This window comes from Saccopteryx bilineata, chromosome 9 (assembly GCF_036850765.1).
Source record: "Saccopteryx bilineata isolate mSacBil1 chromosome 9, mSacBil1_pri_phased_curated, whole genome shotgun sequence".
Classification (NCBI taxonomy): domain Eukaryota; kingdom Metazoa; phylum Chordata; class Mammalia; order Chiroptera; family Emballonuridae; genus Saccopteryx; species Saccopteryx bilineata.
Genome location: NC_089498.1, coordinates 72,509,375 through 72,640,629, shown reverse-complemented (window position 1 = coordinate 72,640,629; position 131,255 = coordinate 72,509,375). Strand labels below are relative to the sequence as shown.

At 43.6% G+C, this 131,255-nt stretch overlaps 2 protein-coding genes, 3 non-coding genes and 2 pseudogenes across 5 annotated transcripts; 5 read left to right on the top strand and 2 right to left on the bottom strand.

Moving 5' to 3' along the window:
• Nucleotides 1-21,926: 21,926 nt before the first annotated feature.
• Nucleotides 21,927-50,138, top strand: NPFFR1 (neuropeptide FF receptor 1). The gene is given in 13 exon segments (XM_066244148.1): nucleotides 21,927-21,956; nucleotides 23,386-23,542; nucleotides 23,545-23,614; nucleotides 23,781-23,839; nucleotides 23,842-23,883; nucleotides 25,907-26,006; nucleotides 46,584-46,696; nucleotides 46,699-46,739; nucleotides 47,817-47,881; nucleotides 49,461-49,575; nucleotides 49,577-49,670; nucleotides 49,673-49,993; nucleotides 49,996-50,138. Coding segments are annotated over 13 exon segments (1,350 nt in total).
• A 5,947-nt stretch (nucleotides 50,139-56,085) lies between these two features.
• Nucleotides 56,086-56,161, top strand: TRNAV-GAC (transfer RNA valine (anticodon GAC)). Its single transcript has one exon. It is a non-coding gene; the product is annotated as a tRNA-Val (tRNA).
• A 1,390-nt stretch (nucleotides 56,162-57,551) lies between these two features.
• Nucleotides 57,552-57,827, top strand: LOC136313782 (small Cajal body-specific RNA 13). Its single transcript, XR_010727219.1, has one exon. It is a non-coding gene; the product is annotated as a small Cajal body-specific RNA 13 (non-coding RNA).
• Nucleotides 57,828-63,836: 6,009 nt separating this feature from the next.
• Nucleotides 63,837-63,940, bottom strand: LOC136313755 (U6 spliceosomal RNA). The gene has a single exon (XR_010727199.1). It is a non-coding gene; the product is annotated as a U6 spliceosomal RNA (small nuclear RNA).
• Nucleotides 63,941-66,696: 2,756 nt separating this feature from the next.
• PPA1 (inorganic pyrophosphatase 1) lies at nucleotides 66,697-124,906 on the top strand. Its single transcript, XM_066242854.1, has 11 exons — nucleotides 66,697-66,919; nucleotides 69,498-69,556; nucleotides 90,912-90,965; nucleotides 92,331-92,450; nucleotides 94,944-95,030; nucleotides 95,851-95,977; nucleotides 118,845-118,972; nucleotides 119,227-119,312; nucleotides 122,167-122,236; nucleotides 123,956-123,998; nucleotides 124,558-124,906. Exons 1-11 carry the CDS (start codon nucleotides 66,856-66,858, stop codon nucleotides 124,587-124,589), a joined length of 870 nt encoding a protein of 289 aa, XP_066098951.1. The 5' UTR covers nucleotides 66,697-66,855; the 3' UTR covers nucleotides 124,590-124,906.
• LOC136313171 (insulin-like growth factor 2 mRNA-binding protein 3) lies at nucleotides 98,902-101,817 on the top strand (annotated as a pseudogene).
• LOC136313210 (DNA-binding death effector domain-containing protein 2 pseudogene) lies at nucleotides 111,987-113,667 on the bottom strand (annotated as a pseudogene).
• Nucleotides 124,907-131,255: the final 6,349 nt, after the last annotated feature.

Sequence of the window (131,255 nt, the reverse complement as noted above, 5' to 3'; positions counted from 1 at the left end):
CTGGTCTACGGACTGGTGCCAGTCCTCAGGAAATTTTGTGCTGGTTTGTAAAGGAGTTAACCATGCTGATGTATGAAAACCACTTCTAGAGGAAAAGATCACTTGTTGGACCGAAAAAACTCTGGCCCAAACCTCTCCCACATTATAGACGGGTGGAGTGACTGCCCAAGGACGTGCAGCGAGCTCCTGGCAGAGCCCACACGGTGCCCGGGTTTCCTGGTCCTGCCCCGGTCCCCCCCCCCCCCCCCCCGGGTCCCCTGATGAGCCTTGGTGTTCTGAGCTGGTCAGCGTAGTGCTCCTGGCCCCGCCCCCTCGGCCATGCTGCCCTACCTATTCTGTAGGTGTGAGTCGGCCTTTAGAACACTCTCTTGTCATTTGTAAGTGCAGATAACACTGGTCTTCCTTGAAGAGAGCTTACTAATAACCATCATAAGCATTCTGAAGGCCGTGTTCCTCAGAGGCTGGCTGAGGACAGGGAGGGGTACTTCCTGGCGCCCAAGTAGGGACTTCCCTGGTCTAGACCTCAGCCTCTCTGCAGCCCCCCTTCCCCCTGCCTCACTCTTCAAGGGGACAGCCCTGCCTTCCCCACTCCTCTACCACCAAACAAAGGCTGAAAACTCGGGCAGCGTGCCAGAGTCTGCTTTCCAGGGACCATATTGCCACCAGCTGGATTCTGAGCTGTTTCTAAGTGGTGCCTATGCCAGCGGTTTTCATCACCCCGAAGACCTGTGTGCGTTTTCAGCGGGGGAGAGAGAGACTGGGTGTCCCACCAGAGAGGCTGGGCTTTCCCACCGCCAGGAGGTATCTCACAGGGCTCTCTGTAGCTTCATGCCAGTCTTCCGGGCACCTGCAGCTCTCTCCAGCATCTCAGAGCACGGCTCCAGCTTGGCCTAGAGGAGGGGTTCGTGCGCTCCATCTACACCACCGAGGGCCTGTGACTGGGAGGGATGCCGTGGCATCAGACCTCCAAGAAGAAAGGCAGTCCTTCAGTCATGCTATTGTCCCCTTTGACCTCCCTCACTGCCCCCCAGAGAGCTTGATTCTAAGAAGATCACCCTCTACTTTCTCCCGCATTCTCTGAAGACCCTTCTCCAAGCAGGTGTCCACGCTGATTCCAGTTGGCACAGAGCCTCTTTTCCCTTCAAGCACCTTCTCAAACCCACTGCCTGGTACCTAGCTTATCAGATGGAAATCAGTTTCCAATGTGGTTGGCTTTCTGTTAAAAGACACCCTAGGGCCTGACCTGTGGTGGCGCAGTGGATAAAGCGTCGACCTGGAAATGCTAAAGCGTCGACCTGGAAATGCTGAGATCGCCGGTTCGAAACCCTGGGCTTGCCTGGTCAAGGCACATACGGGAGTTGATGCTTCCAGCTCCTCCCCACCTTCTCTCTCTGTCTCTCTCTCCTCTCTCTCTCCCTCTCTGTCTCTCTCTCTCTCCCTTTCTCCTCTCTAAAATGAATAAAATTTAAAAAAAAATTAAAAGACACCCTAGGCCACAGCTATTTGGGGTGGGGTGGGATGTGCAGCAGCGACCCTGAGGATAAGGGGCCAGGCCAGGGGCTTGGCCAGAGCAGGCACAGCAGGAAGCCTGAAGGGCAGGGAAGTGGTGCGGCTCCTCCAGATGGACAGGGATTGCTTCTGCACCCTGGATGACAGCACCCATTGTTTCTCAGATGTTCCCAGAGGGCCAAGAACCTTGAAGACAGACAAGTTGGGACCAGCAGGGCCAATCCAAAAGGAGTCCAGAGGAATGTCCCCCTCTTTCCTCCACTGTCCAGGTGTGCAGAATTGGGTAAGGCATTAGCCTCAGTGGTTTCACCTACAGAATAAGAGCGTTGGTTTCCTCTTTGTCTGAAAGGCTCTGGGTCTGAGGTTCAGGACTGGAAAGGACCCCAGCCTCCAGGACCTCCAGGTCAGGTGTACCTGGAAGAAGGCATGCTCTGAAACAGACCATGCGCTGCCTCAGGTTTCCTGAGAACCCTGTTGGGGTAAGGAGGGGTGAGTGGAGGACTTCTTAAAAATCTGCATGGCAAGATCCTTACCCAATCTATGTTTGGCTTTTACCAATAACTACGGTGATAAAAAAGGGCATTGCATAATTGGCTCTTAACTTTTTAATACATTTTTTAAAATTTATTTATTCATTTTAGAGAGGAGAGAGAGAGACACACACAGAGAGAGAGAGAGAGAGAGAGAGAGAGAGAGAGAAGGGGGAGGAGCAGGAAGCATCAACTCCCATATGTGCCTTGACCAGGCAAGCCCAGGGTTTCGAACCAGCAACCTCAGTGTTTCCAGGTTGATGCTTTATCCACTGCGCCACCACAGGTCAGGCCTTGGCTCTTAACTTTTATTTTATTTTATTTTTATTTTATTTTATTTTTTCATTTTTCTGAAGCTGGAAACAGGGAGAGACAGTCAGACAGACTCCCGCATGCGCCCGACCGGGATCCACCCGGCACGCCCACCATGGGGCGACGCTCTGCCCACCAGGGGGCGATGCTCTGCCCATCCTGGGCGTCGCCATGTTGCGACCAGAGCCACTCTAGCGCCTGAGGCAGAGGTCACAGAGCCATCCCCAGCGCCCGGGCCATCTTTGCTCCAATGGAGCCTTGGCTGCGGGAGGGGAAGAGAGAAACAGAGAGGAAAGCTCGGCGGAAGGGTGGAGAAGCAAATGGGCGCTTCTCCTGTGTGCCCTGGCCGGGAATCGAACCCGGGTCCTCCACACGCTAGGCCGACGCTCTACCGCTGAGCCAACCGGCCAGGGCGGCTCTTAACTTTTAATCCTCACTGCAGCCTTGAGGGGAGGATTGTAAATCCCACTTTACAGATGGGGAAAGCAAGCTTAGAGGGCTTAAGTGACTCACCTTGCATCACATAGATAATAAATGGTGGAAGAATTCATACCCAGGTCTCGCTATCCATGGCACTGCCTGCCTGCCCACCCCTTAAAGCCTGAACCCACTGAGTTTGTTTGGGATGGTGACACATGTACTGGGCACACTGTGCAAAGGTTCTGATGGTGGAAGAAAGAAATCTGTAGAAGAAGAGGCAAAGAGGCTCTGTGATCCAGAACTATTCAAATAAAAAAGATAGGAAGTGGGAGAATTGACCACAAGCTGAAGTTAATGCACTAGAATAATGTGGCTGCTAAGGAAAAAAGAGAAGGCAAAGGAAAGAGAAAAAACAGTGAGAAAGTGAAACTATCATATTCAAAGCCTAGAGTCCAAATAAATATAACTCACATTTATTGAGCATCCACTATATGTGCCAGGCACTGTTGTAGTGCTTTACTACATGGGGGTACTATGCTATATTGTCATTATGTAGTAGATTAGAGGAAGCTGAGGCACACAGAGGTTATATAACTTGCCCATAGTCACACATACAATAAATGGCAGTGCTGGAACTATGTGGACTTTGCGGTGGTGTTCTGAGCTCTGCATTGGTTAAGGGGGCTTGGTATGAGCTGTCGCAGTTCTGGGTCTTGACTATCAGAAGGACTTCAAGTTCTGTGAGCACTTCCACAAGAAGGTGGACTCAGTATAGTAGTAACTGTGTAACATTCATTGAGCACTTACTATGTGTCAGGAACTATGCCAAGTGCTTTACATAGAGTAACCTCTTTAATCTTCATAAAAATAGATAAGTACTATTATTAACCCCCATTTTACAGATGAAACGGGCAAATCACAGAAAGAAAAAGGCCCAAAGAAACTCAGGTGTTTGGCCTTCAAAAGGGCAGACTTGAAAGGGCACCTTCCCTCCCTCCTGCTCTCTGAAGGGCTATCCTGGGAGAGGAGTGCATAGTACCCACCTTCCCTCCCTCCTGCTCTCTGAAGGGCTATCCTGGGAGAAGAGTGCGTAGTACCCACCTTCCCTCCCTCCTGCTCTCTGAAGGGCTATCCTGGGAGAAGAGTGCGTAGTACCCACCACTTGGCATTAGGATTAGACACCTGTCTCAGGCCAGGGTTAGACTCAGTAACCTCTGCGACTCTGCCAGGTACTCAGGGCAGAGGAGGAGCTGGAGGGAGAAGAAGACTAGGAAGAAACATGATGTGACCTGTTTCCCAGGAACCCCTGAAATAACCTCCTGACCCCCAATAAAGGAAGAAATGGTCTACTCACTCTCTTTTATCTGCCTGGAATGTGAGATCATCCAGGAGATAAAAGTCTGTGGTGGTGGCTGTTGGGTGCCTGGCAGGGCTGGAGTGGTAGGAGGGAGGTGGCCTCCTATCTAGCTTAAGGGAGCATCTAGTACATGCTGGGCATAAACTTTAACATCATCTCATCTACTCCCCCCCCCCCAAAATCACTGTACAAATGGAGAAACTGAGACTGGTTCTGGTAAGACACTTGCTAAAGGATAAACATCTGCTGAACACCTAGGCGGATTAATTCCAGAATCAATGGTCATCACTGGACACATTGTCCCCACTCTCCTGGCAGAGCTCAGAGCTTATGGGCACCCCCACCTCCCTCCTTTAGCCCTCTTGCTTGTTCACATCGGCTTGTCATCTCCTCGGGTAGAGGTAGGGGGCTGGGGGTGACTAAGAGTGGGATCAGGGGCTGGGATGTGGGGCACAAGAGAGGGGTAATTATTGGAAGTCGCTGCCAAGGCTAGTGGGCAGTGAGGTATGTGTCCTGCTTTGAGGGGGTCGTCGGTGTCTGCTGAAAGAGGTGCATCACTTGGCCCTGACAGGCTGAGCCTGGTCCCGAGGGGAGCGAGGCCCGGTGAAGGGCTGGGCCGTGTGTGCTTGCTCCTTGCCCGCCTCTGTGGGCCCAGGCTTAGTAGTAGCATGGAAGCACCCTAGCAAGCCAGCCCCCCCCATATCTGCCCTGCCAGCTCAGAATCTCCCCCCACCCCCATCTACCCCCCTACCTCCCTTCACTGGAGACTGTCCCAGAGCAGGTGGGAGTGGGCAGCATGGAGGATGAGCGACTCAGGGACTGGGGCTGGGAATGGATGGGTTACTGACTCAGGAGCAGTGAGTCTAAGGGAAGTAAGGGGTGTCTGACCACCGAGGGCTGCCCAGAGCCCTACAACTGTGACTGTGTGTGTGTGTGTGACAGAGACAAACACTGAGAGAGGGGGAAAGACAGGAGTGCTTTGTAGTGTGTTTTTGCCTGTGTGTGAGTTTGAGAGGGACGAGACAGAGAGATGGGGAGAGAAAGACCCGGGTGCCTCTGTGTCCGAGTGCACAGCGCGCTCCCTTTGCCTGGGCAGGGGATTAACTGAAACCAGGTGAGCTTGGCTCCTAGCCTTAGAGGAATTGTCACCAACTTCACTTGCTTGAAGGGAGAAAGTAGTGGGGGAGAAAAATTTCTAGACCAGATCTCCATACAGAGAGACTGCTTCTCCTTAGGAGAAAGGAGAGGAAACTGTGGACCTGGCCGTAGGACATTAAAGGATAGTGGCCCCAGACATAAGGCTGCTTGCTCCAGCCTTACCAAGTGGGCATCCAGACCCCTTGGCCTGCAGCCAAGGTGAGCAAGGAAGCCATATTTAGGCTAAGAAATTGGAATACTGGTTACCCATCTATGAAATGAAGAAATAGAGGTGATTTAAGGTCGCTTGAGGCTCATTGGCCTCAAGAAGAAAATATTGGGCCCCTTAAAAAAAGGGAGAGACAGAGAAAATAAAATACATGTTAACCATATTTTTAAATAAATAAAAATATTATGTACTATTAATGTTAAAATTGTACATATGAAACCAAACTTGGTGTTATTAGAAAAAAAGTGTAAAGTTGGGGTTTTGTGGGGCTTTTCAGACGTCGGGGCCCAGGACCCACGCCCGGTGCACCCGCTGTTAAATCTACCTTCGTGAAGAAACTTACATCCAGCTGGCTTCATAGTGAGGTTGTGAGGGTAAAATAAGCCAGGACGTGTGGAACAGATTCCTGCCAGTAAGAGAAGGCTGCTGCAGGAGGGAATAAAACCCTGGAATCCCAAGCAACTAATTGCAAACACTGCTGGCAAGAGAAAAAGTTCAGAGCATCTTGTGTGGCTGCACTTGTAGCGTTACAGTGACTTAGGGTTTGAAAAATCCCACACAAAAGATGCAATGAGGAACACATAACCCGGGGTGAATCTGGAAGATTGGTAGGGTGTGTAAAAATTGTGTTAGCAAAGCATCGAAGCCCGAGTGACCAGAAGCTGGGGAAATTGGCAAAGACAGAGCAAAGAGCTTTCAAAGTCTCAGTAAGGAGAACAAGAAGGAATCTGCTTAGGGCTTGGGGTTTGTGGTATAACCTTGATGCAAAACAGGAAATCATCTACATGTCCACAAATTAAGTAAAAATCAGACACATACGGTGCAGCATACGGTGCAGACATTAAGAACTGTGTTTAGGCCTGACCGGGTGGTGGCGCAGTGGATAGAGCGTTGGACTGGGATGCAAAGGACCCAGGCTCGAGACCTCAAGGTCGCCAGCTTGAGCGTGGGTTTATCTGGTTTGAGCAAAGCTCACCAGCTTGGACCCAAGGTTGCTAGCTCAAGCAAGGGGTTACTCAGTCTGCTGAAGGCCCGTGGTCAAGGCACATATGAGAAAGCAATCAATGAACAACTAAGGTGTCGCAATGAAAAACTGATGATTGCTGCTTCTCATCTCTCTTTGTTCCTGTCTGTCTGTCCCTGTCTATCCCTCTCTCTGACTCTGTCTCTGTCTCTGTAAAACAAAAAAAACAAAAAACTGTGTTTAGGATTTTATTTACTGGTATGAAAATATGTTCACTGCCTACTGTAAGTAATTTAGAAAAGCAGGTTTTAGCCTGGCTACATGGTGGCGCAGTGGATAAAGTGTCAGACTGGGATGTGGAGGGCCCAGGTTCGAAAACCCAAGATCACCGGCTTGAGTGCGGGGGTCACTGGCTTGAGCATGGGATCATAGATATGACCTTACAGTTGCTGGCTTGAGCCCAAGGTCGCTGGCTTGAGCAAGGGGTCACTCGTTCTGTTGCAGTTCCCAGTCAAGGCACATATGAGAAAGCAATCAATGAACAGCTAAGGAGACTAAGAAGCCACAACAAAGAATTGATGCTTCTAATTTCTCTCCTTTCCTGTCTGTCCCTATCTGTCCTTCTCTCTGTCTCTGTCACACACACACACAAAAGCAGGTTTTAGAACATGTGTCATTTGGTCCCCTTTATGCAAGATTACATAGGCTTATTATTGTTTAAATATGTAAATATGTGCAGAGAGATGGTCACTAACGTCTGTATTTAGATTCTCCTACTTCTGAATGCATATCTAAGACCAGGACTTGTGTATAAGGAGTTGATTTGGGAGGTCATGTGTGGAAGCAGAAGTCAGGAGAGTGAGGTGGGAGAGGGAGAAAGGAAAGAAATGGGTGCATTAATGAGCTGGGCTTAGCAGTGGGCAACTTAGGGTTCTATCCCCTGGGGATCCTCTGGGAAAAATACAGAATGCACCTGAGATTTGCCCGTGTGAGGTGGGGAGCTACTGCTGTTTGTCCTTCTCCATTGGTGGAAGATTGCCTTGCTTCTGCACTTTTAGGTGACTCCTGTTCATGTCTTTAGAGAAAGCAATGGAGAGAGAGCCCTGAGTGAAGGCATGATGGGACACTGGACATGCAAGGGACTGTCTACCCAGCTAGAACCTTTGGGCTGAAAAGATGTGGCAGGAAGCCTCATAAATGTGTTGGCTACAGATATTGTTTTATAATAAGCACATCATTAAAATTGTTTTTTTTTTTTTAATTTTAGAGAGAAAGGAAGGGAGAGAAAGAGAGAGGGAAACATTGATTTGTTGTTCTACTTGTTTATGCATGCATTGGTTGATTCTTGCATGTGCCCTGACTGGCGATTGAACCCGCAGCCTTGGTGTGGCTGGACAACACAGACACCAGCTGAGCTACCCAGCCAGGCAGCACGCTGTTTTCTATAAAAACAAAATTTCTCAAAAAGAAACAAAATACTGTAGTGCTCGTTAGGGGTTAATATTAGTGCTCACTAATAACACGTCATGCTAAACATACCAAATTTCCTCTTTCAGTTTGGGTTTCTGAGAAGTAGAAAGATGAATTAGGAAATTTCAGCAGAATACAACAGAGGTCTTCCATGAAATGGTGGAGAGACATTCTAGGGATGGGAAGGAGGGGGCTGGAGGACTGACAATAGACTCTCATTAAAGGCTTGAATGAAGCCTAGAGGTCCTTCGGGCTCTGATCTTGACATGACATTAAATAATTGTTAGGGGCCCTGGCCGGTTGGCTAGGTGGTAGAGCGTTGGCCTGGCGTGCAAGGGGTCCCGGGTTCGATTCCCGGCCAGGGCACACAGGAGAGGCACCCATCTGCTTCTCCACCCCCCCCTTCCTCTCTGTCTCTCTCTTCCCCTCCCGCAGCCGAGGCTCCATTGGAGCAAAAGATGGCCCGGGCGCTGGGGATGGCTCCTTGGCCTCTGCCCCAGGCGCTAGAGTGGCTCTGGTCGCGACAGAGCGACGCCCAGGATGGGCAGAGCATTGCCCCCTGGTGGGCGTGCCGGGTGGATCCCAGTCGGGCGCATGCGGGAGTCTGTCTGACTGCCTCCCCCGTTTCCAACTTCAGAAAAATACAAAAAAAAAAAAAATTATTGTTAGGGAAAATAAAAGTCATGCTTATCAAATGCGTGGTAAAAGCCATAACGCCCACATAGCAGCAGATTCCAGATTTTGGGCTATCTCAGCATGCTGGGATACTAGAACAGTTCCAAAAATACCAAAATGGAAATGGAAGTAAAATGCGAAGTCCTGGATTTGGATCCAAGAAATCAATTGCATACATTTAAAATGGGAGAGATCTGGCTTGTATTCTTGAGGAAAATTACTGGGCGAATCAAAGTGGACTGACAATGAGAAAGGCCTAGAACCCTTCTCAATAAAGAGCTCCTGGGATGTTCGGCGTGAAAAGAAGGCAGGCAGAGCGGGATGTTCCTGGGAACGGGAGCTCACTCTTGTTCTGAGTGGTTCCAGGGAGCAGAACTTGGGCAGGTGAGGGCATGTTACAGTAAGGCAATTCAACTCGACATCAGGAAGAATTTTCTGTCTCTCAGAGCTGGCCTAGAAACTGTCTCCTCAGCAGTTCTCATTATCCAGCTTGAGCAAAGGAGGTAGACCTGAGAGCAGAAGGGGGAATTCTGGCATGATTAGATAAAAAAATCTGGTCTGGCCTGACCAGGTGGTGGCAAAGTGGATAGAGCGTCAGACTGAGATGCAGAGGACCCAGGTTCGAGACCCCGAGGTTGCCAGCTTGAGCACAGGCTCATCTGGTTTGAGCAAAGCTCGCAAGCTTGGACCCAAGGTTGCTGGCTCCAGCAAGGGGTTACTCAGTCTGCTGTAGCCTCACGGTCAAGGCACATATGAGAAAGCAATCAATGAACAACTAAGGCGTCGCAATGAAAAACTAATGATTGATGCTTCTCATCTCTCCGTTCCTGTCTGTCTGTCCCTGTCTATCCCTCTCTCTGACTCTCTGTCTCTGTAAAATAAATAAATAAATAAATAAGTAAAAAAAAAAAACAAAAACTGGTCTGGAGGGTCTCTGAGGGTCCAGGAGCCTTCTCCTGATGCCTGCAGACAGGCATTGTCACTGGTGGGCTTCCTGTAGGGATGCTGGGGCCAGCCAAGCAGTCACCTCCATCAGACTATGTAATAAGTGGCAGAGGACAGCAAATCAGATCCACTGCTTACCCCAGTCCCACCCAACCCCAGTCTAGTGGCTTCAGTGGAGCCCCTGGCAACCCCCACACCTGCCTGCTCTGTGACCGAGGGAGGACTGTGCTTGCACTGGCTGGAGAAGAGTGGGATGCGGGGAAGGGCCTCAGGAGGGAAGGGGCCGCTACAAAGAGTAGGCGGAGAGGAGTCAGCTAGCTGGTCACCCTCCAGCCCAGGACACAGGAGCCTCTTCAAAGTTCAGGTAGGTTCTGCCTTTCCATGCCCCTGGAAATGCTTTCAGAGACATTGTACCCTGTTCTTTTTCCTAAAGCATTTCATCCCCCTGGAGCTACCCATCAGTCTGGGAGGTGGGTACGGAGATAGCATCACACCCTACTCCCATTTACCAGATGATGAAACTGAGCTTAGGCAGTACAGCTTGCCCTGGCTTGAACTATAGCTGGTCTGGGAACAAGCAACCTTGATTCTGGGGACACTTGGGGCTGCAGCCTCCGTGGAGTCCAGCTATCCAGCTTTGTCCTGAAGACCATCTACACTTCTCCGCCTGGCTAGGAGCAGGGAGGGGAGGGGAGGCAGAGGCCGGGTAGGTGCAAGGCTGGTTCTCATGGGGTAGGTCTGACGGCAGTCTGTCCTGCTGCCAGCAGTGAATTGAGGCAATAATGACAGTATGTATGTCTGCTCCAATTGTCGTGTGGCCCTTTATATTGCAAAGACCCCAGTTTATTAGAGCCAGGAAAGGCCTGGGTAAGCAACTGCTAAACCCTGATTTTACAAATGAGAAAACTGAGACACAGAGAGTGGAACTGATAACATAGTTAATTTTTACTAGTTCTACTTAAGATACCAAAAAAAAAAAAAAAAAAAAAAGATACAAATATAAAAGAGTTAAATTCAGTCTCTCCTTCTCAAATACCTTTTATTACTCCCTTATTAATAATAATTTTTTTTCTTTTTAAAATTTATTTTAGAGAGAGAGAAAAGGGGAGAGATAGAGGGGAACATCAATTCATTGTTTCACTTATTTATGCATTCATTGGTTAAGTCTTATATGTGCCCTGACCGGGGATCGAACCTACAACCTTGGTATATCAGGATGATGCTCTAACCCACTGATAGAGCTTTCCTTTTTCTGCACATCCCAGTCCAATGCTCTATCCACTGTGCCACCGCCTGGTTAGAGCTTTCCTTTTTCTGATTTAGGGTTGACTCCCTTTGAAAAGCCTTAAAGTGACACAGCACGTATGCTGTTGTGAATAATTTCCTCGTCCAAGAACAAGTTTATCAGAATCTTTCATAAAAGATCCTGCTAGGAAAGGGGAGAGAGAACACGAATAGCTTGGAACAGGGATGCTGAAATTCCAGGTTGGCAAGCAATGGGTGGGGAAAGAGTGATCCCAAAGGAGTTAGGTGTTCACGTCCGTTACTTCTTGGGTGAGCTGCGAGTATACCGGCTCTGCTCTGGCCACTGTGTGTCTGCCTCTTCAGGAAAGGTTTTAGATGACACAGGCAGTGTTCATGGTGCCAGCTTCATAGTGGGAGCCTCAGGGAGTTAAGGCTCCCCTCAAATCAAGGACCCCTAATCACTGCTAATGAACACTGGAGTTTTTTATAGGTGACCTGATGATACCTAGAGAAGATAAGAAAATGGTTGGAGGTGGCAGAGCCTGTGCAGGGGCTTAAACTCAGAGTGAGTCACAGGCTTACTTAGACCCTTACTTATTGGCCTCTGAATCTTAGAGCCAGTGGACCTGCCCTTTCTGTTCTAATAGCAAGTCTCTTGTCTTTAAGCTTTGATTTTACTACCTGTGAAATGAAAATAATTCTGCTTTCCTTGTCAAAGGTAACCTTTTTTTTAAGTTATGTTTTTATTTCTTTAATTAAAAAACTTTTTCAATTACAGTTCGCATTTAATATTATTGTGTATTGGTTTCAGGTGTACAGCATGGTGGTTAGACAGTCATATACTTTACCAAGTGTCCCCTGGTATTCCCAGTACCCACCTGGCACCACACAGCAGTAATTATATTAAATATTAGTAATTATAATATTATATATTTATATAATTATAATATTAGTATATTTCTTTTTTAAAAGAACTTATTCATTTTAGAGAGGAGAGAGAGAGAGAAGCGGGACGGAACAGGAAGCATCAACTCCCATATGTGCCTTGACCAGGGAAGCCAGGGTTTTGAACTGGCTACCTCAGCGTTCCAGGTCCACGCTTTATCCACTGCGCCACCACAGGTAAGGCCCTGACTATATTTCTTATGCTGTGTTTTACAACCCCGTGATTGTTTTGTAACTACCAACCTGTACTTCTAGATAGGTCAATGCTATATATAAAGTATGTCGACAATAATGAAATCAGTATATATCAGAGCCTATGGAATATAACTAAAGCAGTGCTTGTAGGAAAATTACCACCTACAGAACCTGTATTGACTGTCAACATTCATTAATCATCTATGTTCTAGGCCAGGGGTCCCCAAACTACAGCCCATGGGCCACATGCGGCCCCCTGAGGCCATTTGTCCAGCCCCCACCACACTTCCGGAAAAGGCACCTCTTTCATTGGTGGTCAGTGAGAGGAGCACATTGACCATCTCATTAGCCAAAAGCAGGCCCATAGTTCCCATTGAAATACTGGTCAGTTTGTTGATTTAAATTTACTTGTTCTTTATTTTAAATATTGTATTTATTCCCCCCCTTTTTTTTTACAAGGACAGAGAGAGAGTCAGAGAGAGGGATAGAGAGGGACAGACAGACAGGAACGGAGAGAGATGAGAAGCATCAATCATCAATTTTTCGTTGTGAGACCTTAGTTGTTCATTGATTGCTTTCTCATATGTGCCTTGACCGCGGGCCTTCAGCAGACCGAGTAACCCCTTGCTTGAGCCAGCGACCTTGGGTCCAAGCTAGTGAGCTTTTGGTCAAACCAGATGAGCCTGTGCTCAAACTGGCGACCTCGGGGTCTCGAACCTGGGTCCTCTGCATCCCAGTCCGATGCTCTATCCACTGTGCCACTGCCTGGTCAGGCCCGTTTTGGGTTTTTTTACTTTAAAATAAGATATGTGCAGTGTGCATAAGGATTTGTTCATAGTTTTTTTATAGTCTGGCCCTCCAGCGGTCTGAGGGACAGTGAACTGGCCCCCTGTGTAAAGAGTTTGGGGACCCCTGTTAGGCCCTGCACAGATAGGAGCGAACATTCTGAGCTGAGTTAGACATGGCTTCTGCCACTAAAGCATTTCTAACTTAGTGGGAGAAAAAGCCATTTCTACACACAGCCAAAGCCGGAAACTGGATGTGACCAGTGCAGGTAGCCCCTGAGGAAGTAGACAGTCGTAGAACCCAGAAAGCAGTCCGCAAGGGGTGTGCTTAGCCTCACCTAGAGCAAGAGAGGAAAAGCCCTTCCCCTTCCTCCTCTCCCCGGAAGTCTCTTCCAGCCTTATTTTCTAAGGTCTGGAATTCCTTTAAAAGTCCTGAGGGTACAGGCTTAGTATGTTAGCGAAGAGCAGTTCAGTAACTTCAGTTTTCACTGGGAGCTAAATGCCTTGCAGCAGAAGCTTTCCTGAATGCAGGTTTTGGTGACTGAAACAGCAAACCCAGAGACCTCCTGGAAGAAGTGAAGGTAAAGGGGAAGATTTCAGAGTAGAGGAAGGGAAAGTACAAAAGGAGTCTTGTTAGGAGCTCCTATTGGCTGTTCCGGTAATTCCTCAGCCCTGAGCCATTGGCCTGTGCCAACAGAAATGACTGTAGGAAGGCCCATCTGCTCTTACTCACCAAGAGGGAACTGGGCTTGCAAAATCCATGTTGCTGTGATAGGGCACCCACGGGGTTGGACCTAAGCTCATACTCCAGAAGGGGCGGAAGAGAGGTCACAGGTCTCAGGAAGCCACCTTCCGTGGTGACCCTCCTGCACACCCCCTTTCACTCTCCTGAGCGGCCCCAACACAGGCCTCCCAGACTGGCTCCTTGGGAACAAACCCCAATGAACCAGAACCTCACTGTGACCCTTCTGTTCCTTGTGACTGTCCAGCAGATATTAATTGTGCCAATAAGCACTTCCTATATCTGTGAGGCTCTTCATAATTTTCTCTGATATCCACTGAGCCTGGTAACAACTCCATGTGATGGGGTGGGGGGAGAGGATCCCAAGTTGACCATGTTTGAAAACCAAGGAGGACACAGAGATTAAGTGGATCCCCCAGTTCACATGGGATACCAAGGGGTGGCATGGGGAATTAGGCTCCTCCATCATCAGCCCCCAAGTCACCCCACACTAAAGAACTCTGCAAAACCTGTGTAAGCAGCTTTAAGATAAGTACCCAAGCATCTCCTTCAAATTAAGTGGCCTCCTCAAGGCCATCTTATCTGCAAATTCTAGAGTGACCACTGTTGGGCCAACTCTCAAGGCCATGTCTTCTGTCTCCTGGTCGGTGTCCTTTCCCGTCTCTAGCAGCACAGTCTCTGTAGAAGACATGATCTCTGAGAAGCAGCAGAAAGAGGGCAAATATCTAATCTGGGGAGCAGGAACCTGGGGCTCTATGGGGCTGTCCCTACCCCTTTCAGCTGTCTCTGGGGTTTGGAACCAACCTGGGTTCTGAATCACCCTGGACTCTGCAGACCCTCAGGAGACCCGAGGGTGATCTACTTTAGTCCCCTTGGTTAGGGCAAGACACTGGGTTACAAGTAAAAGAACCTGGCTCTGGCTAACTTGATCAACAATGAGGATTTGTTGGAAGAGTATGGGTAGGTCATCCTGCGGAATGAAAAACTATGTTACTAGGACCCAGAGTCAAATCCGAAGCAGAAGAGGTCAGATTGGCCATCCTTTGGGCAGGGTTGGGTGCAGACCCCTGATTGATAATCCCTGGAAAGTTGCATGCAAAGAGGAGGGCTGACTTCCCAGGAAAAAATCATAGCGCTAGAAGAAGGGGTAATGGGTGCAGGTGGGCTACAAGCCACATAAATTCCCACTGCTCCCCTGAGAGTGTGTGAAAAACATCAAGTGTACTTTTCAAGAGAGGATCTGAAGTTTTCAAAGACTATAAATTCCATGTAGAAAGAGATCATTTCTTGGTATATCGGTGCAAAGCCTCAGAAAGCAACTGTGAAGTGAATTAAAATGCCTTAGGGTCTCAAAGAGTTTGGTGACACCCAAAATGTTAAGTATCACTAAACCCAACTATAAGTCTCTGGAGGTCAGGGACTGTGTAATTGAGTGGGTCTCAAATCCAGCCACATTTGGAAATCACCAGGGGAACTTTTAAGAGAACTACCAGTGCCTGGATCTTACCTCAAGAGATTCCGATTCAGTTTGTGTGTGTGTGTGGGAGGGGGGCAGGTTCCATATTGTTAAAAGCCATGTGATTTTGATATGAGTCAGAGTTTAGAATTACTGATATCATCAACTTTTAAATTACATTGATCAAAACTCTTTCTTCTGGCCTGACCTGGTGGTGGCGCAGTGGATAGAGCATCGGACTCGGATGTGGAGGACCCAGGTTCGAGACCCCGAGGTCGCCAGCTTGTGCGCTGGTTCATCTGGATTGAGAAAAAAAAAAAAAGAAAAAAGAAAAGAAAAGCTCACCTGGCTCGAGCAAGGGGTTACTCGGTCTACTGTAGCTCCACGGTCAAGGCACATATGAGAAAGCAATCAATGAACAACTAAGGTGTCACAGCGAAAAACTGATGATTGATGCTTCTCATCTCTCTCCGTTCCTGTCTGTCTTTCCCTATCTATCCCTCTCTCTGACTATCTCTCAGTCCCTGTAAAAAACAAACAAACAAACAAACAAACAAACAACAAAAACTCTTTCTTCTGATTAGGAAGGTCAAAATGCAAGTTAGTGAAAAGGAAAATAAAAGTCACTTGAACATCCCCTCTGGACAAACATTTTCTTGTCATTTGTGTACACACACCTTTATACAGAATGTAGATTTATAATACATGTGCATACTGTTTTGTAACCATTACTATCCATGGTCAGCATTTCCCTGACACCATTAGATGATCTGTTCCTTAGGAAAAACCTGTAGAAAGGGACTGTCTAGCGGTGAGAGCAGGACCCTTGTCAGGGTGCTGGATGGATGTGTCCCAGTCTTGGAGGCTAAGCTGCCTTGTGCCCCACGGACCCCCCCCCCCAAACTGTGCACAGCCACACTTGGCCCTCACTGAGCACTTTTCATCTCTGACAATCTGATTGGTGGAAAGGTTTTTTTTAAATTGCATTTCTTTGATTACAAATGAACTTGAACCTTTTGTTTTGCATATTCATTAGCCATCCATACTGTTTTCTGCTTTGTGCTCTCTGCATCCTGTTATGTGGTGTTCTTCAGCAGGTCCCCTGTGCCTTTGGGCCCAGGCTCTGTTCACCCAGGAGGCTCCTGGGAAGTGGGTGTTAAATGGTCTCTAGTGTGGTACCCAGACAGACCAGCAGGTGGCGATAACTATGAACTTATAAGTGTGAGGGCTGTGAACTCAGGGAGATAACCAGACTGATTCTAAGTTCAGGACATTCATTTTGGCGGTGTTTTTTCTCTTACACGTTAGGCATTACAGGAAGGCCCAGACCAAGGTGTTATAAAAATACCGTCCTCACATCCATTGTGCAGTTTAATAGTCAGTACTGCTGCTACTGAGCTAACACCTACGAAGTGTTGTGTACCCGGCATTCTCCAAGCCCCTTTCACACATGGGCTCACTGACTCCTCACTGCAACCCCTTTTCAGTAAGTGTAAACATTTCTTCATTTTACCAAGAGGACTCCGGTTTCCAGAGAGATGACAGAGCTGCCCGAGCTCACAGCCAGGAATTGTGTTTCTGTTTTAAAGATGAGAACTCTGGATTCCCACAGAGGTGAGTGGTTCCTTAGTCTGCTCAGGCTGCTACCACAGGACAGCACAGACCGGGTGCTGAGGACAAACAGGAAGTTACTAGTGCCCGCAGTTCTGGAGGCTGGGAAGTGCAAGATCAAAGCACCAACAGATTTAGTGAGAGTTCTCCTCCTGGTTCATACAGGACTGGCTTCTCCATTGTTGGGAAAACAGCTGTTAGGCTTGCTCACTTGCACTTTGTATGATTAGTGCATGAGCACGCGGCAGAGCCACATATGTATAACCTACAGGAGGCTATGGGTGCTTGCCCTCAGTGCAGATTACTTGCCCACCACTAAGAGGGGCTGTTTTGCTCTTCATTCGAGGGCCACTGTGAGAAGTGGGTTTCCCTGCCTGTTTGCTCATCTGCTGTTGGGAGAATCTAGTCAAGAATGGCCCACCACTTTCCAGCTCCGCAGTTCCTCTACTGTCTGCCTGAATCCAATGTGCACCTGCCTGGCTTCGGCCACCAGAATTTTTTGACATGGCAGGAGGATGAGGGAGTTCTCTGGGGCCTCTTTTGAAAGGGCACTAACCCCACTCATAAAGGCTCTGCCCTCAAGGCCTGATTACTTCCCAAAGGCCCCACCTCCAAATACCATCACATTGGGGATGAGTTTTCAACATATAAATTTTGAGGGGATACAAACATTCAATCTGTTGCCTGAGTCCCCAGGAAGGAGCCAGAAAGGAAGACTGAGATTCCCCAGTCCGTGTGTGCTCACTGCCTCCAGGGGTTTTGGTCCAAGGCCTTTAGTTCTGTGATTCTCAAACTGGCCCATGTATCAGACATACACGTTAAAACAGAGACAGCTGGATTTCTGATTCCCTAGATTAGGGGTGAGGCCTGAGAATTTCTATTTGTAACAAGTTCCAGGTGATGTTGGCTGGAGACCACGCACTGAGAACTAGTGTGCCCCCACCCCACCCTGTCTTCTCTTTGGCCTCAGCTTTCAGTGGCCCAGGGCTTGGTCTCTGAGATCCTCAGAGTGCCCTGGAAGCAAATATTATTAAATCCTGATGCCTCCAGGAAGCTCCTCCAGTAGGAGAATGGCTTAACTGGGTTCAGCGAGTGAAATTTTCACAGGCTGTAATGTAATCACAGGGCACCACATAGACCCCAGAAAAGACAAGTCAGGGGTGTTAATGAGGTCCCCAGCTGCTGGCATTGAGCCCAAATTGGGCGGGAGCCTGCCTACCTCTGCTCCATCTCACCTCCAGCCCAGGGGAGTTGCCAGGAATAGGAAGTATTTCCTCCTCAAGAAAGGATCAGTCTACAATGCTGGAGACTGGCCTAAGCATGGAGACTGCTGCCCAGGCTCAGCAGAGGCTTTGAAGGTGGGCAGCGTCACTCCCAGACAGGCTTTGGAACATGAGCTCACGGAGCCGTTCTCTGAGGCCGAGCAGAAGGCAGTGGGGAAACAGACAGGCTGGAGTCTAGCCAGGCAGCTTCTGACAATTTCCTCTCCCCATCCACACCCACAGATTCAGATTCTGATTTTGTTTATTTTGAGGCTCAGCAGGGCCAAGCTGCCCGGGGAGGCTTCCAACAGACTCTGTGATGAAGGTCCTTTCTAGGGAACCCTGGAGAAGGCTTTCCGACACCAGCAATGCTGGCTTTGGGTAGGATCCTGTCATCTAGTGTCAGGATTCACATTTTCTTCCTTTTTCCCTTCAAACAATTGTTTATTCAGTCAACAATCATATATGCTGGCCCATTTACCATGGATGGACACTGAGGAGATTTGGAACATGGCTGCCAGTAGGACAGGGACAATCCCTGCTCTCCATGAGCTGAGTTTCAGGGTGGGAGGTGGTGACGATAAACCTTAAAACAAATAAAATACTGATAAATTGAAAAAATAAATAGGATTCTGTTAGAGACAATAGTGGGGCACCTACTTTAAATAAAATGATCAGGCCAGGCTTCTCTGAAAAGACAACATTTCAGCTGGGAGCTAAAAGAGGGGAAGAGGCAGAAGGAAAGGAAAAGATAAAGACCTTGGGGCTGGCCCTGGCCGGTTGGCTCAGCGGTAGAGCGTCGGCCTGGTGTGTGGGGGACCCGGGTTCGATTCCTGGCCAGGGCACATAGGAGAAGCGCCCATTTGCTTCTCCACCCCCCCACCCCCTCCTTCCTCTCTGTCTCTCTCTTCGCCTCCCGCAGCCAAGGCTCCATTGGAGCAAAGATGGCCCGGGTGCTGGGGATGGCTCCTTGGCCTCTGCCCCAGGCGCTAGAGTGGCTCTGGTTGCGGCAGAGTGATGCCCCGAAGGGGCAGAGCATTGCCCCCTGGTGGGCAGAGCGTGGCCCCTGGTGGGCGTGCCGGGTGGATCCCGGTCAGGCGCATGCGGGAGTCTGTCTGACTGTCCCTCCCCGTTTTCAGCTTCAGAAAATTACAAAAAAAAAAAAAAAAGACCTTGGGGCTGGAAATGGCAAGAGTGTGTAGGCCTGGTGGTTAGCTCAGTAGGTTAGAGCATCGTCCAGACACAAGGTTGCAGTTTGACTCCTGGTCAGTGAACACATGGAAAACAACCAATGAATGCACAACAAAGTGAAACAATGAGTGAGTGCTTCCCTTCCTCTCTCTCTCTCTCCTTCCTCTCTCTGTGTCTCTAAAAATCAATCAATAAATAAAAAATTTAAGCCCTGGTCAGATGGCCAGATAGTTCAGTTGGTTGGAGCATCATCCTGGAGCACAGAGGTTGCCAGTTCAATTTTCCATTCAGGGCGCCTAAGGAGCAGCTTGATATTCCTGTCTCTCTCTTCTCTCTCCCTGCCTCTCTCTCTCTCTCTTAAAAAAAAAGAAGTGTGTAGAAGCCATCACAAAGTAGCCAGAACATAGTGGGGAGAGTGTCAGGGGTGAGACCAGAGAGATGACAATAGGAATTAGACCACACATTAGAGTCTGGATTGTATTTGGGATGCAATGAGGGGTCTAGACAATAACCATTAGTGGCTGCTGCTGAAAACACTGATGAAAAGCTGATATGGAACTTGACAGTGAAGGAACCAGGCTGACAGCTCCTGAACCCACTGATCAAGCTTAGCGTAAAAAAAGAGACCACCAGACAATTTGGTCAAGCCTCTAGATCTAACTATCAATTACAGGAAATACAGGAGACAGAGAGGAGAACATGTAAAATGACACCATGAGAGAGCAATCAACAAAATCCAGTTGGTGAGAAACTCTACAAATGACCCAGTCATTTATATGACAAATAAATTTGGGGATGGGAAAGAGACAGAATGAAAACCTAGAAACAAAAAGAGAATTAAGAGCCACATTGACCAAATTCAGTGTGGAGATGGTGATAGATTTTACAGTTACAAACCTCAATGAATCATATTTCCTACATCCACATACCTTTTGCAATGTAATGTTGCCATTTCTCCTATCAAGAGGTGTTAACTATTTCACCTCTGGCTCAAATCTAGGCTGACTTCGTGACTTGCCTTGGCCAACACAATGTGGTATAAACGATGATGTAAAAAATCTGGAGCCTATGTCTAAAGAAGGTTGTAGCTTCTTCTCTTGCTGTCTTGAAACCCTGAGACCACCAAGCTGTGCAGAAGCCCAGTATTGCCTCCCAAAGAAGAAGAGGTCATGTGGAGGACACCAAGACACCCCAGCACTAAGCACCAGTTCGTCTTGAGCCTTCAGCCCTGTTGAGCCATCAGATGACCACAGCTGTATGAGGGTCCCAAGAGAAACCTGCAGAAGGACCAGGCAGACTGCCAGGCCACAGTGCTGACTACTACAGTTTGGAGTGGTTTGCCACATAATAATAGATAATAGAAACAAATACTATTTGGATACTCACTCAAACCAATTATTTAAAAAATTATGTTACAATCAGGAAATTCTGAATGCTGAATGATGAGTAACTGATAACATTATGTCATAATTGTTAATTTTGTTAGGTGAGATAAGATACTGTGGTCATGTTTTTTTTTTTTTTTTTTTTTTTTTTTGTTGTTGTTGTTGTTTTTAATTTAAGTAAGAGGATGGGAGATAGACTCCCGCATGTGCCCGACCAGGATCCACCCAGTGACCCCCACCTGGGGCAATGCTTGCAACTGAAGTATTTTTAGCATCTGAGATGGAGGCTCCATGGAGCCACCCTCAGCGCTCAGGGCCAATGTGCTAGAATCAATCGAGCCATGGCTGTGGGATGGGGGTGGGGGTGGAGAGAGAGAAGGAGAGAAGGGAACGGAGAGGGGAGAAGAAGCAGATGGTCACTTCTCCTGTGTGCCCTGACTGGGAATTAAACTCGGGGCTTCCATACACCGGGCCGACGCTTTACCACTGAGCCATTCGGCCAGGGCCAGGTTGTTTCTTTTTTTTGAGTCCTATTTTTTAGAGATGCAAGCTGAAATATTTATGGATAAAAAGAAGTCATGTGATATTCACTTCAAAATAATGCAAAGAGAGGTAGAAAGTATGGTGAAACAAGATTGGCCTTGAGTTGATAATTGCTGAAAATGGCTGAGGTTCTTTATATTTTTCTTTCTTGTGGTGTTGATTAAACTATATACTCTCTCATATATGTTCACTGTAATGTTCTCTTTTGTTCATGTTTGACATTTTTCTGTATGAAAACAAAGATGTTTGGGTGCAGTTAGATGCCTCTGGAAGGGCCTGTGCAGGGGAGTGTTATCTCCTACCTACTGTGCACTGGAAGCTTCCAGCTCCTCCACCTCTACCCACAGTCCCTCTGCTCCCCACCAGAGAGTCCCTGTGGCACTTTTTGGTCCCTGTGGTCTCCCTTGTGCCAGCTCACTGGACCTGCTCCCCTTCAGGGTCTCTCTATTCTCCAGGTCCCAAGCAGCTAGTGGCTGAGCTTTGCATGCGACGGAAGACTCTCTGAAGACCCTTAGTCCCCAGGATCAGGCAGCATTCAGTCCAGAAGAAGGCAAGAGGAGACTTTACGGGACAACATTGTGAATCACTACACTTAATGACTTCTCAGGGGAGCTGGGGCTGGACACTGAACCACGTCTCTTCCAAATGTGACTGAAGAAACACACTCTGAAGCCTGGGACTGATTTGGAGGCACACTGGGGACTCTGCTGCACGGCCCTGTGCCAACTGAGCAAGTCATGGAGCCCTCTGGTTCCAGTTCTCCCATTTGACACGAGCTAACCTCTATCCTGTTTGCCACCTGCAGTCATGGCAGGGTTCAATTAAATAGCAGATATGGAAGTGCTGTGTTGGATGCTATGCAAGTGAAGCAGCAATTCCCATGTGGGAGAAGGGGACAGAAGGGCGGTCGCCTTGGCTTTGGATGGCCTTCTGGGGTTGCAGTCACTCCTTTCATTCCCCCTTTCTCTACTGCCTTCTTGCTTTTCCCAACTAAAATAACACGGAGGAGATGGTGAGGATGGACATCAAAGATTCTGACAGTCTGACAGTCAGGATCCCAGAGGAAAACAAGTGGTGCACTCGGAAAGGGTTAACTGGGAGAGTTTAACAGAGGGACTCTTCAGGGGGTAAGGGGAGGGCAAGAAGACCAGTAAGGGATGGTGGCATACCCCTGGGACTGGCAATCACAGGAAGCTATCTGTGCAGAAATGGAACAGTGTCACTGTAGCCACACAAGAGCTAGAGTGAAGAGAGAGAGAGAGAGAGAGAGAGAGAGAGAGCTAGCTAGCATCATGAATGATGAGTCACCTAACAGGAGATGTGCCCAAAAGCGGACAGCGTCACAAACAGAAATGGGCCAGGCAGGGAGGAAGTCAGGAGACAGTACTCTACCTTCTGTCTTCTCCAGCCCTTCTGTCTCCCTTGGTGCTTTCCATTGGCTGAACCCAGTCAGAAATCAGAGAGCAAGGCAACCTGGGAGTTGGAGTCCTTATAGGTCAGCCTCTGGGGCAGAGTGCAGGGCTGAGAAGGATGGAGCATAGATGGGGCAGAAGGGGGTTGTTCACAAATGAATAGCTGACATTGGGAAATGAGTAGCAGGAAGGACAAGGCCAGAGTTATGAAATCAGGGTTTGAGTGGCTGTGGGTTGGAAGTCTTGGATGCAGTTTTTTTTGTTTGTTCGTTTGTTTTTTGCATTTTTCCAAAGCTGGAAACGGGGAGGCAGTCAGACAGACTCCCACATACACCCGACCGGGATCCACCCAGCATGCCCACCAGGGGGCGATGCTCTGCCTATCCGGGGCATCGCTCTGTTGCGATCAGAGCCACTCTAGCCCTGAGGCAGAGGCCATGGGGCCACCCTCAGCGCCCGGGCCATCCCTGCTCCAGTGGAGCCTCGGCTGCGGCTGCGACTGCGGGAGGGGAAGAGAGAGACAGAGAGGAAGGAGAGGGGGAGGGGTGGAGAAGCAGATGGGCGCTTCTCCTGTGTGCCCTGGCCCGGAATCAAACCCGGGACTTCCGCACGCCAGGCCGACGCTCTACCACTGAGCCAACTGGCCAGGGCCTTGGATGCAGTTTGAAGTGGAGTTGAGGCCCTGGCTGCTTGGCTCAGAAGATAGAGCATCTGCTTGACATGCAGACATCCCCGGTTCAATCCCCAGTCAGAGCACACATGAAAAGCAACCATCTGCTTCTTCCCCCCCCCTCCTCTCTCACAGCCAGTGGCTCAATTGGTTTGAACATCGCCCTGGTGCAGAGGATAACTCAGTTGATTCGAGCATTGGCCTCAGACAGGGATTGTCGGGTGGATTTCAGTTGGGGCACATGTAAGAGTCTGTCTCACTATCTCCCCTCCTCTTACTTTAAAAAAAAAAAAAAAGAATTGAGCTCATGATCGGGGTACTAGGGCATATTCAGGGTTTGGAGCACAGAAGGTTCTCATTGGTGGTGAGAAGTCAGTCATCTCTTCTTCGCCTAGAAACCTGACCCATATGCCCCTTTGCTCCTGCAGGAGCCCTTGCAGTCTCCCAACAGCAGCTGGCCCCCAAGCCATATTGGGAGTCACGCTGAGGCTACCTCAGCTGCAAACTTCACCTTCTCCTCCTATTACCAGCACTCCTCACTAGTGGCAGCCATGTGCTCATCTTCCCCCTCTGCATGGTAAGCAATGCCCTGCTCAGCTTCATCCCGCTCAAGAACCAGCACATGTTGGAACGCTGAAGTCGCTGGTTCAAAACCCTGGACTTGCCTGGTCAAGGCACATAGGGGTGTTGGTGCTTCCTGCTCCTCTCCCCTTTTTTTTCTCTCTCTCTCCCCCCTCTTTAAAATGAATAAAATCTTTAAAAATTTTTTTAATTAAAAAAAAAGAACTAGCACATGCACACATTACAACATGTTCATCCTCAACCTGGCTGTCTGCGACCTGCTGGTGGGCACATCTGCATGCCTACAACCCTTGCAGACAACATCATCACTGGTGAGTGTCGGCAATGGAGGCAGTGGGAGGACCTGCCCCTGAAATCATTGCTGGCCTGGTCTCTTGGCCAGGATGCCATTGTTAAGCTCTCAAGACAGTCTTGTGGCTAAAGGATTAGACTAGAATAATAGATGTGATGAATTAATAATTTTCTTTTTCCAGACATTGTGTGACATGCCCTTCCTGCATTCTCTTAATTAATTCTTACAACAATCCATTGCGTGAAGTATGTATTTTTATTATCCCCACTTTATCGATGAGGAAACTGATGCTCAGAGTGATTACGGACAGGTCTGTAGTTACACAGCTAAGTGTCAAGTCCCACATTCTCACCCATGTTTCTAACTATACCATTCAGTCTTACTCTCCCAGGTAGCTCCCCTAGGCAGACCCAGAACCAGTGGGAAGAAGTGGTAGGGAGGCAGGTTTGGTCTGAATAAGGACCTAAACATTCACCTATTTGAGCTGTTCTCTGAATAAAAGACAGTTTGGTCCCATAGATAGTGAGCAAACTGTCACTAGGAGTGTCTCAGTAGGGACTGACTGTTTAGCAGGGATTTGTTGGAAATTGCAAGCAGAACTAGACCACCTGACCACTAGATTCCTGCCTATTCATCTACCCTCAGAAATGTAAATGTCAGAAAGATGCCTCTGTCATCTACCCTCTTCCCTGTTTCAGAATAAGGCTCCACAGACCCTGGGACTCTGGATTTCCAGAGCTATGAGGACCCCTAGAGGTCCGAGCCTGCAGGTTCTGAGCCCAGAGCCCCATTCACAGTGACGTACCTGACTTGGGGTGGAAGAGTCACAGTCGTAGTTTCTATAGGTTCTGGAAGCCAGGAAAGTGGAGCCACAGCAGCCAGTTCCCCTCAGGTGTACTGGCTCTGCCTGATGGGACCTTTACTCATGGCTGAATCCCAAGTTCTTTCAGGGCTGCTGAGCACAAATTGTGCATCTTTCTCCCCAACACACTGAGACACACACATATACATGCATGCACACACATACAGGCACAGACACAGGCACACGAACACCCCACTCAACAATGACATGGTGAGCTCACGGTTGATTAAGGTGGTTTTGTTAGTCCTTTTCACATGCCTAAATTTTTTTAATTGTTTGAATAGATATCGCACCCACATGGTTCAATAGTCAAAATCTCCCAAAGGTGTCCAGTTTACTCTAGTATGTATATAAATGTATACAGATTCCTAATAAAGAGAACCAGTCTCTTTTTGATGGGTATTTAGAAGTTGTTTCAAATAAAATAAAACTTTATATGACTTTTTCTTTCCCTCCTTCCCTCCCTCTTTCCTTCCTTCCTTCCTTCCTTCCTTCCTTCCTTCCTTCCTTCCTTCCTTCCTTCCTTCCTTCCTTCCTTCCTTCCTTCCCTCCCTCCCTCCCTCCCTCCCTCCCTCCCTCCCTCCCTCCTTCCTTCCTTCCTTCCTTCCTTCCTTCCTTCCTTCCTTCCTTCCTTCCTTCCTTCCTTCCTTCTTTCCCTCCTTCCTTCCTTCCTTCCTTCCTTCCATCCTTCCTTTCTGTCTTTCTCTTCCGTTTGGAACACAAGTGGAGATCGTTATTCATGCACTGTTATTCATGGCACTATCTGACTTCACTCTATTGTGAAGCCCCTTGATAATTATTTATTTGTTCCCTTCTATACCCCTACCCCACTTCAAACCTCCTTCCCTGTAGGCAAACATTCTATTAAATGTAATATGTGTCTTTTTGTTTATATGCATTGTGACTGACTGCACTGGACTGGATATATCCAAAGCTCATGGAAAGAAATCATTGGTTGATATAAAGACTGTCTCTCTAATAGTCAGAACTGCCCATGGTGGTACGAGAGGATCAGTTCCTCTTTCCTGGAACTGTGTAAGCAGAGATAAGATGAGATGACCACCTGTCAGGACATGGAGGAAAGATCCAAGCCACAGAGGGACTAGCTTAGATGGCCCGAGGTCCTTGACCCTTTGTGGGTGAGACATCTCTTATCCTGTGGCTGCCTCTGTCATTGCAGGGTGGCCCTTTGACAAGGCCACATGCTAAATGAGCAACGTGGTGCAGGGCATGTCTGTATCGGCTTTCGTTTTCACACTGGTGGCTATTGCAGTGGAAAGGTGCACGGGTTCCTGACTGGGTTATCCTGGGTTCACTGGGCCCAGCACTGTGCCCACTCCTGGGAAGGCTGGGGCTGCTCTGTGGCGGGTGGGGCCGAATCCTGAGCCACAAAAGGTTGCTAGAACTGGAGAACCTGCAGAGGACACACGACCTCCTTTCAGCAGGCTTGGAAGCAGCTCCTAAGGAGGTTTAGTAGGGATTCCTGGGGCCTATGTGGAGCTTGAAGACAGGCCTTGTGTTTTGGGCAGCAGGATGCTACCACTCACGACTCTGTGTGTGGGGGGGAGCAAGCTTAACAGATGGGTTCAGTATGGCAGGGGAGTAAGGGTGTACCCCTGCTCTGTTACTCCATCTCCATGGCTTCCTTGCAGTTCCCTGACAGGCCAGGCCCTACTGGCTCCCCACCTTCACCCCGTCGCCAGCTACTTCTTGGTCTTTCAAGCCTCAGAATCCACGGATTCTCTCATAAGCATGGAAAGGCCCAGGAGGCTTTGCAAGCAATAAAACCCTGACCTAACTGCAATAAGTCCTCCTTCCTCTCAGTGAGCCTCTTCACTAAGTTACTTAACCAATCTGAGCCTCCATTTGTCATCCGTAAAATGGAAAATAGCCCTCAGGATGATTGGGAGACTTCTGTGAGCTTCTGATTGTAAACCTGATGCATACTACTGGGCACAGGGTCCAAATATCAGCTTATTAATATTATTTTATTTTTTTCTTACCTCATGCCCAATTCCTTATCCTCTTCCTAATACAGGCACTTCTTAGCTCTGTCCTTTCTGTTTATTTACTTATTTTTATTAAATTTATTGGGATAACACTGAATAATAACATTATATAAATTTCAGGTGGCCCTGGCAGGTTGGCTCAGTGTTAGAGCGTTGGCCCAGTGTGTGAAAGTCCTGGGTTCAATTCCCAGTCAGGGCACACAGGAGAGGCAACTATCAGCTTCTCTACCCCTCCCCTCTTCCTTTCCCCTCCCACAGCCATGGCTCAAATGGTTCGAGCAAAGTTGGCCCCAGGCACTGAGGATGGTTCCATGCCCTTGCTTCAGGTGCTAAAATAGCCTGGATGCCAAGCAACAGAGCAGTGACCCAGATGGGCAGAGCACTGCCTGATAGGGGGCTTGCTGGGTGGATTCTGGTCAGGGCACATGCGGGAGTCTGTCTCTGCCTCTCCACCTCTAATTTAATTAAAAAAAATTCAGGTGTACAACTTTATAATTTAACATCTATATACTCCATTGTGTGCTCACCACTCCAAGTCTGGCCTCTAGTCTTCTTCCATCACCACATATTTGACCCCTGTTACCCTTTTTGTCTTCCCCCCACCCCTTCTCCCTCTGATGACCATGATTCTGTTGTCTGTATCTATAGGTTTGTTTGTTGCTTTTTGTATAACATCCCCCGTACGAGTGATATTATGTAGCACTTGTCCTTTTCTGTCTGACTTATTTAATTCAACATGATACTCTCAAGCTCCATCCTTGTTGTTGTAAATGGCAATATTCCATTTTTTATAGCTGAGTAGTATTCCTTTGTATATATACCACTTCTTTATCTTATCTGTTGAAGGACACTTTACATTGCTTCTATGTCTTGGCTGTTCAACTAATACTGCAGTGAACATATGGGTACATATATCTTTAAGAATAAGTATTTTCAAAATTTTGGGGTAGATACTCAGAAGTAAAATGGCTGGGTCATATGGTACCACTATTCTTAATTTTCTGAGGAACCTCCATACTGTTTTCCCCAGTGGCTACACCAACTTACATTCCCACCAGCAGTATGTAAGGGTTCCTTTTTCTCCACCTCCTCTCCAATATTTATTTCTCATTGTATTGATAACAGCCTTCTTAACAGCTGTGAGGTGGTACCTTGTTATGGTTTTGATTTGCAATTTCCTTATAACTAGTGATGTTGAGTATCTTTTCATATATCTGTTGGCCATATATATGTCCTCCTTGGGGAAAGTGTCTATTCAGGTCGTCTACCCTATTAATGTGGTTTATCACATTGACTGATTTGTATATGTTGAATCATAGTTGCTTCCCGGGAATAAAACCCACTTGATGATGATGTATTATCCTTTTAACATATTATTGTATTTGATTTGCTAGTTTTTGGTTTAGGATTTTGCATCTATGTTCATCAAAGATATTGACCTGTAATTGTGTGTGTGTGTGTGTGTGTGTGTGTGTGTGTTGTCCTTGTCTTGTTTGGTATCAGGGTAATGTTGGCCTTATAAAATGAGTTAAGAAGAATTCCCTCTTTTCAATATTTTGGAAGAGTTTGAAAGAAAGATATTAAATCTTTAAATGTTTGGTAGAATTCACAAGTGAAGCTGTCTGGTCCTAGACTTGTTTTTTGGGAGGTTTTTGATGACTTTCAATTTATTTACTAGTGATTGGCTTATTTAGGTTTTCTGATTCTTCATGGGTCAGTCTAGGTGGGTTATATATTTCTAAGAATTTTTCCATTTCTTCTAGATTATAAAATTTGGTAGCATATAGCCTTTTATAATATTCTTGTATAATCCTTTGTATTTCTGTGGGGCCCATTGTAACTTCTTTCTCATTTCTGAGGTTTTTCTTGTTGCTTAAAGTACATCTATAATACTACAACTTCTCTCTGGGTACTGCTTTTCTTGTCTCCCCAGGAATTTTTGGTGTGTCAGATTGCCATTTTCATTTGTCTCTATGTATTTTTAGATCTTTTCTTTATTTCTCCTTTAACCTAATAGTTGTCCAGTAACATGTTTAATCTCCACATATTTGTGGTTTTCCCAACATTATTATTATTATTATTATTATTATTATTATTATTATTTTGGTATTTTTCTGAAGTGAGAAGCAGGAGAGGCAGACAGACAGACTCCCGCATGCACCACACCAGGATCCACCCAGCATGCCCACCAGGGGACGATGCTCTGCCCATCTGGGCCATTGCTCTGTTGCAATTGAAATCATTCAAGTTCCCGAGGCAGAGGTCATGGAGCCATTCTCAGCACCTGGGCCAACTTTGCTCCAATGGAGCCTTGGCTGCGGGAGGGGAAGAGAGAGACAGAGAGAAAGGAGAGGGGGAAGGGTAGAGAGGCAGATGGGTGCTTCTCTTGTGTGCCCTGGCCGGAAATCGAACCCGGGACTTCCACATGCCAGGCGAACACTCTAATGCTGAGCCAACTGGCCAGGGCCCCCAATACTATTCTTGTAGTCAATTTTCAGTTTCGTACTCTTTCGAGTGGGAAATACGCTTGGTATGATTTCAGTCGTCTTAATTTTATTGAGATTTATTTGCCCCAATATATGGTCTACCCTTGAGTATGTTCTGCATAAACTAGAGAGAAATGTCCAGGGTCAGTGGTGGGCAAAGGTAGGTTTATAGTTGTTCATACACAAAATAGAATTTATTCTTGTATTATTATTTATTAATTATTGTATTATTTTTTATACTAGCAACTGTAAACCAACCTTTGCCCACCCCTGTATATATTGAGGTGTTATGTCTTAATGAATTGTCCCCTTATAAAATGTACATTTTTGCCTGACCAGGCAGTGACGCAGTGGATGGAGTGTTGGACTGGGATGTGGAGGACCCAGGTTCGAGACCCTGAGGTCGCCAGCTTGAGCGTGGGCTCATCTGGTTTGAGCAAAGGCTCGCCAGCTTGGCCCCAAGGTTGCTGGCTCAAGCAAGGGTTACTCAGTCTGCTGTAGCCCCATGGTCAAGGTACATATGAGAAATCAATCAATGAACGACTAAGGTGTCACAACAAAAAACTGATGATTGATGCTTCTCATCTCTCTCTGTTCCTGTCTGTCTGTCCCTATCTATCCCTCTCTCTGACTCTGTCTCTGTAAAATAAATAAATAAATAAATAAATGTACATCTTATCTCTTGTTCACTTTTTTCATTTTAAAATCTATTTTGTCTGATATAAGTACAGCTACATCCACTTTTCTCTGAATGCCATTTGCTTAAAGTACCATCTTCCACCCTCTACTTTGAGCCTTTGTCTTTGTTTCTGAGACCCTGGATCTCCTGGGCAACATATAGTTGGGTCTAGATTTGTTTTGATTTTAAATTAGAGGAAGGGAGATAGAGAGAGAGACTCCCACACGTGCCTTGGCTAGGATGCTCCTGGCAACCCCCATCTGGGGCGAATGCTCGGACCAACTGAGCCACTGGTAGGGAGGAGAAGAGGGAGAGAAAGGGGAGAGGAAGGGGAAGAGAAATAGATGATTGTTTCTCATGTGTACCCTGACTGGGGATTGAACCTGGGACATACACATGCCGGAAGGCCAATGCTCTATCCATTAAGCCAACTGGCCAAGGCCTGGGTCTTGTTTTTTAATCCATCTTGCTACTCTGTACCTTTTTTATTTTTTATAAGAGAGACACAGAGAGAGAGAGACAGAGAGAGGGACAGACAGACAGGAAGGGAGAGAAATAAAAAGCATCAATTCTTTGTTGTGGCATCTTAGTTGTTAATTAATTACTTTCTCATATATGCCTTGACCAGGGGGCTACAGCAAAGCGAGTGACCCCTTGGTCAAGCCAGTGACCTTGGGCTCAAGCTGGTGAGCCCATGCCAAGCTGGATGAGCCTGTGCTCAAGCCGGCGACCTTGGGGACTTGAACCTGGGACCTTTGCGTCCCAGTCTGATGCACTGTTCACTGTGCTACTGCTTGGTCAGGCTCATAAATCACTCTTTCTTATACTGTGTTCATTTCCAAATTGCAGAAGTTATAGTCTTTTATAAAAATGCTTTTTTCCATTTAACTCTTATGTTATAATTAAGTTTCTAATATTCTATTTTGAAATAGAGTTGCAATTTCCTACTTCTGTCTGTCTGTCATCTTCCTCAAAGTTTTGTATACTTTCATATTTTTGTTTCAGGTAGAAGAGTTCCTCGCAACATTTCTTTTAATGCAAGTCTTGTGGTGGTAAATTCCCTCAGTTTTTGTTTGTCTGGAAAAGCTTTTATTTCACATCTAACAGATAAGTTTGTTGAATATATTATTTGGCTGGTGGTTTCTCGCTTTCAATACTTGGAATATTTCACTCCACCCTCTCTTGGCTGGTAAGATTTCTGCTGTAAAAAATCTGATCATAGTCAAATGGGGTTTCCTTTGTAGGTTACAGGTTTGTTTGTTTTTCACCCTGACTGCCTTGAAAATTTTTTCTTTGTCATTAACTTTTGAAAATTTTAATACAATGTGTTTTGGAGAAGGTCTTTTTTGCATTGACATATTAGGTGTTCCATTAGCTTTTGAATTTAAGGATACAGCTCTTTCCATAGGTTTGGGGAGTTATCATTGATTAATTGTTTGAATTGGCTCTCTGTTCCCTTCTCCTCTTCTCCTTCTGATATACCCACTGTTCTATGTTGCTCTTTCTAATGGAGTCAAATAGTTCTCACAGAGATTTTTCACTTTTTACTTAAACTCTCAATTCTCTCTTCTTCTACCTGAGTCATTACTAGACTTTTATCTTTGAGCTCACTAATTCTCTCCTCCATCTGGTCTGCTCTGTTCCCAGTTCTCTGATGCTTTCTTCATCTCATTTGTTGAGATTTTCTTCTCATTTGTTGAGCTCCAGAGTTTCTCTTTTTTTTTTTTGTTTGTTTGTTTTTTTTGTGTGTGACAGAGAGGGAGACAGAGAGAGGGACAGATCAGGACAGACAGACAGGAAGGGAAAGAGATGAGAAGCATCATTCTTTGTTGTGGCACCTTAGTTGTTCCTTGATTGCTTTCTCATATGTGCCTTGATGGTACAGCAGATTGAGTAACACCTTGCTCAAGCCAGTGACCTTGGGCTCAAGCTGGTGAGCCTTGCTTGAACCAGATGAACCCACACTCAAGCTGATGACCTCCAGGTTTCAAACCTGGGTCCTCTGCATCCCAGTCTACTCTATCCACTGTGCCACTGCCTGGTCAGGTTCTTTTGTTCTTTTTTATAGTTTGAATCTCTTTGGAAAGTACTCTTTGTTTGTTGATGTTATTTTTGAGCTCATTAAACTGCCTTTCTGAGTTTTCTTGTATGTCATTGAGTTTTTTCATATTGCAATCTTGAATTCTCTGTCATTTATCAGTCTTTCATGTCCTTAAATTTAGTTTCTCGACACTATTAATTTTCTTTATTCTTTTTTTAAAATTTTAGTTATTGATTTTAGAGAGGGGGGGGAGAGAGAGAGAGAGAGAGAGAGAGATGAAGGTGAGGAGTGGGAAACATCAACTCTTGATAGTTGCTTTTCGTATGTGCCTTGACCAGGCAAGCCTTGGGTTTCAAACTGGTGACTGTGGCATTCCAGGTCAATGATCTATCCACTGTGCCACCACAGGTCAGGATTTTCATTTTCTTTCTGAGCTGCCTTGTTACCTTGGTTATTTATGATACTTGGATTATTTTTCTGCCTGAGCATTTGAGGTAGTGAACTCTTTTTTTCCCTGCACTACTGACACCTCCAGAATTATGGTGGGGCAGTGTTGCCTCAGTTGTGGAAAATGCCATATATTCTTCAAGGAGGTGGGCATCCCTTTGTGTCTGAGTGGCCTCAGTCTCAAGGTACTACCCTCATGGTGGTATGTGGGGAGTGCTAGGGCTCTGAGATTGTGAGTTTTCTGTTTTTGTTTTTTTGTATTTTTCTGAAGTGAGAAGCAGGGAGGCAGAGAGACAGACTCCGACATGTGCCCAACCAGGATCCACCCAGCAAGCCCGCTAGGGGGCTATGCTCTGCCCGTCTGGGGCATTGCTCTGGTTGCAACTGGAGCCATTCAAGTGCCAGAGGTGGAGGCTATGGAGACATCCTCAATGCCTGGGCCAGCTTCGCTCCAATGGAGCCTTGGCTGTGGGAGGGGAAGAGAGAGATAGAAAGGAGAAGGGGAAGGGTGGAGAAGCAGATGGGCCCTTCTCCTGTGTGCCCTGGCTGGGAATCGAACCTCGGACTTCCACATGCTGGGTTGATGCTTTACCACTGAGTCAACTGGCCAGGGCCAGATTGTGAGTTTTTTGTTCTGCCTCCTTGTCACCAGAAGCTACCAGCCACGCTGTACTATTTGAGGTATCTCTGCTTCTTCTACCAGGTCATACCACAGTGGGTGGAGCAGGGTGGGCAGGGCGAGGCGGGTTTGAGAGTCTGTAGCTTTGCCTTCCTACTAGTAACAATGGGTCCTAATCTGCCGCTGCTGCCACAATGCTGTGCCATATCTCTGCCTAGGTTTAGCTGCAAGTGGAGCTGGCTACTGAAGCAGAAACGTTGCTTTTGGCCCTCTGTGATGCCAAATGTGAGCTGCAACTCAACTACTTCCTCCCTACCACATTAGCTGGGGCCATGGTGGGTGCCGGATGGTATCTGTAGCCCCCATCACCATCTTTTTCCCTCCACCTAGCCTTCCCTGCTTCTTCTGATATGTCCACCTTCAGATGTCTTGAAGTGTGGATCTCTCAGACATGTTTGTTTGTTGAGCAAGGAAGCCTCTGTTGAATTATAGTTGTCTGACTTGTTGTAATTTTAAGAGGAGAAACCAAGGGGTCTCCTCACTCTACTATGGTGTTGAGTCTGCTCTGTCCTTTCTAGAATCTAATATCCTTATCCTAACTTGTTGCATTTCTGCTTTTATCAAACACAATCTTTTATAACCCAGTGATATAGGCAGCTGGGGTGATGGGACTGGGTTCCTGTCTCTGGAAGGCTACTGACTAGCTGGGCAATTGGGAGAAGTCCCTCTATTTCACTGATCTTCATTTTGTAATCATGGTTAATGATTTGTGAACATGCAACCTCTTCCCATGGTGTTTGCAATATTTTTCAATTTCTTATCTCCTCCAGGAACCCTTTCTGGTTTGCCCCAGAATCCACCTCCATCCATTAACTGATATTTCATTGTAGCCAGTACTGCATGCTTTCTGGCAATTTCTTAAGTGTGTAATGTTATGAAACCAGTAGGCCAAAATCTACTTTGATTGAGACACCAAGGCATAAGATAGGCATGGGAGAGGTAGAAGGTGCTGTCAGGCAGGGAAAAGGGTGGCCAGGCAGAAGGGCGGGACACTGTTTGGTGAAGCGGAAAGAGCACTTGGCTGGGAGTCAGTTCTAGGCCTGTATTCTAGTACAGGTTCAATCCCTAAATTGCAACATGACCTTCCCATACTAATTATATTGGAATCTTTAGCTAGGAGAACTGGGCACAGGTATCTCTTAAAGTGCTTCAGGAGGTTTCAATGCTCAGTGAGGGTTTCTAGCTGCTTATTTACATGGCTTACTGGAGCAAGACAAATTTAGGTTCAAGGCTGTTCCTCGCAACTTGCTAGCTATGTGACCTTGAGCCAGGTGGTTAGCAGCCTTGAATCCCAGTTTCCTCAAATATAAATTAAGAGTTGTGAGGCAGCTGTGTTAGGCTTGCTTGCTGGTTTACCAGCTGCAAGCACTTTGCCTGATTGGTGAGTGTGTGGCAGTGCCACATGTGTATGGTCTATATAAAGCTATGGGTGCTTGAGCTCAGGGGGATTGCCAATGGTGGATTGCCTTTCCGCCACTGTGAGGGGCCATTCTGCTGTTTGTTTGCCTGAGAGGCGGTTTCCCTTGACTGTGTGCTTGTCTGCCATTGTGAGACTTTATTAAATGGAATGGCCCAACACTTTCTGACTCTGAATTTTCTTTGCCATCTGCCCAAATCCAATGTGAACCTGCCTGGCCTTGGCCACCAGCATTACAAGGGTGTAATAATAATAGTCACTGTTGAAAAAAGACAAGATGGCTCAGGAGTAGGCAGACATACCAACATCCACCTCCCAGAACCAATGTGGATTACAAAATAATTTTAAGAACTATCATCTGGAAAAACCAACTTTGGACTAAACTAAGAGGACTCATCAACCAAGGAACACTGAAGAAGCCACATTGAGACTGGTAGGAAAAGCAGAAATGCGGAGAAGGCTGCCCAGCTCCCCGGAGTGAACGGCAGCCGGGAGAGACTCACGTGGCAGGAAGTGAGTTTAGCAGAGAGGGGAGGGTCCTGAGCCCCAGGAACAAAGCCCCAGCCTGCAGCCCCAGAGCCTAGAAGAGGCGTATGGACAGTATTTAGCTGGAAACAAGTCAGGATACTGTTTGTGAGAAAGAGACTGATTTCTCAGACCCAGGATCCTTCTTAAAGGGACCACGAATAACACCTCTCTCACAACCACTCACCCGGGGCTCTGGGAGATGGGAAAAGCAGAGAGTACCAGAGTAGCAGAAAGAGAGTGTAATCTAGGAGGCACAGGGAGAAACATTTTGGGAGACAGCCACCCTAACCCCTGGGACGAGTCACTCCCCAAATCTGAAGCAAATATTTCCCCTGGAAACAGCAATACCAGCAAAGGGAAGCAGGACACCAGCCAAACAAGCTCTCCCATGGCACTCAGAGCAGAGTTGCTTAGAAGGAGAGAGCTTTTGGGACTACAGCAGTGAGTGTTAGGGTCTGAGCTGCAGCACCTGCACCCACACGGCTGAGGGCTTGCCGGATGGCGGGCGGCAGTGGGACGCAGAAGCATGGTTCTGTCAGCAAGGGCGGAAGCCGGTTGGCCACCACTGGGCCCAGGTGTGAGCTCAGACTTGCCCGGCTGGGGAGGAGGGGGCATGCAAAAGCGGTCAAGCCCTGCTGCCGGCAGCCTGTAATCCAGCCTGCAGGGAGAAGGGCAGGAACCCTGGTAGGGGTGGAGACCAGCCCTTGAGCAAGGGCACAGGAGCACAGCCTTGCCCCGCCCACAGAACCGAGTCTAGTGGCTTGACTTGGGAGCCGGCTCCTCCCGCGGAGGTAGAGCCAAAAACCCAGAACAGGCAGAGTCCCGCTACTGAGCATGGGCACGCAGTCCCACCTGGCCTGTGGAGAGCCAAGGCTTGCAGCAGTCCCACGAGCGGGCTCTCCCTGCAAGGGTGGGGTGAAAGCCCGGAAACAGGCGGAGACCCGCAGCTGAGCAAAGGTGCTCGCCACTGCCCTCAGTGCTGAGCATAATGCCATCCATGGGGGCGCGGCAAAGGCCAAGGCCACCAAGGCTTCTCCACCCGAGCACGTGATCACAGTCACTCCCATGAAGGAGAGGTGGAAACCACAGCAACAGCCCCAGTGGGCAGGCACCAGCAATGCCCATACACAAATGCCCTAGGCAGCAACAGCAGAGGGGGCGGTGGGCCTGCAGACAGACCACACCTAGGGAACAGAGGCCACACCCAGTGGACTCCAGTGACCAAAACCTTCCTTTACACAGAGAAAATGAGAAGGCAGAGAAATGCAACACAAATGAATCAAGAGAAATCCCCAGAAAAGGACCTGAATGAATCAGATATAACCAAATTACCAGATGCAGAGTTTAAAATAACAATTGTTAGGATACTCAAAGATATTAGAACAACAATAGATGGTCATTACGAACACCTAAATAAAGAGATAGCAAATATAAAAAAGTACATTGAAATAATAAAAAAGAATCAGTCAGAAATGACAAATACAATATCAGAAATGAAGAACACAATGGAAGGAATTAAAAGCAGGATGGATGAAGCTGAGAATCAAATCAGCAAGTTAGAGGACACAATAAATAAAGGCATGGAAGCAGAGCAGAAAAAAGAAAAGAGACTCAAAATGTCTGAGGAAACTCTAAGAGAGCTCTGTGACAACATGAACAGAAATAACATCTGCATCATAGGGGTTCCTGAAGAAGAAGAGAAAGAACAAGGGATAAAGACTTTGTTCAAGAATATCATAGCTGAAAACTTCCCTCAATTAAGGCAGGAAAATGTCTCACATGTTCAAGAAGCACAGAGAACTCCATTAAAGAGAAACCAAAGAAATCAACACCAAGACACATCATAATTAAAATACCAAAGCTAAGTGATAAAGAAAACATATTAAATGCTGCTAGAGAAAAAAAGACTATCACTTACAAAGGAGCCCCCATAAGGATGACTTCCGACTTCTCAACAGAAACACTTGAGGCCAGAAGGGAATGGCAAGAAATATTCAAAGTAATGCAGAACAAGAGCCTACAACCAAGACTACTCTATCCAGCAAGGCTATCATTTAAAATTGAAGGAGAAATAAAAAGCTTTCCATACAAAAAAAAACCTCAAGGAACTCACTACAACCAAACCAACGCTGCAAGAAATGCTAAGGGGCCTGTTGTAAACAGATCAAAGGAGAAAAAGAATATAGCAAAAGAGGAATACAGTTTTAAAGAATAAAATGGCGGCCCTGGCCGGTTGGCTCAGCGGTAGAGCGTCAGCCTAGCGTGCGGAGGACCCAGGTTCGATTCCCGGCCAGGGCACATAGGAGAAGCGCCCATTTGCTTCTCCACCCCTCCGCCGCGCCTTCCTCTCTGTCTCTCTCTTCCCCTCCCGCAGCCAAGGCTCCATTGGAGCAAAGATGGCCCGGGCGCTGGGGATGGCTCTGTGGCCTCTGCCCCAGGCGCTAGAGTGGCTCTGGTCGCAACATGGCGACACCCAGGATGGGCAGAGTATCGACCCCTAGTGGGCAGAGCGTCAACATTGGTGGGTGTGCCGGGTGAATCCCGGTCGGGCGCATGCGGGAGTCTGTCTGACTGTCTCTCCCTGTTTCCAGCTTCAGAAAAATGAAAAAAAAAAAAAAAAAAAAAGAATAAAATGGCAATAAACAATTACATATCAATAATAACCTTAAATGTAAATGGATTAAATGATCCGATCAAAAGACATAGGGTAGCTGCGTGGATAAGAAAACAGGACCCATACATATGCTGTCTACAAAAGACACACGTTAAAACAAAAGATGCACATAGACTGAAGATAAAAGGATGGAAAAAAAAAATTCACGCAAATGGAAATGAAAAAAAACTGGGATAGAAATACTTATATCAGACAAATTGGACTTTAAAACAAAGACTATAGTTAGAGATAAAGAAGGTCACTATGTAATGATAAAGGGAGCAATCCAACAGGAAGATATAACCATTATAAATATCTACACACCTAATATAGGAGCACCTAAATATATAAAGCAGACTTTGATGGATTTAAAGGGCGAGATCAACAGCAATACTATAATAGTAGGGGATTTCAATACCCCACTAACATCACTAGATAGATCTTCAAGAAAGAAAATTAACAAAGAAACAGCAGACTTAAAGGACATACTAGATCAACTCGATTTAATAGATATCTTCAGAACCTTTCACACTAAAACAGCAGAATATACATTCCTTTCAAGTGCTCATGGTACAATCTCTAGAATAGACCACATGTTAGGGCACAAAAGTGGACTCAACAAATTTAAGAGGATTGAAATCATATCAAGCACTTTCTCCAATCACAATGGCATGAAACTAGAAATCAACCACAACAGAAAAACTGAAAAATACTCAAACACTTGGAAACTAAATAGCATGTTATTAAATAATGAATGGATAAACAATGAGATCAAAGAAGAAATTAAAAGATTTCTAGAAACAAACAATAATGAGCATACAGCAACTCAAAATTTATGGGACACAGCAAAAGCAGTCCTGAGAGGGAAGTTCATAGCATTACAGGCATACCTCAAGAAGCTAGAAAAAGCTCAAATAAACAACTTCACCCTACATCTAAAAGAACTGGAAAAAGAATAGCAAGTAAAGCCCAGGCCTAGTAGAAGGAAGGAAATAATAAAGATAAGAGCAGAAATAAATGACATAGAGGCTAAAGAAACAACATAGAGGATCAATGAAACCAGGAGCTGGTTCTTTGAAAAGGTAAACAAGATCGATGAACCTTTAACCAGACTCACCAAGAAAAAAAGAGAGAGGACTCAAATAAATAAAATTAGAAATGAGAGTGAAGAAATAACAACTGACACAACAGAAATACAAAATATTGTAAGAAAATACTATGAAGAACTGTATGCCAAAAAACTAGACAACCTAGATGAAATGGACAAATTCCTTGAAACATATAACCTTCCAAAAATTAATCCAGAAGAACCAGAAAACCTAAACAGACCAATTACAACAAATGAGATTGAAACAGTTATCAAACAACACTCCTCCCCAAAAAAAGTCCTGGGCCTGATGGCTTCACAAGTGAATTCTACCAAATATTCAAAGAAGAACTAACTCCTATCCTTCTCAAGCTATTTCAAAAAATTTAAGAGGAAGAAAGACTTCCAAGATCCTTTTATTATTTTTTTATTTTTATTATTTATAAATAAATTTTTATTAATTTTAATTGGGTGACATCAATAAATCAGGGTACATATATTCAAAGAAAACATGTCCAGGTTATTTTGTCATTCAATTCTGTTGCATACCCATCACCCAAAGTCAGATTGGAAGACTTCAAGCTCCTTTTATGAGGCAAGCATAATTCTGATTCCAAAACCAGGCAAAGACAACACAAAAAAAGAAAATTATAGGCCAATATCCCTGATGAATTTAGATGCTAAAATCCTCAACAAAATATTAGCAAACTGGATCCAGCAATATATTAAAAAAATCATAAACCATGATCAAGTGGGATTTATTCTTGGGAGGCAAGGCTGGTACAATATTTGCAAATCAATTAATGTGATTCATCACATAAACAAAAGGAAGGAGAAAAACTACATGATAATTTCAATAGATGCAGAAAAAGCATTTGATAAGATCCAGCAACCATTCATGACCAAAACTCTCAGCAAAGTAGGAATACAGGGAATATACCTCAACATGATAAAGGCCATCTATGACAAACCCACAGCCAACATCATACTCAATGGGCAAAAATTAAATGCAATCCCCTTAAGATCAGGAACAAGGCAGGGGTGCCCCCTTTCACCACTCTTATTCAACATAGTTCTGGAAGTCCTAGCCACAGCAATCAGACAAGAAAAAGAAATAAAAGGTATCCAAATTGGAAAAGAAGAAGTAAAACTATCATTATTTGCAGATGATATGATATTGTATATAGAAAACCCTAAAGTCTCAGTCAAAAAACTACTAGACCTGATAAGTGAATTCAGCAAGGTGGCAGGATATAAAATTAATACTCAGAAATCAGAGGCATTTTTATACACTAACAATGAACTGTCCGAAAGAGAAATTAAGGAATCAATCCCCTTTACCACTGCACCCAAAAAAATAAAGTAATTATGAATAAATTTAACCAGTAAGATTAAAGACTTGTACTCAGAAAAATTATAAAACATTGATAAGCCTGACCTGTGGTGGCACAGTGGATAAAGCGTCGACCTGGAAATGCTGAGGTCGCCGGTTTGAAACCCTGGGCTTGCCTGGTCAAGGCACATATGGGAGTTGATGCTTCCAGCTCCTCCCCCCTTCTCTCTCTCTCTCTGTCTCTCTCCTCTCTCTCCCTCTCTGTCTCTCTCTCCCCCTCTCTCTCTCCTCTCTAAAAATGAATAATTAAAAAAAAACATTGATAAAAGAAATCAGGGAAGATACAAACAAGTGGAAGTATATACCATGCTCATGGTTAGGAAGAGTAAACATCATTAAAATGTCTATATTACCCAAAGCAATTTATAAATTCAATGCAATACCAATTAAAATACCAATGACTTCCTTCAAAGATATAGAACACATATTCCAAAAATTTATATGGAACCAAAAGAGAACACGAATAGCCTCAGCAATCTTGTAAAGGAAGCATAAAGTGGGAGGTATCACACTTTCAGATATCAAGTTATACTATAAGGCCATTGCACTCAAAACAGCCTGGCACTGGCATAAGAACAGGCATATAGATCAATGCCACAGAGCTGAGAACCCAGAAATAAACCCACACCTTTATGGACAACTGATATTTGACAAAGGAGGTAAGAGTAAAGGCAGCCTCTTCAACAAATGGTGTTGGGAAAATTGGACAGCTACCTGCAAAAAAATGAAACTAGACCACCAACTTACACCATTCACAAAAAGAAACTCAAATTGGATAAAGACTTAAATGTAAGCCGTAAAACCGTAAGCATCTTAGAAGAAAACATAGGCAGTAAGCTCTCTGACATCTGTCGCAGCAATATATTTGCCGATTTGTCTCCACAGGCAAGTGAAACAAAAGACAGGATAAACAAATGGGATTATCAAACTAAAAAGCTTCTGCACAGCTAACGACAATAAGAACAGAATAAAAAGACAAACTACACAATGGGAGAATATATTTGACAATGCATCTGATAAGGGGTTAATAACTAAAATTTCTGAAGAACTTGTAAAACTTAGTACCAGGAAGACAAATAATCCAATCCAAAAATGGGCAAAAGAAATGAATAGACACTTCTCCAAAAAGGACATACAGATGGCGAATAGGCATATGAAAAAATGCTTAACATCACTAATCATTAGAGAAATGCAAATTAAAAACACAATGAGATATCACCTCACACCAGTCAGAATGGCGCTCATCAACAAAACAACACAGAATAAGTGCTGGCAAGGATGTGGAGAAAAGGGAACCCTCCTGCACTGCTGGTGGGAATGCAGACTGGTGCAGCCACTGTGGAAAATAGTATGGAGATTCCTCAAGAAATTAAAAATCGAACTGCCTTTTGACCCAGCTATACCACTGTTAGGAATATACCCCAAGAACATGATAGCACTGTTTGAAAAGAAGAAATGTACCCCCATGTTTATGGCAGCATTGTTCACAACAGCGAAGATCTGGAAACAGCCCAAGTGTCCGTCAGAGGACGAGTGGATTAAAAAGCTTTGGTATATATATACTATGGAATACTACTCAGCCATAAGAAATGATGACATCGGGTCATTTACAACAACATGGATGGACCTTGATAACATTATACTGAGTGAAATAAGTAAATCAGAAAAAACTGAAAACTATATGATTCCATACATGGTGGGACATAAAAATGAGACTCAGAGACATGGACAACAGTGTGGGGGATACAGGGTGGGGGGTTGGGGGAGGGGAGGAGCACAAAGAAAATTAGTTAGAAGATGACAGAAGACAATTGGACTTTGGGCGATGAGAATGCAGCATAATCAAATGTCAAAATAACCTAGAGATGTTTTCTCTGAACATATGTACCTTGATTTACCAATGTCACCCCATTAAAGTTAATAAAAAAAAAAAAGAATTTGTCTCACGGCTAATTCAGGCAGTTAGAAGAATAGTATAAAGATGCTAATTCTGCTTCTCAGGCCACATCCTGCAAAAGGGGTCCCAAGCAAATTGGTGATTTGGCTCCTCTGATTTTGCCAATTGGATTAAAATAAATAGGTCAAGAACGCCCTGAAATGGAACTAACAATACATGGGCATATATTTAAAGGACTTTTAGATACTGGAGCTGATGTATCTGTTATTGCTAAGCTATATTGGCCTCCTTCCTGGCCCACTCATGCAGCAGCCACAGAATTATAAGGTATAAATCTCCTCAACGAAGTTCTAGTTTTTTACATTGGGAAGATTAAGAAGGTCATTCTGGATTTTTTAAGCCTTATGTGCTCCCTGGATGACCATTTAATTTGTGGGGTAGAGATGTTTTGAAAAATACAGGAGCGTTGCTTGTCAGTCCTAATGGTCTAGTCAGTACTCAGATGCTTGATCGGGGATTTTTGCCTAAGGGACTAGGGAAAGAACAGCAAGGAATTCTCACCCCCATAGAAGTGGCACCCAATACCAGAAGGTGTGAATTAGGATATCAAAATTTAGCATAGGGGCCTTGGTAGCTTCTCTACCCCAATAATGCATTGTGCAGACCCAATTACTTGGAAATCAGATAATCCTGTATGGGTAGACCAATGGCCCCTTTCTCAGGAGAAACTTAGGGCAGCTGCTCAATTGGCACAAGAGCAGCTACAGCTTGGGCACATTGAAACATCTAATAGCCCATGGAATACACTTCCATATTTTGAACTTGTCGCCTCCTAGATTATCAAGGGGCATAGGCGACCCTTACAGCTTATAGGTTTTGAGCCTTAATATTATTGTTGTTCTTTTTTTCAAAGGATCAACAACAATGGCTCTAGGAAACTTTCACTAAATGGCAAATCGTTTTGCAAATCAATGGACAACTTTATACTGAAACAGTCAACTTTAAATCAGCTCAAAGACTAGAATTATATGCCATTATCATGGCTTTTCAGCATTTGCCATATTCCTCCTTTAATCTATATACAGACAGCAAATATTTACTTATGGTTGTTTCCACTATAAAGACTGCTGTCTTAGGGACAACTGCTGATGAAATATTTCAGCAGTTCCTCCTTTGAAGACTTGTATGTCAACATAGAGCTCCATGTTATATAGGACATACTCGAGCTCACTCCATGCTCCCTGGAACTTTAGCACAAGGGAATGCCCTTGTTGATCAAGCTACCCAAGAGAAAATTATTTGGAGCAACCATGACAGATCAAGCAATTCAGTCTCATACTATTCATCACCAGACGCTGCAGCCCTGTGTAAACAGTTTCAACTTTCTCAGGAAGCAGCACGGCAGATTGGTAAATCCTGTCCAAGGGGTCTTATACTATAATCTGCCCCTTCATTTGGAGTTAACCCTCAAGGACTCCTACCAGGAAAATTTTGGCAAATGGATGTTACTCATATACCTTCATTTGGCAAACAGTCGTATGTCCACATTACAGTGGATACATATTCCGGATCTATAGTAACCTCTGTCAGAACAGGAGAGGCTGCTAAGCATGTTATAGCTCATTGTCTGTATGCATTTTTCTATTATTGGATTTCCTAAACTGGTTAAACTGACAATGCTCCTGCATATGGAGCAAAAGCATTTACTGTATTTTTTCAAACCTTTCGAATTATGGGTATTTCTTACTATCGATAAAGTCAAGGTATTATTAAAGTGTACCCAGCAAATATTTTAAGGTCAACTTAAAAAAATTTAAAAGGGGGAGTCATATCCTGGAACTCCTACGGGTCTACCATACCATGCTTTTTACTTAAAAAAATTTAAATCTCTTTTGAATGCTGATGAACAGGAGACGCCAAATCTTTTTCTCCTGCAAACTTCTACCTTCTTTTATTTGATCCAGCTAATAACACTGTTTTGTCTTTTTCCAAATAGCTCCAGATATACGGAAAAGGTTTATATAGGTGGATGGGGATCCTCAAACCCCTCAGCAAGATCTTCTGAGCATGGCTTTTAAGGTACCAAGCGGCAGAAAAAGCCCAATAGAGATCAGGTGAACTACCAGCTTTTAGGATACACCCTTAAAGGCTCCAATGCCCCAAAGGAGTCTCACAGGATTCCATCTGGGTCCTGCTTCCATAGTGAATAGGAAGGTCATTGAACTAAAGCCTGCCAGGCTTACATGCCTCTGCTGTGAGGAAACAGGGACACTGGAAGGTAGGCTTCTCCCTCGCTCCTCTAAGGGAAGGTTCAGTCTCTTCCAGCCCTGCTCCAGCCACCTATGACCTAACCTTGCCCAGAATGCTGGGGTTTGCCACTGAAGGCTGAAGGTGCCCAGGGTCGACGGCCCCATCTACGACACTGTGGACGAGCCTAGGGTATTTCTTCCAAGAAGCAGGTAAACTGATCTAATTGGCACAAGGCCCACTTAACTATGTCTTGCCTGAATAGTCAGGTTTTTTATTCTTCCCTCGAAGATCTCTGTTGTGGTTGTTGATAGTCCTATTTTCTGCTGCTTTGCTTAATATATATATAGTGTTTCCTTTATTCCTCCTACCTCAATGCCCCACTCATATTTCAGGCTGGGACTTACTCCTAGTTTAGAGCTCTCTTTCCCCCTTTTGCCAACCTCTATTATGAATTACCTTTTCCACTCAGCTTAGTGTATCCCAAGGTTCTCTTTACCACGCCACAGTCGCAGAGCTCCAGGGAAAAGCAACCTGGTCTCATCTCTCCAGGCAGAGAAGAACAGAAGCTCCATCTCCACACATGCTGCAGATGGCTTTTCCAGTCTACCTGAATCATTACCAGCTAGAAGCAGCGGTCATTGGGACTTGGACGTGAGCTGCAAAGTATAGAATTGTGACAACAATTCCAGTGCCGTGCGGACTTTTCCTGGATGTGGACTTTTCCTGGACTCCTGCTCCTAGTGACAGCTCCTAACAGACTGAACTGGGGTTGGGTAGCATTTGCAGGGATTTGGAATGATGTTGGTGCCAACTTGGACTTGGTGGACATGTTAAGGACACTACACTTTAATGGATTCTTGCTGTATTGGCCAAGAGTTTGCTTAAAGGCTTTAATCACTGTAAAAAAAAAAATAGAAGACTGGATAAAGAAGATGTGGCACATATACACCATGGTATACTATTCAGCCATAAGAAATGATGACATCGGATCACTTACAACAAAACGGTGGGATCTTGATAACATTGTACGGAGTGAAATAAGTAAATCAGAAAAAAACAAGAACTGCAGGATTCCACACATTGGTGGGACATAAAAAGGAGACTAAGAGACATGGACAAGAGGGTGGTGATAATGTGGGGGGGGGGGCGGGGGGAGGGAAGGGAAGGAGGGAGTGGGGGAGGGGGAGGGGGAGCGGCACAAAGAAAACTAGATAAAAGCTGACGGAGGACAATCTTTTGGTGATGGGTATGCAACATAACTGAATGACAAGATAACCTGGACATGTTTTCTTTGAATATATGTACACTGATTTATTGATGTCACCCCATTAAAATTAATAAAAATTAAAAAAAAATAATAATAGTCACTACTGAGATGATCAATTGAGGAAATGGCACAGACTTGTCCTAATATTGAAGGCACTGTTGGCAGGACACTGGGCAAGAGGACAGCCTATTCTGTAGGTTCCCAAAGTTTTGTGGAGAATCCTTAAATAGCTGAAAATTGTTTTCTTTTCTTTTTTTTTTTTTGTATTTTTCTGAAGCTGGAAATAGGGAGAGACAGTCAGACAGACTCCCGCATGCGCCCGACCGGGATCCACCCGGCACGCCCACCAGGGGGTGACGCTCTGCCCACCAAGGGGCGATGCTCTGCCCCTCTGGGGCATCGCTCTGCTGCGACCAGAGCCACTCCAGCACCTGGGGCAGAGGCCAAGGAGCCATCCCCAGTGCCCGGGCCATCCTTGCTCCAATGGAACCTTGGCTGCGGGAGGGGAAGAGAGAGACAGAGAGAAAGGAGAGGGGGAGGGGTGGAGAAGCAGATGGGCGCTTCCCCTGTGTGCCCTGGCCGGGAATCGAACCCGGGACCCCTGCACGCCAGGCCGACTCTCTACCACTGAGCCAACCGGCCAGGGCCGAAAATTGTTTTCTTTGACACACCTACTGAATCGGTTTACTTGAGGACAGAATGTGCAGGCTGATTGCTATGTGCCAGCTAATCAGTTTACCCCCAAAAGTGTGCAAACAGAATTCCTGTTTCTCACCTGCCTGCAGCTTCCTCCTCCCCTCTTTCTTGTAAATCTTTTCCCACCTTTTGTTCCCTTGCTACTGAGACCAGGAGCTGACTCCTCACAGGAGAGACCAATTTGCTTGCAAACTAGCCTAATTGACATCAGAGCTATTCTCTAACACTCACAAAGGTGCGATGATGAGCATAAAGTGCCACACCTGCCAGCCTTTTCCAAGGTTAGCTCCCACCTAGACCCTGGCTCCTCTTTTCTCCCTTGCTGCAGACCCTGCTGTCTCATGCACCCTTTCCATGAGAAGATGAGCCTGCCAAAGGCACTGGTCACTGTGATGGTCATCTGGGCCGTGGCCCTGCTCCTCATTTGCCCCCCAGCTAGCACGTTCTTACACATGAGGAGCACCACTTTGTGGTGGACGCCCATGTGGGGAAGCTGTGTTAGCCTTGCTCGTGGGTTTACTGGCTGCAAGCACCTTCCCTGATTGGTTTGTGAGCACGTGGCAGCACCACGTGTGTATGGCTTATGTAAGGCTATGGGTGCTTATGCTCAGGGGGATTGCCAGTGGTGGATTGCCTTCCACCACTGTGAGGGGCCATTCTTGCTGTTTCCTTGCCTGAGAAGCAGCTTTCCCCTGCCTGTGTGCTTGTCCGCCATTGTGAGACTTTTTTAAATGGAATGGCCCACGCTTTCCGGCTCCGCAGTTTCTCTATTGTCTTCCCGAATCCAGTGTAAACCTGCCTGGCCTCAGCCACCAGCATTACATCTAGCATAGTGGGCAGGATTCGGAGCAGGTTGGTTTGGAGCTGCCAACACCCTTGAGGGGTGGAATAGAGGAGTGCTGTTCCCAGTGGCTCTCCTATTGGGGACCATGGGCTGGATGTTTTTTACAATCCTGTGAGAAGAAACTAAGAGCTCTGTGTGAGAAGCTGAGTGAGGTCAAAAGCTGCAGGATAAGCTATAGGCTGAGCACCAATGACAGTGACTAGAGCAAGAGCTGGAGAGGGAGACTGACCAGGTCTAAGAGCTGCTGTGTGAAGTGGAGGCTAAGCACCAACAATGCCTGGAACTGGAGCAGTCTCTAGACAAGGAATTACAGGTTCACAAGTTGCAGTTTTCCCTAGAAGCCGAATGCTCACAGCAACAGCTGTTGGAGAAACAACTGTGGGTTCAGGAGCTCAAGTCTGAGCTTCAGGCCAAGAGCCAGAAGCCACAGTAGCCAAAGCAGGTGCAAAAGACAGAGCTGCATTCCTGCCAGTGGAGTGGCTTTGAGTTGGCAGGAGCAGGCATTTCTGACTCCTCTTCTTCTGAGGAGGAGGCTTGGGCTGCAACCCAGGAAGGGCTGATGGAGTTGGGGGCACAATTCAGGCAGAAACCCACCAAGTTGCTGGCAGCTTGCTTGCTGCAGTTGTGGGACATAAGGGTGGATGGCATCATGCTCTCTGGAAGAGATAGACTATAAGGCTGTGAAGGCTGCTGCCTTTGCTGCCCCCTTACTAACAGGAGAAATGGGCCTATAAAGATTACCTGAACACAGATGTGGGTAGATTTGATAGCTGCCAGGGCAGGTAGGGAGAAATTAGATGACAAGCCTAATAAAGTCTTGTTGGAGATTTGGTTCCAGCTGCTGAGAAAGTGGGAGAAGCAGGTGGCCCCGGCATCTGCCAGGAAAATGGCTGATGTTCAAGTTCAGCTAAGAGAACTGTCAAGGCAGCACAGGCCTTGAATGTTTTTGACTCTACCAGGCCTTGTGAGCAAGGACCTCTGAGGGGTTTGGATGGAGCTCGTGGCAATGGACAGAGCACTTACGGAAATGTGCTGAGATCTGTCAATAAAGAGCTATATGGGCCCTGGCCGGTTGGCTCAGTGGTAGAGCGTCGGCCTGGGTTCGATTCCCAGCCAGGGCACATAGGAGAAGCGCCCATTTGCTTCTCCACCCCCCCCTCCTTCCTCTCTGTCTCTCTCTTCCCCTCCCACAGCCAAGGCTCCATTGGAGCAAAGATGGCCTGGGCGCTGGGGATGGCTCCTTGGCCTCTGCCCCAGGCGCTAGAGTGGCTCTGGTCGTGGCAGAGTGACAGCCTGGAGGGGCAGAGCATCGCCCCCTGGTGGGCAGAGCGTAGCCCCTGGTGGGCGTGCCGGGTGGATCCCGGTCGGTCGCATGCGGGAGTCTGTCTGACTGTCTCTCCCCGTTTCCAGCTTCAGAAAAATACAAAAAAAAAAAGAGCTATATGGCTAGTTGCCTGTAATGGACTTTTTACTTTGGTGATTTGCACCAACAGCTGGGCTGTTTATCATGGACTGCTTCTCACCCAGTTGCAGAGACGCACCAAGGTCACTTTCCTCAATGGACATGGCCCTGAATTGTACTGGCCCCCCCTACGATGAGTGGCCTTGTTGGCACCGTGTGGTAAGGGCTTAGAGGTGGGCCTCCAGTTAACTCACTGGGCAGAGTGCTCAGGGAGACACTGTGAAGTGCACCTTTGTAATTGTCATTTTTAGTATGTACCGTATTTCCTTATGTATAAGACACTCCCTTGTATAGGATGCACCTTACTTTTGGGGCCCGAAATTGGGGGAAAAATGTATTACATAAAGTTATTGAACTCAAGTTTTATTCATCATAAAATTCATACAACTCCTCATTGCTGCACGAAAAAGCGGGAAATGCAAGGAAAAAACCCTACAACCACTGTATAAGACACACACACACAGTTTTTAGACCCCAAATTTTTTGGGAAAATGTGTGTCTTTTACATGGGGAAATATGGTATATAATGTAACCTATTGTGAGGCAGCAACCCTAAAGCTGTGGATGTGGGGCAGCTGTGTTAGGCTTGCTCACGGGTTTACCGGCTGCAAGCACTTTACCTGATTGGTGCGTAAGTGTGTGGCAGCACCACGTGTATGTGGCCTATGTAAGGCCATGGGTGCTTTTGCTTGAGAGATGGGGGATTGCAGATGGCAGATTGCGTGCCCACCACTGTGAGGGGTCATTCTTGCTGTTTCTTTGCCTGAGAAGCAGTTTTCCCCTGCCCATGTGCTTGTCTGCTGTTGTGAGACTTTATTAAATGGAATGGCCCTAATGCTTTCTGGCTCCACAGTTTCTCTATCATCTGCCCGAATCCAAAGTGGACATGCTTGGCCTAGGCCACCAGCATCACAGCCCACAGCTGCACCTGCCTTGTCCTGGCCTGAGAAGAACACGTGCCAGGTTTGTGCCACCCGGCTCTTCTTGCACAACTACCTGGCACTACTCACGGATGCTCATCACGGTCATGTACGCCCTCATTGCCTGCCAGCTTGTCAAGGCCTTGGCTCAGCTAAGTGGCAAGGAGGCAGCCTCTGAGGGCAGGCAGGGCCCAGTCGCAAGGCCCAGGTGGGGCACATGCTGGTAGTGGTGGCACTGTTCTTCACACTGTCCTGGTTGCTCATCGACTCTAGGAAGCTCAGTGAGCCACAGTTGCACCTGGTCACCATCTATCTACTCCTTCCCTTTGCCCACTGGCTGGCCTTCCTCAACAACAGTGCCAACTCCGTTGTCTGCTGCAGCTTGCAGGCTGCCCCCTGTGTCAAGCTCTGCCCAGCATAGCGCAGGAGCCACAAGAAGACCTGCTTGGAGCAGCCCCACGGGCTCCTGTCCACATGGGTCTTGGTGAAGGTGTAACCCAGCAACTCCGGCCTGCTTCTGGGTCAGCTCCCACTGTGGGAGTCCCCAGGCCTGGCCACCTCCTGCTGCACTATGGCCACGTGGCACACTATGGCTTAGCCTGGGAGAGTTCTGGCTGCTCCCATCTGCCTCTCACCATACCAGCCTGAGATATTTGAGTGACACAGGGAGGGCGGGACTGGACCTGTGAGACCTGAATGGAGAGCAGCGTGGAGTGGTTTAGAAGAGGGTTCCATGGTGACTCCCTCTCAAATACTAGGCAGTGGCAGCTGCTAGAGATATCTTCCCTACCACCTCCCTCCGCCCCGGACAGAGGCTGAGGAGGGGAAGGGAAGAGGAGATAAGTTTCCCCAAAACCCTTCTGCGTGGTAGATGCTCGAGTTCTCACAACAGTTTGGGAATAGGCTTTCCTTTCCCCTTCTAGAGAGGAGAGACCGAGACCTGGGAAGCCATGGCCAGTCCAGTCTCTCAGCTGGAAATCTCACGAACATGGCTGGGCCCAGTGCCTCTGGGATTTTACCATCTCCAGTTGTCTCCAGAGGAGCCGGGAAGGTGGAGCACAGTGAAATGTGCAGATGCTAATCAGGCTGCTGGACAGAAGCGAAAAGCAAAGCTGGCCTGCTCATTTGATGCTTTGTGTCCATGTCCCGGAGTCCCTCAAGTGTGACTGGAGACACTCACCTTGACTCCACCCAAGGGGAAAATGGTGAGCCCATCTGCCAGCTTCAGGTAGGTATGTCTTCTTGGTGTCCAGGGCCAGGTACTCCTTTCCAAAGTGCTACAGCAGGACTTCCCACCTGAACAGTCGCAAATGTGACCTGAAGAGCCCACACCAGTACCTGCTGGTCCTCTGGGTCTGAGGCCTGTGGGCAGTAGGGGATGGGTGGCTCTGTCCTCCCTTCTCTCCTTATAAGGGGCCCACCACCATCAGGCAAGAACTTATACTGTGACAGGCAGCTAGCTGCAAGGCCACAGGAAGGTGTCAGTTTATTCATGAACAGGAGGAACAGAAAGCACTGTACCTTTTCTGCCTTTGGAAACACATCTGTTTGCTTGGGCAAGCACAAAGCCTTCCCAAGGCCTTTTTCCTGCTCACTCCCGGGAGTGGTGGGGAGAAGGCGACAAACCAAAGCTGGTGTGCCCTTTGGGCCTCTGGGAGGACGAATACTAAATCCTTCCCCAATGTGAATAATTCGTGCTCCCTAAAAAGAGTTGGGGGCCAGGAGGTCTGCTGTATACTCTGACCCTCATCCAGCTCGCCTGCATCACTTTGGAGAAAATTCTGTCCAGAAAATGGGAGGAAATGGAATGGCCTTGGTGGTTCTTCCCTGGCTCCTATAAACCACAGTAACTGCATATTTCCCCTCACTGCTGTAGAAAACACGGCACTGCTAGAATTTCAGGGAATAAAAAGGAAACACTTCTAGGAGTCTGGGCAGAGAATGGGATTCTAAGGCTTCCATTTCCTTAACCTACACACGGTGTCTTAACCTTGTTTATTCCACTTGACGTACAGATGTAGGGACAGAAGAAAATTCCTAAACAATTGTGTAATTCCTTCTCAAGCAAGTCCCCACACAGTGTCTCCTTTGATTCATACAAATAAGGAGATGTTGTTGCCATTTTATAAACAAAGTAACTTCAGAAAATGATTTAATGTTGGGTGGGTGATGGGCACACAATTAAATCAACAGTTCCAATGCTATAGAAATGTTTACCTGAAACCTATGTACTCTTATTAAGCAAAGTTATCCCATTAAATTTAATTTCTAAAAAAAAAAAAAAAAAAAAAAAAAAACAGAGAGAGAGAACAAAGTAACTGAGGCTCAAAGGGGCCAAGAGTACAGGCCGCAGAGGGGCAGGGTTTGGAGTAGCATTGTTTTCTGGTGGTTTCTCCTCCACTGTCTCCTGCCTCTGAAGGACAGTGGATTGGGGATAGAGGAAAGGAAGCTGGAAATTCCCACAAGGGTTTTCTGCCTCATGATGAACCAGAATGCGTGTGGAACCAGCATCCCCACCCTCTAGCACTTGGCCTGGGAAATGAGTCTATTGTGTTGACTCTTTTAATATCCGGCTTGAACTGCTCTGTGTACAATGTCTTTAAACCCATGTGCTGAGCAGGGTGCCAAGATACTGAGGTCCTTCCTGACCCCACCCAGTCCAGGTATCTGGGTGATGGATGAGGGTCCAGGAGAGGGTGTGCCCTCCTGGCACTCATTAGCTAGTGCATGTATGGCCCCCATTCTGGTGCTGTGTCAGTATAATGTGTCACATAGGCCAGAGAGCTCTCAGCTACTTAACGTGAATAACTCTGACTCCAGGCTCTAAAAATAGCCCAGCGAAAAGGTCAACTCAAACCCAAATGCATGTCCCTGTGGGTGGAATCGGTCCAGAGACACTGGTCATTTTTCTGGAGTGTGTTTCTTTGTTAGCATAGCCTCCCCAGCCACAAAATCACAGCCTCAACAGCGGGGGGAGACTGGGATGCTCACCCAAGCCAACCCTTCCACCCAAGGCCCTTTGTTTTATTTCTCCCCAAAGATGCCGTGCTTTGAAAGATAGTGCCTGCCATAAAGACTGTGCTAGGTCATAACTGAGATATTTTGCTGTTATTCTTTTTCATTTAAAAAAAAACAAAGGCTATGCCTGCCCATTTAAAGATTTGATCTGAATGGTAACAGGCTGACTTGATGCTTTTAAATGGGGGTAATGCCTCATGGGTACCTGTGGAGTGTTTGGTTTTTGTATATGTTGTCAAATATACACAGTATAAAATTTGTCATTGAGGATGCATCTTTTTTTTTTTTTTTTAACAGTCAGAGAGAGAGTCAGAGAGAGGGATAGACAGACAGGAATGGAGAGATGAGAAGCATCAATCATTAGTTTTTCATTGCGCGTTGCAACACTTTAATTGTTCATTGATTGCTTTCTCATATGTGCCTTGACCGTGGGCCTTCAGCAGACCAAGTAACCCCTTGCTCGAGCCAGCGACCTTGGGTCCAAGCTGGTGAGCCTTGCTCAAACCAGATGAGCCCGCGCTCAAGCTGGCGACCTCAGGGTCTCGAACCTGGGTCTTCCGCATCCCAGTCCAACGCTGTATCCACTGTGCCACCGCCCAGTCAGGCTAAAATTTGTCATTGAAATGGTTTTGAAGTGTACACTTGAGGGGCACTAAGTGCCTTCATATTGTTGTGTAATCATCACCACTGTTTTCAGAACTTTTTAAAACATCCCCAACTGCAGCATTGTACCCATTCAACAACTCCCATTTCCCCCAGCCCCTGAAATCACGACTTTACTCTCTGTCTCTATGAATTTGATTATTCTACGTACCTCATACAAAAGTAGTCATATAATACTTGTCCTTTGTGACTGGCCTCTTTCACTTAGCATAAATAACATCTTCAAGTTTCATCCATGTTGTAGCATGTGTTAGTACTTTGTTCTTTTTTTTATTATTTTGAGAGAGAGCAAGTGAGAGAGAGAGAAAAACATTGATTTGTTGTTCCACTTATTTATGCATTCATTGGTTGATTCTTGTATGTGCTCTGATTGGGAATTGAACCTGCAACCTTGGCATATCAGGACTATGTTCTAATCAACTGAGCTACTGGCCAGGGCCACTACTTTGTTCCTTTTAAGGCTGAATATATTCGGTTGTATATGTATATGCCACATTTTGTTTATCCACGTGTAGTAGGAAGTTAGATAGGCATGAGTAGAGCAGGAACAGCGGGCCAGGTGCACAGGCTCACCAGGGTGCAGAGCCCTGGGTGCCTGGCAACAGACAAAACTACAAGCCCTTGAACAACCACTCCTTTAAGCATTAAACCCTTGGGGATGACATCTAGGCCTTAGCTGAGTTTCATCTCCAAGCCCAGAAAAGCAGCAAAACCAGACAGATTGATGCCATGGCTGATGTCAGCACCAGCTGCAATGACTAATGTCCCCTGCCCTGGTGCTGACCAATCAGTGAAGACCACAACCCTGAGGAGACACTGGGAAAGCTGATGAATATTCTATTGAGATTCTTCCCTGAGACCTCAGATAAAGCCCTCAGGATAAAGGACCCAGGGAGGCTCCATCTATGGAGCATGAGCCCCCCCCCACGCTCTTTTCTTCACCCCTTGTTTTCCCAGGGTATTCTCTCTCCCTCTCTCTCTCTCTCTCTCTGTCTCTCTCTCTCTCTCTCTCCCCCTCTCCCCTAAGCTCCAAGGACCCTTCTTTTGCTGTAACTTGTTTCCTGAGCCCATTTCTTCCACAGTTCACTTCTGCCTCTATGACTTTCTAAATAAACTTTCTCTTATAATTTGCGTCTTGGCTCTGAATTCTTCTATTAGCCAGAACTCAGGAACTGAGGTTGCTACCGAGGCTAATGCCTAGTGCCCTTTTTCTCACTGTTAACCCACTCATCCGTCAATGGATGCTGGATTGTTTCCACCTTTTCACTATTGTGAATAATGTGTGGAGTTTGAAGATACTGGAGTTTTAAGTTTCTGAAAATAGTGCCTGTGTGAACCCTAAGGACAGAGACCCCAGGTTGGGAGCTGGAATTTCTCCCAACCTAGCACTTTTGGGTGACAAAGCAGTCTCTGAGGGAAGCTATGGTTGTCTCCCTCCCCCATGCCCACCCCAGCTGTTCTGAGCTCCTCCTGGGCTTTCTTTCTTAACTTAAGTGGCTATAAAATGTTATGTTCTCTTCATGGGATCATATTTGATGAAGCTATTTTTATAAGTATAGTTTCATTACATTCACCAGAATCCTATGTCCTGCTACCTGGGCCCTGTCAGGGGCCTAGCCCAGCTACACGAGGCAGGCAAGGGCAAGCAATGCGGACTTCTCGGGACAGTTTGTCCTCTGCCTACGGTCTGGTCAGGTCTCCTAAGGTGACTACCCTTTCAGAGGTGGAAAGTTCGGAGATGAATTGGATGTATGATGGAGGAAGAAGGCCAGTGGCCTGTTGACACTCTGTGCCCCCACCCCAGAGGGGCTCTTGGAGGGACTCTGTGTCCTGTCCTGTCATGTACAGTTTGAGAGGTCTTGCTAATCACGGGCTCCACTGATGAATGGCCTCTTGACTTCACCAAGACCATGCAACACTCAACAGACCAACATGAACTGGAGGCGGGCGCCCGGCCTGGACCCCACAAACCACAGTCTGCCCAGCCCTAGGCTGAGGACTTTCTCTTGGGGCCTGGAGGACGCATAAGTTGATTTGGGTTGGAATAGAGGGCGGAGTTGGCAAGGTGGGATGAGAGCCCCCCATCATTAGTCTACTGTGTATTCATCCAAAAACCAAGGTGTGAGCCAAGCTGAGGACTAGAGGGACAAAGCATTGCTATTAAGCTCTGTACTTTTTTGCATCCATTTCCTCAGCTCACCCCTCAGAAGTGCCACCAAGGAAAGATAGATGGGAAGGAGGCATACTAAACGGGCTTCCTTACAAGCAAACAATGTTGAATCAACAATAGATTCCTTGTTGAATAACTCAATTATTTATGTTTATGGCACTTTATTGTGTTTTTTTTTCTTTCTTTCTCTCTCAACAAAAGCACTAGATAATTACTGTGGAAATCTGGCAAAATTTAGATAGGCAAAGAAACAAAAATAAAAAGCACCCAAATCCCTCCATAAGAGGTAAGTAAGCATAGTCAATCTTTATACATATCTACTTATATGTTTAAAATGTTTGTAACAGCTTTATTAAGGTATCATTTGCACACGATAAAATGCACCCATCTCAGTGTATGTTTTGATAAGTCTTAGCTATTGGATACAGTTGTGTAACCCCCATCACACTCAAGCTATTTGCAGCCCCAGCGCGCTCTCCCTCCCAGGAGCACGCCCGGGCCTTTCCCCTCCGCTCTACTTCCCCCACAGGCACGCATCTCCTAAGCACTAAAGTTCCCCACAGACTTGCAACCAAGGGAGCAATAGGCAGTGGCAACTCATCCCAGGCTAACCCCCTGAACCTGTCCCCAAGGTCCCCTTTCCTTTGACTTCCCAATGAGCCATGGCAGCCCCACTTAGGCTCTCCTGTGCCCATCCTTGTTTCACTGTCCCTAGCTTTAATAAATGTACTCTCAAAATAAAAAAAAATAAAGGCCCTGGCTGGTTGGCTCAGTGGTAGAGCGTCGGCCTGACGTGCAGAAGTCCCGGGTTCGATTCCCGGCCAGGGCACACAGGAGAAGCGCCCATCTGCTTCTCCACCCCCCCCCCTCTCCTTCCTCTCTGTCTCTCTCTTCCCCTCCCGCAGCCGAGGTTCCATTGGAGCAAAGATGGCCCGGGCGCTGGGGATGGCTCCTTGGCCTCTGCCCCAGGTGCTAGAGTGGCTCTGGTCGCAACAGAGCGATGCCCCGGAGGGGCAGAGCATCGCCCCCTGGTGGGTGTGCCGGGTGGATCCCGGTCAGGCGCATGCGGGAGTCTGTCTATCCCTGTTTCCAGCTTCAGAAAAATACAAAAAAAAATAAAAAATAAAAAAAATAAAAAGAAGATATTTCCAGCATCCCATCCCAAATTCCCTGTGCCAGTGTGCCTGCCCCCAATCCTGGTCCCAGACAACTACCCATCTGATGTTGTAATGTCATAGCCACAGAACCACACAGTGAGCAGCCTTGAGGCTGTCTTCTTTCACTTAGCTTGACATTTGTGAGATTCATCCCACGAGAGCACGTATCAGTAGTTTGTTTCTTTTTATTTCTGAGTAGTATTCCATTGTGTGGATGTATTGCATTTTGTTTGCCCATTCATTAGTTGATAGACATTTGGGTTGTTACTAGTTTTTATAAATGTGTGAATTATAAATAATGCTGCTATGAACATTCATATACAAGTCCTTATATGTATATGTGCTTTTGATTCTCTTGGGCGAATACCGAGGAGTGGGTTTACTGACTGTATGGTAGTGTGTAGTTTGACAGTAGGGAACTTCTAAAGTGTTTTCCAAAGTAGTTGTACTATTGTGCATTCCCATCAGCACTGTGTAAGAGTTCAGTTCTTCTTGCTACCATTTAGTAGTATCAGTCTTTTAAACATTTTCCTGATGATTATTGATGTTGGGCATGTTTTCATACCCTTATTGGTCATTTTATATTTTTTGTTGTAAAGTGTTTCCAAATCTACCGTTTAAAATTATGATTTTACTATAGACACTTAGCACAAAAATTGCCTTAAATCTAAGAGGAATTTATCACTGATAGATGATTTTTAATCCTTAGGCCCTGGCCAGTTGGCTCAGTGGATAGAGCATTGGGGCCCAGTGTGCAGAAGTCCCAGATTCAATTCTTGGTCAGGGCACATAGGAAAAGCGACCATCTGCTTTCTCTCCCCATTTTTCTCCTTTCTCTCCCTCTTCCCCACCTGCAGCTAGTGGCTAGATTGGTTCAAGTATCAGCCCTGGGCACTGAGGATAGCTCTGTTGGTCCCAGTGCTTCAGCCTCAGGTGCTAAAAATAGCTCAGTTTATTCGAGCATTGGCCCCAGGTGGGGGTTGCTGGGTGGATCCTGGTCAGGGCACATGTGGGAGTCCATCTCACTATCTCTCTTTCTCTCACTTAAAAAAATTATGAATGAATCTGTAGTCTTGGAGCTGCACTGGGTTGGCAGTACCCTAGAGCACACCAGACTTGCAGAGAAAGCATACTCCAGAGGAAGCTGAGGCAGGACTGTGCAAGAGCCAGCCGTTCCATGTGCAATTTTCCTCTGATAGTTCCCAGGTACTGTTGCCACGGTGATGATGACTGTCCCGTGTCATTATCGATCCACCAACAGTTAGAGAAGCTTTGCAGTCGAGATATTGTTTAACAGATGGAGTGGTTTCTGTTAGACACTTAAGCACTGCTACCAAAAAAAAAAAATTATGAATGAGTTTAAAGTAAGATAAGAGGATAAAATGTGATAGATGTGAGAGGACATTTTAGTAGGCGGTTAGGAATGGCCCTTCTGAAGAGGTGTCATCTGCATACAGAAATGAATAAAGTGAAAGAGGGAACCATGTGAACTGCTAAGGAAAGAACAATCCAGACCAAGAGGATCTCATGTGCAAAGGCCTTAAGTTAGGAGGGCGATCAATGTAAAAGGAATTAATGCATATCAATATGGTACCAATTTCAACAATTATGTTTCTGGTCAACTCAAAACATTTACTGAGTTCCTGTTAAAATCCAGGCACAGGCCTAAGAGTTTTGTTATTTATTTCTCACAACAGATCATAAACTCCATGAGGACAGGGCTATGTCTGTTTCACTCAGTTTTGTGGACTCAGATCTAGGACGTTGCCTGGTACATAAGAGGTACTCAGTAAATGGATGAAATAATGAAATAAACAGGTATTTATTATTATTCCCATCTTATAGATGGAAAACCAATGCTCCAAGAAGTTAAGTAACTTATTGAAGGTCATATAATTAAGAGGTGCTGAAGCTGGGATTAAAATCTCAGTTCATCTGACAAGGAAGCCAGGTTTTTGCCTCTCCCCCAAACTGCTATGGATTCTTTTTCCTATATTTGGGAAACTGAGGTTCAGAATAAAAGAAAGAGGCTGGATGGAGGTCCCCTTTAATCCTAAAAATAAAACCAGCTGACCACAGGCTCCAGACTGCTGGTTTGGCCACCAGACCGTATTTCCATCATATTCAGTGGCTTCCAAAGGTTTGAGGTAGAAAGAATACCCAAAGTGTAAGTAAAAGGTGTGAATTTAGTTTGACCCAACACTGTACCAAGCCTTCAAGGCAGCAAGGGGCTGAAAGAGAGCCTTTCGATTCTTCTGCATGCGGTCACTGAGGGGCGAAAGCCGCCCAGCTGGCCGAGCTGTGTTCTCTTGCTAGCTGCAGTGCCCAGACCTTTGAATCCCATCACCAACAAATGCTGCTGTTGTCATGTGCAAGCATGACATGTGGGTGGAAAAACCCACACTTAGTGATTTGGGCAAATTAGTTTGTCACATAGCCAGTGGAGGTGTTAAATCACTCTCTGTTTGAGAAGTAATCGCTCCCCACCTCACTCTGTCTCCTGCTCTGCAGGGAGGTGAGAACAGCCAAAGCCAAGCTGTTCCAGTGGCCGAGCCTCCTACGTTTATGTGTTTTGACCATCCCCAAGGAAGAGTGTATTTTGTTCTCAGAGTGTCACCTGAGGGTGCCACCTCTAATGATCATAATCATCCCCCTTTATTCTCCTCCAGTCCATGTCTTTGCTATAAATTATGGAAAATAAACTCATTGTGAAAGAACTTGGTGTTTACTTTTTATTTTTGTCACATTAGTAACTTTCTCCCTTTTGTATCTTCACTCTGAATAAAAAGTTTCCAGGCAAAACAGACATCCTCCCCCTAAAAAGGTAGACAATAGGCTGTTACCAACGACATAACTGCAGTATTCCCATTTTACAGATGGGAAACTGAGTTGCGGAGAAGTCAAGGCATTTTCTTGACATCCCCAAAGCTCCTAAGTGGTGAAATCAAAACAAAATTTTAGGGTGCAGTGCAGTGCTTTTGACACTAAACCGAATTACCTAGTTAATTAGTGCCCCCTTTTAAAGTGTGACAGGTTAGACAAAACTTAATTATGGCATGTATTTGCTCAACAAACTTGATGTCTGTTGAGTCTAAGAACATGAGGGACCTCCCCACAGTGCAGTGAGCAGAGTTAGAAAAGCGAAAAATCATAACATGCACTAATACTTTTCTGAGGGGGTCCCGGGTTGGCCAAATGAGCAGTGGAACAACAGCCCGCGTGATGTCAGAAAAGGGTTCTCATAAAAACTTGAAATAATTTTGTTTTAAAGGCTGAGCTAGAGAAATCAGGTAAAGAGGATAGTTTGAAGCAGAAAGGTGATGCACTCAGATCTTTCTCATTAAAGCTCACTCTGGCAGCAGACAGAGAATGACTTGCAGGGAGATGGAACTGGAGACCAGGGAAGTAGGAGTTATTTGTGCGAATCCAGATGAGAAATCTCAGGATTGGCTGAGATGAAGAAGAGGCACAAGTTTAAGAGATATTTGAGAGATCCATGCAGTATTACTTGTTAACTGGTAGGTTGTGGGAGGGTGGGTCATCATCTAGGATGCTTTTAGTTGCCATTAATAGAAATATGACTCAAATCAGCTTAAACAAAACGAATATATCAGTTCAAAGACTAGTAAGTGCAAACGATTGGTTGATCCAGTGGCTCAAAAATGTCATCAAGGACCCAGGTTGTCTTTAACCCTCTGCTCTGCCATCTATAATGCAGCTATCAAGAGCTAGAGAACGAGAGAGAGAGAGAGAGAACGAGAGAGAAAGAAAGTGAAAGAGAATATCTCTTTTCATGACTTTCTCCTAAGAGAACAAAGTTAGTTCTCAGAAGGAGTCAGCAAAATTGGGTGAGGTATCCACTTCTGAATCAAACTCTGTGGCTAAGGAAATATGTTTTGAATCCTATGTTTTTCAATGGGATTCCAGAACAGTTAAAGGGGCTAGATTTCAAAGGTTGATTAGGCCAATCAAGATCCCAGGAACTAGAGTCCATCTCCAATCAAATTAATCTGGAGGAGAGCGTGAAGGCTGTTGGGAAGTTGTGTCAATTAGAATGTTTTTCAGCTGCAAGGAACAAGAATACTCTGAATCAAACTGGTTTAAACACAACAACAACAATGTCATGTGAGATAATAATCTCACGTAATTTTCCACTTGGCATCTTCATCATCGGTTTATCTCTATTACCTATAGGCTACCTCTGCTCCAGGTTGTAAGACAGCTGGTGTTGGCAAATGCCCTGAAAGTATCCAACAAAGTAGAACATGGCCTCTTCCACTGTATGTCTCATAGCAGCAAGAGAACCTTTCCCAGAAGCTTCTATCACACCTCCCCTTACTTAACCAGAGTCAGAACTGTATCACATACCCACAACCAAACTTGGCAAAGGGAACAAAACCACTGTGATTAACTTAGATTGATCAGACCCTCCCCTGGGGCCGAAATGGCACCAATTCCCTGAAGCACATGGCCATGCAGGTGTAGGTCGGTGCATCTGAAAAACAACAGAGTCCTTTGGGAAGGAGAAAGGGAGTGTAAACAGGTGTTAGACAGGCTACTGCAGAGGTTAACCAGGAGGAGCCTAGGGGAACTTCCAAGTTGACTGACTGGGTAGTTGTGGCACCGTTAACTGAGATAGAGGACTCAAAGGGGGAAAAGCTGAGCTCATTTTTTGACTTGGTGAATATGAGATGCCAGCCAAGCAGATAAATCCAGAAGGTAGCTGCATATAAGGATTGACGACCGTTTCTTCTTAAGCCCCCTCTTCCCCTGGCTTCCAACACACCACGGTGCCACTTTGTCTACCTCCATGGCAATCCTTCTCAGAGGCCTTTGTGGGTGCTTCTTCTGACATCCTTCCCTGGATTATTGGGATTCCTCAGGGTTCTGTTCTAGGCCCTCTGCTTTTAAAAATTATTAGTATATTTTTTCTCCCATGACTTAAATTGTCCAAATCAATGACTTCAGCCAACCTTCATTTCTCTTCTGAGTTCCAGGCCTCCTATCTAACCACACACTGGGCATCTCTATTTGGAGTTTAGTCTTTCTCTACCCCCATAATCTCTATAAAATTTTCTCCATTATTTGAACACTTGGAAGGCAAATAATGTAGCAAGTAGCTTGTGATTTTAAGCAAAAAGTTTTAGAAACAGATTATTACTAGTGTGCCTTGGTTGCTTTTAGCTGCATTTGACAGGATTATATAAGAAACAGACTAGCCTGGAAAAGAACTGGGCCCTGGCCGGTTGGCTCAGTGGTAGAGTGTCAGCCTGGCGTGCAAGAGTCCCGGGTTCGATTCCTGGCCAGAGCACACAGGAGAAGTGCCCATCTGCTTCTCCACCCCTCCCCCTCTCCTTCCTCTCTGTCTCTCTCTTCCCCTCCCGCAGCCGAAGCTCCATTGGAGCAAAGATGGCCCGGGCGCTGAGGATGGCTCTGTGGCCTCTGCCTCAGGCGCTAGAATGGCTCTGGATGCAACAGAGCGATGCCCCAGGGGGGCAGAGCATCGCCCCCTGGTGGGCATGCCAGGTGGATCCTGGTTGGGCGCATGCAAAAGTCTGTCTGACTGCCTCCCCGTTTCCAGCTTCGGGGGGAAGAAAAGAAAAGAAAAGAACTGGCTCTCTTGTAAGCAGGGATGAATGAGAAAAGAGAATCAGAAGTTCCAGGATTGACAGGGTCGAAAGATGCAACTGTTGTTCATCCAATAAAGAACAGAAATTGAGAAATGTTTTCAGTAATAAGGCTGATTACATAAGGCTCCTTTTAAAACAGCCTGGGGACAGAGACCAGATCAAGGGCATGAACAGTGGCTTCCAGTATGTTGTTGGATTAAATGGTTCAGGGAAAATAGACTAAGAACATGCTATCCACTGGAGGCTTGCTTTATAAATTCAAGTTACCTTAGCAATTATACCTAGACAGGGGCATGTCTTGAAAGAATTGTATGTGTGGTGACTGGCACATGGAGCTGACTACAATCAGATAAGTAAAACGTTTTCCAAGTTTTAAAGAGAGTTGTATAGCCTAGGTATACCAGCTGGAGTTAAAAAATCATACTGCTAGAGAACAACTTTTGGGCTCCCAGAATTCTGTGGACAAAAAAGAGCTGAAGGGTCAGCTCCCAAGGAGTATATATTTTCCAGATGTGGCCAAGAAGGATAATGGGGAAAAAAAGGACCTTCCAGAGAGTAAAGCCAAGAACTACGAAGAACAATAATAGGGAGCTATTCCCAGAGAGCTGAACTGAAACTCGATCAAATAATGTTTTTTACACCCAACAGGATTTTGAAATTCTAAGAATGTCCCCATTATTTTTATGAATGAGAGGGTTTATTTCAGTGTTTATTCGGTCGCTTGTTCAACCAATTCATATTAGGTATTGATGTGGGGGGGGCAATAGATAACATTTGTTTCTCTTTAAGTTCATAAGTATCTGGATCAAGAGGAGCTATATTTTGACATAATGTAGATACTATCGTGAGAAATGGAACTTTGACTCTGATGTCATGGTTGGTTGAGAGTTTTAGGTATCACTTTCTGTAGGGAGAGTGAGTGTAGTTTTCATTCCAAAAGGGGATAAATGAATAATTATGAACAAGAAAGTAGACTGATAAAAGAGTCATAATTTTTTTCACAGTTCATCCCAACCAAACTAATGTATATCAGTAAGTGACAAACCATCAACCAGTTGTTGTAGCCCAAAACCTAGAATTCATCCTCATATCCATCTCCAAATCTTTTACTTTGTGCAACCAATGATCAATTTCATAAATTCTGTCTTGAATATAGCTCTGGACTCAATCTTCTCTTTTCCCACCCAAATCCAGCACCACCATCATCTTTCACCTGGGTCATTGCAGCAGCCTTCTTATTTTCCCCGCCTCTAGTATTGCTAAACCTCAATCCAGGCTCCAAGCTGCTAACAGAGTCATTTTTTCCCCCCTGAAGTTAGAAGCTGGGAGGCAGAGAGATAGACTCCCACATGTGCCTGACCGGGATCTACCCAGCATGCCCACTAGGGGGCGATGCTCTGCCCATCTAGGCCATTGCTCCGTTGCATTCAAGTGCCTGAGGCGGAAGCCATGGAGCCATCCTCAGCACCTGGGCCGACTTTGCTCCAATGGAGCCTTGGCTGCGGGAGTAGAAGAGAGAGACAGAGAGGAAGGAGAGGGGGAGGGGTGGAGAAGCAGATGGGCGCTTCTCCTGTGTGCCCTGGCCGGGAATCCAACCCGGGACTTCCGCACGCCAGGCCAACGCTCTACCACAGAGCCAACCGGCCAGGGCCAGAGTCAGTTTTTAAAGCAATTCTGATCATGTCTCATTCCTGCTTAAAATCCTTTTTTTACCCCCTTAAGTAGGAAACGCTTCATGAATTTGCGTGTCATCCTTGCGCAGGGGCCATGCTAATCTCTGTATCGTTCCAATTTTAGTATATGTGCTGCCAAAGCGAGCACCTGCTTAAAATCCTTTTTAAGTTTCCCATTGCTCTTAGGAAAAAGTTCAAACCCTATATGAGACCTCCCAAGGCCCTCTACTATTTAACCCTGTCCACATCTCTGATTTTATCTCTTAATAATCCATTTCTGGCTTCTATTTTCTCTACTTTGCCTTATTAACCCCTTCTCATTCTTCATGTCACAGGTTAGGGTCACTTCCTTAAAGAATTCTCTAGTCCCATAATGCAAGTCCTGTACTTCCTCTATTACTCTACTTATCTACATTGATTGTAATTATTTGTTGAAATCTGTCTTCCCTTTAGATTATAAATTCTGTGAAGGCTAGGACCATGTCTTTCTAAGTGCTAGATCCTTATCATCCAGCACAGAACATGGCTACAATAAGGGTTAAATAAAACTTAGTTTTTAAAAGTTTTCGTGTTATAGGACCTATTGATTGTAGTTGACACCAAATATATACATGAGATAACTTAGGTAGAGTATATCTAGAAAGAGAGAACATGCGAAGTAAGAAAGACAATGATGATTAAGATGAAGAGAATGCTAAGGAGGCGAATGATTAATGAGTGGCCAGAGAAATAAGAGGAATGTCAGAAGAGAATGCAATCACAAGTCAAAGTGGAGAGAGCATCAGGAAATTGGAAATATCCAATAGAGTCAACCACAGCAAGAGGACAGGAAAAGTGCCATTGGATTTGGTTACAGTGCAAGAAAGATAATGTTGAGTACATCCTTTGTCAAACTAATATACTTAAGAAGATATTTCCGGCCTGACCTGTGGTGGCGCAGTGGATAAAGCGTCAACCTGGAGATGCTGAGGTTGCCGGTTCGAAACCCTGGGCTTGTCTGGTCAAGACACATATGGGAGTTGATGCTTCCAGCTCCTCCCTCCCTTCTCTCTCTCTGTCTCTCCCCCCCTCCCTCTCCTCTCTAAAATGAATAAATAAAAATAAATAGTAAAAAAAGAAGGTATTTCCTCCCTCCCCTTCATTAATCCCTCTATCCATTGGGCCAACAAAGATTCACTGAACATTTACTCTAGGCCAGGTACTGTGCTAAGCTCCAGGGAGACATGGGGAGAACAAGGTCCACTTGGAACTGTGGGGTTCACCACCCTTGCCTGCAAGGGAAAGTTACAAAGCACTGACTCATGCCCCAGTAAATCCAGGGTGTATCATTGGCTTTGGTACTGATTGGCTCTCTGAACACATTCAATGATACAAAAGTGTGCAAGTCCAGAGGTCAACAAGACTTTACTATCTTGCTCTGAGCTGGCAGGAAGTAAAAGGGAAAGTATGTGTGGCACACTATTGCATCATTTTTGTCTGTTTTTAAATCAGTCACAGATGAGAATTTGGGTTTTATAAGAACCTTATTTTCATTTGCTAAAATGTTGAAAACAGGGAGTTCAATTTAAAAAAATCTCAAAAAAATCTCTGAAGTTGATCTTGTCTAGTCTCCACTCTGTGGAGATTCCTTTAACTTTCAACAATACATGGTATTCCTGATTAAACTACTGCTCTACTATTTTTTTTTCCTGCCCTGTTTTCTAGCTATTGTTAAAACAGTGTGGTTGTACTCTTCAAAGGTCAGTGAGTCATGGCCTTCTAAAAATTAGTCGAAGTCTGGATAGAGACAAGGGAGGGACACTGTCTAGCTAATTAGAATTATCTTACTAGGTTTTCACTTAATAAAGGGAACATCTCATTTTAGATAATGGACTTTATTTTATAAAAATAAAGTTTAAATCATAATGTCTTAAAGGCATATTATGATAAACCCAGGCCATCAAAAAATTTAAATAAAACTAGGCATTCTTTGAAATGTGACTAATCATTTCTTAATTTATAATTAGGATTTTGAAAAATACATATTTTTAACATATAAAATTGGGTATGTGATACAAATATCTGCCCACAACCTTAATCAGACTTTAGCTTTTGGGGTCTGGCCTGATAAATTGGATCAGAAATAGAAAAAACAAGCTCCAAAGAGCTCCTGCCTGAAAGAAATGTCCTCAGAAGACTCGGAGTTCAAGCCTGGACTTTTCCAATGCTCCCATCTAAAGTCTCTGAGGACCTGGGGTGGGTTGGGCAAGGACTAGGGGCGGAGGTTAGATTGAATCCTCCTCCACTGGAGAGGGTAGGAATAGCAAGTTATACTTCCTGAGTGCCAGGCTCTTCCTCTAACTCCTGACGTTCATCATCCCAACAACCCATGAAATAGTTACTATGACTATCTCCACTTCCCAGATGAGAAACTGAGTCAGAAAGGTTAACAGCAATTTGCCCAATGTCATACACTTAAAAAGTGGTGAAACTGGTACTTAGCTGGTAGCCATCACAAGTGTCAGTAATAAGCCTTTGCTTTGCTTAAACGGATTATAAAAATGCAAGTGCACTCTATTATGACGGCAGACAGGGCCTGTCTGGTAGAGCAGCGGGTAATAAACTACTTTGAGATAAGGGAAGGGTGTGTGAGAGTCAAAGGTGAATTCCCAGTGTGAGAGGTCGCGGCCAATTCCTAGCTAGTCCGAACTGAGAACTTCAGCTTTTACCCTGCTCTGTCACAGCCCTAAAGCTCACAGGCCAAAGAATAGAGAGCCAAACCCGTCGTCAGCCACGCGGCCAGCTGGGTAGCCAGGGGGCAGGTCTGCGGAGGTGGAGCCCGAGGGGGCGGGGCTGGGACTAACGGACGCGCGGCCCGGGGGGAGTGCGCCTGCGCATGAGGTGGGCGGGGCAGAGGTGGAGCAGACATGTGAACGCAAGCGGCGTTAAAGGCAGCTCGGGGAGCAGCTCCCTAGTACAGTTCTAGCAGTGCGCAGGCGCGGAGCTTTCTCCTTGTCAGTCGGCGCCGCGTGCGAGCTGCTTGCTCTGTGGTGGCGGCGGCGGCGGCAGGTCATCTCCGGCACTATGAGCGGCTTCAGCAGCGAGGAGCGCGGCGCGCCCTTCACCCTCGACTACCGAGTCTTCCTCAGTGAGTGTCGGCGGCCCTGCGGCCCCTCTCCGCCCGCCCGTCCATTCATTCCCGGGCCTCGCCTCGCGTCCCACCAGGGCGCCTGCGGCCCGCACTCGGCCCCTTGTCCCCGGCGCGAGATGGGCTCCTCCGGCTGGTCCCTGGGGTCTGTGCCAAATCGGTTATTCAGTTTCACACATCCCGCCCGCGGGCGGAACGGCATGGGCTCGGTTAGACCCGAACCTGAGGTAGGCTAATTGTGCAGGTGTTCGGCTCGGGCAGTGTGTAATGGGAAAAGGACATCTCTCAGTCACCCTAGAAAGGTGCCTAGAGGTAAACTAATCCTCTTAAGAGGATTGCTTAATTTGGAGGAAAAGGATGGGGCGGGGGAGACTCCCTAAGACCTTAATTCCTTCACTGTAGCTTAGACTTTGGGCACCAAAATCTGGAAGGCTTAAATGCAGCCCCTTATCGTACAGATGGGGAAGGTGAGGCTCGGATCGGGAGTGGTTAGTAGAGGATCGGACCCGCTCGTCCCTAGGGGTCGGGTCCCCGCGGTGAGGGCGGTGTGTGCGGGGGGGAGGAGTGCCCGGCGAGCGCTCCTGCCTCTTTGGCGCGTGTTTGCCCCAAAGCACACAGATGCTGGGAACTGGCTTTATGAAACAGAAAGCTAATTCCCTTCAAGTCAAACAGGTGACGTCAGTCTGGCAAGCACAGTAAGAAAGTGCCGAGTTTTTACCGTTGTGCCAGGAGTGGGCGTCTAGGGGGTACCTGCCCAAGTCCCCGCTTAGCGCAGAGGAGGCAGCAGGCTGGCGGCGCTCCGCTTTCCTTGGCGCACCACCTTTTTGCCTTGTACGTGGAGGAAAGCTACCTCGTGTTTATCTTTACGCTCTGCCACTCCTCCCCGAACAAACTACTAGGAATAGATTATTGGAGATAATAGTGGCGTTCGAAAATGTGTCACCAAAGGCGTTTCTATTTTAACTTTTTTACAGTTTTATTTGGAAGGAAATGAGCAGGTGCACTGAATTCTGTGTTATCCACTATGTGAAGGGCAGACAAGACTGGGTTTAGAGGGGACAAATGGCAATACTGAATGAATAAAACTCCTGTAAAAAGTAGTACGGAGTGGGAGGGAAAGTAGGTGAGATTCAAGTTTACACATCTAGCTGAACATTAGATTACCATGTGAAACCTAGGAGGGCTGAGGCTCCTGTTTTATTTCTGGAAATAGCTTCAGTAAGGGCAGTACGGGAACTTTTGACAAATAAGTCACTGAACATTTTTTTCCTGAGTTAGTGCTGGCACAAGAATTTCTCTATAGGAAGGAGTTAGAGGGGTGACTCGTTTTAAGGGTGGGGTACTATGGGTTGGATAATATTCATGCTGTATTTGGAGAGCAAATATATTGGTAGCGAATATTTGCTAGTCGTGGAAGACCAAAGCCATTTCTCGACTTTGGCACTGGCTAAAGTAACTTTTTATTTGATGGAACACTCTGGAATTTAAGAAATACCAATAATTTTTAAAAAATGTTTATTTTATTGACTTGAGAGAGACAAGAACATGGATCTGTTCTTTTATATACTGTGACGGGGGATCAAACCAGAACCTCTGTGCTTCCGGATGATGCTCTAATCTAACCAACAGAGATATCCGGCAAGGGCAAGAAACACCAATAATTAGATTCAGCTATATATATAATTTTAAGTATTTTTTAAGTCATACGTTTCTCAGATTTCTTCCTTAATAGAAGATTTTTTTTTTTTAACCTCTGAAGTTACATTTGCTAGTCTTTTAAAATTGAGAATGAGTTGGACCGCAAAGTTAGTTGACTTGATGGGACTGGGAATCGTCTTTGCTAAATTTTTCCTATTCCACTTTGGTTTCTAAACCTGAAGGGATGCAATGTGGATTGACCCTTAGGTTTCTTGAAGAATAATAAGGATGTTTTTAGGTGACTTTTTGCATATGGTAGTGAAGCCTCTAGAATATAGAAATTTCCTGTAACAGTGTTGTTGCAATTTGATTATCCTAAAGAAAAATCATAATCTAAGATGGCTCTGTCCTCCTGGAACATCATTTAAGGCAACATGGTGCCCCCCCTTCTCTTTGAGTTCAGGTATTTCATTAGTTTTGTGAACTGTTAACTGATGTAAGATCAACCCAAAACAATTTGATCACCTTTGTATATTAGACATTGTTAGGCTTTGGGGATACAAAGGTATACAGGCAGTCCCTGCCCTCATTATGAAGGTTAGTACCTTTTTGATGCCTAAGGAATGCGTAGGGTGAAAACTTAACCCAATCTTGAAGGAGGGACAGGAAAGGTGAAGTATACAACCAATTTTTTGTGTGTGGGAATAAAATCTTGGTATAAAAACGTGAACATGACCATTCTGGTGAGTGCTGTTGATAATGGGAGAGGCTATGCATGTGTGGGAGCAGTGAGCGTGTGGGAAATCTCTGCACCCTCTCAATTTTATTGTAAACCTAAAACTGCTCTTAAAAAATTAAGTATTTTAAAAATATATACTTCATATATCTGGAAATATAATTAACCAAAAAAAGTAATAACTTTTTCTAATTTATTTTGCAGAAAATGAAAAAGGACAATATATATCTCCATTTCATGATATTCCAATTTATGCAAATAAGGTAAGATGTTCTTATCTTTCGAACCCAGTTTCTTTGCTGAGATCAGTTAGTTCCACTTGTGGATTTTTTGACATCTTAACAAATGCTTGAAATGCCTCGTTGTGCTGTGAGTTAAAGGGGCATTGATTAAATAAGAAGCCAGTCTTACAAATAAGTAAGTCAGTCAGTCTTAAATCCAGATTATTCAGTTAAGTAAATATAAATTGGGAAAGGAGTAGAGAAATAGAAGCAAATGTTTTAGAGCTGCCTCAGTTAACAAAAAATTGCCTCGGTCTTTTCTGTATGTGTATTTAGAACTAAAATCTTAGTATTTAATTAGTGGTTTTAAAATTAACCAAGTAGCCAGTGCAAAATTTGGGCTGTGGAATATTTACTAAAACTAAACAGTAAAAATAAACTGGATTATTCAGTGAACACAGAAAAATTCAGTACTTTTAATGGACTGGTAGAGTTAAAATCTACAAATAGTGTTAATAAAGGCAAGTCCACAGACTTCTAAAAGGAGATGTCTGTTCCTGTATGTACCAGTGAGCCAAAGAAATCTAACTTTAGCACAAATTGCTAGGTTTATCAAAAAATGGTAAGAATCTTTACTTTCCTAGGGGAAAAAGTTTATAACTACATATTCCAAAATATTCATAATCCATAGGAAGTAGAATTAATTGCTAGGGACTCTTTGTTTTTACTTTGTTTTGCCTTTTTATATTTTCTAACCTTTGAATAAAAGAGCATGCATTATTTGTACAGATTAACTAGTTATTTAAAAAGAAGAAAACAAAGCTTTTTTAGCCTCCTTCCCAAAAGGAGAACTTTATATTGTCTTTAGGAGCAACACAAAGACAAATGTTTGATTCTTTTTCTCTACTTTAAAACTTTTTTTTTCATTTATTCAGGAAGCTTGATTCACAGTGAGTACAAACCTTTTTGATTGTAAAAGCTGCATAGGTTATTGATCTTTTTCTAATGCACATCTGGAATTTGATCCTTGTGTATGCTGTCTTATATTTTTCTGTGCTTGACTATTGGAGAGAAATAGACAAATTCATTTTACTTCTACCAGGAAGTTTGCTGCTTTTATATTGACACTTGGACATTAGCAGAAAATCCAACCTGTGTATTGCTTCTGTGGGGTCTACCTGAGCTGGGCTCCCAATGGAGGCAGTGGAGCAAACAGCCCCAGGCCAATTGTGTGCCACAGTTACAGGAGGGACCTCTAATTGACATGTGTTCTCCTGTGTGGTTTTTTTTTTTTTTTTTTACAGAGACAGAGAGAGGGATAGAAAGGGACAGACAGGAACAGAGAGATGAGAGGCATCAATCATCAGTTTTTCATTGTGACACCTTAGTTGTTCATTGGTTGCTTTCTCATATGTGCCTTGACCATGGGGCTACAGCAGACTGAGTAACCCCTTGCTCGAGCCAGCGACCTTGGGTCCAAGCTGGTGAGCTTTGCTCAAACCAGATGAGCACATGCTCAAGCTGGCAACCTCGGGGTCTCGAACCTGGGTCTTCCACATCCCAGTCCGATGCTCTATCCACTGCACCACCGCCTGATCAGGCTGTGGGATTGTTAAAGTTGTATTTACTCAGAAAAATCTTTGTTACACCTGATTTCCTGGTAGTTGATATGAACTGCAGGATCATTCCTGCTTCTTGAATTGGCATCATTATGTTGGCTTGAACGTTTGTTGTAAAATTAGTATTATAGCAGAGTACTTCACATCTTAGACCATTTTGAGTAATGAAGAGGTATACAGTGATGATCCCAAGTTTATTGATGGTACCTTGGCATACAGATGTACTAAGGAAGGAAAACATTTTCTGGACATAAAGCTGTTATTTGTGTGTATGTTCGTGTCTTGGTCCATTTGGGCTGCTATAACAAAATACCATAGATTTGGTAGCTTATAAACAGCAGAAATTTATTGCTCACAGTTCTGGAGGCTGGAAATCTGAGGCCTGGAAATCAGGGCACCAGCACAGTCAGGAGAGGGCCCTCTTCTGGTTAGACTTCTCGGTGTATCCTCACATGGCAGAAGGGTCTAGGAGGTTCTGTAGAGCCTCTTTTCTAAGGCACTAATCCACTCAGGAGGATTCTACTCTTATGTCATACCCACTTCCTAAAGGTCTTACCTAATATACCATTATCTTTGAGGATTAGGATTTTGACATATGAATTTGGGGGGGACACAAACATTCAGATCATAGCAATAAGTGATTAGACAATATTCTAGCCAAGAACCAGAATGATCATTGCTATTGCGGTACCTGATCTTATTGCTGCTTCAAGTTACCTCAGAATAGAAAACTGAAACTACTTGGTGTCGTGTAAAACACCTTCACTCATAAAAAGAAAAAAAATTATTCTGTGACTCCTAGAAGTCTCATACGGGATTAGTTGTGTCTGTAATCTGGAATTACTCAAATGAAGACTGCTTTTGTTCCACCCAAAGCTGACTCAAAGGCACAAGCTCTTGCAACAGCTTTAGTTCACTAGTGGGACAGACCTCAGTGAACTTGAGCATTTCAGATTCCTGTCTGAGAAGCAGGAAAGCGTTCTTTTGTTTAGTTTTTAAGGAAGTTCATTGTGTACAAAACAAGTCAGAGTGTGGTTCATAGAAATTATTTTGGATTATAGCCTAAATCGAAGGTCAGAATGATTCAATTGGTTATAGAAGAGTGTGGTTTTTAAAATATTACAATATAGTTAATTTATATACATTATGTAGTGTGTGTGACAGTAAACCTTATCCCTCATATGATTATCCATTTACTTAGCTCTTCTGAGGAAAAATGCCCAAAGGCTTATCCTACTCCAAATCAGGACTTTTTAATGTGGAGAACATTTGATTTGGTATTTAGGCCATTAGGTAATCAATCCAGCCAATTCTGAGAATCCTTGTAACTCGGATACTTTGCTTAAATTATTTCCAAATCATTAAGAAGGCAAAGGCAAGGACTCACTGGCCTTTTTTTTTTTTTTTTTTTTTTTTTAAAGATTATAATGTCCTTTGCTCCAGGTCCATTTGGGAATTGAATATTAGAACACCTGTAGCTCAAGAGTATATTCTTGGCCCTGGACGGTTGGCTCAGTGGTAGAGCGTCGGCCTGGCGTGCAAGGGGTCCTGGGTTTGATTCCCGGCCAGGGCACACAGGAGAAGCGCCCATCTGCTTCTCCACCCCTCCCCCTCTCCTTCCTCGCTGTCTCTCTCTTCCCCTCCCGCAGCCAAGGCTCCATTGGAGCAAAGATGGCCCGGGCGCTGGGGATGGCTCCTTGGCCTCTGCCCCAGGCACTAGAGTGTCTCTGGTCTCGGCAGAGCGACCCCCCGGAGGGGCAGAGCATCACCCCCTGGTGGGCAGAGTGTAGCCCCCTGGTGGGCCTGCCGGGTGGATCCCGGTCGGGCGCAATCGGGAGTCTGTCTGACTGTCTCTCCCCTTTTCCAGCTTTGGAAAAATACAAAAAAAAAAAAAAAGAAAAAAAAAGAGTATATTCTTCATAAAACTTTTAAGATACCAGAAATTTTAAAAATCTAAAGCATAGCATACACAGTATGAAACATTGGGTAAATTAAAGCTTTATCTAAATATGAATGTGTTCAAATATTATGATTTGATGTTTAGTTTTAGAATTTTGGTATTCTATCCCATCTTAAACTTTGATGTTAAATACTAGTTCTAACAATATAGGCTTCTATTTGTTTTTCAGATGACTGTTTGGAGCATGTATAAATATGGAATTATGTTTCTTATCTCTCCTAAAAAAAGTCAAGCTTCTCATCAGATAGATTGATGCTTGAGAACTGTAACAGTATTTTTTGCAGTGTGTATTGTTCTTGACTTTTTAAAGGTACTATCTCACCGTACCCCAGACTCCTAAAACTACTGAAGTAGATGCTTTTTAGATAATTTCACTTTTTTACAGGGTTTGCTTTTTTTTAAATTTTCTATTTCTTTTTATAGACAGTTCCATAAATTGAAGTTTTAAAAATATCACAGAACTAATATAAACACTGTTTGTCTTCCCCAACTTGTTATTTACATAGAATGGTTGGGTTTTCTGGGTTGTTCTGTTTTATCTTTTAGTTTTGCATTTTTCAAAGCAAAGTTAGAACTAGAAACATGGATGAAAGCTGATAACAAGTAAACTTAATTGACATGTCACAACTAAAAATAAGTTTTTATATTTTTCCCTTGATGAACTTTATTTTTTTAAAATTGAGTTTATTGAGGTGACACTAGTTGACATACACGTTCCAGGAGCCTCTCAGATGAGCTTTAAGATGACTGAAATTTGAAAACAATTATTTTAACTGTAATCTCTGTAGTTTATCAACTTTATCAAAAAATTAAATTGTGATGATTAAATATGCATAGAATGTGCTTATAGCAAAATCAGTACACAATAACCAAACAAATCAAAATAGAACGATTATGTTAACCATAATGACTGGTTATTCTTAAGTCTTTGAGAGCTTTCTCTACTTAATGGAGTAAAGATCACTGAGCTAGGAGAAAGAAATCTTGATTTTAGTCCTGGTTTTATCATTCACTGGTTTTGTGATATTGAGCAAGTTACTTTACCTCTGAGCACTATTGGTCTTAGTGTAGAAGTTTGTTAGAGTCTACACTGACAGCTCATGATTCTGTATATTTAACTGACTGATGAAATCGCACTAAAGATTATTATTTAAAAAGTCAAATGATATTGTTAATATTTATTTATATTTGAGAGAGATGGGGGAGAGAGATAGAGAGAGAGAGAGAGAGAGAGAGAGAGAGACTGGAACATCAAGCTGCTCCTGTGTGTGCCCCAACTGGGGAATTGAACTGCAACCTCTATGTTCCGTGCTGACACTCCAACCAACCCAGCTATCTGGCCAGGGCTTAGTTTTTATTGACTTTTAGAAAGACAGAGAGAGGAAGAGTGAGAGAGGGAGGGGGAAAGGAAGCATTTGTTGTTCCACTTAGTCGTGCATTTTTGGGTTGCTTCCCCTGACCAGGGGTCGAACCCATAACCTACTTGTGTCGGCATGACAATATTAACTGAGCTAACCGACCAGGGTCATAATATTTATGGAATGATTCCTCTACCTTACTGTGTTAATGCCCTCATGTGGGCAATCTCATTTAACCATCATGTCATTCTCTGAGCTAGGTTCTTTTATTAAACCCATTATCTGGGCTCACCAGCTAGAACTCATAAGCAGTGGTCAAGCATTCTGGCCCAGACCTGTGGTCTTAACCACTGCTACACTGCTTCCCATGAGGCATGTATGTGGGGTGGATTTTAGTTGGTGCCTTTTTGTATTTTCCACATTTTCTATAGTAAATATCTTTTTGATAATGCAGGAAAGACTTCTTTAAGTTTGCTTTGTTTTAGCTTAGAATTCAAAGGAAATAAGAGTTTTCCTTCTTTGGGAAGGTTATAAGGTTTTATAGTCCAGGGATTCTTTTTTTTTTTTTTCTTTTGTATTTTTTTTTGTATTTTTCTGAAGCTGGAAACGGGGAGAGACAGTCAGACTCCTGCATGCTCCCAACCGGGATCCACCCGGCACGCCTACCAGGGGGCAACACTCTGCCCACCAGGGGGCGATGCTCTGCCCCTAGAGGGCGTCGCTCTGTTGCGACCAGAGCCACTCTAGCGCCTGGGGCAGAGGCCAAGGAGCCATCCTCAGCGCCCGGGCCATCTTTGCTCCAATGGAGCCTCGGCTGCGGGAGGGGAAGAGAGAGACAGAGAGGAAGGAGAGAGGGAGGGGTGGAGAAGCAGATGGGCGCTTCTCCTGTGTGCCCTGGCCGGGAATCGAACCTGGGACTTCTGCACGCCAGGCCGACGCTCTACCACTGAGCCAACTGGCCAGGGAGTCCAGGAATTCTTAATGGCCCTGAGGCCCTAGAACGCCCACTGGTGGCTCTGAGGTTCTGTGGATTCTCTGAAATTTCAATTTGCTATAAATAGTTGTTGAAAGTCAAGAAAAATTTGACAACTGGAAATATAGACTCTGTTCTTGATTTTTATAAAAAGAAGGAAATGAACTGATTATGGTTAGAATATCTGTTTTCAAAATTTAGTCATTTTAAAGCTCATCTGAGGAGACAAAAATAGGAGCTTATTCTTAGTTATGACATGTCAATTAAGTTTATTTTCTTTCTATAGGTATGTATGGCAGAAGGTATTACCAAATATAAGAGTTTGTTGCAACTGCTATAAGTAGAAAATCTGTAATTGGAAAACAAATGAGTATTACTTAAAGGTATTTGTTTTGAAATTTTAATGGAGTTACTATATTCCTGGACTCTTAGCACGATTTGTTAAATAAGCAAATGATTGGTTGATATAAGTCATGTTTTCCTTTGCAAAGTTATAATTCTAATAAATGTAGGGCACACAGTATCAACGTTGGTCATTATATTTCTTTTTGTAAGCTCAGATGGACTTTCATCCCTTGTCAATGAAATAATTCAGGAACCCATTTACTTTTTGTCTTTAATTAAAAGATTTTGACTTTATTGAGGTATGATTGACAAATAATCATTGGGCTTATTTAAGATGTACAATATTATGTTTTGATGTACACGTTACATTGTGAAATCATGCTCCTGATCAAATTATGCTTTCAGTCAAGCTTATTAACCTACTATCTCACATTTTTACTCTATTTTGCTGGTGAGAATATTTAAGTTCTGCTCACCTACTAAATTTCATAGAACCTACTGTACATTAGATCTCTAGAATTTATTTTATAACTGAAAGTATGTACCCTTTGACCAATAACCTCCCCTCTTCCCTACCTCCCAGACCATGGCAGTCACCATTCTATTTCTATGAGTTCAACTTTTTTAGATTCCATGAGCTTATAAGTGCTTGTCTTTCTGTGTCTGGCTTATTTCACTTAGTGTAATGTCCTCCAGGTTCATTTATGTTATCATAAAGGATTTCCTTTTTTAAGACTGAATAATATTCCATTCTGAGTATGTATACCACATTTTCTTTATCCATTCATCTATTTATAGATATTGTTTCAATATTTTGGCTATTGTGAATAATGCTACAATTAACAGGGGAGTGCAAATATCTCTTGGAGATCCTGATTTTATTTTCTTTGTATATATTCATCAGTGGGATTGTTGGATCATATGGCAGTTCTATTTTAGTGTTTTAAGAAGTCTCCATTCTGGCCCTGGCTGGTTGGCTCAGCGGTAGAGCGTCAGCCTAGCGTGCGGAGGACCCGGGTTCGATTCCCGGCCAGGGCACACAGGAGAAGCGCCCATTTGCTTCTCCACCCCTCCGCTGTGCCTTCCTCTCTGTCTCTCTCTTCCCCTCCCACAGCCGAGGCTCCATTGGAGCAAAGATGGCCCGGGCGCTGGGGATGGCTCTGTGGCCTCTGCCTCAGGCGCTAGAGTGGCTCTGGTTGCAACATGGCGACACCCAGGATGGGCAGAGCATCGCCCCCTGGTGGGCAGAGCTTATTAGCTACATGAGCTCTACTGATGGGGATTTAATACCCAAAACTCCTCTAGGAGTTAAAAAAATAAAAGGCAAGATGCTCTTGTTTCTTATTAACCTCTTAATAGTTCATCTATAAATAAATATAGAAGAATATTCTCTCTGCCACCACTGTTCTCCAAATTTTATTGCAAAACAGAAAAATACAAGAAAGGTTAATACCCTGGCTGGATAGCTCAATTGGTTAGAGCATCATTCTGAAGCACAGAAGTTGCCAGTTCAGTCCTGATCAGGGCACATACAACAACAGATTGATGTTCCTGTCTCTCTCCCTTCCTCTCTACCTAAAATGAATAAAATAAACACTTAAAAAAAAAAAAAAAAAAAGGAAAGAAAAGGTGGAGAATCATGATTTCTGTATTTCTTCCTAAGTCTGATAGTTACTTCACTTCTGAAATTATCTAGAGAAGTATGTGATGAGTCAACCTGAAAATGCTAATTAAGCCACTTATGTGATTTTGCAGTACAGCATGCCCTGTTTACTAGGCTTCACGGTCACTGTTGGAAACAGATTGTAAGTCGTGAGGCATTCATAAGTCTCCATAAAGATACTTAAGTTTACCGCTAAGATTCGGAGATGGGATATAATTAATTAAGAGCACGTTGCATAGATACATACTTAACTCTTACTATTAATATCCTACTACATAGCTATAGTCTGTCCATTAGTTAGTGACTTATTATACTACTGATTTGATCCACAAGAAAACTAGCCAGTTTGGAGATGAAACTTATGATCACCTTACTACTGTAATATTTCTGTTTAATCAATGATTATATAGGTTTCTTGTTGGGTATATAACAGTTGATCCAACAATCCACTTTGAGTATAATCAAAAGAAATGAAAACAGGCCTGACCAGGTGGTGGCACAATGGATAGAGCATCAGACCGGGACGCGGAGGACCCAGGTTAGAAACCCTGAGGTTGCCGGCTTGAGCGCGGGCTCATCTGGCTTGAGCATGGGCTCACCAGCTTGCGCACGGGGTCACTGGCTTGAGCGTGGGATCATAGACGTGACCCCATGGTCGCTAGCTTGAGCCCAAAGGTTGCTGTCTTGAATCCCAAGTTCGCTGGCTTGAGCAAGGGGTCACTCGCTCTGCTGTAGCCCCCGAGTCAAGGCACATATGAGAAAGCAACTAGTGAACATCTAAGGTGTCTGTCAAAAAAAAAAAAAAGAAACAAAAACAGGATATTGGAGACATAGTTGTACTCCCGTGTGCATTGCAGCATTATTCATAGTAGCCAAGATTTGGAAATAATCTGTGTCCTTCGACAGGTGAATGGATAAGGAGAATGTAATATATATAAAAGTATGACAACATGGGTTACCCTTGAAGGCATTTTGCTAAGTGGGTGGGACAAACCAGTCACAGAAAGACAAATACTGCCATGGTATCACTTACATGTGGAATCTTAAAAAAAAAGTCAGTCATAGAAACAGAAAGTAGAATGGTGGTTGGAGGGGATAAGGAAAGGTTGGTAAAGGGTCCATACTTTCAGCTCTAAGGTGAATAAGGGCCTGACCAGGCGGTGGAGCAGTGGATAGAGCATCAGAGTGGGACACAGAGGACTCAGATTCGAAACCCCCAGGTTGCTGGCTTGAGTGCAGGCTCACCAGCTTGAGCGCGGGGTTGCTGGCTTGAGTGTGGGATCATAGACATGACCCATGGTCACTGGCTCGAGTCCAAAGGCCACTTGCTGGCTTGAGTAAGGTGTTGTCAAGACACATATGAGAAAGCAATCAATGAACAACTAAGGAGCCTCCACGAAGAATTGATACTTCTCATCTCTCCTGTCTGACCTTATCCGTCCCTCTCTGTTTTTAACACAAAAAAGAAAAAGAAAAAAATGATGAATAAGGTAAAACATGGTGACTATAATCGATAATATTCTATTGTATAATTGAAATTTGCCAAGAGAATAGATCTTAAATGATCTCTCCCCCCAAAAAAGAAAAAGAAGGAGAGATGAATATGTGAGGTGACAGATGTATTGATGAACAAGATGGGGAATCCTTTCACAATGTTTATGTATGTCAAATCATCATAGTGTACACTTTAATTATCTTATAATTTTGTCAATTATACCTCAGTAAAGCTGAAAAAATAAGATGTTATATTTCTTCTATCCCTAAAATTTTTATTTTAAATCTTATTAATTAATGAAAGTTTATATTAGATTATATTAGATTTGTTCAGTTTCCTATCTACTTAGAATATGGACATCTTTAACATTAACATTCTTTAAAAATATTTTTTTAATTTATTGATTTTAAAGAGAGAGAGGAAGGGAGAGAGAGAGACATTGACTTGTTGTTTCACATATTTATGCATTCATTGGTTCAATCCCTGAGCAGGGATTGAACCCACAACCTATTTGGGTGATGCTCTAACCAACTGAGCTACCCTGCCAGGACAACATTAGCATTCGTGTCTTATTGATTTGTGTGTGTGTGTGTGTGACAGAGACAGAGAGAGGGACAGGTAGGAACAGACAAATAGGAAGGGAGAGATGAGAAGAATCAATTCTTTGTTGCAGCTCCTTAGTCCCTTAGTTGTTCACTGACTGCTTTCTCATATGTGCCTTGACCGGGGGCTATAGCAGAGCAAGTGACCCTTTGCTCAAACCAGCCATGTTGAGCTCAGGCCAGTGACTTTGGGCTCAAGCCAGCGACCATGGGGTCATATCTGTGATACCGCACTCAAGCTGGATAAGCCTGCGCTCAAGCCGGTGACCTCAGGGTTTTGAACCTGGGTCCTCCGCGTCCCAGTCTGATGCTCTATTCACTGTGCCACCATCTGGCCCAGGCGATGTATTTCTGACTTTGAGAAGTCAGAACTAAAGCTATAGTTTGACTTTTTCCCACCTCCTACAGACCTGTCCAAATCAACCTACTAGGGATACTCAACTCTTTCTTTTTCAATAACTATGAACAGGGATCTGAGCTTTGATGCCAGGGCAGGGATTGAGAATCCAAAGCATAGTAGAGTAGAAAGCAGAGTTCTGAGAAGTCCTAACAATGGGGGTAATAAAACCATAAATCCAAGATTGAGCTGTCGAATAGTTGAAACCATTTAGGATTAAAGAAAGCAAGCATGCCTGACCAGGTGGTGGCGCAGTGGATAGAGCGTCGGACTGGGATGCGGAGGACCCAGGTTCGAGACCCTGAGGTCGCCAGCTTGAGTGCGGGCTCATCTGGTTTGAGCAAAGCTCACCAGCTTGGACCCAAGGTCGTTGGCTCAAGCAAGGGGTTACTTGGTCTGCTGAAGGCACATATGAGAAAGCAATCAATGAACAACTAAGGTGTCGCAACGAAAAACTGCTGATTGATGCTTCTCATCTCTTTCCATTCCTGTCTGTCTGTCCCTATCTATCCCTCTCTCTGACTCTCTCTCTGTCTCTGGGGGAAAAAAAAAAAGAAAAAAAAGAAAAAAGAAAGTAAGTATGCCCTGGCTGGATAGCTTGGTTGGTTAGACTCCAGAGAGCATCATTCTGAAGCACAGAGGTTGCTGGTTCAATCCAGCAGGGCACATACAGGAACAGATATTTCTATCTTTCTCCTGCTTTCTTTCATTCTCTCTAAAATCAATAAAATAAACATTTTTTAAAAAGGAAAGAAAGCATAAAATTTCTGGGTGGTATTAAATTTGCTGAAATTTTGTCTTGGTAGTTTTAAGTGCATAAATGTTGGAAATAATTAGAATGCATAATTTTACCCCAAATTTTAAATTATGAACTACATATAACATAAAATTTACTATTTTAACTATATTAATATCCAGTTCAGTGGTATTAAGTTCATTCATATTGTTGTGCAACCATCATCACCTTTCATCTCTAGAACTCTTCATCTGGTAAAACTGAAACTCTATACCCATTAGACAATAACTCCCCATTCCCTCACCCAACCCGTTACTTTAGGTATTTCATGTAAGTGTAAGCATACAGTATTTGTATTTTGTGTCTGGCTTATTTCACTTTGCATAATGTCTTCAAGGTTCATTTCTGTTGTAGCATGTTTCTGAATTTCCTTCCCTTTAAGGCTGAATGATATTGTATGTATATTTCACATTTTGCTTTTCCATTCGCTCATTGGTGTACACTTGGGTTGCTTTCATGTTTTACCTATTGTGAATAATTCTGCTGTGAACATAGGTGTACAAATATCTCTTCAAGACTCTATTTTCAGTTCTTTTGGGTATAATCCCAGAAGTGTAATTGCTAGATCATATATGTTATGTAAAAATTTCCCAGGGTCAAGAGACCAGAGAAAGAGGCTGACAACTCCATCATTACATTAAGAGTTTATTAATAGAATTTATATGAGGTGTGTCTTGGGTGTTGGCAAGAGTCTTCATGCCTTCCTCCCCTCTCCATTTTGGAGCTAATATATTATGAGACCACGTCAGTATGCACTGTAGAACCCCACAGAAAATGTCCTCACCACCCTGGTTGGCTAGTTCAGTGGTAAAGTGTTGGCTCAGCATGTGGAAGTCCCAGGTTAGATTCCTTGCTAGAGTACACAGGAGAAACACCCATCTGCTTCTCCACCCTTCCCCCCCTCCTTCCTCTCTATCTCTCTCTTCCCTTCCCACAGCCAAGGCTCCATTGGAGCAAAATTGGCCCAGGCGCTGAGGATGACTCCATGGCCTCCACCTCAGGCGCTAGAATGGCCCTGGTTGCAATGGAGCAACGCCCTGGATGGGCAGAGCATTGCCCCCTGGTGGGCATGCTGGTGGATCCCAGTTGGGTGCATGCAGGAGTTTGTCTCTCTGCCTCCCTGCTTCTCATTCAGAAAAAAAAGAAAAGAAAAAAAAATGCCCTCATCAGTGAATGAAGGCACAGTTCCCATCCCTGAACAAACATGATATAGGGATAGGTCTACCTGAGATAATCCTTGTGTATGAACTGCAATGGCCATACATAAGCCGGGACAGACATCATCTTCTGGTTTGGAGATGTGTACACAGGATGTCCAGGTATTGCTGTAATGATGGTAAGTTTTAGAGGTGGACTCAGAAGGTCTCTAGCAGTCACCCTTGGCATATGGTTGGGCTAGGTATATCAGTGATTTTCAACCACTGGTCCGAGGAGTCTATAATCATTGGGTCTATAATCTTCATACATCAGGGTGGTTAACTCTTATGGACTGGCAGTTGAAAAATACTGATAAATAGCCTTAGGGGAGCACTTGGATGGTATATACCCCAAGTGGGAAACATATTTTCTGACAGTTTCTTTGTCACAGTGAGGATGTAGCCTTGTAGCAAGAGACAGGCTTCAAGCCATCCAGAGAATATACACAAACAACAAGAACATATACTAAGTGGCAGTTGAATGAAGTTCAGCTTAAATACACTGGTGCATGAGGAATAAAAAAACCAAATAATGGAGCTTGTCAGGGAGCTTGGGAGAACCAGGTAGCCAACTTGAGTTCCCCATATTCCTGACTATTCATTTAATTTACAGTCGTTGTTTATCCATCTTAGTTTCTCTGATTCAGGGGCAGACTGTTACCTTGTTACAAGGACGTCAGGATGGCAGACGTCTGGTGATGAGGGGTCATTTTTGCAGGAACAGAATGGACTTTATCCACATGTGCCTCACTGATACTCAGGCTCAGTCCTTTCTGTATGTCTCATTTCTGATGACAGACATCTTAATGCCAGGACATCTCAGATTTCCAAGAATTTCTCATAATATCTGGAACATCTATAATATGCACAAATACAACATAAAAAAGGCTCAATGTTATTTCTTCTTTGACAATGTTTCTCATATAATTTCAACATACCAAATAAGCCTAATTAGTTTAATATTTCTCTGTTAAAAAGAGAAAACAAATCTTCTAAGGTATTCCAGGGGTCCTCTGGAATACCCCAAAGCCCTTTCCAGGTCAAGAAAAAGACTAACTTTGCATCAGCTTACTTTTGATATTTATATATATGTACTTAATTTCATAAAGATTGAAATTCATTCCATTCTTAATTTGGAATTTTCTCAAGATATTTTTCTCAAGAATTTTCTCAAGATATTTTTTTATACACATTCTACAACCTTTTTTTTTTTTTTTACAATAGATTTTGTTGTTTTTCTTCTTTCCCATTTTGAAATAACCAGTCTCACTTTAGGACAAAATTACTTTATTTCTCTTATAAATACATCTCCATACCTTATTATACCTTTTATTACTTAAAAAATTTTTTTTTATCTTAATTAGAATTTTTAACCCTTAAGTCCTTAATTTCTAGTGACAACTAAAAAGTAAGTAATTAGTAATTTTTAGATTGGCAGATTTACTAATACATTTTATAACTTTTGAAACATAGGTTTTTACTGGCAAATGTATTTCATAACTTTTAGAAATGTATGCTTCCTGAACAAAGAAAGCATAAGAAGTATTTATTAACAGATAATTTATCTTTTAGTTTCTACTAAAGATTAATCTTAGATCATTAGAACTTGAAAAGTGTTTAGATTAGCTTCTGTATTTCCAAGAATTTTAGACTAGCCAGTCCAAACAAAGTACTTGTTTGTTTTTCAGATCAATCAAGTAGAAGTTTTTTTTAAAAAAAAAAATAACAAATAGGCCCTGGCCGGTTGGCTCAGTGGTAGAGCGTCGGCCTAGCGTGCAGAAGTCCCGGGTTCGATTCCCGGCCAGGGCACACAGGAGAAGCACCCATCTGCTTCTCCACCCCTTGCCCTCTCCTTCCTCTCTGTCTCTCTCTTCCCCTCCCGCAGCCGAGGCTCCATTGGAGCAGAGATGGCCCGGGCGCTGGGGATGGCTCCTTGGCCTCTGCCCCAGGCGCTAGAGTGGCTCTGGTCACAACAGAGTGACGCCCCAGAGGGGCAGAGCATCGCCCCCTGGTGGGCGTGCCGGGTGGATCCCAGTTGGGCGCATGCGGGAGTCTGTCTGACTGTCTCTCCCCGTTTCCAGCTTCAGAAAAATACAAAAAAAAAATAATAACAACAAATAATACCATCTGGAGGTAGAAAACACTGCACATCTACAATACGAGTATATATAGAGACACATGACCACATAAGCTGATGCATGCAGAGACTTAATGGCTACCATGCAGGATGTGGGCTCTGTCCACAGGACCTTTCCTGCCAGCCACCTCAGTTAGCCAGGACCATGCTAGCAGAGTTGTAAATATCTTTTTCTAGTTTCAGTTTGTCTCATTTTCAAAACCTGGCTCCTGCCTCTAGCTTGCTTTGGTGGCCAGCTAAACCACTCAGAAGAGGGGCCAGACCACAGCTGTGGCCATGCTGTTTTCTTCCTTGCCACCATGTGTAATGTGTACTTTTTCAAACAAATGCATACATTAACCAGTGTTTTGGGGATGCCATCATACTCACGTGGTGGTGGTCTACAGGAATCTTGTACATGGGCCACCCTTACCCACATGGAAGTAGGTGGCCAACCCTGGGTCTCCCCTATCGATGCCACTTATCTACAGCCCATTTCTTAGCTCTCCTGTCTGGTTCACTTATTGTGACTTAAAATTTCCTAGGGCTGAAAGACCAGAGAGAGAGGTACAACTCCATCATTACATTAAGGATCTATTAAGGGTACTTACACATGAGGTGCGTCTTAGGAGGTGGCAAAATGGCGTGGATATCCTCTGTGCCTTCCACCCCCCAGACACTATTTTATAGTAAAAGCACCGAGGCGAGGTACTGGGAAAAGAATGTGTGTTTAATGTAAGGGAGGGGGGCCAGCAGGTGCCCAGAGGCTTTGATGTCAGATCTGGTTAAGAGACATAATTAGGTCAATGGCAACTTGCTACAGAGGTTTTGTATACATTTCCAAATTGGAGGTGGGGTGGGGGAGAGGAGTCAATATGGCATATTAGCTTCAAGACTGAGTCAGTTCTGTCCACAATGTACAATATACTAATTCTATTTTCAGTTTTTTGAGGTACCACCATACTGTTTTCCACAGAGGCTATGTCATTTTACTTTCCTACCAAATGTGAACAGAATTTCCATTGAGGCCCTGGCCAGGTAGTTCAATTGGTTAGAGTCACCCCGACATGCCAAGGTTGCGGGTTCCATTCTCAGTCAGGGCACATGGGAGAAGCAACCAAGGAGTGCACGAATAAGTGGAACAACAAACAGACTGATACCTCTCTCTTTCTATCCCTTCATCTACAACAGTGGTCCCCAACCTTTTTTGGGCCACAGACCAGTTTAATGTCAGAAAATATTTTCACAGACTGGCCTTTAGGGTGGGACGGATAAATGTATCACATGACCGAGACAAGCGTCAAGAGTGAGGCTTATACGGATGTAACAGAGGAAATCTGGTCATTTTTAAAAAATAAAACATCGTTCAGACTTAAATATAAATAAAATGGAAATAATGTAAGTTATTTATTATTTCTCTGTGGACCAGTACCAAATGGCCCACGGACCGATACTGGTCTTCGGCCCAGGGGTTGGGGATCACTGTTGTACAATCAATATATTAAAAGAAAGTTTTAAGTTCCATTGAGAATGTGTTTTAACAGTAAAGGTTTTTCTAGTAATGGAGTAATTTGGTTGAATTTCTCACATCCATTGTCTTGAAAACCAAGTATAACTTTCACCTTGTGGCAACCCTCTGAATTATAGTCATGTTGTCTAGAAGAAATAAACTATTCTTTTGTAGTAGTTCCTGCTAAAGTATGAGACACTCCCCTTCTTTTTATATCAAGATACTTAAAAACACTTTTCCTTGTGATAATAATTATTGGAGAAAATAATCACTACTATACATTCATTGCTTTGCTTTTTAAAAAATAAGGTGATTAGGCCCTGGCCGTTTGGCTCAGCGGTAGAGCGTCGGCCTGGCGTGCGGGGGACCCAGGTTCGATTCCCGGCCAGGGCACATAGGAGAAGCGCCCAGTTGCTTCTCCACCACCCCCCCCTTCCTCTCTGTCTCTCTCTTCCCCTCCCACAGCCAAGGCTCCATTGGAGCAAAGATGGCCCGGGCGCTGGGGGTGGCTCCTTGGCCTCTGCCCCAGGCACTAGAGTGTCTCTGGTCATGGCAGAGCGATGCCCCGGAGGGGCAGAGCATCGCCCCCTGGTGGGCAGAGCGTCGCCCCTGGTGGGCGTGCCAGGTGGATCCCGGTCGGGCGCATGCGGGAGTCTGTCTGACTGTCTCTCCCCGTTTCCAGCTTCAGAAAAATACAAAAAACAAAAAAAATAAAAAATAAAAAATACGGTAATTAAAGCCCTGGCTGGTTTGCTCAGTGGTAGAGCTTTGGCCCGGCATGTGGATGTCTAGGATTTGATTTCCAGCCAGGGCACACAGGAGAAGCGCCCATCTGCTTCTCCCCTCCCCCTCTCCTTCCTCTCTGTATCTCTCTTCCCCTCCCTCAGCCAAGGCTCCATTGGAGCAAAGTTATCCTGGGCACTGAGGATTGTGCTGTGGCCTCCACCTCAGGCGCTAGAATGGCTCTGCTTGCAACAGAGCAATGCCCCCTATTGGGCATGCCAGGTGGATCCAGGTCGGGTGTATGTGGGAAATCTGTCTCTCTGCTTCCCCACTTCTCACTTCAAGGAAAAAAAAAAGGTAATTACTACAGCAGTGGTTCTTAAACTTTCTGAAGTTGGGACGTATTTAAAATCCCACAAATAATTGTAGGCACACTATATACAAATTTCTGAGACACATGTTATAATAATTAAGTTAAATATTAAAGAAAAAAATATAAAGTCCAAGCGTGCTTTTATGGTAATTAAAATAAATATGACAAAATTAAATTTTTTCTGACATTAAAAACCATTCTTGGCCCTGGCCGGTTGGCCCAGTGGTAGAGCATCGGCCTGGCGTGCAGAGGTCCTGGGTTCTATTCCCAGCCAGGGCACACTGGAGAGGCATCCATCTGCTTCTCCACCCCTCCCCCTCTCCTTCCTCTCTGTTTCTCTCTTCCCCTCCCACAGCCGAGGCTCCATTGGAGCAAGGATGGCCCTGGCGCTGGGGATGGCTCCTTGGCCACTGCCCCAGGCACTAGAGTGGCTCTGGTCGCAACAGAGTGATGCCCGGAGGGGCAGAGCATCGCCCCTGGTGGGCGTGCGGGGTGGATCCTGGTTGGGCACATGCAGGAGTCTGTCTGACTGTCTCTCCCCGTTCCCAGCTTCAGAAAAATACAACAAAAACATTCTTATGTTGCATTTTTTGAGTTATGCTTTTTAGAATTCATAAAAATGAGGGGTTAAAAAATAAAAAAAACGACAGAAAAATTATCTTTTCATATGTATGGATTCATTCTTAGTAAGATTTATTAAATTAGGCAGGTCCCAGTGTGAATGTGTTAAGTTTTTTCATTCTTGTGTTTATGAGAAACATGAACCTGATGTGTCCTAGTGATTTCTTCAATGTTTGGGCATATATTTGAAAGGCAAACTCTCATTTCCTCGTCAATACATTGAAGAATTTCTCTCTTTTTACTCTTAATTGTGTTGAGTGTAGAAAATCCTAATTCACATAAATAGGATGTTGAAAATTTTAGTAAAATGTTCAAAGCTTTTAAACATAGATTCTTTTATAGAAATCCAAAAGGCTTCAAGAGTCAATTCTTATGTTTAATCATCAATCCAAAACCCCCACCATATGTGTCATCTTAACTTTACCCCAAACAAAGGATAGAAGAAACTTGCCTCCAGTCTTCCCAGGGAACATGGGGGGTAGTGTAAACAATCCAGCACCACAGTTTAACAGCCTTTTGCAACCTAATCAGGCGAGTGAGGTGGGGTGTTGGGCAGACTGTCAGCTTACAGCCAATTCCTCACACCTCTGTCCCCCAAAAATCTAAACTCCAAAGGCCCTGTTGGTTTTTTGGTTCCCAACAGGCACATATTTCTCTGGAATAACATAGGGCGCACCAGTGTGCCCTGGTGCACACTTTGAGAACCACCGCACTACAGCATCTACATAGATTTGAAAATGTGCTAAACATTTATTTTACAGACTAGACCTCATCTAGGTTTGTGGACCCCAAGGTGTAGCATCAGGTCTACAAGTTAGAAGGATCTGGTTTGGAAACCCAACTCTTAGGGAGTTAAAAATTTTTGTTTTGTTCACTAATAGTCTTCAAGGCCTAGAGAAGTGTCCCACACATAATGGTTGTGCTCAATAAACATTTGTTGAAAAAAAATGTATAAATTGGATATAAGGCTACTTGCAGGATACTTCTTGCTATTTTTGGCCCAGCTAAGGTTGGGTTCTTTTGTTTGTCGGTTTGCTTTGTGTTTTGTTTCCACCTGTTATGCAGGTTTGTAATATTAGGTGATTTTGAGATCTGTCTGTGTTTATCATTTAATTCCATTGAAGTGTTTGATGTAGTTTCCAAGCTTTGAATTAGTGACTTCAGCTCTATTTGCTACTTTGTTTTCTTGAGGCTACTTTGTTTTCCTCGATACATTTTCTTGAATGTATTCATTTTGTAATATTTTCTTTTTAAAAATTAACAGTCTCCTTAGCTTCTCCTTTTTCTTTTTAATCTTTCATGTAGTAAGAGCACCATCTTGTGAACCTTCAGGGTATTGCTGCTGAAAACTTGAAAAACCCTCTATTTGTTCCAGGATCATAGATTTACAGACATTTTCATTCCAGAGCAGTGGTACTAGATAGATGCAGTTCTTGACAACTACCCTGAAAAACTAGTGTTACTTTTTCTAAAACCATCCATTATTTATTTACAAGGATAGATCAGTTTATTCAGTCCTGGGTTTAAATAATATCTCCATTCTTTGTGCTTTTTATGTTGTTAGCAGTAGGTATCAGGAGGCTTAGAACAAAAATCTCAAGGAATGTTTTAGTCTCCCTTGGTTTGACCAAGAACTGAAATATAAGTGACTGAAGTTTTACCCTCCTGAATATAAATCTGTGTAGCTTTTCTGTTTAAAGTCAGCATGTTAATTATTGGCTTGAAACCTTTGATATATTCCCTGTAGCTAGCTCATCAGTCCCTAGTTTTGTTTGTTTGTTTTCAATTGGATTTACTGGGGTGACATTGATTGATAAAACTATATAGGTTTCAGATGTCTTTTTTCTTTTTCTTAGTTTGGGAGTAGGACAGACAGGGACAGAGAGACAGGAAGGGAGAGAGATGAGAAGCATCAACTGATAGTTGCAGCACCTTAGTTCATTGATTGCCTTCTCATATGTACCTTGACTGGGGGACTCCAGCCAAGCCAGCCACCTTGGGCTTCAAGCCAGCAACCTTTGGGCTCAAGCCAGCAACTATGGATGGGGCATGTCTATGATCCCATGATCCCACACTCGAGCCGGAGACCTTGGGGATCTGAACCTGGGTCCTCAGTGTCCCAAGCTGAGGCCCTATTTTAAATCAACTTTTAAAAATACATATTTTATAATAGAGTATTGTCAGATTTGGCTTCATTTTTGCCTTTATAGAGGCTATAAACTGAAAATGCTGAATTCATAGTTTTTTCCTTGGTAAAATTAATTTTCTGACTTGTTAAAAGCTCAGTTTTAATTAAAGACCCTGTGTCAAGTTGATATTTGACTTGAGTGTACAAAAGGAGATGACCACAGTCTTCTTTGATTGTGTTTTAAAACACGAAGCACTTGGAAATTTAAAAAATATGTCATTCATTTTAAAGTAGTCAATTTAAGGCTGTAAACTAATTACACTAGAAATGCCATTGGTTAAAATATTTTTGGAACATAATATTTTATTTTAGTGTCAAACTTCTTGTCCTTTTGAGGAGTACTTGATTTTTAAAACCAGCCAAATTGGGAAAATAATGTGGGTACTCAAGCTTTTTTTATTTATTTTTATTTTTTTATTTTTCTGAAGCTGGAAACGGGGAGAGACAGACAGACTTCTGCATGTGCCCGACCGGGATCCACCCGGCACGCCCACCAGGGGCGACGTCAAGCTGATTTTTGTTTGAGGGTAAAAATAAAGTATGACAAAGTAGCTAAACTGATTTGGGATTTGTCTTAAAGCACCTCTGAAATAGGTGATCCAAAACCATTTTGAGTAATTGCAGAGTCACTGTAGAAATGAATAGACATTGGATATGATTGCTTTAAAGATGGACTTCCTCTTGATACAAGTTCTGTTATGTTTAGAAATTGTTCCCTTTCTTTATAGAAATTCTTTCCATATAACCCATACCCCAACTATTTTAATATGAAAATTTTAAAACATTCAGAAAAGCTTGAAATATTACACAGTGAACAACCATATGCCCACCACCTAGATTCTGCAATACTTTTGCAGAATAGTATTTTGCAAGAATATTATTCTGTATTTGTTTTGTCTCTTCATTCATCAGTTTGTCTTTTGTCTTTTTTGTTTTTTTTGGATTTTTCTTAAGCTGGAAACTGGGAGAGACAGATTCCCGCATGCGCCTGACCGGGATCCACCCGGCACGCCCACCAGGGGCGATGCTCTGCCCACCAGGGGGCGATGCTCTGCCCCTCCGGGCGTCGCTCTGCCGTGACCAGAGCCACTCTAGCGCCTGGGGCAGAGGCCAAGGGGCCATCCCCAGCGCCTGGGCCATCTTTGCTCCAATGGAGCCTTAGCTGCAGGAGGGGAAGAGAGAGACAGAGAGGAAGGAGGGGGGGGGTGGAGAAGCAAATGGGCGCTTCTCCTATGTGCCCTGGCCGGGAATCGAACCCGGGTCCCCCACACGCCAGGCCGACGTTCTACCGCTGAGCCAACCGGCCAGGGCCAGTTTGTCTTATTTTTTAAATGCATTTTATTGGAAGTCCATTATTTTCAAAGATCTGATACGATGAGCAGTTTAACTTTGGGGAAACTAGGGCATGCTCATTGAAGAGAACAAATTAGTTCCTGTTACCATCTGACCTTCTGTTTTTCAGGATGTGTTCCACATGGTAGTTGAAGTACCACGCTGGTCTAATGCAAAAATGGAGGTATGTTTTGCCATAGATTAAAAAATATATATTGAATTTATTGGGGTGACATTGGTTAATAAAATTTTATAGGTTTCAGGTGTACAGTTCTGTACTACATCATCTGTGTGTTTCATCTTTGATCAATCGTCAGATGTAGGATATTAGTTTTGATCCAGGCACACTGATTTGTTCAAAGGTTAAACAGCTAAAGCCCAAGGTTTTCCCCTTTCTAGTCCCAATTTATTTTCCTGTTGAATCCCCCATTGCCTGCCAGTCTTTCCTCTGTTCTCCTACTATACTCAACCATTTACAGTTTACACGTATGTTACAGACCTACCTTCCTTGCACCTTTGCTTCTGGAGTTTCCAAAGCCTGGAATTGTCTTTTTCTCCTCTGTTTTGTTCTTTTTCAGTTCATCATTGATTTCATAGAGTCAACAGGCTTTCCTTGGTCACACGAGCCACAGATGGATTTCTGTTGCATTTTGTTAATGTTCTTCTGATGACACTTAGGATATTTGGCTTTTGTTAGGAACATTTATTATGAGTTTTATATTACTTAAGCTTTTTGAATGTAACCACACTTTGTATGTAATACACTCATATATTTCAATAATTTGAAATGCTTTAAAGGAAAGCCAAATTTGGTAATATTTATATTGCCCTTTTTTTTTTTTTTTTTTTTCTTTTTTCTTTTTTCTGAAGCTGGAAACAGGGAGAGACAGTCAGACAGACTCCCGCATGCGCCCGACCGGGATCTACCTGGCACGCCCACCAGGGGCGATGCTCTGCCCACCAGGGGGCAATGCTCTGCCCATCCTGGGCGTCGCCATGTTGCGACCAGAGCCACTCCAGCACCTGAGGCAGAGGCCACAGAGCCATCCCCAGCACCCGGGCCATCTTTGCTCCAATGGAGCCTTGGCTGCGGGAGGGGAAGAGAGAGACAGAGAGGAAAGTGCGGCGGAGGGGTGGAGAAGCAAATGGGCGCTTCTCCTGTGTGCCCTGGCCGGGAATCGAACCCGGGTCCTCCGCACGCTAGGCCAACGCTCTACCGCTGAGCCAACCGGCCAGGGCTATATTGCCCTTTTAATACAAATATTTTATTTCTCAAATGTTAGGATTTATTCCAGGTAAGTTTAGTGTTTGCTTTCTGGAATTAGTCAATGTTCTTTCTCTTCTTGATAGTTCTCACATATCTCAAATGTTTTCCACTTAAAGTCTGACTATGGAGAAACTTCTATTTCAAATTATAAAAATGTTAGGAGTAAAATATATCATTACAGTAAAACTAGGGGATGTGTATTCCATAATCAATTTCCTCAAATTCTTATTTGAATAGTATTTTGCATCCAAATATGTGATGATTTGAAATTTTTTATTGCAGATTGCTACAAAAGACCCTTTAAATCCAATTAAACAAGATGTGAAAAAAGGAAAACTTCGTTACGTTGCAAATCTGTTCCCTTATAAAGGGTATATCTGGAACTATGGTGCCATCCCTCAGGTATGTCTCTGCGATTGTTAGAAATGTGCTTTTTAGCTTACAAAGAAGATTTAAATACCCTTCAGAAAGTTTTTGCTATAATAGATTTTAAAAACGTAAGGGAGAATTAACTCATTTTAATAATTCCTTGAGTAACTGATTTTCAAGATAAACTGAAAAGTAAATATTATAATGTTTAAATTCACATTCAAAAGTTTGCTCTATTTTGAAATACGTACTTAGCTTTCTATATGGACTAGTTAATAAACTATACAAATTCTTTTTTTTAAGAATGAGTGGTAAATCTATTAAGAGATTTTCTAATGATTATAAAAGCACTTATTTTAGCTCCAGAAAGACTAGGATTCAAATTCTAAGGCTGCCACTTCCTAAGTTACCTAATTTGTCTCTGTCTCTTCCTCCCTGAGACATGACTGTCTCCCCCTGAGATATTAATAGCACTTAGCTCATATGGCTACTGTGAAGAATAAAGCACTTAGTTCACACAGCTATTGACTTTTATGTTTAAAATCCTGATTCCTTCTTTAAGCCAAGGTCTCTGTAGTAAAGTAAGAATAGGACTTTATTTTCCTAAACAGTCATCCTTTTGAGGAGGAGGGATATCTGCATTGTTTATGAATTGATCCCCAACACAATGCCAGTGTAGATAGTAGGTCCTTATGTAACATTTGAATGAAGAATCACTAGAGTTATATCTGTTATGAATAAATGATGGTTTGAATTCTGGTTTGTCTAGACTAATGCTGTGGAACTTAGGAGTTTTTTGTTTGTTTTTTTAGAGTCAGAGAGAGGGATAGACAAGGACAGACAGACAGGAATGGAGAGATGAGAAGCATCAATCATTAGTTTTTCGTTGGGCGTTGCAACACCTTAGTTGTTCATTGATTGCTTTCTCATATGTGCCTTGACCGCGGGCCTTCAGCAAACCGAGTAACCCCTTGCTTGAGCCAGCGACCTTGGGCTCAAGCTGGTGAACTTTTGCTCAAGCCAGATGAGCCCACGCTCAAGCAGGCAACCTCGGGGTCTCGAACCTGGGTCTTCCGCATCCCAGCCCGACACTCTATCCACTGCGCCACCACCTGGTCAGGCGCACTTAGGAGTTTTATACAAAATATTCAATTTATTTTTTTCCTATTGATAAATGACTCGGTTTGATTAACTATTAACCCTATTAAAGTGGAATCCACTGTGAAACAATCTACACATTACCAAAAGTTGGCCAAACTCATCTAGCTTGTTAGGTAATTACAAAGACACTTGTCTGCCTTAATTATAGCACTTTGTACTTCAATTGATTCAGTATTTAGTCTTGAAATATCATCCCTGTGGGAAAACATTGCTGAAATTCTTCTTTTGTAGGCTGGTTTTGACTTTGTTGGATCTGGGCTTCCTTTATCACCCTTCCTTTTTTTTTTTTTTTTTTTAATCTTTTTGCCTTTACTCCAGCTGAGTAGGCAAACAAATCCAAGTAATATGTTCTGGATTGGGGGAAAAAAGAACCAAAACAACAGTTACATTTTAAACTTGACTTCTTAGCAAACATGGGCCGTCTGTTCTTTTATGCGATACTGTGCCAGGGCTCTCTCTTGCAATTTAGCAGGAAAGAAGCCAGCAATTTAAAGCTTCAGAAAATCCTGATTAAGCTCTTCAGTCTTGGCTCCTGGTCAGCAATGACACTTTTACCATCAGCACACATTGTTTCTGTTTTAGTGTCACTGCCTACCTCCCTTTGCTTCGGGAATTGATTTTAGAGAAAATCTAGTGAGTAGATGATAGTAAGTACCAAGGTTTCCGCAAAGCAGTATTTTAAGTAATATATTTTTAAAGTAAATATTTGGGCCTAATTGAGATGAATGCACAATTCATCTCAATTAGGCGATTTATTTATTTATTTATTTATTTTTAGTGAGACAGAGAGAGGGACAGATAGGGACAGACAGGCAGGAAGGGAGAAAGATGAGAAGCATTAATTCTTCATTGCGGCACCTTAGCTGTTCATTGATTGCTTTCTCATATGTGCCTTGATGGCGGGTGTGGGGACAACTCCAGCAGAGCAAGTGACCCCTTGCTCAACCCAGCAACCCTGCACTCAAACTAGTGACCCTGTGCTCAAGCTGGTGAGCCTGCGCCAAGGCGGCAACCTCGGGTTTGAACCTGGGTACTCGGTGTCCCAGTCCAATGCTCTGTCCGCTGTGCCACCACCTAGTTAGGCAGGTGATTGAGTTTTGTTTGTTTTAAATAGATCATTACCTATTTTGAAGTTTAAATTTATTTTAGCATTCTATGCATTATAGGAGTCCTAGCATTTAATTAAAATTATTTTGCAGTTAAGATTCTTAAATGTGAAGAATATTTTTTAAATGAGAAAAAATAGCTGAAGATGAATATTTTTGCAGAAAGACTCATGTGATGTTAACTTTTAACGTCAAATATGATCCATTCTGTCAGAAGCATGTATAGGAACGATGTGCTCTAAGTGGTTTTCCCCCCTAGACTTGGGAAGACCCAGGACATGATGACAAACACACTGGCTGTTGTGGTGACAATGACCCAATTGATGTCTGTGAAATTGGAAGCAAGGTAATGGAATCTGAAATGTGTTTCTTAGTACTAAGATTATATAAAGTTCATACTTTAAAAAATATAAATAATGATGTCACTTCGGGTGATTAGAAGCTTTCATTTCATTTGTATATTATAATTTGTACAATTACAATTTGTATATTTAAACCTTTCCTAGAATGACTGTACATACATGTGGAAGAAGTGGATGTAGTCTGCATTGCTTTACAGGCAGGCGACTGGTCAGTAGGTGCAGGGTACTAGGAGGCAAATGTCATCTCAACACAAGGCAAACCTTGGAACTGACCTAAGCCAAGTAACCTCATGGGTAGGAGAGTATGGCAGGGATTCCTCTATCAGCTAGGGTTGCTTTAAGATTCTGACTGTAGTGCTAAGTCTTCATGATGTTTCTTAAGCTCAGGGAAATAGTAAACTGAAAGAAAAGTTGTCATTCAGTTTATTAAGTTCTAAAGTTCAGTCATATTGTATGATGTCATATGGCTTCTATAAAATGAAGGGTAGAGAAAGTACATTAAAATATGCATTTGAAACAAATTATGGAGTGTTTATTCTTTGGCACAATCAATCACAGTTTAAAAAGTACGAATTACCCTGAACTACGTTACTGATTTTCTTAGGACCTAAGGGCACATTTTCGACCTTGATCAGACTGATAGGCATTTGCTTGTTTAGCTTTTAAAAAACTGCTTAAGGGAACAATCTTCAGGTAAGTTGCAGAAGCTTGGCATCTTCCTTATTTCTACTATACACCAACTTAAGCTTTTCTTCCAAAGTTTTATTCTGTAGTATTGTCCTGACTGTGGTCATTGACTCTCAGATATGTGCAAGAGGTGAAATAATCAGGGTGAAAGTCCTAGGCATATTGGCTATGATCGATGAAGGGGAGACCGACTGGAAAGTGATTGCCATGAACGTGGATGATCCTGAGGCAGCCAATTATAATGGTAAGAAAATTTGAAGAGTCTGAAGTTGTTGTGTCTACATCTGATGCACCATTTCACCTGCAATGGTAGACTTGTATGCCCATGCCTTCAAACGGTTAAAGAATGGGGGAGCAAAACATTTGACAAAGCATTGTTCTTTCTAATGCTGAACTTCTATAATTAACTAAGTAAACTTTCTCCTTAATTCCAGGAAAGAAAAAATCTGATAGTTTGTGTTTACTGTTTTCTCCTTTCCTTTCCCACATACTCATTTCAGTTGCTCTATTTATTTATTTTTAAATTTTTATTTTATTTAAAATGTAATCCACATATCATAAGTTATCTTTTTTTTAACATTTATATCATCACAGGAATATTTATTGGACAGAACTGTAGAGAGTCCCTAAGGACTTCTTACTTTTTAAATAATTTTTAAATATTTTCATTGTAGTTGACATACAATGTTATATTAGTTTCAGGTATACAACCCAGTGATTAGACATTTATATAACTTAAAAAGTGGTTACCTTGACACCATACATAGTTTATTACAGTATTATTGACTATGTTCCTTATGCTGTACTTTATATCCCCATGACTATTTATACTTCTTAATCCCTTTACCTTTTTCACCCATTGTCCCAACGCACCCCTCCACCCCCACCTGGCAACAATCAAAATGTTCTCTATATCTGTGAGTCTATTTCTATTCTGCTTGTTGATTTTGTGTTTTAGATTCCACATATACATGAAATAATGGTATTTGTCTTTCTCTGATTTATTTCCCTCAGCACAATACTTTCTAGGTTTATTCATGTTGCAGATGGCAAGATTTTATCTTTTTTTATGGCTGAGTCAAGTCCACTGAATATATACACTACTTCCTCTTTATCCACTCATCTACTGGTGGACACTTAAGTTGCTTTCAAATCTTGGATATTGTGAGCAACGCTGCAGTGAACATATGGATGCATATATCTTTTTAAATTTATGTTTTGGGTTTCTTTGGATAAATGCCCAGAAATGGAATTACTAGGTCCTTCTTAATTTCTTATAGCCTTTGTTTTAAAGTTTATTTGATCTAGTATAAGTATTGCTACCTCAGCTTTTTTTATTCTTGTTTCCATTTTTATGAAATATCCTTTTGCATCCCTTTACTATCAGGCTTTGTGTGTCTGTCTGCTGTGAGTCTCCTGTAGGCAGTATGTGTAAGGGTCATACCTCTTAACTATTCAGTCACCTTCTTTCTTTTGATTAGAGCATTTAATCCATTTACATTAAAGTAATTATTGATAGATATGTAGATATTGCCATTTTATTCATATTTTTCATCCTTTTTCTTCTTCCTCCTTCCTTCTTTCCTCTTCTTGATCCTTTAACCTTTCTTGTAATTCTGCTTTGGTGGTGATGAACTCTAGTTTTCTCTTGTCTGAGAAGCTCTTTATTTGTCCTTTGATTCTAAGTGATAGTTTTGCAGGGTAGAGTAATATTGATTGTAGGCTTAAGCAAGGGGTCACTTGCTCTGCTGGAGTCATCCCCCTCCCCAGGCACATATGAGAAAGCAATCAATGAACAGCTAAGGTGCCGCAATGAAGAATTAATGCTTCTCATCTTTCTCCCTTCCTGCCTGTCTGTCCCTATCTGTCCCTCTCTCTGTCTCACTAAAAAAATAAAATAAAAATCAATCACCTAATAATTGAGATGAATGCACAATTCATCTCAATTAGGCCCAAATATTTACTTTAAAAATATATTACTTAAAATACTGCTTTGCGGAAACCTTGGTACTTACTATCATCTACTCACTAGATTTTCTCTAAAATCAATTCCCGAAGCAAAGGGAGGTAGGCAGTGACACTAAAACAGAAACAATGTGTGCTGATGGTAAAAGTGTCATTGCTGACCAGGAGCCAAGACTGAAGAGCTTAATCAGGATTTTCTGAAGCTTTAAATTGCTGGCTTCTTTCCTGCTAAATTGCAAGAGAGAGCCCTGGCACAGTATCGCATAAAAGAACAGACGGCCCATGTTTGCTAAGAAGTCAAGTTTAAAATGTAACTGTTGTTTTGGTTCTTTTTTCCCCCAATCCAGAACATATTACTTGGATTTGTTTGCCTACTCAGCTGGAGTAAAGGCAAAAAGATTAAAAAAAAAAAAAAAAAAAGGGTGATAAAGGAAGCCCAGATCCAACAAAGAAAGTAGTATTGGATTATAACCCAAAGTATAAAATAAATATTCATGATTTCATACTGACATGAACAAATGATTGCATAAATAAACAATTGGGGAAGAATAGACAAATCTCCCATGCAGAAGAATTCCAAATAACTTATGTAAATACTTCCACCCTCAAGAAAGTGGAGTATACTCCTCATTCCTGAAGTACAGGCTGTGCACAGTGAGATCCTTCAAAAGAGTCTAGTATGGTAAAGGGGGCTGGAAAGAATAACTTGACAGCTGAAACTTAACAAACACTACCCAGCCAGGTTATTAAGGTCAACATCAATAGTGATGAGTTGTTATACCGTGACCAGCGAGTTCCACGGAGACACCAAAGTTTTAGAAGAATTTCAAAGAGGAGTTTATTATTAAGCTGGCTGGCTGCACAGGGTTTCAGACTCCTAATCATGCAGCCTCGAGGAGTTGGGGTACAGAGTTTATAAAGGCTAAAGTCACAAGAAATTTTTAACAGCTGCAAGTGACAGATTACAGAAGCAAAACTAGCAGTTAAAGCAAAACTAGTAGTTAAAGTAAAACTAGCAGTTAAAGCAAAAATAACAGTTGAAGCAAAACTAGGTTATCAGGAAGTTTGAAGTTCCTGCTTGCTCAGTTTGCAAGTTTGCACATACAAAATTTTCAAAATTTCAAAATGGTGATTATTAGAAGGCATATAAAATGTTACAGAATACAGGTTTCCATGTAAGGGGCTTATGATCCCTTCACTCTCATGACTCCAAAATGGGAGGGTGAGTCAGAGGATTAGTGTAGGAATTTTCTAATTAAGGTACGTAAACATTACGTACCTTAATTAGAAAATTCCTAACACTAGGCTTTTAAGAAAAGAGGAGGAAGGGGTTTTCAGATAAGTTCTGTCTTCTTCGCTCTTTGTAGCAGGTGGTGCCAGTCCTTCCAGAGAACTATAGGAAGTAAACTATGACTAGCTGACTCAGTTAACCCTGCAAGCTCTTCTTGCATTCTTTTTGTTAGAGGCAGGGTAGTGGGCCTGACTTTTCCTCTTTAAAATGGCGTTGCTAATGCTAACAGTTTTACAGTTCCTTGGCACCTTGTCACAGAGTCATCTTAAGAACCTGTACTTTTAGCCTGACCAGACTGTGGTACAGTGAATAGATCATCAACCTGGGATGCTGAGGCCCCAGGTTCAAAGCCCTGAGATCGCCGGCTTGAGTATGGGCTCATCTGGCTTGAGTGCAGGCTTACCAACTTGAGCGTGGGTCTCCGGCTTTGAGTGCAGGATCATTGAAATGATCCCATGGTTACTGGCTTGAGCCCGAAGGGTCTGGCTTGAGCAAGGGATCACTGGCTCAGGTGGAACCCCCAGTCAAGGCACATGTGCGAAGCAATCAATGGACAACTAAGGGATCGCAACTACAGGTTCTCATCTCTCTCATCCCCATTTCTGTTTCTATCTCCAAAAAAAAAAAAAGATGCATATACTATTAAATACATTTTTAAATGTGGCCATCCTCCCCCAAACTCATAATCTAGTATAATCTTGAGGAAAAGATACGTCCAAGAACTCCTCAAAACAGTCATGGTCATGAAAAACAAGTTTGAGAAACTCATACCCAAGAGGAGACATGATGACTAAATGTCATGTGGGATCCTGGAATGAAAAATGGACTTGAGTTAATACTAATACATTGCTATGGATTCACTAATTGTGACAAGTATCTTTATATAAGGTACTAATAATAGGGGGACACTAGGTAAAGGGTATTTAGGAACTCTGTAGTATCGTCATAACTTTTCTATAAATCTAACACTGTTCCAGAGGCTTACAGTGACTACGCAGGAGCAGGCTTAGGAAGCAATTTGATGCTTGCTGGACTGGCCCAACTGTTAATGGGAGTAGCTGGGTGGGGATCATTTCAGGGATTATCATGGTTGAGTTAGGTTCAGAACAAGCTTAGCTGCTAATTACCAAAATCTCAAGGGAATGTGGAAGGAATGTTGCTTTTCTGCATTAGGCTACTCCTTCCTCAGTTGGGGTGGGTTATAGCTGTGCTTCACAGAGTTCGAGGTCCCCTGTATCCAGCATGAAGAGAGGACTGCACTGGATATTGGTGACAGTGTTGCACCATCTGTTCCAAATGTAAAAGGTATAGAACATGAAGACTTGGCTTCACTCGAGGGGCTGGATAGCTGGATAGTGAGCTATAATCCAGTATAGAGTGGTGGAAAGCTGTGAGCAGGTGAACACTAACTTGATTATTGCCATCGTAAATGGTACCTATTTCAGTAGGGGCCAAGCTAGACAAACTTCAGAAAAATGGAATGGATTCTAGTTGGAGAACTTCACGTTAAAAATGGCCTCTAGTCTAGTTGAAATGATGTTTTGAAGGGCATTGTGACCAGCGGGACCCCTCATAGCAGCCCAGAGTTTATCATTGGTTTGGGCAGAGGAGCTCATAGAGGCAAGAGTCTTCCAGGATCAGTGTTCAAGCAGAAACTGTGTGACTTGTCTGTACATCTGCTGGGGCCCCCACCCCCAATTCATAGGAGCCATTAGAGGAAAAGAAGGTGTCACCACTCGGAACATCATGTAAAACCGATGTTCATTGTAAAGAGAATACGGGCGCTGCTGAGAACTCAGTTGCTGTTGTCTTTAGCCCTGAAGGCACCTCTTGGCTTGTAAGTCTGTTCTGGAGGTTATGTATAAGGAAGCTCAAGATAAATTCTCAGAAGAGAGTCCCTTGAAAATTTTAGCCCATAATAACTTTGGTGGCCATTTTATTGGTTAAAAAGGAAGAACTCTTAAAAAATATTTGAGCAAGACACACACTAAAATCATGATATCCATTGCAGGAATTGACGCTGTGTTAACTGCACCATTACAATTAATGACAATATTCAAATGTGCCAACGCTGAGGAGGAGATAATAAAGAAAATCAGAGAGTCTTAGGAAAATGATATTCTATGAATTTTCAAGTACGTTTAATTCCTGGATTAAATCCGAATGTCTTAGGTCTGTCCCCACACACCTCAGGGATGCCAGCTCTCACCTTGGGGCCTCTTTCAGCTGTGACTCCTCCCTACCCACAGTTTGAGCAATCGGAAAGAGACTGTTCACCTACAATCCCAGCTTCATTTATTGGTGTGCCGTTATCGGTATATCAAGGAGCTCTCTTTGCAGGAGCTCCCACTAAGACTGCTCCAGCTAAAGCCCCAGATGTTCAAGTGACGGTGGCAATGATCACCTGGCCTCCAGAGGCTTGGGTGATGGCTCGGGCCAAGGCTTAGGGAAGAATTTATGGAAAAATTGAAGAAGAAAGTTTGGTTAGCCCTAAAGAAGAGGTGAAACTCGAAGCTCATTCAGAGTGCCATCCTTACTGCTAGCAGAGCTATTGGAAAAAGAGGCAATACAGTAAATGAGTTCCAGAATTTGTCAAGTGTAGAAGTTGTCCCTCATGACCAGATACCTGATGAGAATAGTAGTCAAAATAACTGGTCATTTCTATGCTTGCCAGGTTTCCCCCCCAAAATTTTGACTTAGGTAAAGCAACACCAATAGCAGAAAGCTTAGCACCTCAATCCAGATAGAAATAAAGGTTCAGGAAAAAACCCATCGCAAAGGCTGATACTAAACTGCAGGCAGGTTGCTTAACCAACAGACAGGTGCTGAACCCCTACCCAGAATCACAGGCACGAGGTTATACCTGGCCACCTGTTACTGAGGACCAGGTGATTTTTGAACCTCTATCTCTGTGAGCATATATACTTTATGCTCTCTGAAATGTATGACACTCCACTTTAAAGTTAAGAGGGGAAGAGATGGAAGGAGAGGAGCTTTGCACTTTCCTTTTGTTGTATTCTCAGTGTAACAAATTTTCTCATTTTTTTTAGTATTTCCCCATAATGCCAGAAACTGGCTTGGCTTAATGATGTATTCACTAAATGTATCAAATAAATAAAAATAGATTGTTCCTATGGCCAATCGTTAAAATTGGGCCAGAAGAGAATTATTACAGGAGTTTAAAATGTTAAGCTATTAGCATAGAAGAATTCTTCTCAGTTTATTTTTATGTAACATTAACATGGATAACCTAGGGCAAAGGTCCCCAACCTTTTTTGGGCCACGGACCGGTTTAATGTCAGAAAATATTTTCACGGACCGGCCTTTAGGGTGGGACAGATAAATGTATCACGTGACTGAGACAAGCGTCAAGAGTGAATCTTAGACGGTAACAGGGAATCTGGTCATTTTAAAAAAATAAAACATCATTCATACTTAAATATAAATAAAACGGAAATAATGTAAGTTATTTATTCTTTCTCTGCAGACCTGTACCAAATGGCCCACAGACCGGTACTGGTCCACAGCTCGGGGGTTGGGGACCACTGACCTAGGGGAAGTGCTGAATGATGTTGGCAGGGCTATTAAATGTTCATTTGTATTCAACTCCCTCAGGCATTCAGCAATGCAATGAAAACAAATATTTGGTTTTTTTGAAAATTGTATATACTTTATAAAGATAAAAGTCTAACTTTTTTATTTTAATGAACAAAATTTAATTAGCTAATAGGTAAATAATGGAGAAGAATTTTACTTCTGGCTGGTGACAGTATAGCTGGAATAGTATTTTCAGGTTTTTTGAGGCTTTTACATAGTTATTAGTTGGAAAATCTAAGAAATGTTCAATGATATGGAATAGCACTTACATGTGAAGAGCAGCAATACCATTTTTGTTTGTTTGTTTGTTTATGGTGAGGAGGGTTTTTGATGGTATTAACCACATAGTAGTTGCAGGAGGTTTTGGAATGTCTGGTTAAAATGGCTTCGGGAGCCTGACCTGTGGTGGCGCAGTGGATAAAGCGTCAACCTGGAATGCTGACGTCGCTGGTTCAAAACCCTGGGCTTGCCTGGTCAAGGCACATATGGGAGTTGATGCTTCCTGCTCCTCCCTCCCCCTTCTCTCTCTCTAATTCTCTCTCCTCTCTAAAAATTAATAAAAGTAAAAAAAAATTTTAAATAAATAAATAATTTTAAAAAATGGCTTCAGTAGACTTCAAGTTATTTTGTTTGGCTGCATGATGGAATGAATAAATGCTTTATGTTTTTTACTATCAATACCTGGGAAAGTGCATCAGTGAAGAGATGCAGCCCCTGTGGACTTAAAGCTGATCTGCAAGTGTCCAATGGATGGGGTGCTTGGTCTGCCAGCTCACCTCAGACCAGTTGGTCTCCTTTGCTTTCTGAAGACCAGTGGGGCAGTCAGCTGGTGTGACAGTGCTTAAAGGCAATATTTTACCTCTACATGTGCCAGGCACTGTCATGAGCCTCATTAAGCTATTCTTAATATTTTTAAACAATGATAAATCAAGAAAAATGAAAGTTCTCCTAAAATATTACATAAAATATATTGGAATTTCTATATTCTTTGCAACTAGCTATTTGAAAATCAAAAGTTAAAGAATACAAAAAATAATAATTTTTAAAATGTAATTTGAATGAGTATGATGAAACATTTAACCTTTGATACCAGAACTCATGTGCCCATTCCGTACCTTACTGGCAAAGCCCCGTATGTGTGCCTATGTGAACGTGTGAGGTTGCCAAGGCCATGGCTTCTCAGAATTGTTTCTGTGTCAACCACTGAGCTGAAGGGCATAAATAATCTTTAAAAATCATTTTGGGTCATTTCTATTTCAAAATGAATTTCTTTTTTCTTTTCCTTTTTAGATTTTATTTATTGATATTTTTGGAGAGAGAGAAAGAGGAGGGAGAAGTGAGAAGCATCTACCCGTAGTAGTTGCTTCCTGTATGTGCCTTGACCGGGCAAGCCCAGGGCTTTGAACCAGTGAAAAAGTGTGCCAGGTTGATGCCTTATCCACTGTGCCACCACAGGTTAGGCCAAAATGGATTTCTAAAGGCTAGATAAGTTCTCTGAAGATCAACATATCAGACATTTTGAAAATGATTTGAAGTTTTTTTAAGTGTTTTCAGAAAACCAATTTATGTTGTAGTCTGAACCTAAAAGTGCTCTTTTTGTTATTAAATTCATCTAGCATTTATTTATTTAACTGAAAAAATGTTTTTTAATTTTTTTATTTTAGTGAGAGAGGGAGAAAGGGAGAGAGACAGGAACATCAGTGTGTTCCTGTATGTGCCCTGACCAGGGATTGAACTGGCAATCTCTGTGCTTCAGGATGATGCTCCTACTGAGCTATCTGACCAGGGCAGAATTCATCAATTTATTTATTTATTTATTTATTTATTTATTTATTTTAGTGAAAGAGACAGACAGACAAGACAGGAAGGAAGGGAGAGAGATAAAAAGCATCAACTTGTAGTTGTAGCATTTTAGTTGTTCATTGATTGCTTTCTCATGCATGCTTGATGGGGTGGTGATGGAGCTCTAGCTGAGCCAGTGACCCCTTGCTCAAGCCAGTGACCTCGGGCTTCAAGCTAGTGACCTTTGAACTCAAGCCAGTGATCATGGCGTCATGTTTATAATCCCAAGCTCAGTGAGCCCGCCGCTCAAGCGGTGACCTAGGGTTTCAAACCTGGGTCCTCAGTGTCCCAGGTTGATGCTCTATCCACTGTGCCACCACCTGGTCAGGCTCATCTAGCATTTATATATATTTTTTCTCATACAATGAATTACCAAAAAAACCCTGTTCTAACATTAAGTATATTAGGAAAAAAGTCAACTAGAGAATGGGTAACAGGATGTGAGGTGCGATCGACAAAGCCTAAAGACTGTAAGCCAGGTATATTTGAGTGTCATCTCTAAAACAGTTCTGTAGATGTTACAGGTCTGATGGCTACACATCAGTCATTGGGAAGAACACTAAGTCAGACTGTGAAGTTTTGTTGTTTTTATTTAACTTTTGTTTATTACAGTTGACATTTAATGTTATTTTATATGAATTTCAGATACAGAAGAATAGTCAGACAATTGTTTAATTCTGAACAGTTATTCAGTACTCACTAATTCTAGTACTCACCTGGAATCATACATAATTATTATAATATTATTGATTATATTCCCTATGCTAACTACCACTTTGTATTTTTCTTTCTTGATGTCTACCAAATCCCCTTCCCAGGCAGTTTTATTGAAGCCATTTATGAAAGACCTTTCCCATCAGCCTGTTATATCTGGACAGTGAGGAAACAAACGTTTTGCCACACAAGCAAGTAGTTAGATTAAGGAGCCTTTATTCTAAGGCCAATGACCATGAGTGGATTCACATCCTAAAGAACTCATGGCTCTGAACGAACTCAAGGGTTTGCTTTTAAAAGCACAAAGAAGCGAGGGGTGGGAGTGAGCACCTAGCCAAAGCAGTTTTACAGAAGCGAAACAGGCTTTCGGTTATCGTTGGAACAATCTAGGGAGAGTGCTCGGCGAAGCATTTTACAAAAAGCAAAAGAATGTACTTGGTTATCTTGGTCTTTTACAGAGGTTATTAAGGCAGCATCCTGAGGGCTTTTTGGAATCTAGACATTAGTGAACATTTATGGCCTTTATGGAACTCTTTTCATTTACTCATCTGCAAATCTTGCAAAACTTGTTCTATGGTCAGAGATATGGTGTTTCTACATTTCATTTCTTACTGGTTTTACTTAATTTTTAATCAAATCCTTGATTCAGTTTCATCGCTATTGTCTTAGATAATTGTATATTGCCCTTTGATTGTCATTAATTTAATAGAGTTTACCCTTTCTTGAACAAACCTTGTTATAAAATTGATTAAACATGGTCCTAATATTAGACAAGAAAATAAGAGGGCTGGTCGCCACAGACAATAGGGTTGTTAGTCAGGGTGACTAATTAAACATTCTCTGAAACCAGTTTTTCGACTGTTCAAATTCTTTTTTTTTCTTTCTATGTTTTTCCTGACCACAAATAGACTTCCCTTAATTATTCTAGAATTATTAGCATAGAAGCAACAAGTTTCTCCTAATGCTGCATATAAGCCACCCTGTTGGAGGAACAGTGGAGCTAAACCTTTTCTATTTTGTAAAACTACTTCTTCTGTATAAATAAATGAGGCATAACATATACTAGAATATATAATAGAGGCTTATTCTGTTCTCTAAACCTGTTTTTTTTCTCTTTGTACAAACCTACAACCTGCCCAAACCTTCTGCAAGTTACATAAACCCTCAACTTTCATGAACTTTCTTATCTGTTCAGAAATAACTAGCTTTTATTATAACTTAATTGTTCTCTTTTTTTTTCAAAAGTATCTTTATACCTTATACCTTTCATTACTAAAACTATATAATTTCTTTCTAATTAATCAGAACTCTTATTTCTAAAGACCTTAACCTTTAGTGACAACCAAGCTAGCAACAAGCAATTATCCTTTAAAATATACGTTCTTCCTTTTGAAGGTGTCCTACTTAGGAGTAGCCTATCGGACATATGACTAATATTTACAGGTTACTCTACAGGGGTAGCTTTGAGCATAATATATTTTTCATTCACCTTGTAGCTTCTCTTCCAGCAAAGGGACCTACACCCCTTTCTGTATGACTCGTAGTAGCACATGTATTAAACCTTAAGATGACTTGTTCTGGCTTTTTTTTTTACCTTAGTTTCCCTCCCTTCTCAAAGTTCAATTATAAGGAGTCCCACGGCGAGGTTCCTCAGTCTTCTGGCATACATAGACCAGCCAGCTTCCGGTTTGTGGCTGGAGCAGGGCATGTCTTCCTTCTCAGAGTCAACTTACAGGGGTTGGTGAGATCCAAATGCACCATCTACGAGGGAGTCTCTAAGGGAGCTTAGTGAGAAGGGATGTTGCCCTGCCTAATACAATTTTATATAGGGTGAATTCTGCTTGGTAAGGGGTGTACTGTGTTTTCAAAATAACAAAGGGAAGGAGATTGACTCAGTTTTCACCCATTTCTAAAATGAATTTAGTTAGGACTTCTTTCAGAGTTCAGTTCATTTTTGTACTTTCTCTAGTAAGGCATTACTCTGAGGCCTGTAAGCACAATGTAATTTTTAATTAATATTGAGTGCCTTTTCTACTAGCTGTGAGATCTTGGATGCAAATGCAAGCCCATTATGAGACCTAATATTAATGGGCAAGCTAAATCTGGGAATAATTTCATATAGAAATTCCTTAACTGTTACTGTGGTCTTATTTCTAGTAGGAAAAGCTTCTACCTATCCTGAAAAGGTGTCAATAAAAAACTAATAGGTATTTATATCCCTATGCTAATGTTCTCCTGGAAAAGCTCTTCTTCCCTATTTCTTAAAACTTCTCTACTTTGTTTAGCATTTACTTGAGTACAGACTAAACACTTGAACACTATGCTTTCTATAATAGATTCTAGGCCTGACAAATAGTAATTTTTAAAAAATAATTCTATTAGCTTAGTTTGGCCTAATTGAATAGCTGGCTGGTAATCCTAGGGCTTCAGGTAAGAAGAGTCTCTTATCTGGTAGTTTTAACTATCCTCCCTTAATTTTAGATATTCCTTTCTTGTTAGCAAAATCTTCTTCTAGTTGGTTGTAAAAAGGAGCCTCTGGCAACAAGGGTTCGGGTAAAGTCACTAAAATTTCTAAAGGTCCTACTGGTTTTAGGGCTACTTCTTATTAGCTGCCCGATTTCCTCTTGCCTCTAGTGAATTTCCTTTCTGGTACTCTGGGCGATGGATAAGGGCTGCAGTCTCTGGTAACTAAGTGGCTTCTAGTAAGGCTAAAATTTCTTCTTTGTTTTTAATGTCCTTACTAGCAGACGTCAGAAATCCTCTCTCTCTGTAGATTGCTGCATGAACATGAGCAAAAGCGTACCTACTGTCAGTATAAAGTTGACCTTCTTTCCTTTGGCCTACCTTAATGCCTGAGTGAGAGCAATAAGTTCTGCCCGCTGAACCAAGGTCCCATAGGGCAAGGCTTGGGCCCAGATAACCTTATCAAGAGTCACTACAGCTGCTCCCGCATGTCGAACCCCGTCCAAGACAAAACTGCTACCATCTGTGAATAGCTGTTCTTTTACCCCATCTAGGGGTTTATCAGTGAGGTCCGGCCTTACAGTTTGAAAAGAGTCTAGTACCTCAGAGCAGTCATGCAAGGGGTTGCTAGGATCCTCGTCAGGCATCAGGATTGCTGAGTTGAAGACCTGCGTCTGGACCAACTTGATGCGAGGCTGATCGATGAGCAGAGCCTGATACTGTGTGATTCTAGTGTTGGACATCCACCTTTCTGGAGTCCCATTGAGCAAAGTCTCTACTTTATGGGGGGCTGTTAAGAATAGTTCTTGCCCCATAGTCAATTTATCTGCCTATCTTACTAGTATGGCAGTGGCTGCTATGGCTTGAGACAGTTTGGCCATCCAGATGCAACAGGATCTAGTTTCTTGGAGAGGTAAGCGACAGGCCTGCGCCACGGCCCTAGTGTCTTGTGTCAAGACCCCTTTTACAATTCCTTTGCTCTCATGAACAAAGAGCTGGAAAGACTTTGTAATGTTGGGCAGAGCCAGGGCAGGAGCCTTAGTGAAGGCCTTTTTGAGGATTTCAAAAGCCTCTTGTTCCTTATCTGTCCAAATTAATTCTTGGGTTCCTGCCATGCAGGAGTACAAAGGCTTGGCTTTCTCTGCAAACCTAGGGATCCACAACCTGCAGTATCCAACTGCTCTGTGAAATTCTCAGAATTGTCTCTTGGTGGTGGGGGTTGGGATCCGAAGGATAGCTTCTATATGGCTGGAGGAGAGAGTACACTTCCCCGCCTCAATGTGGTAGCCTAGATAAGTCACCTTGGAAGTGCAGAGTTGTGCCTTTTTAGCTGACAGTTGGTACCCAGAGTCTGCAGTGTTTGTAAAAAACCCTTAGTGGCTGTCTGGCAGCTTACCTCCGTTTCCGCAGCTAAAAGCAAATCATCTACGTACTATAGCAGCGTGCATTCTGGATGTTCCTGGTGGAAGGCGAGCAGGTCCTGATGCAGTGTCCCATCAAAGAGGGTTGGTGAATTCTTGAAACCCTGTGGTAATCTGGTCCAAGTTAGCTGTCCTGAGATGCCTGCTTCTGGGTCATTCTATTCGAAGGCAAAGATGGGCTGACTTATAGGGGCTAGGGGAATACTGAAGAAAGCATCCTTTAATAGTCTCTGGTGCCTGGCTTCTGAACACGCAGTAAAGGGGTATATCCCATGGGAATTGACAAGGAACAAGAATACTAGCTTCTAACAGTCTCTTAATATGAGGAGTTACTTCCTTTTTAACTTCCCTTTCTTTTTATTCTGGTGTTCTAGAACAGCTACAACTACCTTAGTCATTTTCTCAGTTTCTTCTCTAAGGTGTCTCTATTGTAAACTTTCTGAGCTATTTCTAACAGTTGAGAAATTACCATCCCTGGGAAGCCTTCTAATTTTTGTAGCTTCCTCCTAATATCTGGAACTGACTGGGACATGAAAGCTAAGCTAACTGCCCTAGCATTTTCTGATGCCTCTGGGTCTAGAGGTGTATAGACCCTGCAGGCTTCCTGCAGTCTTTCTAAGAAAGCCACGGGAGTCTCCTGAGGATCTTGAATAACTTCTGACACCTTAGACAAATTCATGGGTTTCTTAGCAGCTACCCAATCCCAGCTAACAGAAACTGGTGAAAATGTTCAAAGCTTCCTGTCTGGCTGTGGTGTTAGGGTCCCATTTTGGCTGGGTAACCGGGAACACCTTCTTGAGGTGGTCTCGGTTATCCTCCTCAGACTTATTCATACCTAACATAGCAGCTTTTCTCACCTCAGTTTTGATTCTTTCCCTCTCTTCTGCAGTGAACAAGGTAACCAGAAGCTGCTGACAGTCGTCCCAAGTGGGGCAAAGTGTATACAATACAAATTCTAACAGTCCTGTTGGGGCCTGAGGCTTCTCTGAGAAAGGAGGATTCTGAGCCTTCTAATTATACAAGTCACTAGAGGAGAGAGGGACATAAACTATGAAAGGTGACTTCCCTCAGGGGCAAAATGGGTTTAGAAGGGGCAGTATTCCCTAAGTCTTCTCCTCGGTCTGGCTCTAGGTATGAGGTGGTGATTCCCCGGAGCCAAAGCAGAGGAGGTGGGGGGGGGGGGGGGCTGTAGCAAGGGGGTGGCAGCCCTGCATTTCTCTAGCCCTCTCTTAGGTCTTTATTTAGTTTTAGCTTTAAGCAATATATTTCTGTGACTTTTGCTTTGCTATTATTATTATTTTTTTTTTTTTTACAATTTGTGGGCTTTAGAACGGTTTTCTCAGAGTTGCTTTTCAAAAGTGACGACCATCTGCTGAGTCCACCTTGGGATATTCGCTCTCCTTAGTTTAGGCCGGTCAGTATACACCCCTGACTAGGTTGGACCCGGAGATGGAAGAGGTTTCCCTCAGCTCTGGCGGATGGCCACTAAACCATAAGTTTACGAATTTCCCTTCACTTTTGCCCTCTGGTTTTAAGCCAGAAATTTCCAACTGAAATTGCACCAGAGATTTTCCTGACAAACGAAGAGAACCTACAAAACAGACAATTTACTATTTACTTTACACTTGACTTTTCAACACAGTTTAATGAACAAGAAAAGGGGTTGCCCCGTGAGGGGCTACTTAGGTGCCTGTCTGGCAGTGTCCCTCGTGGGAGCTTAGGCATCTCGTAGCATTGGTGCAGCCACAAACTGGAAACTCAGGTGCAGGCACCAGAGACCCCCTATTCACACACTAATCATTCAGGGGTTTTCAGTGTAGAGACAGAATAACAAAGCAAAAGCAAAGAATGAGATCTCAGTAAGAACAGACAGCACAAATAGACGTGTCCTAGGAACCCCGAGGTGGGACTTAACTTAGTTCCTGCAATGTCTTCCCTGAGAGCACACTTACTCTCTGCCAATGTCTTGGACCTGGAGAGCCTGTTGTGTGAGTGCGATTGCATCCTATCCTCAATCACAACAGGTGCAAAATGGCTAGCCACAAGCAAGTTACGAATTGAGGAAATAGCAAATTTGCTCTACTCACTTCTGGAGGCTTTCTAGATGACTCCAAATGGGTGGATGGACATGCTGATTGTCCACGGCTGACTGTTGGCTAGACAGAAAAGACCAGCAGGGCCCTGAAATGTCTCAGGTGGCACCTCCCCTGCTGGGTTTCCATTCCCGGCAGTCAGGCTGAGGAGGCTAGTTGCCTACGTGTGGCAAAAAAACAAATGTACCCAGAGGTTGTGATCTCACTGGGGCCTCCAAATGTTATATCTGGACAGTGAGGAAACAAACATTTTGCCACACAATCAAGTAGTCAGATTAAGGAGTCTTTATTCTAAGGCCAATGACCATGAGTGGATTCACATCCTAAAGAACTCATGGCTCTGAATGAACTCAAGGGTTTGCTTTTAAAAGCACAAAGAAGCGAGGGGTGGGAGTGAGCACCTAGCCAAAGCAGTTTTACAGAAGCGAAACAGGCTTTCGGTTATCGTTGGAACAATCTAGGGAGAGTGCTCGGTGAAGCATTTTACAAAAAGCAAAAGAATGTACTTGGTTATCTTGGCCTTTTACAGAGGTTATTAAGGCAGCATCCTGAGGGCTTTTTGGAATCTAGACATTAGTGAACATTTATGGCCTTTACGGAACTCTTTTCATTTACTCATCTGCAAATCTTGCAAAACTCGTTCTATATGGTCAGGGATATGGTGTTTCTACATTTTACCATCAGCTCCCATGTTTTGGTCTTTTTCTTTCTAAGAAGGCAGTGGCTTCTGGTCCTGGCCTCATGGCCAAACAGTAGTATACTTGGTCTGATACCGCTGGTAACACATGTGTGACAGTGGGTGTAGTCCTTGTGCAAGTCCACATTCAGTTTTGGAGAGTGGAAAGTCTGTGTGAGGATGGTGGGCAGAGCCTTGGCTGGCTGTAGAGATGTGTGGGCAAGGTGAGCGGCCTGCGTGTGGTGTGGCCGAAGCCCAGGGTGGGGGCCATAAAAACCCAGGCTGGGTTTCCACTTTTACTGAGAGAAGCCTTTAGGCCAAAGAACTGTGTGGAGTAAGCCAGGGCAGATTTCCATGGGGGCAGTGTGTGCACATGGCCCTGAGTCCAGGACACAATGTGCAAGAGGCCTTTGGTGACTGTGTAGTCAGTTTCCTTCCCTTGGGATCTGCATACCTGGCCTCCTGGATCTGAAGGAACACACCTGAGGCTGGGGATGGTGGGAGCTTGGGGAAGGAAACAGCTGGAAGTGGTGTAGGCCTCAGAGCCCACATCCTATCAGAGGAGCTGTCAAGACAGGACAGATGTGAGGGGGCCTGGCCATCTGTCTGCGTGTCTCAGTCTTCAGAGCTGCTGGAGTAACAGTCCCTTAAAGGCAGAGATGGTCTTCATCCTCTTGAGGAGAAGGTTACCCAGAGGTTAGGAGTTGGGGTCAATCCCTCCAGATCTAGGGTCAGGAGGCCTCCATTGGGTACCATACCTTCTCTCCTCCACGACCAGCAGGTGGACAGCCTCCTGGCCCTTGACCTCCAGCAGGGCCTCAGTTAGGAACACACCTCGCAGGGCCTGCAGCAGAGCACCACTTAGGTAGTCCTTGCAGATGGCATCCAGACAGGAGAGCTCCGAGAACTAGATGTCACACACCATGGAGTGCGGGTCTCGGAACGTAGCACTGCAGTAGTCTGCCTGAACATGTTTAGCTTCTGCACCACTGCCTGGAGTTGCAGAAATGTCACACCCTGCCCCAAGGCGGCATGTTTGCAATACTCTACTTGCACCCTGAGCCAGATGTCACAGGTCACTTTGCCTTCTGAGGTGGGTCTGGCCTGCTCCTGCTGCTGCAGGAGTGTGACCTGGCCCCTTCCCTGCCAGAGGACCATTGGGCCGGCCCTGATTCTGTCAGTGTCACTTGGGGCAGGAAGGGGAAGAGGAGCCTGTCTCCCACTGTCCCTGCTGAGCTTCTGAAGAACTGCCTGACTGCCAACTGGGACGGCAACTGCCCTGCGCCCTCTGTGGAAGAGCTATAGGTGCCGTAGTTGTAGTGTTCTGGAGACATCAGCATCCCTGCTTGTGTGGCAGTTGTGGCAGCAAGTCATGCTGGGCCAGCACCTGCAGGAGTTGCCCCAGGAGCTACAGGTTGCTCTTGCAGCACTGCCTGCGATGCTCCAGCTCCAGCAGCAGCTCCAGGTTGCTATGGGCATGGACGGGCCCAGGCCACTGGTGGCACTGGGGACCTTGTCCAGCAGGGAGGCCAGCAGATCCAGTTTGTACCCGCTTAGCTGCCTGCCCACCACCTCTAACATACAATGAAATGACAGCACCCAGAGTAATCCAGACACTCATCCTCCCAGCTCAGGGCAGGGGTCGACCCTGATAGCGCCATACCCAGGGGAGGGGGTGGAACAAGCTCAACCAGGGCTGGAATCCCATGTCTGATGACTCCTGGGCTATGGCCACAGCCACCTGTTTTTTCTGTTTCTTAATACCTTCACCTTTATTTTTTTGTATTTTTCTGAAGTGAGAAGTGGGGAGGCAGAGAGGCAGACTCCCGCATGCGCCCGACAGGGATCCACTGGACAAGTCCACTAGAGGGCGATACTCTGTCCTTCTGGAGTGTTGCTCCATTGCAACGGGAGGCATTCTAGTGCCTGAGGAAGAGGCTATAGAGCTGTCCTCAGCGCCCAGGCCAACTTTGCTCCAATGGAGCCTTGGCTGTGGGAGAGGAAGAGAGAGATAGACAGAAAGGAGACAGGGAAAGGTGGAGAAGCAGATGAGTACTTCTTCTGTGTGCCCTGGCCAGGAATCGAACTCAGGACTTCCACATGCCAGGCCGACACTCTGCCACCAAGCCAACCAGCCAGGGCCCTTTCATCTTTTTTTTATCCAGCCTTCCACCTCTCTCCCATTTGGCATCCCTCAGGTTGTTCTCTGTTTCTACTGGTCTATTTTAGACTGTGAAATTTCTATTGGTTTTCTTATTGGAATTCTACAATGAGACGTTAACCTGAATATCATTAATGCTAATGCTTTTTATTTATTTATTTATTTTTTTGTATTTTTTCTGAAGTTGGAAACAGGGAAGCAGTCAGACAGACTCCCGCATGTGCCGGACTGGGATCCACCCTGCACGCCCACCAGGGGGCGATGCTCTGCCCATCTGGGGCGTTGCTCTGTTGCAACCAGAGCCACTCTAGCACCTGAATCAGAGGCCATAGAGCCATCCCCAGTGCCCAGGCCAACTTTGCTCCAGTGAGCCCTGGCTGTGGGAGGGGAAGAGAGAGAGACAGAGAGGAAGGGAGGGAGAGGGGTGGAGAAGCAGATGGGCGCTTCTCCTGTGTGCCCTGGCCGGGAATTGAACCTGGGACTCCTGCACGCCAGGCCGATGCTCTACTACTGAGCCAACCAGCCAGGGCTAATGCTTTTTAAAGTACTCTGTTCCTGTCACTCTCTAGAACATCTTAGGCTGGGGACAGAATCTTCATATGCCCTTGCCAGTGAATCTTGTATTTCATACCTATTGTTACCAATGGTTAGAAAACAATGTTTTGTGGACTCCACAAAGATTCAACCAATGTAAAGCAACTGGTATACCAGGGCCTTGATAAGCTTTGAGGCCATTTATCCCTAACAACTTCAAGTTCAGTTTTATCTGCTCATTAATAAGGTGTATATGTCAAAGATTTAAGTGTTTTAGGAAATTACATGATTTCTGTGCCTCAGCACTGCGGAGGACAGCATTGTGATTTAGCTGGTAAGTTGCAATGTGCTTGTTGGGTTCTTAGGTCTAATTCTGGTAACTAAATTAAAATTTGAAATTTCTTATGCAAGAGTCAACATCTTTACATTCATTCTGAGAGGAGTGTTGATAATCATGGATGTATAATGGGATTACAGCAGCCAGTTTACAGCCATCTAGTGGTAGAGTCTGTACCTGGTTTCAGATACCCTGGCAGTGGTCCATTCTTCTTCGTAGGCATTGTACTTTCTTAATCCCAGTTGTGTAAACTAGGACATCTCACAGCACTATTGTTCTGCCATTATCATGTAATGCCAAGAAAAGTGTGTTTTTTTAATTTTAATCTTATTAAGACTGAGATGTGGATTCTTTGACTTATTAACCATATAATAACTTTGGTTAAGTTCATAATTATCTGTAAATACCATGATTTTATGGGGACAAATGAGAAACCACAGGCGAGCAGGCTTTGTAAAGTAAAAAGCACCATAAGAAGGGAGGATACATGCCACTTTCACCCTCTACACAAGAAATAGTTTTCCAATATCCCAAATAAGATTGGTTTTTAGAACATTTATATAAAATTGGTATTATGGTCAGTATCACTTTGACCCAGAAGTTGTACTTCTAAGTATCTATTGCATGGACTTCCTCATAAATATATACAAAGATGTATGTACAAAGATATTCATTGCATTGTTTATCGTAGCAAAAACCTGGGAAGAGCTTAAATACCATCAACAGTTAGATGGAAATATTATTGACTGTCCAGACAATGAAAAACTGAGTGGCCAATACAAAAGGTGAGGAAGACCTGCATGTACAGATGTGGAGAGAGCACTAAGGGGAAATGGTATTATTCCTTTCTGTTATTTTCGCCTTGCAGAGTATGATCTCATATATGTTTGAATATATGCATATTTGCAAATGTATATAAATTCACTTAAAAATGACTGAAAGAACACCAAATCTTTTAATAGTGCAATGGGAATAAAGATGAAGAGACATTTTTTGTTTCAGATACTTTTGTGTTTCTTTAAGTTTTAGTACAGCGGGAATGCATTCATACCATTTATTAACCCCTTGGTGGTCAGCTCTGATTCTGCTGATCTCTGTCAATGTTCACGTGTGCTGCTTACCTAAGAGCACACATACTACAGGGCATACTCTGGTCACAGGGAAGTCATGCCTGTCTTTATATCAACACCATTCTGCTAGGGTGTCACTTTCCTGTAGTAGAAGTTATTAGAAGCCTGAAACTTCCTCGGAGGTTGGCTCCATGGTGCACATAGTAAGCAGCTTTCCCAAAATGTCAAACCAAGGCAACGTCTGTTGCCGTCAGTTATTAGCTGAAGAGTGTATTGGGAGTTTCTAGATAGAGCTCTTGACTAGCCACAACTTTAGAGGGGACGCACACAGAGCCATGTAAGAGGACAGCCTATCTACTGAAGCAGCCAGTTGGCAATATTGATGCTATTTGTCATTGTGGGACCCATGATCACTAGATCCCCTCCCACCTCAGTTGTGAATCAGTGACAGTGAGCATTTCATTCTCATGGCTGTGAGCTGCTGCACTCCCTGGCTGGTTAGAAGCTGAACCCAAGGACCAGTACATAATTGGTCATCTTTGGTAGGAGCTCGATGTGGCATCAGGGGGCAGTTTTGGTGGCCCTGCAGGCCATTGGCTTTGTCTATGTATACATAATGGACATCACTAGGAACAAAAATTGACTTCTTTTTTTTTCTACTTTTTTTTCTGGGTCTGGTAGTCAGGGTTCCTTAGTCTAGACCAGCATAACTTTCAGTGTCCGGTATGGTTCACATCAGAGAGTTAATCAGTTCTTATAATTTTTCTTGCTATGTTATAATACAAAAACATATTTGATCTTTGTCTCCAGTTCTGGGGAAAGGTTCCTAAAACCCTTGGAATTTCCTAAATGATGAGTATCTTTTGTTATTCAGGATGAGCTCCTTTCTTCAAACCTGGGTTTATGATAAAGTGACTTAGGGTAAAATCAAGTGATTCAAGGGTAGGAGCTTTCGATCTTACCCACCACTTTGTGGGGAGGGACTATATACAGTGTGTCCATAAAGTCGTGGTGCACTTTTGACCGGTCACAGGAAAGCAACAAAAGATGATAGAAATGTGAAATCTGCACCAAATAAAAGGAAAACTCTCCCAGTTTCATACCTATTCAGTGAGTTCGATGTGGGCTCATGCACAGATTTTAAGGGCTCCTTAGGTAGCTATCCCGTATAGCCTCTACAGACTCGTCACTGACTGATGGCCTACCAGAATGGGGTTTCTCCACCAAACTGCCAGTTTCCTTCAACTGCTTATTCCACCGAGTAATGTTATTCCTATGTGGTGGCGCTTTGTTATAAACGCGCCGATATTCACGTTGACTTTGGTCACGGATTCGAATTTAGCGAGCCACAGAACACACTGAACTTTCCTCTGTACCGTCCACATCTCGACTGGCATGGCCGTGGGCTGCTCCGCTGTATACACGGTATCACGTCATCATCTGCGCATGTGCACATGCTGCCACATCATCCTACAGAAACTGGGAGGGTTTTCCTTTTATTTGGTGCAGATTTCACATTTCTGTCATCTTTTGTTGCTTTCCTGTGACTGGTCTAAAGTTCACCATGACTTTACGGACACACTGTATATTGAGCTCTTTAAAAACTTCGGAATGATGACATTTGGAGCCCTTCTGAGTTGGTGAACACATTAAAGTGCAGGGAAGGTGGCATGCCAACCCTGAGGACATGGAACCTCTGCAACCTGCCTTTCTCCATACCTTGCTCTATGCATCTCTTCTGTTTGGCTGTTCCTGAGTTGTATTCTTTGTAATAAACTAGGAAACTTAACTAAAGTGTCCTGTTCTGTGAGTCATTCTAACAGATAATCAAACCCGAGGACACAGTTGTAGGAAGCCCTGATTTATAGTGGCTTGTCAGAAGTATGGGTGACTTGAGATCTGCCAGAAATGGGGTGAGTCTTTTTGCGTTCAGCCTTTTAACTTGTGGGATCTGATGCCGATTCTAAGTAGGGTCATTATTAAATTGAATTATTGGACACTCACTTGGTGCCTGAAGAATAGGAGAACTGGTGAGAAAATTTGTTGGAAAATACCCTGTGCTTACATGTTAGATTTCTGGATTTTCAAATTTGTTCTGTATTATATGACACATTTTATGTGAATTATAAGTTCCTTGAATTTTGTCAGTGTTTAAACAGTTCCTAGTTCACTTTGTAAACTTCCCATACTTTTAGTGGTGCTATGAAACAAAGTGCACAATACTCTTTTATTATGTATATTATAAATCTGACTTAAAGCTATTTTATACAAATATCAATAAACTTCTGTTGTTGAATGTGTTCCTCCTTCCAAAAGTACTTAGTTTTTTAAGCACTTGTGTGTTCTATTTGCTTGGATTGAGTGGCAGCTTGGTCATTTAAAGTTGAGTTTGATGGCATTGAGGCTAGCCATTGTTGATGGCTATACAGAAAGTTTAAAAAATTTTTTAAACAGAACACCATGCTGTGGGCCAGAACTAAAGCACTGTGATGTGGAATGCCAACACTATAGTTAGACTAGTTTAATCACATTTAATATGTAACACATCAATGGATTAGTGTAATCCATTTTTCTTGTTTTTAGTATGATCCTCTTGAATAGAGCCTCAAACTGTCTTTTTTTTGGTATGTCTATTCTTCTCATAGAAATTATTCACACTTGCCAAACTGTTCTGTCATTATATAGTCCCAATCACTTCTCTTCCCACTTCTATCAAATAGAAATTACTGTTATACTGATTATTCTCTTCCTAATGTCAGAGCTATTTTAAGACATTGGATACTTCCCTGAATGTGTGTGTGTGTTCCCTTCTCAGCAAGGTGGTTAGCTCAAACATTATCTTGAACGTTTTCCCTAACCATCCCATAGCTCTTTCAAAGTAAATGTGTACTTGATGTCTTTATTACATAAAAAATTGCATAGTGTCTTGCAATCTGTTTCTTCTAAGATATTAATGATGTCAAGCGGCTGAAACCTGGCTACCTAGAAGCTACTGTGGACTGGTTTAGAAGGTACAAGGTTCCTGATGGAAAACCAGAGAACCAGTTTTCTTTCAATGCAGAATTTAAAAATAAGGTAATGTGTCTTTCAGAACTGTAGCTTTAGGTCTCTTTGTATTGAGACTTGTAATTTATCCTGCTGTTACCGTTTAAAGACTATGTGATCATTTAAAAAATGTCTAAAGATGTGACAGTCTTGATATTGATTTATTCATTTAAATGTTTTCTTCCATTTGTGACCCAAGGAAGTGATTCAAAAGAGACAAAATTATCAGGCTTTGGGGAAATGATTGATATTATCATTGTAATGCATATATCTTCAAATTATAGGACTTCGCAATTGATATTATTAAAAGCACTCATGACTATTGGAGAGCATTAGTGACAAAGAAAATCGATGGAAAAGGAATCAGTTGGTAAGTATTGACTCTTTGCATGTTTAACACACAAAGCAGACCAGCTTGCTCCAAAGGTTTTAGTAACACACTGTACCATTGCTTTCACTTCGAAAAGGTTTTATCATTCAGCACTTAAATGAGTGGGAAGGTAGAAGAAAAGTGCTCATAGATATGCTGAAGAAGGACAAACTAAACCTCTAAGTGGGACAGTGAGATCAGGCTGCTAACATCAGGGTGCTCAGAATGTAATAGGTAAAATAAGGTTACGCAGTGGATAGAGTGTCGGACTGTGACAGGGAGGACCCAGGTTTGAAACCCTGAGTTCGCTGGCTTGAGTGTGGCCTCACCAGCCTGAGCACGGGGTTGTTGGTTTGAGTGTGGGATCATAGACATGACCCCATGGTCACTGGCTTGAGTCTAAAGGTTGCTGGCTTGAAGCCCAAGGTCACTGGCTTGAGCAAAGTTGTCACTCACTCTGCTGTAGCCCCCCCAATCAAGGCACATATGAGAAAGGAATCAATGAACAACTAAGGTGCCGCAACGAAGAATTGATGCTTCTCATCTCTCTCCCTTCCTGTCTGTCTATCCCTATCTGTCCCTCTCTCTCTCTCTCTGTCACAAAAAAAGTTTATTAATTTCTGATGTAATTGTAAGGTGTATCACAACTAAACCAATATCTATTATGCACACGAAATTTACTGCCGCTAATATTTATTGAGTGGTAAATGTTTTCCAAGTATGTAACAGATATGGGGAGATTAAACTGAATTAAAGTGATCCCACAATAAGTGTTTCAGAGGTAGGACTCATATCCAAGTCTATCTGGCCCCCAGCCCATGTTCAGGACAATATAATTCTTCTTAGGTGTTTAAAGATTTAGTAGAGAATTTCCTCTATCATCACTTAACTAATGTTGTTCTGGAAATAGTAGTCAATGAAGAAATGATGTGTTTTGATGCAGGAATATTTGAAAAGGGGGAGCATGTTGTGGCAGGTGATATGATTGTGTACTCAGAAAACTCTAGAAAAAATGAAGAATTCAGCAAGGTAGCCGATTACAAAATAGGTGTATGTGTATAGTTGACTCTTGAATAGCATGTGTTTGAACTGCATGGGTCCAGTTACATGTGGATTTTTTCAATAAATACATGCAGTTACCATAGTGTTATTTTCTCTTCCTTATGATTTTCTTAACATTTTCTTTTCCATGCCTTTATTGTAAGAATACAGTGTATATAATATACATAACATACAAAATATGTTTAATAAACTTTATGTTATCAGTAAGACTTCTGGTCAACAGTAGGTCATTAGTTAAGTTTTGGGTAAGTCAGAGGTTTTATGTGAAATTTTGACTGTGTGTGGGGAGTTGGCATTCCTAAAATCCATGTTGGTCAAGGGTCAGCTATATAAGTGAGATCATACAATATTTATCTTTTTCTATCCGACTTCTTTAACATAATGCCCTCAAGGTCCATCCCTGTTGTTATAAATGGCAAGATTTCATTCTTTTTTTTTTAAGTGGGAAGAGGGGAGATAGTGAGACAGACTCTTACATGTGCCCTGACTGGGATCCACCTGGCAACCCCATTTGGGGCCTATGGTAGAACCAACTGAGCTCTCCTCAGCACCTGGGGTGAATGCTTGAACCAATCAAACCACTGGCTGCAGGAAGGGGCGAGGGAGACAGGGGAGAGAAGCAGATGGTTATTTCTCATCTGTGCCCTGACCGGGGATTGAACCTGGGACATCCGTACGCCAGGCTGATGCTCTATCCACTGAGCAAACTGGCCAGGGCCAGTGTAGAAACTTTTTAGTTTGACATGGTCTCAGTTGTTTATTTTTGCTTTTATTGCCTTTGTTTTTGGTGTCCAATCCAAAAACTTATCACCGACACTGATATCAAGGAGCTTACCATCTATGTTTTCTTCTAGGAATTTTATGGTTTCAGATCTTACATTTAAGTCTTTAATCCATTTTGAGTTAATTTTTGTGTATGGTGTAAGATAGTGGTCCAGTTTCATTCTTTTTCAGGTGGCTGTCCAGTGTTCCCACTACCATTTATTGAAAGGCCTGTCCTTTCCCCATTATATTCTTGGCTCCTTTGTCATAAATTAATTGACCATATATGCATGGGTTTAATTTCTGGGCTTTCTTTTCGGTTCCATTGAACTCTGTCTGTTTTTATGCAATTACCATACTGTTTTCTCTCTATAGGTCTTTTACCTTCTTGGTTAAATTTATTCCTTATTTTTACTTATTTATTTTTCTGTTTATAGAGACAGAGAGAGAGTCAGAGAGAGGGATAGATAGGGACAGACAGGAACGGAGAGAGATGAGAAGCATCAATCATTAGTTTTTGTTGCGACACCTTAGTTGTTCATTGATTGCTTTCTCATATATGCCTTGACTGCGGGCCTTCAGCAGACTTAGTAACCCCTTGCTCGAGCCAGCGACCTTGGGTCCAAGCTGGTGAGCTTTTGCTCAAACCAGATGAACCCGCGCTCAAGCTGGCGACCTCGGGGTCTCGAACCTGGGTCTTTCGCATCCCAGTCTGATGCTCTATCCACTGCGCCACCGCCTGGTCAGGCTAAATTTATTCCTAAGTATTTCATTCTACTTGAAACTAGTATTTCATTCTAGTTGTAAATGGGACTACTTTTAAAATTTCGCTTCCTGATAGTTATTAATGTATAGAAATGAAATAGATTCATGTATATTGATTTTTGGATCCTGCAACTTGAGTAAACTTGAAGTTCAGGTAAACCGAACTTGAATCTCACCTGGCCTACCATCATCAGTTTGTTTTTTAACTCTTAAGAGAGACATTTTTGTTAATGCAACTTATGACTACTTTTGTTTTATTTAATAGCATGAATACCACAGTGTCTGAGAGCCCCTTCAAGTGTGATCCTGATGCTGCCAAAGCCATTGTGGATGCTGTATGTAAAAGTTTCCTTCAAAAAGAACATACCTGGTGGCTAAAAAATATGGTGCTAAGTGGGGAGAGAAAGTACTTCTTTCTTTCTTTCTTTCTTTTTTTTCTTTTCAGTTAAAGGAGGAAAGATAGAGACTGCCATGTGCACTCTGACCAGGATCCACCCAACAACCCCTGTCTGGGGCCAGTGTTCTGCGTATCTGGGGCCATGCTTGCAACCAAGCTATTTTTAGCACCTGAGGCAGAGGCTCCATAGAGCCATCCTCAGCGCCCCAGGCTGATGCACTGGAACCAGTTGAGCCATGGCTGTGGGAAGGGAGAGAAAGAAAGGGGAGGGGAAGGGATGGAGAAGCAGATGGTTGCTTCTCCTGTGTGCCCTGACTGGGAATTGAACCCAGGACATCCACATGCTGGGCCGACGCTCTACCACTGAGCCAACTGGTCAGGGCTGAGAAAGTACTTCTTTCAACAAATGTTAAAGTACCTCCTATATGCATATTACTGTGTCAGGTCCTGAAATTACAAACCATGAACACTTGTACTCAGACATTTGACTTCACATACAAGCTGAAGCAGGTCCTGGTCTAAATTGGGCAGGTAGTAAAGTAGTACAATTTGTCCTACTATACCAAGAGCCTATGTACTTATCATAAGCCATTTTTCACAAAAGAATCAACAGGAACTTAACTTGGTTATAGCAAGTTGTGGGAAAGTTATCACATTTTAGGTACTGTTCATTAATCCTAGAAAAGACTCATGTAAGGTAGTAAACTATTTATCAAAGAAATAAGTTTGGTTTTGTCCTTTTTTTTTTTTTTTTTGTATTTTTCTGAAGCTGGAAACGGGGAGGCAGTCAGACTCCTGCATGCGCCCGACTGGGATCCACCCAGCACGCCCACCAGGGGGCAATGCTCTGCCCAACCGGGGCGTCGCTCTGTTGCGACCAGAGCCACTCTAGCGCCTGGGGCAGAGGCCAAGGAGCCATCCCCAGCGCCTGGGCCATCTTTTGCTCCAATGGAGCCTCGGCTGTGGGAGGGGAAGAGAGAGACAGAGAGGAAGGAGAGGGGGGAGGGGTGGAGAAGCAGATGGGCGCCTCTCCTGTGTGCCCTGGCTGGGAATCGAACCTGGGACTTCAGCACGCCAGGCCGACATTCTACCACTGAGCCAACCAGCCAGGGCCGTTTTATACTATTTTTTATCTGATTTGGATTAACCAGAATGGTGAACTAGTTCATCTTAATTTATTCTCATTTACAATATTAAATAAGGAAAACAAAATACTATATCTTACTTTTTACTGCTCTGTAATTGAGTTAAAGGAAAAATAACCATTTAACGATGAAGTCAACACATGTAGAGTTATCTTTGTATGTGAATTCTGACAAAATTGAAATGGATAAAAAAATTGGAAGGGAAAAGGCATTGGTTAGTAATTACAACTTTATATATATGTATGTGTGTATATACATATGAAATCATATGTGTACAACAAATCAACTTTTATTCTTTATTTCAAAATATTTTATTTATTGTGTGTTATTAAAAGAGGCTTGAATTTGTTAGCATTTCTTAACAGTAGATAAAACCTTGCATTGTTCCTATAAATTATTTTTATCTTAAAAATTAGGATCATCATCTTCTGTTCACATTCATTTTAATGTTTTTGTTAGTATACTTTTTTAAAAATAGGGTTTGGCTAATATATTTTAATATTTTATTTTAGTTACCACCACCATGTGAGTCCGCCTGCACAATGCCAACAGATGGTAAGATCAATATTCTAGTAAAATACATTGAGCATTATGTGTCTGTGTGGGAAAATTGTATATGTAGATATATCTTACATACCACATCCATACAGAGAAAGAGAAGGAGAGGAAAAGAAATGTTTGTAGAGTTCCATAGTATGTGTGGGAAGAAAGATGGCTGTATACATCACCTTTGGTGCCAACTCCAGTCTCAGCCATTTCCAAACCATGACCCGCTGTTCTCTGGGTCCTGGGTAGATGCTTCATGGACATTGGAGCAGCCTGGGCTCTGGTTCCTAATCCAGCCATAGGCTTCTTCACCCAGAAATCAGTTCTCTCCCTCTATGGATAGATTTAGGATTCACCATAATGTTCTTCTGGTGAGAATCATATGCTTATATGATTCTTATCAAGAGTAAGGGAGAAAACACTGATAAATTACCTGTTTTTGCCATAGGGAAACTTTGCATGTATGAAAGTTTGTTATAAGGTAATGCATAATAGGATACATTAAAGCAAGTATGTATTTTGATTCTTAATGAGAACTTCAATTTGTTTTTCTTTTTTCTGAATATAGTGGATAAGTGGTTTCATCACCAGAAAAACTGAGGACATTTCTCTGGAACACAAGCTGATATTGCTGCACCGTAGTCATCTGGAAGTATTAGATGCAAAAGTAGTGTCTTTTCAAAGCTTTAAAGTTATAGAACTAATCTAACTGATAAAATAAATTCTGCTGTGACCAATCCAAAATACTTAGTGTGTTATCCATATAAAAGCATTTTTTCATATCTCAACTAAGATGACTTTTAGTACATGCATAAATGTCAAAGCAGTCAATGGAATTGGGAAGTCATTTATGAATGTGCAAGATATTGGATGTATATGTTTACTGTGAGTTAGGAAATAAAATTATTTTGCTGAAACTAGGCTCATATTTTTATTTTAATCTGAAGCCAGAGTGAAGTCTGAGAATGAAATTCCTTATTTTTACAGTTGTCTTGATACTGTGCTCTTACCTAATCCCTATCACCCCACCATAAAGCAAAAGCTTTTTTTCTTAAGATTTTATTTAATGATTTTATAGAGAGAGGAGGTTGGGGGAACAAGTAGTTGCTTCACTCTACCTGTCCACTGGTTGCTTGTCACCTGTGCCTTGACCAGGCAAGCCCAGGGTTTCCAACTGGCCACCTCAGCGTTCCAGGTTGACACTACCCACTATGCCACCACAGGTCAGGCTGGCAGAAAGCTTTTAAATTTATATATTAGCAGAAAATACAACCTTGCTCACATTTTGAAATGATATACTTTTTTTATTTCTCTAAGCAACTAATTGAACCCTTAAATCATTTAAATTATCTTCTTATCAGCCAGAAGAGTTTTGTGATTAACTTCATGGGCTGTGGACCTATGCAGACCTAAATTTTTAATCCTAGCCCATCTACTTACTAGCTCTGTAATCTTAGGTTAGTTACTAACCATCCAACTTCAGTTCCTTCATTGTGAAACTAAAGAGCTGTTATACATGTACTATATTAAGCATTCAGTTTTTTTTTAATTTTAATGAGATCATTGTATCACAGGCAACTGTGAGAAATAAAAGAGAGATTCTCTCTATACCTTGCCCTGTCTCCCCCAAAGGTAAGATTTTGTAAAACTGTAGTATAATTATCACAGCCAGGACATTGGCTTTTATACAATCCATTGACCTTACTCAGACTCCCCAGTTTTACTTGTACTTACTTGAGTGATACACATATTGCTCTCTACAAGTTAATCACCTAATATGTAGGTTCCTGTATCCTACAATATACTGATCTCTAAAAGCTTCATAATTTTATATTTTATATTTAAGTCTGTTATCCATTTTGAGTTTATTTTTGTATAAGTTGTGTTGTGAGGTTTAGGTCAAGGTTCATATTTTCCCCCTATGGACATCAGTTGCTTCAACACCATTTGTTGCAAGGTTATTCTTCATTAAATTAGGCTTGTGCTTTTGTTAAATGTCAGTGGTATGGGTCTATTTCTGGGTCCTTATTCTGTTCCACTATCTATGTGTCTGTCCCTCTGTCAGTACCACACCCTTGGGATTACTATAGCTATATGGTAAGCCTTACTCCCACGTAGAGTACTTCCTCCCACTTTATTCTTTATCAAGATTGTTTAACTAGTCAAGGCCCTGTGCCTCTTCTTTAAAATTTTAAAATCAGTTTTTCCTATGTCTATTGTCTGTGCTAATAAAAAATCTTAGAGATGTTGATAGACATGGCATTAAACCTATAGACAGATCAATGTTAGCTGTGTTTACTTTCCTAATGTGTTTGTTAGTGATTTCTAGTTTGATTTCATTATTGTCAAGAAAACACACTTTGAGTGACTTCAGTACTTTTTATATTGTTATGGATGTTATGGCCCAACATGTGGTCTGACTTGGGGAATGTCCCACAGATATTTAGAAAAAAATGTGTAGTTTGGTGGTATTGGGTGGAGTATTGTTTACGTTAACGCAACTCCTGTTGATTGGTAATGTTCAGATTTTCTCCAGTGGTCCCCAACCCCGGGCTGCGGACTGGTACCAGTCCGTGGGCCATTTGGTACCAGTCCGCAGAGAAAGAATAAATAACTTACATTATGTCCGTTTTATTTATATTTAAGTCTGAACGATGTTTTATTTTTAAAAGATGACCAGATTCCCTCTGTTACATCCGTCTAAGACTCACTCTTGACGCTTGTCTTGGTCACGTGATACATTTATCCGTCCCACCCTAAAGGTCGATCTGTGAAAATATTTTCTGACATTAAACCGGTCCGTGGCCCAAAAAAGGTTGGGGATCACTGTTCTAGACCATTCTTTATTTTTATGAGTTTTATCAGTTGCTGAAAAGAAGGTGTTGAAGCCCTCAATTATGACTGGATTTTTCTTTCATTTTTCAGTTCTATCAAGATTTTTCTTCTTTATGAATTTTGAGGCTGTCTTGTTTGGTTTGTACACGTTTTGGATCTTTATCCTCCTGGTGGATTGAACCTTATATCATTATGTAATGTTCCTCTTTGTCACTAGTAATGTTCTTTGCTCTGAAGTCTACTTTATCAGATTTTTTTTTTTTTTGTAGTATTTTTCCGAAGTTGGAAACGGAGAGGCAGTCAGACAGACTCCCGCATGCACCCGACCAGGATCCACCAGCACGCCCACCAGGGGGCGATGCTCTGCCCATCTGGGGCATCGCTCTGCCGCAATCAGAGCCATTCTAGCGCCTGAGGCAGAGGCCATGGAGCCATCCTCAGCGCCCGGTCCAACTTTGCTCCAATGGAGCCTCACTGTGGGAGGGGAAGAGAGAGACAGAGAGGAAGGGGGGGGGGTGGAGAAGCAGTTGGGCACTTCTCCTGTGTGCCCTGGCCGGGAATCGAACCCGCGACTCCTGCATGCCAGGCCGACGCTCTACCACTGAGCCAACCGGCCAGGGTATATGGCCAATTTTTAAATTAATGTTTGCAAGATATACCTTTTCCTATTCTTTTACTTTCAACCTATATCTGTTGTTGAATTTTAAGTTGAATTTCTTTTCTTTTTTTTACAGGGACAGAGATTCAGAGAGAGGGATAGATAGGGACAGACAGACAGGAACCGAGAGAGATGAGAAGCATCAATCACCAGTTTTTCCGTTGTGACACCTTAGTTGTTCATTGATTGCTTTCTCATATGTGCCTTGACAGCGGGCCTTCAGCAGACTGAGTAACTCCTTGCTTGAGCCAATGACCTTGGTTCCAAGCTGGTGAGCTTTTTTTGCTCAAGCCAGATAAGCCTGAGCTCAAGCTGGTGACCTCGGGGTCTCGAACCTGGGTCCTCCACATCCCAGTCTGACATTCTATCTACTGCGCCACCTCCTGGTCAGGCTTAAGTGAATTTCTTATAAGTAGCATATAGTTGAGTTGTATTTTTTATACACTCTTCTAATCTTGTCTTCTGATACATGTATTTAGGCCAGCGATTTTCAACCTTTTTTATTTCATTGCACACATAAATTAATTACTAAAATTCTGCAGCACAGCAAAATATATATTTTTTGCAGATCTGACAAAATAGGCATAGTTTTGATTCATTGACGCTGGATGACTATTGTGTTGAGTATTGAAATTTTTTTGTTTGACAATCTAAGGAAAAGAAGTCAGTGCCCCTGACTAAAGAGTCAGGTATTGCATGTTTAAAAATTCTTGTGCCACCCCAGTGTACCTCTTACACACACCAGTTAAAAATTGCTGATTCAGAATGTTTACATTTAAGATAATTATTGCTAGGATAGCACTTTATTCTGTTTGCTCAGCTTCTTGGGTCTTCCACAAAATTTGTGTCTTTCACTGAATTTGAGTTTTTTGTTTTTTGTTTTTTCATTTTTCCGAAGCTGGAAATGGGGAGGCAGTCAGACAGACTCCCGCATGCGCCTGACCGGGATCCACCCGGCATGCCCACCAGGGGGCAATGCTCTGCCCCTCTGGGGCGTCACTCTGTTGCATCCAGAGCCATTCTAGCGCCTGAGGCAGAGGCCACAGAGCCATCCCCAGAGCCCGGGCCATCCTTGCTCCAATGGAGCCTTGGCTGCGGGAGTGGAAGAGAGAGACAGAGGAAGGAGAGGGGGAGGGGTGGAGAAGCAGATGGGCGCTTCTCCTATGTGCCCTGGCCGGGAATCAAACCCGGGACTCCCGCACGCCAGGCTGACGCTCTACTGCTGAGCCAACCGGCCAGGCCCGAATTTGAGAATTTTTTTAGCTACATTTCTTCAAATACTGTTTCAGCCCCACCCCCAACCCTCCTCTCTTTCTGAGACTCTGATGATAGGAATGCTAGGTCCTCTGTTACTGTCCTGCAGGTCTGCAGGCTCTGCGACCCACCCCCAAGTCTGTTTTCTCTTTTTCAGACTGGGTGGGTTCTATTGTGTTGTGCTCATTCACTGAGTCATCAGTCATCTCCACTAATACTGAAACTACCCAGCCAGTGTTTCATTTCTCTTACTGCAGTGGTTTTCAACGGCTGGTCCATATTGGTGGTTGAAAACCACTGTCTTAGTGTACTTTTCAGTTCTAGTATGTTTGAGTCTTTTATAACACCTATTTCTTCGTTAAGAGATTTTCTATTTTTTTTTTGCTTATATCAAGGGAATTTCTAATTGTCTAATTGCAGATTTAACATGGCTGCTTTAAAATTCTTGTCAATATTCATCTGTGTTGGCATTCATTGATGTCATTTCTCATTCAGTTGTGCTTTTCTTGGGTCTCGGTATGGTGGGTGATTGTTAATAGTGTCTGGGACATTTTGTCTGTTGTTAGGAGACTCTAGGACCTATTTAAATCTTTATCTTTGCAGGCATCACTCTACTTGGGGTTACTTAGCACATGGGCCTTGGTCTACTTTTGTGGTTTCAACGGCAGTATAATTTCTAGCAGCTTTACAGGGTTTGGGGGCTGCTTGGTTACCTGGTGCTGCTGGGGCTCTGTTGATCCTGCAGGTGCATGAGAGGTCTGGGTATCTTTTGGTGAAGGAGGGGTATGGAGGTCCCCCAACTGGTTCTCCCAGGTCACCCCACTACCCTAGTAGTGTATAGGGGAGGACAGCCTTAGGCCAAAGGATAAAAAGGTTTCCTGTTATCAGTCTACCCCCTACAGCTGGATCTCTCTCAGGCTCAGCCCACCCCCCACCCAGATAACTTGGTGGAAAAGGAGAGTGTCCCCCTGGTGCCTCACTTCCGATGTGGCTCCCAAGGATCCTCCTGGCTAGGTGGTGGCATGCTCATCAGAGGGACCCCCGTTCTCTCAGGGGAGGAAAGCCTTTCTGGGCTGCCTTCTGTTTCTAGGTCAGGGTTCTGGAAGGACTCCTCTCCTTATGTTGGGCAGGATGCGTGTGCCCTTCCTCCTGTGTGCTGGTCCTGAGGTCCTAAACCAGCTCGCCTTCGTACCACCTTTTGGCGTTCTCCCTGGGTTGCCCCTTTACTGTTTCCAGGGTTTATAGCTACGTGGAGCAGGGAGGGGCAGGGAAAAGGGCTCTACGCCATTTTGACTGGTCCGGAATCAGAAACATCAGCATTCAGATTTTAGTAAGAAATTTTCAGTCCTTTTGTAAGTCCTGTTTTTAAGTGCTCCTTCAGTCATTGTTATATGTGATTTTATTTCTATTGAATTTATTGGGGTGACATTGGTCAATAAAATAATAGGTTTCAGGTATACAATTCTATAATACATCATCTGTACATTGTACTGTATGTTCATTAACCCAAGTCAAGCCTCCCTCTTTCACCATTTATCCTCCCAACACTCCTTTGTAATCCCCCTACCCCCTTTTCCCCATGGTAATCATTGTACTGTCTGTATCTGAGTGGTTTTTTTTTTTTGGTTTTTTATTTATTGCTGTTTAGAGAAACGAAGAGAGAGAGAAGAAAGCATTCATTTGTGTTCCACTCAGTTGTGCATTCATTGGTCGCTTCCCATGTGTGCCCTGCCCACTGACCGGGGATTAAACACACAACCATGATATCGCAGGATGACGCTCCAACCAAGTTAACCAGCCATGGCTTTTCCCCCCCTTAATCCCTTCATGTTTTTCACCCAGCCCCCCAACACCCAGCCCCTCTGCCAGCTGTCAGTATGTTCCCTATGCGACTGCTTCAATTTTGTTATTTTGTTCATAGATTCCACATATGAGTGACATCATATGGTATTGGTCTTTCTCTGACTAGCTTATTTCACTTAGCATAATGCTCTGCAGGTCCATTTACACAATGGAATACTGAAATCTTACCCTTTGTGACAGCATGAATGGACCTGGAGAATATGTGATTTCTGAAGTGATTTCAAGTGATTAGATAAGAAATATGTATTTTAGTGAAAGATTATATAATGTGGCCCAATAGATAGGAACCCCCCACACCCATATTTATGAAAAGAAAAGGGGATAAAACACTAGCAGGAGGAAAGATCAGCAATAGTTCTGTACAAATCCTCTATAGAAAGTTGCTGCTCCTCTGTTAAAAGCAAAGTCTTCTTTGCTAGGGCTGCTGTAATTAAGTACCACAAATTGTATGGGTCAAACGACAGAAAGTTATTGTCTCAGTTCTGGATTCTAGAAGTCTGAGATCAAGGTGTCAGCAGGGCCATGCTCACTCTGAAGGAGTTCAGGGAGGATCTTTTCCAGGTTTCTCCCAGCTTCTAGTTCTGGGACACATGACTTGTGGCAGCATAACCCTAATCCTCACATGGCATTCTTCCTGTGTGCTTATTTGTATCCAA

Coding starts and splice junctions, on each gene's coding strand:
- PPA1 (XM_066242854.1), top strand. CDS start 66,856: ATGAGCGGCTTCAGCAGCGAGGAGCGCGGCGCGCCCTTCACCCTCGAC. Junction 95,978..118,844: donor TGAGGCAGCCAATTATAATG/GTAAGAAAATTT, acceptor GTTTCTTCTAAG/ATATTAATGATGTCAAGCGG. Junction 123,999..124,557: donor CTGCACAATGCCAACAGATG/GTAAGATCAATA, acceptor TTCTGAATATAG/TGGATAAGTGGTTTCATCAC.